The following is a 142,294-nucleotide window of genomic DNA, read 5'->3' on the forward strand; positions in this document are numbered from 1 at the left end:
ATCATTTTCTTAAAAAACAATGGAAAGTATAACGAAAAAAATACATAGTGGTGACGGCAGAGTTTACTGTGATGGAAAGAAGAAAATGCATTTAAAAAAACGGATGTTATGCAATTTATACATTTAACGTGTCTCTGTGGCGATTTAAACATTCATTTAGTAGATATATTTTGTCAAATCGTGTATTGTTTTGTGTATCCTTGTAGTGTGTCTGTGTCCCAAGTAGGCCTAACCGATTCCCCTGGCCACAATCGTGTGGGCTGCACAGGTAAACAAATTTAATTCTACACGAATTTAAAGACCTCCTGCCAATCTTTCACGGACTCGTCCTTTTTTCCGAGACATGATCCCTTTAATAAGATTCTTACCCCGTGTCTCTTCGTTTGTGAGTTTTTAAGCTGGAAACGGGCTGCAGTTGTTTTCTTTGTGAAAACACCTGTCTAAACAGCCGCAAAGCCAAGGGCAAGCCTCGCCTGTCAGCGTCTGTGACAGCTCTCGACCAAAAAAAATGCCAGCAGAGACGATCCCAAAGACGTTCACTGAAGCGAAACAATGCATGTGTGTTGGAACGGCTCCAGCTGTGTTGTCTCTCCTCTGCTCGCCGGTAAAGGGAACTCCTGTAACAGAATCCTTGACAGCCAGACGAAGACATTAAACAACAGCTAAACTGTTTAAAGGTACAACTTATATTACATATTAACCACCAAAGGGGTTCGTTTTATTCCGCTATCTCATCGCGTTTATCTTTTGGTGTGCACGTGTTCAAAAGACGCGGTGCTGAATGACGTTGACGCAACAACAAAAAAGGGTTAAACTGGAAACCATAGAACCTCTTAAAAGTTTCGAAAGGGCAACAAAAGCCTGAGCCATTTAAGTGATTCATAAATACAGCTTACAACCATTTATAAAAAATAAATATTGTATCATCTGTCCGGAGTGGGCTTAGGGCTCGTCCCAGTGAAGATTTAGGGAACAAAGGCCAGGTGCCTCATTAGCTTGAGGAGACTTAGCTTAGCTTCTATACAGGTGGGATCTCAGGTGCGCTGGTCAAGTTTCAGTTCTAATGCTTGGATTTCAACACAGGTATCCTTAATCTACTGATGTTCTCATAGGTTATAGCCCCGATTCCATCACTCCCAGCTCATCCGAAAGAGCTCCAGGGCCTACCTTGGCCGGTTTGCATTATAAAGCAGAGTGAAAAATGGCCATGAAATCCAGGCCTGTGCACATTGTACTGAATACTCGGGACAGCGACACACCTAACAAAGGCTGAGTGATGACAGCATCTGCACGCATTCAAATATGTTTTTTTTTTTGTTAAAACAACACTGCTCCAAACTGAATGAGTACACCCTACCGGTCTTAATTCCCCAACAAATTATTTTATAAACTGGTTGGTGAAGTTCATAACTTCCAATGTCAAGTCACTTGAGCACTGTATTAACAAGTCATATACATTGCGTTTTACTCCATAGGTGATTTTATTTACAAAGATCAGCATGTTCAATAAAATGTAATTTAACAACTCAATTTAAAGTGTACATTTGTGATTTTCTTTCTCTTATCGTTTCACCTTTCGTTCACATGATTATGATTTGAAAAGGAGCTGGCCCCTGTGAAGAAGTGATAACGAGAGAGGCAGCTATTCAATGAATGAGAGAGAGAAAGATCTGTCACAGAACAATACTAAGAAAGAAGCTACAGTACAAATATGGTATAACAACATCAAATAAAGGCAGACACCATTAAACCACATATCCAGAAGTAGGCTCTCTTTTATATTGTTTACAGTACAGCATATATCCTCTAGTCTTTCACTAGCATTGCTTAAAAAAGTCATAGCATCGATGCAAACTCCTCTGCTCTCTAACAAATCATTTTATCTTTTAGCTGCTCAACTGAGTCACTTTGACTTTAATCAGCAAAACACAAATATATCTGTTTTGAAATGAAAGGAACACTATGAATATAAATAATCTGAAAGTTATTGATTATTTAAGGATGATCAATGATTACAATTTAAGATGTAAATCTGAAGAACCATAAATGCACAAGAACGTATTGTCTTGTAATTTTTAAAATAAAGGATTTCATTTTTTGTCATCTAAAAGTCACAAAATGAACACTTCTCTTTTAAGTAACACCAACACCACAGCACTGCTAACGCAAGCCGCTATTGGCAAATATAAAAAACTAAACTTAAGTTCACTCTACTTCTGTTCATATCACATATTTATCTTCCTTTGAATATAGCAGCCCCATGGATGTAGAAGCCACTGGTTTAACATACAAACACAAGTGCACACTCGTCCTTGAACACAGCTGGTAAATGCGACCCCAACCCATCCCCTCTATGTATGCATGTACGTGTCTCAGATAGTCCGACCTTTATCTGGGATCCAGCAGTCCTACAACGTTATAGCAGGAGGAGACGGTACAGATACAGAGCGTTGGTCGAAACCAGGACCTGCAAGGGGCTGAGATACGCCTTGTTTGTTGCTTCATTACTGAGATATTAGACCATAGTCAACTCATTTGAAACAGTGGATGAAGTTTTCAGAAGGGGAATTTGTGTATTTCTTCATTGGCCAGATTGCATGTTGTCGATTTGAAACCAAATTTTTGTTTTACAGCTAACTGCTGCTGGCCGAGTTAGTGATCAGCAATGACATGCTTACAGATCCCCGCCTCCAGCAACATGATTGGTCGAAATAGATATGAAGCGAAAGAAAGACATTCATTCAATTCCTGTTCACCAAGGTCTTAGCTCGTCTGCCATCAGACTTAATATCTAAAGTCTAATAGCAGGCAAGCATAAATATGAGTGAAGGCCGTATCACTTAGACAGAACTTTCTTCGACTTAGATTAATATCTAAAGTCTGATTTGTGAGATTAGCCCGATCTGAACACCCCAACTGGGGGCAATAGCAGAAGTTTTAGCCGATAGCATTTGTGACACATTGTAGTTTTAAAACACAATGAAGAGCTGAAAAGCCAACACGTATGAAGAAACAACGTATGTTTATCGAAGATTTTGAAAGCATAGTGGACGCTCCCGTCTTCGTCTGCAGAAAACCAGGTTTCCTCTGCAGTAAGATACAGTCAAACAGTCGCACAACGAAACACTAGTTGGCATGAGTTTGTTCAACAATGGAACCGGTTCGATGGTAAGATATTATTGGCCATGATTAAAGAAAAATAAACACTAAAAACACATTGTGACTTTAAACTGGGGAACACAGAGGACTCAGTTATAATCTACAAAAGAAAATCTAGATTTCATACATACAGAACTGGGAGTCAGTTGCTTCTTCTCACTTACAAATACAAATAACACAGCAAGGCCAACTTAACAGGAATCCAATTGGTCATGTGACCACCAAACCCCCTGCCTGAAACAACGAATACTGACTTCCCCATCGAATCGTGAGCATGAGTGAAATTTAGTGTGTATGTGTGTGTTTGTGTTTGGGTGTGTGCGTGTCCTTAAGGGTAGACATGGGGGTAAGGGGATGGAATGGAGTGTGTGATCCAGAGTGGGCTTGAATCACTGGACCACGCACATTGAGCTTCGCTGGGGGTTGGCGGCCCGGGCAACGGGATCCTGACTGTAGTTCACGATGTCTGCCTTCACCACACGCTGCAAGCATACACATAAACAAAACAAGTTAAGAGGTAGAGCCTGGGTGGATGAGCAGGGGAGGGGGGGGTACTGATCTACAAAGGTCCTCGACAGATATGGACTTTAGGAGCCCGAGCTAACCCTAACCCTAACCCTAAACGATTCCTTTTAAATTCTGGAAGATTATATTGGGATTTCATTGGTAACACATTCAGCTATCCATGGATTTCGTCATAACGTGACCATCTGTGTGGGCGCCAGCAGTCTGGGTCAGCCAGGGGGTAGTTGGAGCTCAAACCTCTACTCCCTCTAGCCTCACCAGGGCCACAAAGGGTTGTGGTTTACAGACAATAGACATGGAACGGAGAGATAATGGTCAAGAAGGTTGAATATTAACCATTCAAATGTTGGGAGTATGATCCTTTTATACCAAAAAATGGAAAGGATTTAATGGCCTGATGATTGACTTCTAACTGAGGCCATGGCTTTCGAACCCCAAGACCCCTAAAAATGATTCATGAACATTGCATCTCATCTCTAATATAAAAGTCCAACTGGGGTGACTAGAGGAACTGCTTACTACTCGGGTCGTCTACCACGACTGCAGCAAGACGACACATACTTTGGCCTACTGAATGGAGCATATTTTGCTCCGCTGAGCGGTGTCTTGGCTAATGGGTCCTTCGTCCTGCGGGTAGTTCACCAGCTCAGCCTTCACGATCATCTGAGCGTGGGGTCACCCAGTCAGAGTGGACCAGGGGGGGTACGAAGAGGAGAGAGTGTTTGTAGAAGGATAACAAGACAGACGGTGGTAGGAAGGTGCAAGGACAGTGCCACGGTGGGAGGAGGCGGAGGAAGAGGAAGAAGAAAAATGAGAAGACCGGGGCAAGGCAGGGTTAGGACAATAAAACAATATTAAAACAGATGACTCAAGAGAACAGAAGCAAATTCAATAAACTAAAATGCAGATGGAAAGATAAAATTAATATTCGAAATGTAAACTTGATGTATCATAAGATGTGAACATAAAACAACAGATACACAGACACATGCAAATGCATTCACACACTCACAAACATAAACACACGAGGTCTCCATACAGGCTTGGAGAGGGGTTAGCACCGGACAACATAGCTGGGGACCAGCGGCTGGTTGGCTGGCTGATTTACGAGCTGTCGAAGTCTGGTGTCTGAGCCACTGAGTGATCCGCGACTTGGCTATCTGATCCTCCAGACAGGGGACCATGATGGAGCGGGCTCCCCGGAAGATAGGATCTTGTCCGGGGTCGTGACCCCCGTGTTTAAGCCCTTTAAACCTGACAATCGGTCGACGCGGCATTCGCTGGTGAACACATCTCGTGCGCAGTCGACGACACCCTCTTTGCCAACATCCATTAAAACTAGGCCACGCTTTCGTTCCCTGACCAGAGGCCGGTGACTGGACGATGCCTACACCACACTTGGAGCTACTTTGGGCTGGTCCACCAAAAGACGACCATTCCGTCCCTGACCAATGTTTTGTACCTTTAGCATATTGATATACATAAGCAATTCTGCATTTGTATCACATTTGCATAACAATGTCGAGACGATCACAGACAACAGCCTATGTTTTTGTGTGTGTGTCTTCGTACTGGCATTGGCACAGACCGTCTAACTGACAGTAAATTTAAGCCAAGTACTTAAACCCAGCAGAGCCCCCCACTATTACCCTAGATTTAAGCACTTGGCTTTATTGAGGCAGCTATTAAGGAGGTGACGGAGAAGAACAGAGTCAAACGCCTTCATTAGCACATGCTGGCTCCGGCTAGGTCGGCAGCACTGGGAGTAGAGGGAGGTTGGGGGCTTGAGAATGTATCCAGCCTTGCCCTCACAGGGTTGTGGGAGGGGTGGGCAGGGGGTCCTGACCCCTCAACCCCCAGCTCAGGCTCATCAGCCGGTGCCCAGCCAGCCTGGCTCCAAGCGGTCGTATCAGGGGAAGGATTAATGCTTCTGGAGTTGGGGGGGGTCCATGGCCTGCCACCAAGGGGCAACACAGCCTGATGCTGCGAGACCACCCCCGCACCACCCGTTCGGACCCGTGCCGGTCGAAGGGAGATAAAGACTATAAATCAGAGGGCAAAACCTAACCTCCTGACCCCAAAAACAGAGCGCCTACCTCTGACCGTCACGGCTCCACGCACTAACGTGGTCAGTGTGGGGCTGTGTACAGATGGGTCCTGTCAGTGGCAGGTAGGCCATCACAGGAGTCCGACATAACAAGGCCGTGTTTACTCTACGGAAGGCTCTCTACAGTGTACGGCGACCCCCGCTGACCCCTGTGGCCGACTCCCCTCCGCGCAGAGCCTGGCTCGATGACGGCTCCCACGTTCAGACGCTATTGATGATCCCCACCGCCGATGCTACTGGGGGACTGGGCCGAGGTTGTAAAGTCACAATTGAGAAAATATAGAAAAATGATACAACTGGATTCACTTTTGTTTTTCCCACCCAGAAAAAGAAGAGGGTGTTTGTCTAATGGCTTAAGAGGCTGCTACATACACAACTTCCTGGAAGTCAAGAAAAGGAGAGAGAGGGGTGGTTTTCCCCCTGGTCTGAAGTATTTTTGGCTTCCTTTGAGGAAATCAAATTCATTTATTTAGTTTTCTGGTCCCCCATGACACCTTATTCGCTGCTTCATACATTCAACGAAGGTTATTTGTCTCTCTTGAACCACAACTATTTTCCATCAGGATTCTTTGGAGCTCCCCGCCGTTTGGAGACCCTCGTTGTTGTCAAACCTCATTCAAACAAAAGCCCTGTGAACCCCCCCAAGACTGTGATTATGACAGCGGTCTATTTAAAGGAAACATGGTCGGGGAGAGAGTCAGTGAGCGGGTGTGAAAAAGATAGAGGGAGAAAGAGTCGAGGGGAAACTAGAGGGTGCGGAACAAAGAGAGAGGGGGAAACGGACACCATGGTGGGCCACCTGGGACTGCTCCGTCTCAGCCTTGTTGAGCTTCACTCCCAGGATCTCAGCGGCCACTCGCTGGAAACAGAGGAACACCTGACGGGGGGGGGAGCGACAGGAGATCAGCAGATACACACATCACTGTGTAGACACACAATCTTTCATCAACGCTCCTGACAGACGAGCGCTTTTTGGGCCGGCTCTTACCGAGTCCCCCGTCTTGGCCGATACGAACTGACTGATGAGGCCGTTCTCTTGGCAGAAGCGCTGGTGTTTGTCCGACTTCACCGTCCTCATGTGCTCCAGGTCGACTGTGGCGGCGCAGAAAAGAACAAGGCTTTGAGCAACACAGCGTTGTGAGGCAAAAAGGACACACACAGGGAGAATCTTCACAGGGCAGTGCTGGGCTGATTGCCCGTTGCGTTCACACATCTTATTCACAATAGGGTACCCAAAATAGGACTTCTATTCTCCTAAATAAACCCGGATTGATTCGATTTCTGCATCCTCTATGGCAGGCCCGGAAAAGAAAAGGTCATATACCAAAGGCCCAGCGTTCTGTGAGTGACAATAAGGCCTTGATGAGACACATTCCACTGCAGCCGGGCTCACACCTTTGGGTTCAGCCCTGGAGCCTGAAGACAGCAGCACGTCCACAACACCAGCTGCTGCAGACCCAGCAGCGGCCCAGCTGTGGTAAGAGGCTCCTACACAATACAAGGAGGAGCCCAGGAGCCCGGCTGAATGACATATTAGAAAATATAAACGGGCCTTCAAGGTGAACACATGGCCGTCTCCCCCGATACATAGGCTCTCCATCACGTCCGGGCTGATTTACTGCCGGGGCACAATGGTCGAGGCGGCTTTGCTTACTCGCCCCATTGTGCCCCCACCACCTCCCACCCCCACCGCTCATTGGATCGCTGTGTGGTGACACCAGGGAGTCTTGCCTTCCCCTCTCTCCCTCCTCTCTCCCCCCCCCCCCCGGCCCCCATAGGGACAGGGGTCAGGCCCAGGTCGATGGGGGGAGGTCACCCAGGGGTCTCGTCACTGAAAGCAATAGCTTCTCTCCTTTGTGTGTGTGTGTGTGTGTGTGTGTGTGTGTGTGTGTGTGTGTGTGTGTGTGTGTGTGTGAGTGAGTGTGACGATGGCCTGCCACACCCGGTATCTGGTGCGAAGGTGTCTGTGTGAGCCGGAGGGGAGGAGATGCAGGCTACTGTACGGTGTTGCGTTTCTCCCACCCCCCTTCACCTTGTCTCCCCTCCCCTCCCCTCTCCTCACTCCCTCCAGAGCTTTTGCTCTTTGTGTGAGGTTTTATTCAAGCTGTCAGAGCCCCTAGCCTGTTCCCATGCTTCTCAGAGTCTGTGTGTGTGTGTGTGTGTGTGTGTGTGTGTGTGTGTGTGTGTGTGTGTGTGTGTGTACACATGAGGGAAAATAAGGGAAGGAGGGGGGAGGGGCAGACACACAGCGAAAGACAGAAATGTAAACATTGCCGTACCCCAGTATTATTACTATCCAAGTAAGTTGTATTACCTATAAAATGTATAAAGACAGAAAAAAGAGGAATCTGGGATCTATATGAAGAAAATAAAAAAAAAACTTGACTCATTTTAGAAAGAGGAATAATGACTAACCCCAACCCCCGCCCCCCCCCCCCCCCCCAAAGTGACTTATAAACACAGACCTTTCTGGTCAAGGACGGGACGCACTCACGCAGAGACGCTGGGCGTTCAGAGCAGACAGTGGCGTCTCTGCCCGTGCATAAACAGAGCTGTCCCGCAGGCGTCAGAGGGTTATTAATTCCAGTCATTAAGTGTGGAGGTACCCGGCATGCTACCAGAGGTAAACACCGCTAATCCTTTGGATCCTGCACACTTGGGAGGGGTTATCCATCAAGGGTGACGCTCAAGATTAGCAAACGCTAACAAGCCACCCCTGGGCCCGCGGGAAGCGTTACTGTAGAGGTGTGGGGGGGCTCTCAGGAGAGTCGGGGGGGCTCACGAGAGAGAGGTTGACACGGCCGACAGCGTTGAGTACCAAGCACAACAAAACAGTATACTCCCAATCTACACCGATCTGTATTCTTGTTACACACAAGTTTCAGGCGTATGTTGTGAATTATTCAGCCATGGTGGATGGAATCGCAAAGAAAGTCCCCATGAAGTCCATCTTGTGACTTGGTTTTGTTGCATACATATAGGAGATCCGTTTGGTTTAGTGGTTCAGATGTTTGACTTCAAGGCCAGGGTTCAAACCCAGATATACTCAGTCCACATATAGTCATGCTTAAGTTAGATGCCCAATACCTACCTGTACCTTAATTTAAAATATCCACTGCAAAATCGCTTTTGTAAAAGCGCAACAAAAAGTGTAAAAAGCGCTAAATTACTAAAAGTAAATGGATGTAAAATAAAAAAAACAAAACAGGGTGCTGCAGGCATAAACAGACTTGAACTGTTAGTGTTTTTCCATGGATTAAGAACAACTACTTAGAGTAAAAGATAGGTAGATAGGCCCTGCTCTCACGCCAGCGGACCCCAGCAGCATGTGGCATCTGTCTGTGTAAACGGCCCGCAAACCGGCTAATCCCACAGTTTTAGCGCATCGCTCCATTTTTCTCCCTAATGTACCCTGTTTCTCACTTATCAGGTCGAAACCATCTCGCCGGGATGATCTGGTTTCCCTCTCTTTCTGTCAAACTGTACGGCTCCTAGGAAGTGACTGCAAAACACGAAATAAACTGTTTAGGCCACCGAGTGCCGGGGAGATAGCCGAGAGGATCATCACTCGTGGTGAGCGATAGCCCTCCCTCATGCCGGTCACCAAAAGTGTTTATTTAAAGGGGTCGGGCCCCACCATCACTGTGGTGCGTTCTGAGACAACTGCCTGGGGGATTAATATCTATTGGAGCCGGGCGATCGGGCCCCAGACGTGAAGCGACTCGCTAATTTGTTTAAAATGTTAAATAACTCCGGGATCTCTCTGTGGTGGTGCAGACGGTGTGGCGGCCAGAGGAACCGCGATCCTAATCAAATGTTTATAAGAGTACACTAACACAAACCCTATACAAAATCCAGCAGTATGAGTGGACAGAGAAGACCTTCTACCAACCCTGTGAATTACACCACTTATTAACAACCAAACATACACATCAATGTATTGTGTTTTAACCCTGCTGTAAAATCCCTTGCACTGCTTTTACACAGTTTATTGAGCGAGAATAGATTTTTAAGCTGGATGCAATAGTGTTAGGCTAGGGGGAGGGGGGGTGGGAGGTCACAGTGGGTAGTGTTGGACGAGGGCCTCCAAGGGGTCAAGTCGTAGCCCAGTGAAAGTTATAGAGTTTAGCCTACTAGGACTCCCTGCTGTGATCCTATTACAGGACACTTTATAGCTTCATGACTTCATGCCTTTAACATGCGAGTTCCTCAATGTCAAACAGTGGTTAATCTGAAGGTGCCTGGAAATTATTAAATTGATGAACTATAATTTACTACGGAGAATTCTCCTTCCCTCATATCAGACCCGGCTAATTCTAGTGTAATAAGTGAATCTTAGGTGTCTATCTCAAATGATTATGAAGAACAGCTTGGGTGCATTGAACTTGATTACATAAAGAAAAAGGAAATTAAGTGAATAAATGAATGCAATGTTAACCTAAACCCCATCTTCTAAACCCTCTTCTAAACTTGCCAATGACTTGTGTCTCCATACAACAGGTTAAGCGCTGCTGAAATTCTAATTCATCCCAGCATAACGCAAATAAAACACATTAAACAGAACCCCAACAAATATCGGTTTGAATTATTATTTTGATCGGTGAACCGTTTAAAGACTTTGCTTGAACCTTTTAAGCATGACAGGTGCCAGTAAAAGTAACACAACCGAGCTACCTAAATTATTTGATTCTCCAGAAGGTAGTGTTTAGCATCCAGCTGCTTTACGTGGTATGGAAATAGCCCATAAAGTGTGAGTGTTCTGGTATAAAAGATGGCTTTACACTTTTAACAACTTAATCGCTATAGAGAACTTCACGTGAGCCTTTCGACATGCAGCGGGCAAAGTCGGACAATGTAAACGTCAACACCAACAACGCAGTCTTAACCCCAGTTTAGGAACCTATGGCTTCATTGGCTTGAGGTACACAGGTCCTGCTGGCTGGACTTTAATGTAGAGAGATGTAGTGGACCCTTGGATTTCTCCAAGCTCTCCCTGAGACACTGTGCAGTCATTCAGAAGCCCTGAAGTAGCCCGGGCTTTCAAAGGCCACTCCGGGGTATTTTATTAGCCCCTCACAGTGGAGGTATTGTTTACAGTCAGCAATGTTTACTTTATGAGAGCCAGGACATCTAATTTGATGTGACAAGTGGCCTCAACCATATCACTATTTCTGGCTACCAAAATAATGTAAATCCCTTTTTCTATATATTCATACACACATTCAGCATAGATAACATTTCTCCAAACAAATCCAAAAGAGTTTTTGGTTTCAAACGTCTAGTTCCAGGAACCCACAATCAAGGAATCAATCCTTTGTGCGTACACTCAGGTCGGTCGCGAGTGAAATCGACAACAAGCCATGCTATCGGCCGTCATCGCGGCGTGACGTTGTGGAGGTGGGTTGGGGGGGCTTGGGTCGGGGCTTGGGGGCGATCCTCCTGACATCCTGAGACAGAGTGCTCTTTGTGCGGGGGGCCGGCCCTGCCTCGGTGGCCTGCAGCCGGGCCCCGCTCCACCAGGGGACCCGCTCTCCGCCGGGTCAGAAGTGTTCTGTCGACAGCTCATTGATCACAGCTCATCCTGTCACCCGAGCGCCGCGCCAAAACACCGCACCGACGAACGTGTTGGCCCCCGTCTCAGCGGCCTATTGACACGCACATGCGGCGGGTGTTTGTACGCGCACACACACACACACACACACACACACACACACACACACACACACACACACACACACACACACACACACACACGTACACGAGTACACACACACACAAATACAAACGCTCGTATACAAGTCCACACACACACACACGCACACGCACACACACACGCACGCACACCATTAGAGATTGGTTAACAGCGGCCCCATTAGACAACATTTAGCGTGCCATTGCTCTCCACTGCAGGAATGTAAAACAGTGCAGGGGGGGGGGGGGACTTGGCTCCTGTAACTGCCATGTTAAAACACGGAGGGCCCCGCTGCCTCAGTTAATGGGCTCCGAGGAGCTGTGAAACGTGAAACAAAAGGCCCAGTTCTGAGCTGACCGCACAGGACGCTGGCCGGGGGTTTCACTGGCCGTGTCCTCGCCGCTCTCGTGTCGCTGTTAAACTAAGTGGAGTTTTATGGGCGAGGGAAACCGTGCTGCTGAACACCCCAGGGTGGAGCAGCACAGCCACCAGGACCTGATGTAGCAGTCACAGGCCGCCATAGGGAGGGCCTTGTTTACCGTAACCACCTCTGGGCACATCTCCGGACAATTTGGGATCATAAAGCATAAAGAAGCAGAAGTATAATAATATATTGATGCATTGGGCAGGCCTGTGATGACGGACCAATAAAGCACAGCATTTATTCTTGATGTGAGGATGACATTTTTGATGTCATGCTCCGGTATGATTACAAAATGAAATCCCCGTACGAATCAGCCAAGAGACCAAACCTCTTTGATGGGGAATAAAAAAAGTAACGCACGCACGCACGCGAGCAAGCGAGAGGAGCGATCGCGCGCCGACCAAGGAGCGAGAGGGCAGCGACACAGTTTCCATGTTTCATGCTTTCTCTAGGAGGAGATTGTGGCCACGACTCCGCATCAACTGCTTATTTGTCTCTGTGTCCACGATGCTGGCCCCGCCCCCCTCCTTCCAGGAATTCCTCTACATAAATGTTGTGGAGCGGCGGTGGTGCTGGCGGTGCCGGCGGCGGCAGCGGCAGGGCTCCGTGATGAGGGTTCCAGGCCGCGCTCGGGTCAGGTGGCTGAGCCGGCGCGCTGTGCAATTCAAATGGCCCGTGACTCGCCACACAAGAAGGCATCCCCGAGACTGATCATCTCCTGCATGTGCAACAATATTTGCTTTATGGATGGCTAAAATGAATGGAGGACTTTTTTTCCACGCCGCAAGGAGAGAGAGGGCCGGGGGTGCACTCACAACCCCCCCTCCACCCCCTCGGGGTCAAGGGGGTGGGCACAGATAAATCTTAGTGCCGGAGGTTGAACCTGTGTGGAGGGTACCAGCGACTGCCGTCGACATCAAGTCGGGTGTCAATCAAAGTAAAAAAAAAAATAAGCTGCACTGCAAACAGTTACAGATACTTATTTTTTTACTATTTCATACATTGCCAAAGAGGCACACTCCATCTACAGTATATTCCATCCAAGTAAACCAAAAGTAAAAGCAGGCGAACCCTTTTCCCCCCCTCTAAGGCGGTGGCGGCTGTTTTATCTGGCCTAATGCGACCACACATTAGCAGCGTACAGCTGGGATTCTCCTCTCACTCAGAGGCCGTATCTCTGCCTGCCATCTCCCCCTCCCCCCACCCCAGACCGTACGGAAAAGCCCGGCCCGCGACAGTCTGTGTGGTTCGCCAGCACAATTTGATTGGCGTGTCCGTTCAGAACCCCTCGTTTCCTTTCAATAAAAAATTTGAAGAACCGTGAAAAGAATCAGAGTTGGAGGGGGACAGGGGGAGGGGGAGGGGGGGTAGACCTGGATTCTCTGTATACCATAAACATTCCCAGTCTTTACCCAGCCATACAGCGTGTCTAACTGGGCCTATATATTGTATATGTGTATATATATATTTATATATTGTATGTAAAATGTTTTACGGTGGCCGGCCTGTGGTTGCCTGCCCGCCCCCGCATCACCTTCGATAAAGGGGGGGGCTAGGCGGGAGGTGAGGGTAGACGGGGGTATGAGTGCTGGGCTTTTGTCCCACCGCACGTCTATTGTGGCTAAACCTTTCCCCCGGGGGCAATTAGGAGCTTTTAGTTTGTTGTAAGAGGACCTAAGTACGAGCGCGCCGGGCCAGGAAAAACATTTCTGAGCTCCACCAAAAACAGAAGCGCATTGAGCCAGGCCCCGGCTCCGCTGGACCTGTGAGCATCTCTCTATTAAGAAATGTGCGGCCTTACACTGAACAGAGACAGAAACTGTGGCAGCTTTACAGGGACGCAGGGGAGGGGGGGGTTACACAGGGTTGAGGGAGCAGGGGAGGGGAGAGGAGAGAGGGGAGAGGGGTGGTTGTTCAACTCCACCCTTGGAGCTCGTTGCCAAAAGGACTAACAACTAAAAAGACGGGCGCTGTCGGTGGCGAGGGTTACGCCTGGAGAGAGGAGTTTAAAAAAAAAGAAGCAAAAAACACAAATAAAGGAGGTTCATGATGCGTTTTAACATTCCGGGAAATGGACACAGGAGCGAGGGAGGGGGAGGAACAGGGAGAGAGAGAGAGAGAGAGAGAGAGAGAGAGAGAGAGAGAGAGAGAGAGAGAGAGAGAGAGAGAGAGAGAGAGAGAGAGAGAGAGAGAGAGAGAGAGAGAGAGAGAGAGAGAGACAGAGACAGAGAGGGTAAAGGAGAGGGAGAGGGAAAGAGAGAGGGATTCAACGGGCGAGATCAGTTGTAGCCTGCAGAACACAAACACACGCCGTGGTGTTTAACACAACAGCGCCGGCGAGCCAATGAAAAGAGCTAAGTGTAAGTAAAGGGGCGGCTGCAGGCGGGCCAAGTGTGAGAGCAAACACACAGGACTTTATCTTATCGCATGGCCTGAGTGTGTGGCTGAGAGAGCCGTGTTTGCACAGGGCCGGAAAAAATAACACAAATAACACTAATGTCCAAGTGTGTGTGAGAGATGGAGAAAGATAGAGCATCTTGGAGAGGAAGGAGAAGAAGAAAAAAAACAAAAATAACTGGGTGGGTGGGGAGGTCGGAAAAATAGCGAGATGGCGAGAGAGAAGAGACGGCAAGGATCGTACGAAGAGTCTGAGACTCTCTTCCCCCCGTGGCGGAGAGGCGGCGGCGGATACGAGCGGAGGTGCAAGGGCATCAGAACCTCCGCAGCGTATAACAAAAAGAAGAGAGGGAGAGAGAGAGAGAGAAGAGGGAAAGGGAGAAGAGGGAGAGGGAGAAGAAGCCGTGAGTGATGAGGAGGGGTTAAGAGAACTGAACCCATTTAAGTCACCCAAATAAGGGCTGGGGGGGAGGCTGATGGATGATCCGGAGTTCCTGAGGGAGACAGCGCAGCCAGGGGGGGGGAGTGAGCAGCGCTCCGGTAATTCCCCCCCCACCCACTGCCATCCCTCCCGCTTTTAAATAAAAACAAGATTGGTTTTGATAAACCGCAGCATGAGGACACGTCTGCGCCCGTGTCTATGCGGCAATAAGTGCCCCTCGTTCCTGATGTTTTCACTGATAATTGTAAGAATAACATTCAAGGTTGACAACCAGAGGAAAAATAAACTGAATATGAAGATGTTGTCATATCACCGCGGTTGAAAATAGAATAAAAGTCTTCTTCTTTTCTTTAACAATTACTTCTCAGCGTAATTCTCCAATACAAAGATAGGGAAAAAGTTTGAACATTTACACAGCAGATTATAACATTAATAACGCATGACATTCTATTCTCCCTCGGACGGACAGTCGATGCTTTATCACCCTTAAACGTTACGACAAGGCTGCATCTCACGGTGCTCAGATGTAATAAAAACGGTTATAGCGTGTTTAGATAGACCGAGAGCCGAACATTCTTCCATTACCAACCGACCCGTTCCGAGAAATCCACTGACCTCCGCGAGGCCATCCTCCCAACACACACACACACATACACGGCCCGTCAATAAAAAAATAATATTTCACTGGCTTCCCCTCTGAATTGTTACAAGTAGTGCTGTTGTTTAACAGGCACCTTATTTCAGGTCAAACTTGTGGAGGCCATGGGAGCCACAGAATACCCTGGCTTAACAAGCACACTTAACCCCCAGGCCAGGCCAGGCTAGGCCGGGTCCAGCCGGGCCAGACCAAAGAAAGGAGAGGTTTGTTCCACTGCTACAGCAACATGGCAGGGGAGGGGCGGTCAGACCAGAGGAGGAACGGAGGAATAGGACGGTATCATTATTGAAACGGCTGGCCACTGTATCGACAGGATTACCATACTACACGTATTTTATTTTATTGTTGGGAAATTAAAGACATTTAAGGCCTGGTTTACTCATGTCATAGTTAATGGTTGTTTTTATTTTTTCTAAATGTATTTATTTATCTTAATCAATTTTTTTAGAACCTTAACTTAATGACGAAAGTTGACCTTGAGCGTCCCACTAAATAAAACGCAGTATTGACTATTAATACTAATAATAGATAGGCTTCTGAAGACTACAATAACTCCGGGTTGAAAATGTACCACCGCAGAGCAATGAAATAATGAATAAGATTGTTCTGGAAGTTAATGTCAGGAGGCGAGCGTTTGACGGTGGCCTGCAGACAGCGCCCACGGAGAGCCCACGCGGCGCCTGTACCGCCAGCGCAGAGACGGGAACACTTAAACCTTCCACGGGGTCAGAGGCAGAAAGCGAAGAATCTCCCCAAAGACGGGCCCTCAGACTGGCGTGAGGCAGCAGGGGCCCGAGTGTTTTCACAAGCTCTCCGTCTGTAGTCCACGGCCCTGCTGCTTCTATGCGCTCCATGGGAACCGGGCTCGCGAATTAGGCAGGGTCAAGCAGAGCCTCGAGAAGTTACAAAAATACCCTGGAATATTTTTAAATACAAGGACAAAATTTTTTTTTTTTAAATAAAGCCTTTAGACAAGTACAATTTTCTGTAAATATTTTTTGTTTCAGTCTTGGATAGAATATAAAATGCAGTTACACACAATTCTACACAATCGACGAAAAGCTGTACAAACAATTGTACAAAGTAAATTCAATATTTAAAAACAGGCAAGACAGCAGTGGACAGTAACTATGCGTGTATCTTGTAGTATTTGTTTTAAATATTGGTTAAAATAATGCCATCGAAAAAAAGAGTTAAAAGTGTTTTTGGGGGACTTGTGACATTGATGGGGAATTCTGACACAGGACAAAAAACACCTATTCGGGTGAGATGATGAACCACCGAAAAACCAAAATGGCTCCACCGCGGGACGTTAAGAGAGAGCCAGAAAGCGCGAGAGAGCGAGAGAGACAAGGATGGGAATAGTGGGGTAAAATAAAGAGTAAATATCTAAGAGGGCATTTCCCACCATATTCTCTCTCTCTCTCTCCCTCTCCCTCTCCCTCTCCCTCTCTCTCCCTCTCTCTCTCCCTCTCTCTCTCCCTCTCTCTCTCTCTCTCTCTCTCTCTCTCCCTCCCTCTCTCTCGTTCTCCTGAGAGAGGAAAAAAAAGGCGGGCCGTGTCAGCCTCATGGAGGGGTTGAAGGATTCATAAAGTCATACGAGGTAATTGATAGCTCCTGGTGGGGCAATCTGCGTGGGACTGTGTTTTTCTTTTCCTAAGGCCCTGTAGGAGCGTAGAAACACACACACACACACACACACACACACACACACACACACACACACACACACACACACACACCGGGCTGCTCTCTCAGCCACCGGGGGGGGGGGGATCTTATAGTGGCGCAAGTTGGGGGGGTGGAGGAGTGAGGGTGGGGGGCTCCATCAGTATATGCGCTGTGTACCACTTAACCAATACAGTATACACACACACACACACACAGTCACAGACACACACACGGCCCGAATGCTCCAGCCTAAATACGGGGGCGCCGGCCGCTGAAGCCCAGGCATTATGGGATGCGGCGGAGACGTGAAGACAGGAGAATGCCCCCCCCCCCCCCTGATCTCGACAGGGGAATTAAGCCCTGACCCCCCCCCCCCCCATCCCTCGTCTCCCCCGTGGGGTAACATTAGCGGGAGCTTCCTGTGTGCAGGGGAACCACTCTGTTGACCGTCCATCACTGACGCAACGCCAGTACGGCCGTTATTACACACACACACACACACACACACACACACACACACAGGCGTAAACACTCTCTCTCTTACACACACACACACACACACACACACACATATATATGTATGCATACCCTGATGCTTTAAAATAACAGTGTGGCGTCGGGTGACTCCTCATCTGTCAAGAAGCTGTTTAAAAAGGACTCATCATTATTAGTCTTTATTCTGGAGGTGGGGTGTAGAGGTGGTGCTGAAGCTGGGGTGGGGGGGGTAAGTAAGGTTGGAAAAGAGCTGTCTGGTTATCATCTAGTTCCTCTTCTGCCTCTGCCCAGCCTGGTGTGTGTGTGTGTGTGTGTGTGTGTGTGTGTGTGTGTGTGTGTGTGTGTGTGTGTGTGTGTGTGTGTGTGTGTGTGTGTGTGGCTGTGTGTGTGTGCGCGTGTGTGTGTATGGGTGGGGGAGGGGTTTATAGCTGGCGGTCAGTCCGGGCCCCCAGCCAGGCTGTAACGCAGGCAGACAGAAAGGTTGGAGGTGGCAGGGCAAGCAGATAAAGAGTGCCCCGAGTCAGGCTAAGACCGCCTTAAATCACGGCCCCTCACTCCCCCGGTGCCCCCAGTCATCAGGGTTCCCACCGCCCGGACCCCCTTATCAGCTTATCTCTCAGATCAATTACCTCCTACTCCGACCTGCCTGTCGGCAGCCATCACGCAAGCACGCACACAAACACACACACACACTCCTCAGTCAAATACATTCTCAACATTTGTCAAATATAACCCATAAAACTATTCAATAAATACTATTACAAATATTCTGTGTGTGCGTGTGCGTGTGCGTGTGCGTGTGTGTGTGTGTGTGTGTGTGTGTGTGTGTGTGTGTGTGTGTGTGTGTGTGTGTGCCTACTCTTGTTGCCGACCAGACAGACGAGTGGCTGGACCTGCGACTCCTCGTTGGCCTTCTTCAGCATGCTGAACCAGTCCTCCAGGTTCTCAAAGCTCTGGTAGTTGGTGATGTCGTAGACCAGCAGAACACCCTGGGGGGGGTGGGGGACAGAGAGGGGGTATTTACTCAACCAGGAGAAAAGTACTAACCACAAATAAAACCATAAAACCATACATTCACCCAGGTACATAGGAGAGTCCCTTTCAGATTCTATGATGACACACACGTGGATCAGAAGTCATACCCTATGTGTATTAAACACGCAAGCCATCAGTAGGTGGCGCTGACCCTCTTCTGGGGAGCAGGGACTTTGCATGGAGGAACACAGTGAATCTCACACACACACAGCATCAATTATGATGAGAAATGTGGGTGAAATGCACGGTGTGGCATATATTCACATTCACAAGCAAGCGTGATCAAGCTTGGGGTTCGCAGTGTGCATGGGGTTCGGTTGGTGAAGGGTCTCAGGGCTGTGTGCTCTGGACTGTGTGTGTGTGTGTGTGTGTGTGTGTGTGTGTGTGTGTGTGTGTGTGTGTGTGTGTGTGTGTGTGTGTGTGTGTGTGTGTGTGTGTGTGTGTGTGTGTGTGTGTGTGTGTGTGTGAAACAAGAGGTCCAAAAGCCTTGAGGTACGGGGAGACGAGGTAGACTTCTTAATGGAAAGTTTGCACAGCTCCCTGCTGTGAAGTTTATGTGAACAAACACGCACACACACAGCTGAAATCCATCGGACAATTCCACTAGTACAGTCTGGAAAGGCCATTGTGCAGCTAGTTTGAATTTCCAACTGTGCCTAACCAAACATTAAATTGCAGTGTTGTTTTGGTCTGTGTATTTGTTGTAGATACAAGGCGGTAGTCTCTTATTGGACAGTCTTTTCTGATCCACACTTATGGCAGTCATACGCAAGCTCCTGGAGGTAACCACTTATGGTAGTTCAGCAACAGAGTCTTCCTACAGCGAGTCCTCTTCGTCTCTCTTTCTCTCTCACACACACACACACACACAAAATAACAGACATGATCCATCATTGTTTATCGTACAATGGGGATGTATTATATACACACGCATACACACACATGCATACACTGTCCTTAAGCTGAATCGTGTATGAAAACCAAGGTATTGTGTTTTCACAGAGCTCACGATTCATGGTAAGCGCGTGCCGTGCAGCCGCCACAAAACGGCAAACAGATCTACACAAAGATCATCATAAAGCCGTGTTCAACCCGGCGAGCAACCCTCCCCACGCATGCCGGTAAACCCAGGCGCCGGTGGCTGTGACTGAGGCCCCGGGGCCGCGATGCGTTAGGATCTCCATCAGACTGTATGTGATAACAGAGTTAATTATATTTACCAACACTGGGCCAATTCAAACAATAGGCTATGCCCGTACTAGCTATGTAGGCATACACCGGCAGCAGATGGTGTAATGACTGGCAAACAGTGTCTTATTCCAGAGTCAAACATAAAACACAGATGTGTGCGTTGCATCCAAACATCATTAGCATGCACAGTGGGGCGATTTGAGCCTTGTGGCGAAACCACAAAGCATACAAACCTTGAGGGTATCCATAATAATTAATATTTTCTTTGTTGTGTGTGTGTGTGTTGTGTGTATATTTATGTGTGTATATTCATGCGCATGTGTGTCTGTGTATATTCAGGTACGCGTGTGTATATTCATGTACGTGTGTATATTCATGTACGTGTGGGTGTGCGTGTGTGTGTGTGTAAATTGATTGTATTAATCTTTGGCAGTTTGGGGCATGTCCACAAACTCACAGGAGGTAAAGAAGGGGTAAAAAAATTTGAAAATTCGGTTCTATTTCAGCTACAATAGGAAGCCTTGCTGTGTGGCGCAGGCGATACTTCTTATATCCTTGAGTATTAAAGCTTGTTATCTCTGAAATATTTGAATCCTTTCTGTACTATGTAATTTGTTGGATTCAAATAAATAATTCAAATGTGTGTGTGTCCATACATGAGCACCGTATACGTATTTATCCAGCATCTTCCCTCCCAGCGACTGTCCCCCGATGTCCCACACCTGCAGGGTCACGTTCAAGTTGCCTGTAAAGAGAGAGTAAAAAAACAGAAAAAAACTCATCAAAATGAATTAAGTAGACCTTACAGAATTACACATCACATTTCTTCCCCTTGAGTGGTTCTTTTCCTAATGATGTTTGTGTGTGGTTGTGTGTGTTACAAGCCCGGCGTTTCCTAATCAACTAATGCTTGATTGTGGTGCCATTCGTCACGATGTCTCCTGCGGGTTTCGGACACGCGGCTCATTACTTCTGCAGGAGGAACTCAAGCGTCCGGGGGAAAGTGCAGTCTATGATTTGGGCAAAGGGACCTCCGTGAGGGACCGTGCGCATTTGTCCGCGTGCGTATTGGAAACAATAAATCACAGATTAATCTTTCATGCCGACCGCTCCCGTCTGGCAGAACACCCGTGCCTCGCATCCAAGAATATCCCGCCGGGGGCGACTTGAGAGAGGAGGGGGGGGGGTGAGTGGATAGGTACGCTCACCCTCTAATTTAAACGTTTGCAATAGTACCACAAAGAAGAAAAGAAGAAAAAACACACTTATTAGCCTGGGAAAAGCCGTAAGAACAGGTTTCCTGCCAAGCTGAGGAAAGTGAGGTGAATTATGTGCTGTTAAGGAAAATAGCAATAATTAAAACAGAAAAATATCGGGAAAAGAGGTTGCCTGTCCCGATTCTGTGGAAAGACCGGGTTAAAAGTTAGAGTTTAAGTAAGAGTGCAAGAGAGAAAGGGGAGAAAGAGAGAAAGACAGAGAGAAAGGCACCAAGAAAATGCCCTAATAAATATCTCCTTCCTCTGGAAAAAATAAAGGGTGGAAAAAAACTAAAAGAAAAGAGGAAAGAGAAAGAATGAGGGTTTAGAGAGGAGAGATGGGCGAAAAGATGGAGAGAGATGCAGAGGAGGTTAGAAGGACAGAGCAAAAAAGCAGGGGGAGAGAGAAGGATGGAGATAGAGAGAGGAGAGGAGCGGGAGAGAGAACGAGTGGAGAGGTAGAGAGGCGAAGAGGGGCGCAAAGGGTGGGTGAGAAAGAAGGTGGAGAGAGGAGGGAGACAGCGAAGGACGGAGACAAGGGTGGAGAGAGAGAGGGAGAGAGAGAGCCGGGGGAGAGAGAGTAAAGAGGGAGAGAGAAAGAGGAGGGGGAGAATGAGTGAGGAGGGAGCGAGAAAGAGGAGGGAGGAGAGAGAAAGAGAGATGAGGAGAGAGAGTGAGGAGCCGGAGAGAGAAAGAGAGCAGAGGAGAGAGAGAGTGAGGGTAAGCGGCCAGTGCAGGGTTCTGCCGCCCAGTGCGGTGAGGCCCCTGCTGGAGGCTGGGAGGGCCAGGGGCAGCAGTGCGTGGACTATGGACACGGATGGTCTGCGTGGGCCCTCGAGTGAGCCCGCTCCTCTTCAGGGGCCCAGAGGGGAGGTGCCGCAGGGGCGCTTCACAGTGGCTACCTCCAGACTATACAGTGTCAGGATGAAGCCACACGGAGGGTTGCGCAGAAAATAGCCTCTGCCTCTTGCTCGCTCTCCCTCCTGAAATTATAAACGTACACCCGGTGCCCCGGTGGGTCACGGGATCAATCTCAAAGGCTGGTTCTTTCTCTTTCCCTCTTTGTCACGCAGACACACAGACACACACAGGCCGAGTTAAGGCACCTTGGTCAAGGACACTTGAGTAGTGAACCAGCACGTTGCCAGGCGACTTTCTCGGCCTCTCGGCGCACCATCAGAGGGATATACCAAAATGTTATCGTGATGGACAAAAGGGAAAACCATTGAACCCGTTAGAGGCAGTTCCAACACCGACGCTCGCATGAGGTCAACGTGCACTTCTAGCGGCGGTCAGCCTACCCGTACCGTGACCTCTAGCGGACACATCTGGGTGGGGTATTGTTCTGAAAAGCGCAGGCACACACACACACACACACACACACACAGACACACACACACACACACACACACACACACAGACACAGACACAGACACACACACACACACACACACACACACACACACACACACACACACACACACACACACACACACACAGAAGGCTGTTGTTTGCTGGTATGCCTTGCTTCTCCCCTTGCTGGAAAGAAATACATGTACATTAAGTTTGACAAGCCAGGCCTTCATGGTGCGAGGCGGAGGGGTGGGGGAGTGGGGGGTTAAGGCTGGCTATAGGCTACAGTGGACCCAGTCGCGGTGAGACTCGTATTGCCCCACAGAGACCCACACAACCTCTCTAATATGAGGCAGAGGCAGAGGGAGCCGGGGTCCCGCTAGATGAGCCGCTGGACCACCCGGCTAGCAGAGTCCCTCTTCTTCATCAGCTCATCAACACCCCATTCCCTACAAAATGGACCATTTAACAACCCCTCCCCTCGAACCTCCACCACTAACCCCAACCCCCCGGCTGCTGCTGTAGCAACAACGATTCAGAGGTGGGCTGATTGTAAAAAAATAAAGAAAATAACAATAACCGACATTACACCTACACGTAGCAAAGATAAGCAAACACATATTAGAAAACCCCAAAAATGCACAAGCTCTGCTATTAAACAATATTCCTTAAGGTTTTTTTCCCCCCTTCATTAAAAGTAAAAGTCCGGTCTGTACAGTCGGCCGTTGTCGTTTCGACTCCACCACCGCAACATTTTTGCAGATCTCAAAAGGCCCGGAGGCTGAAACTGAAACAAAGTCAAAACAGAATACCTTGGCCAACTCGCGAATCAGCATAACCTTTACTTTTTTAGCACTTCATTTGCCCTTCTGCTTAATGGTGTTTTATTAGTAATAGAAGAATGAAGGCACTTTACGAATTTCTGTAGCTTACACTTTTTGGCACCGTTGTAGAAGGGCCCGTTTTTTTAAGCTACATGAAAATCCCCCATTTTCTTACAGTATAGGAAGTCCAAAGGCGAGTGGTTTGCGCTAAATATAGCATTAGTCAATAAACATTTATTTTACAGATCTAAAAGGGGGAGGGATACAGAGCTTCGCTTTATGTCCATGGGCTAAACATAAATAAATACCTGCCTTGTATGTTTTATGTGGTTCAAAGGTCAGTGGATCCATGATATGAATATAAAAACACTGAAATGTAGTTACCCCCGGGCTCCACAAAACTAGGACCGTGACATGTGACATGCTGAAGTTTGGACATAAGCTGTCAATTGGATGGGGGAAAGACCAGAGAGTATTATTTGCTCTGGAGTGAAGAAGGTTTTAGTGTGAGCCTCTGAGATCTGACAGACCTGTCCCATTCACACAGGTGACAACCACTTTTACTACAAATTCAAATGTCTTCAATGTACCTGAGGAACCGCATCTCTCAGTTCAGAAAAATGCATGAAATAGCATCACAAAATATCGCTAGATTATCAGATGTGGCTGGAAGGTTAGAATGCAAGGTTGACTTAAACAACAGGCACTTGAAAAAAACAAAACTTAAAATCAAAAAAATATATATTGTAATAGCTTGAGCGGCACTTTGGCTCCTCCAGTTAGAATAATCATTATTTTTAATCATGCACCGTCTCACCTGGAAGAGTTATTCTCTTGAGGAAGAAGTCCAGGCCGATGGTCTGTTTGTACTGCTTCCCAAACGCCTCCTGAGCAAACCTGGTGGCCAGTGACGTCTGAGAGAGAGACAGAGAAACAGAGACACAGACAAAAAGACAAAGGAGTGGGAGACACAAAGGAGAAAGAGAGAGAGAAAAAAAACTGAAAGTCAAGAGAAGGGATCCACCGTTTTTTGAAATTGACACACACACACACACACACACACACACACACACACACACACACATACACACACACACACAATTTGTATAATTTCCCATTACCCAATTCCTAATCATTTTATTTTAGAGGAATTAGTTCAGTAATAGGTAGGATGACTTGTTAGTCAGATAAATGCAGTAACAACAAATAATAATATTTATTCCGAGAAACTGCTTTAGCTTCTTCATAAAATACTATCATTAAACGATTCCATATTCGGCTCTGAATCTGCCGAATATAAATGTATTACGGATTTAAAAAAGAACCGGATCGGCTGAGAGGTGTCCCGATGTTCTTTTGACCCGTCTAAAGAGCTCTGTCGAAGGAAAACACACTGCAATGCCGAATGAGAATAACACGCGCGAGGATTCGTCATGTCTCCCGACTGCAGACACGGTAATTACGACGGATTACGACGACTCCATCACTGCCATGTTGCTGTTATGTTTTGGGAGCAGGAGGAGGAAGGAGGAGAAGGTCTTTTTTTCCATTTTTTAGGGGCCCCTCGCTGAGAGCCATGGGAATCCACTGTACAGACCTGACAGCCCAGGTATAATTCATCTTGACAGATGAGGATGACAAGGGCTGGGTGTCTTCTCCTGGCTATCTTTAGAGCAGCACGCTTCCATAAACAACCGCAGAGAGCGGCGGCGGCGCGACTAGGACCGGCCCGTCACGAGACGTGGACTTTTACTGCTTTCAACGTGCGACTTGGCGCTCTCTTTTATCCAGAAGAAGATCTAGCAGCAGAACTTCTAGTTTCAGAGTCCACAGAGGGACCAGTCCGGGCTTGTCGGCCAATGATCCGCCTCACAAGTCATGAGAGGGTTCCAGCTATAACCGGAAGGGTCTGATTAAATGCAATAAACATTCAGTGTTTGTATGCCTATAAGTTACATAGTGTATAAGGTCAAACAACAAACACTGAAGCACAATAATACAATCTACTGCAGATGGTTGAATATAGGCTGACGTTTTTTGAAACAAGCGTCAGGATCAGAAACACATTTCTTGTGTCGTTTTGACAACGTCGCTCAATTGTATGCAGACTTTTAACAATAGAAGTAAACAAATGATGGATACAAAAGGACCACACCCCAGACGTATTGCTGTGTCTGGGAATCCGGCCTTAGAAGCGCAGTACTAAAGGCCTCCACCTGATGCACTTTGAAGTATGACAACACCGTGAGGCTTTTAAACAAATCCGCCTGCAGGGTGAGCATCGCAGGCTCAGGCCTGATTGAAAAATCGCTGGAGGTGAGTGACGCAACAAGGGGGTGGGGGGAGGAGGGGTGAAATCTTCCATTTAAGTAGCCCTAACAATCACCGACAACACAGGGGTAACCAGCACGGACAGCAGAAATTCATTCCACATGCTCCCGCTGGCCTCGTCGGCCATTTGTCTTGGCATTCCAGTAGCTTGGCTCTCCTCACCTCTCCCCGGTCCTCGGGTTTTCTCTCCCCAGCCATACAATTGGAACTCAGCATTGAATGTAAAAGCTGGCGTAATCCCCGACACTCCAGCGGAGGACAGCACAGGGTCACAAATGATACCAGTGCCGGGAAATGGGAGTGGGAGTGTGGGGGGAGGAGGTGGGGGATGCGACGCGAGGGAAAAAAGCATACACTGAGGTGGAGCGTTCTCACAGTGTGTGCAAACATTTATAGTTTGATTCTTTGCCATTAGCGACAGGTTAGGACATCACCATTGTTCCCCAACTGAGATAGCAATGAGATGAGGTCCCCTCAAGTTCAAGGGCTGGGGTACGGCGAACAGCTTAGTTCAAAGAACTAGCCGCCATAGTTTTCCCTTGTTGTGAGGGAACAGCGACTTTTCAGAAACAAAACAGTCGCTGGCGTTGAACCCATGTTTGAAAAATAGATCTTTGTGCAGGCTTAGGCACGACGCTTCAAGAGCCTTGCCATACTGTGGACCACCGATTAAAAAAACACCCCGCTAAGGTGGACAAGCCTTCACACATCCGTCTAGATTTCTGAATGGGCAACTACCCACGAGCAAAAATACCAGCAGAGACCGAGTCCAAGAAAAACTGATCCGATTGCAATTTGCTGAGCAAATTGACATTAATAGGGGGGGAATAGCATTCAAGATGTCAGTCACTGGTGGTAGCTCAAAATGGGGGTCAGGGCTCCCGTTTTTCTGCCCAGAACAGACAAGCAGGTAAGTCATTCAGACAGTGACGAGCTGACACCTGGCAGCCAAGCGTTGAGGAGGGTTATTAATGTAGCGGATCAACTGGGAACTGAGTGGTGTGTGTTCTGGACACCCAGCATCCCCCCCCTACCCTAAAGAAAATCTCAACTTTCCAGAATGAGAACATTCATTTTTTACTCATTGCGCCTTGCCATCACTGATGCCTTGCTTTCCTTTCTCCCTGAGGAAGGAGAGATTAGCTTGGAGAAGGGATGTTGAAAAAAAAAAAAGTATATCCAGATACTTACAATAATAAAAGGTAATGGCATCCTTCTTCCCATCATTGTTAGGGTTAGGTTCTTGCTCATTACACTCATTTTCATTAATGAGAACATCAAGTACGTGTGAGGCCAGGGCCTTGCGGAGCTTAAGTTAAATCTAGCATCTGTCCATTTTGCAATGCTTGTCTGTTGTCTGAGACGCCACTCTTGACAAAATAATAATATCGTAGTAAGTTTTCAAAAGGTGTCCAATGTGTTGCAGAACATCTCAAACATGAACTTTTAGAAAGACGAGTGCCTGATGGCATTGGGGATAGGCCTCTGACCCTCTGTGACCAGAGTGCCAAGCAAGGAGCACCGTACACCTGTTGTGTTTGTGTCCACTTCGGCAGAGGGGTTGCCCCCCTAAAGCTATCTCTGCATGTATCGGGGTATGAACACACATCACGAAGAGAGGGAGAGAGCTTATGCATTGACAGAATATTTGGAGTGTAGGCTCCTTTTTCAAATATCCCACTCTACGAGGAGAGGTCACGTAGCCTAACTCTTTTCCCACTTGTGATTCCTACTCTTACTATAGAAGACGCCATGGGTTGTTTTCCGATGGGGTCGGGCAAGTGAATGTTTTCTCACATGTTGCCCTGGTCCCAAAACAGAGGGGTCCGGGGCTAGCTTTAGGAGAAAAGAGGTTCCCCAGTAATAGACACAAGCTACACAAGCCACTCAAAGCTAACTCTGGCTGTGTTTCGTCGCTTTTTTTATCATTCGGATAATAATATGCACAATAGGTTATTTAGAGAATTTGCTCAAACTTTTAAAACCTACAACCAACTGTAAAAAACAGAATTATTTTAATTATTTCGCAAACTGTCTTTTTTTTTTTAGGAAGACCTACTAAATAAAAGTACTCTAATTTGACTATCTACTTCTGTAAAAGTTTGATTCTACATTTTGTAATGTTATGAATGAATGAATGAATACTTTATTCCAAACTCAAAGTTCCATATAAAAGACAATAGAAATACACGGTCAATATAGATTAAAATACATGCAAGCATAGATTCCACAACCCAGAGGAATACCTTGCATCACTCTGTTTAGTGTCAGTGAGTGCAATTATTAAATTAATTTGTTTTGTAACTAGAAGCCAACACATAAATGTGTACACAAAATACCTCACCACAGCATGGAAGGTGGGGACATTACTGGTCACAAACAAAGAGCTTGCACTTGTCCATCTTGGAAGCTTAAGGACGATCCTAAACGCATCATTATACGCTACCTGTAGCTTCTTCAGTTTTGCTGTGCAATATTTACACCAGAGGTGAGCTGTGTAAAATGGAGTACAGTAGACTCTGAAGAGACTTACTTTAACATAATCTGTGCACATATGGAATATGCGGGCCAACAAATTGGCCTGTGCATATAGTTATGTTATTTATGGTGCCCTTATCAATTATGAGGTTGTCAATATGTTAAGGTGCCAGATGGCGACCATTTGGCTAACATTTGTCATCTGGTTGGTGGATAAAGTACAAACAGCAGTGCACTGAAAAGGAAACGCACAAATAATTATGAATGATCAATAAATCTACTGTTCTCTACTCAACATAATACAATTTGTAGGCATTCAAGTTTACATTTTAAAGTATGTTTAAATTTGTGATATAATGCCATAATACAATTATATTAACACTGCTGTAATACCAACACATATTCACCATGATTCAAAAAAGATGTATAGGTATTGTTTTCCAGGCCACAAGGTAGATGTAATACCCTTCACAATAAACCTGGGGCCAAATGTAAAAGATTATCCCGGCTCCGATCTTTGATCGCCAAAATATAGGCATTTTATGTTGCTGCATTCACATTCTGAAGATGTCGAACACACTTGTTGTAAAAACATACAGGCCTTACTGTATGGATGGAACGACATGGGATCCACTAACGCACGAAGATCAACATATCCCATTATGACCACGCATGTAAGCACGTCCGAGTCAATTCCTTACCAAGGACACATCTATGTTGGCATTGCTGGCATCACCGTTATTGCCACCACAATAGCTGTGCATATATGCTCCTGTTGACAAGACTCAGCGTCGAAGGATAGCGTTAGCAGGGTAGCCATGGCGACCGAGACTTCACAACAACAACGCTATGTATGCAGTGTGTATACGATGTGTACAATAACAGTGTCACTCAATCACATGACACTTTTCATCAGCAATACTCGCACCAGGGAGCTTAATATAGTTTATCCCTTCAGTACAATGATACACGGTGCCCTTACCTTGCCTGATGCACCGTCTCCGATCACTACAAACTTCAGTTGTCGATCTTGACTTTCTTCCTCAGAGTCCGACATGTCGAAAACAATAATTTGCAATAGTACACTATTTGTGTTGACAAATAAAACAAATTAATTCAAACCAAGAAGTCACTGGTATTTGATTTTATCTAGTTGACCAAGTGTATTAAACATTCGCTTCGGAGCAGACTGGCCGCCATTTTGAATGTGCTGGCTCCAACCACTATACGTCGTAGGAAAGGATTCCTATATTACTATTTATATTTCCTATGTGTGCTGTTCCCAAGTCTTACTCAGAAAAACAGATATTTAAATTGAGTGGGTCATTTTTTGTTTGCATTTTCATTCGCCCGTTTGTGTTTGAAAAGCGTAATTCAGCAGTCGGCAAATAAGTGCTCTGTGGATGCGTCCTGGGTATGACGCGTTCTCGTCACCATGGTAGCAGGGTCAAAGTTGAAATACAGGAGGGAGGCGAGAGATGCCCGAATGACAGAGCTGCCTTAGCCTTTATATTTCTTGATCCAGTAAAATATTTTATCCATATATTTTTTTTACAAAACACATGTTTAATATATTTATTGTATCGATATGACAATATAGGCATGTGTATAACATGAAATATAGCCTAATCACACATTCCTGAAATACATGACCGTGAACACACAGATACACGCACGTAGGCCTACGCACACACATACACACACACACACACACACACACACACACGCACGCACGCACACACACGCACCCACATTCCACACACACAACGGTAAAAGCAAAAAAAGCATGTTCGAGGGAGTCCATTGTTGACTAATCACTCGGGGTTGGTCAGTTTTACCTAATTATAACCTTTGACCTACAGTCAAATTGAACACATCTCAAAAGTTAATTGTTCTGAAATCAATTAATTTCATATCTGGTTGATACATTTATTTATTCAGAGGCATACATACGGTAAATCATATTTCTGGATGTAGGTCTTTGTGTTTTTATTTTATTATGCATTGAGGCAGCACATGGGCCTACAAACGGAGCGCTCAGTTAAATGACTATTGATAATAGTTTAGGCTTTAGAAGATTGAACTATGGCCTTCCGCATGATGAAAACTATTCCGAAAGTGTTATGAATAAATAAATAAAGCCTTTTTTTCAAAAGCAAAAATTGCAAAAGTCTAAAAATTATTCCATCCAAGAATACTGTATGGCTATCATTTGAATCAAATATATATAGCCTATATTTATATATATATACATGTGTTTTGGTGTTACGGTATTGGTCCTACAATAATAATAATATAAATATTTGGCTTTATATCGTTAATAAAAGGGTAGGCCTACATTTTATTTGAAGCGACTTTCATGGCACATGAAAACACTTTACGCTTAAAAAACTATTCTGGAGGGGGGAACATCCCACTGCTTGCACGTTCTGCATTAATCAGACCACGCTACAAAACTGTGTCATGTCATTTATTTATATAAGCTTACGCTGTCATTTTGAAAACGAAAAACGTTTTTGGGTGACAGAAGAACGCATGACAAACAAAAATTGCAAAAGAAATATGCATCCATCCGCGTTCTTGTCTTTCAAACACCTTTTATTAAAAGGGACACAAACACCCGATGGGGGAGAAGAATTCGCACCTGGGCCACTTTGAGGTGAGAATGAATGTCCGGTTTCGATTTTCCAGAATGCACATGAGGGTGTGATGGACAGCTTCTCAACTCTACACAAAGTTCGAAAGTAATTTGTGTTACTAACTTGCTGTAAACTTTGTATGGACCACATAGGCATTTTGACCATGACAACCTCAAATCTTTGTTATCTTATAGGCTATTCGACTCTTTGATTAGCAGCATCGCCTTTATATGTAGAATGTGATAAATTATTGATTTCATATTTTAAAGGTTTTAACTTCCTATTCAACATATTTAACGAACCATGACAAAAAATATGTGTAGGCCTTGACTTAAAATACGATGTGGGAAATTCGAGAATAACAAATGCAAAAAAAATCTAAGCAAAGGCTGAGCTATCGATTGATTAATCAAAAACGAAATCTCGAGCGAAGCATGACACTATATGGATTTTATTTTCATTTCGTAGGACATACATCGTATATAACTCACAGCCTTCGTACCTTTAAATGAAAACTCATAGAATAACTCAACCTTTACTCTGACGCTGGGAGTCCATCTGCTTGTTGGCTGTCCAGGCGTGTTGATTGATTTAAAATGATTTTGGTTTCAGAAATATTGTTGTAATAAATGTAAAGTATATATATGTATATATTGCATGGGTTATTGTACCATGGCTATGTGGTGTTGGTTTACGAAGAATCAAGCTGTAAAACATTTTTTTAGCTATACACTTATTTTTACGAAAAAGTTGGCATGGTATATGCTAAAAGGCTCTCTAATACAAATTCTTACTGGCCTATTCACAATCATCATGAGCTACTTTCTTCATTTAGCGAAGCGTCCAACGTGTACAAGGAGGAGAAAATGAAATATCTAGTCCAATCGAGTGTGGATTTGGTAAGCTCGGCATGAGCTGTTGTTCCCTGAACCCGAATGCATCAGCAGCTCCTCTAAAGTTGTTATTTTTGGACACATCTCTTTGTTTTTTACACCGTGCATAAGGCGTTGACTGCAGCAACAACTCCTTGTCTTTCGTGCATGTGCGTCAGCAATTTGCGGAGGCTGGAAATTTGTTTTCATTGCTGTACGTCAACTCAAACAGATTATTGAGTCGCACGATCTATAGTAGTCTATAAAGGAAAATAACATGTGGTATTTAATGGCAATTTTGTATCATTAATACTGTAACGTGATCTAGAACAACAGTTGGAACATGTCTTTGCAGAGAAAATAGCACATTTTCATGATTATGTCTCATTAAAATTGTCACTTGCATTCAATTGATCTGTCCTTGACATCCGTGATTAGTTTATTATTGTGCGTGTTTGTGTGTGTGTGTGTGTGTGTGTGTGTGTGTGTGTGTGTGTGTGTGCGTGTGTGTGCGTGTGTGTGCGTGTGATTACGTGTGTGTGTGTGTGTGTGTGTGTGTGTGTGTGTGTGTGTGTGTGTGTGTGTGTGTGTGTGTGTACACATAAAAGAAGCTGAAAATTGAATAATAGGCAAAGCGAATAACATATTGTTGCCTAATTTTACCGTTGCATACAACATCCGTCTTGTGCATATAACATGCAGAGGACTTTATTTTTTGGCTGAATGGTTTTAGTTTGAAAACGAATGTGGTTAGGCAAATATCATTCTGAGCACCAAAAAAAAATGTATGCGTAATAATCGGTTGGTGCGCGATGGTGTGCGTTATTAAGTTATGGAGTCTAGCTTTAAAAACCGGTCAACAAATAGTGTCCCTTTTTTTTCTAGCAAATTATCTAAACGACCATAGCTTACAGTAGGCCAATATATTTGATTAAAATATATATGTATAGGCAGAATGATTATGCTGGCCTATTTGGGATTAATTTTTTGTTGCGCTTTCTACACCATGCATGCATTTCTTTTGTCAAAAATATGATAATCAAATACAACTGGAACAAGGTACAATGCATGTCAATGTGGGTGTTTGCATTTCAAAGAACAGAGATCGGAAGGAAAACAACCGGTATATGTCTCCCCCTCTAGATCTGATATCTTATGCAGGCATGGTAAAGAAATGGACGCCACGTCGACTGCGGATGGGACGGTCTAGTGTTCAATATCCCCATAGGTTCTCTCTGAGCTCCTCTGGGCTGAGAATCAATGACATTGTTCCATAATCGAAGGATGATGCTCGGGTGAGGTGAAGAGCCAGTCAATCCAAAAATTCCATTAATTTTTTTTTTTTTATCGGTGCGTCTAGCACAGGTGTTCGCTGGTTACTTTCCAGGGACGGGGTTTGTACGTTGCAAAAGTAAATATTATGATGAAAATTGTGTCGGGGGCTTTTTTGTCGAAGGTTCCCCAGATGGGGAGGTTTAGTAGTAGTAGTAGTAGTAGTAGTGTTGATCCATCTGTACCTGAGAGCGAGACATCCAAAGTCACATCCATCGTATCTCGACGCTGATCGGTTGTAAGTGTTTAGTCTTGAACTTGGTTGTTGACTCAACCGTTTGTTTTGACCTGCGCACCGTCTCTTGTTCCTGGATCCACGGTGGCTTGAGGCTCAAGCGTGCACAAGGCTCAACTGTGACTAGTTGTTCTTCCCACTTATGGGTTAGCCAAACACCTACACCACTTTGAATACAAAGAGTTTTACTAATTCATATAAATAAAATGGTTCGGTGTTCAATATACACTTAATCGTCAAGCGATCCAAAGGCAGATGCAGTGCATCATGACATGGGTCTCCTTGACCTTCAGGTAGTCCTCTACCTGTGTAGACGTGCACCCTAAGACACCAGTCACTTCACCCTGTCCCAGGATCGTACAGCAATTAATCATCGTGTTTGACAGGAGTGTTTGGAGGAAAGCTCATCCTGGCCATGATGACAACTTGACTCCTAGGGCCATAGTGCATCAGATCTGCTGCTGATTTTAAATTTTATTTAAGGTAGCCTAAATTCTGTCAGAATTTATTTTACCCACACAGGTTATTTCAATATAATTGTTTGCAATAATCGTATAATAATGTGGCCACGATTTCTTAACGTATTCACCACTTTTATTCTCATACTTAATTTATCCCACGCAAGATAAATATATACGATATCCTACTGAAAAAACACAGCAATGTTGCATCTTATTTTGTACACGTGGACACGGACCAAACACAATGTATATTGTCATAGCCTCTTCGGATAGAGTTGATATAGCGCCCAAAACTACCACTATACGACCAGTCGTCAAACATCAAGCAACTTTGCTAAATCGAAAGCAGCCAATATTTAAAACCGTAATTAGTCTCATATTTTCTTGATATTCAGGCCTAAAAAGATGGGGGATTTTTAAATTGTAAATAAAACATACATAATGCCATTCCAATTATAACAATTACGGGTATGGCTATGTAAAAATATTAGTTTTCCTCTAAATAACAAAATAAAACATATAGGCTACTCGACAGCAGATATATCTCTTAATAATGGAACCTTCTCCGGTCGCACACACGAATACAACAAAAATTTCGTCTTTTTTCTTTTAATGTTTGATAGGCCTACTGTACATGCCCACACTATATGCTCAAAAGTGCTGAAATATTTTAGTTATTACAAACACAACAAAGATAAAAACTTAACACAATTAGCCATTTGAAGGGCCAATAGAAACAGTCTATTTCCAATCATTGCAGAGGTAGGAACACGCGCGTACAACAGAGGACAGAATATTCTGCAACAACCATCAAATGTGATATCTTCAGTCGTACACAACAACAACAACAACAACAACAACAACAACAACAACAAAACACGGTGAGGCAGTTCGGTTGGTGACTCTGATCTGATCTGAAGTCCATTCAGACACTCGTTTCTCTCAAGGAGTTTTTCAATGTTTTTTCCTTTGGTTTCCCGGGAGAAAATAAATATACGAGGAGGGGCCCCTCTGGGATAAGGGGGGGCCTTATGGGTTCCCAGCGCACGCGGAGAGCGTCCAGGCGGGAAGGCAGTAAGCGCCGTAGGGGTAATAGTAGGACGGCTGCAGGGCGAGCAGCGGGGGCCGCAGCAGTTCTCCCGGGCTGTACTGTCTCTGGTCGTCCCGGACCAACACCTTAACCGCCACTTTCTTCGCCGTGGGGGCCGACGCCATTAAATCGGCGGCCATCTGACGACGCTTCGTCTTGTAGCGGCGGTTCTGGAACCAGATCTTGACCTGGGTCTCGGTGAGCTTGAGGGAGGCGGCCAGGTCGGCCCTCTCGGGCCCCGAGAGGTAGCGCTGGTGGTTGAAGCGCCGCTCGAGCTCGAAGACCTGCGCGTGGGAGAAGGCGGCTCGCGAGCGCTTCTTCCTTTGCTTGGGCTGGTCGGCGCTTTGATCGCTTCCTGCCTCGTCGAGGTTGTTGGAATCTGGATTGAGAATATGCATTTTTATAGATTTAATTTTCCAATTTAGTAAAAACTAGATTTTAATTCATAAATGTAATCAAAAGGAAAGCAATACACATGCAGGATAGCGGTAGACATGTCTCATCGACATTTCACCACTCAATATTAAATATAAACATAGAGGCCTAATGACAGCACACCAAACAACCATGAATTCCAAATTTCAAATAGGTCGGGCCCTGAAGGACCTATGCCTTAATAATCTGAAACGCAGCCCACATTAAAACGGCCATTAATTATACACCACGCTGACCATGGACAATTTGTTACCATTAAACGTGTAGGCCTACAACGAGATTAATAAATTAAAATGTCCACACACTCAAGCTATGTTTGTCGTTTCCTCCGCTTACCCGAGACATTGGGCTCACAGTCGCTGAGTCCCTTCGCGTTCTCCACTGCGGTGGATTCCTGGTCCGTCTCATCCTGCAGGCTCTCCTCCAGCAGGTCTGAGGCGGGGTCTCCCTCGGTCTCGGTCTTACACACCACCGGCTTACCGTCGTTATCGTCGCTCAGACCCGAGTCGGAGTCGTAACTTTTGTTGTCGCCCGGCTCGCAGGTTCCCCCGTCGCTGCTCGGCCTGCACGCCGAGGGAAAGTCCGCAGATCCGCTGTTCATTTCCCCGAATATTTTCCAACAGGACGTCTTTGAGAAACACATATCCAAATCGGGTAAATGTCCACGACTGTCCTCTTTTTTATTCAAAATGGCTTGGATGGAGAAAGGCATCAATGAATTGCTACGCACGGCCATCTTTCAAACCCCTTTAAGTTCGTCTTCAGGGAATAACTGGTGTCCCGCTAAACGAAGACGACGTCAGTTCATCCACATTGTATTTCCCTCGAAGGACTGATACTGCTGCTCCTGTTCTTCCACTTCAGGATTCTCATTGCTTTCGTCCCGGAGAAGTGACGGAAAGTTTCTGCATATCCAAAAGCACGATGTTCCTCCTCCGCATAACTCTTCCATCAGCGCGGGTTCGATCCCCTTTCCAGCCCTTTTTTACAAACTTCCACCCTCCACCCTCACCTGTGACTGACAGGGAGCCCTCCGTACGTCCTATTGGCTGGGGGCGGAGGAAGGCAGCGCGGTGATTGGCCGCTGTTAACGACGTCCCACTCTTGGCGTGTCAGGACAATAAATGTCTTTTTTTTTTCTTCGAGCTTAACCCTTTGTCGCCCAAATAACTTGGATCGTCTATTCTGTCTATGTGTAAAGTGAACTCTTTTTTTCTACTCTAATATTAAGGTTATATTTATGGACACAATGCATGCATACCAACATTAGAGATCAGTGTGTATCAGAGCTATATTTAAACACCACACGTTGTTGACTCGGGTCGTTATTCCCATCGTGTGACCGCTCGGTGTCGTCAGGTAAGCTGTGCGTAAAAAGCTTTAAAAATAGCAAACGTGTTGCCCTGTAGCGTGTTGACAACCACAGACAAAGCATTGGTGGACGTTGACTTTTCAAACGCAAGAAATATGAATGTCTCCGTGTCCCTTATTGTTAATAATCATCGGCCGCCACTGATTTGAGTTGATGGTTGGTGACCTTTGTCAAATTTCTCTTTATACCTGGATGTCTGTATTTCGGTGTGTGATACGAATAACCTTCCTTATAAATTACGGCATACAAAGAGCATGCGGAATGGGCAAAGGGACACTATTTATTTGAATGGCTAAGCATTTGTTTGATGTGGATGTTTACTCCAAACGCGCACACTATTCCAGTTAGGCCTTTAAACTTCCATATTTTACTAAAAATAAAACTGAACGCATGGTTTGAAAGAGTTAATTACGCCGTTAGTTATAAGGAAGGGCTACAATTAATTATCATTATCAACTGATATAGTCTACAATATAGGCCTACATTTTAATGCAACACTAATCTCCACATCTGAAAAAGACTAAACCACATTTCCGTAAGGGAAATTACCTTTAAGACAGGCGCACAAGACAGTGAGCTATTTAGGTATTTTTAAATATACAATCCTGATTAATTATAATCAATACCTATTATTATAATAATAATTATACTAATAATAATTAGTAGGTCTATTATTATAATGCCTCTCTAGAAACGTAGTCATTCTTTGTTCTGTAGGTTTGGTCCATAATTGAAGATAGAGATAGTCCAAAATAGTCAACGCTCATATAGTCAAAGCATAAGGTGATAGGAAGGCCTACTCAATTCATTACATTTTTACAAATTTGCATTTGCTTGACTCCACTCAATAGAGATAGGTTCAAAGCAGTGATGGTCTATCCACCTAAATCCGTTAAGTAGGTCTTCTTGATGTCATGGTCTATGTTTAAAATACGTGTCTTTACTGTACTCATGAATACTAAGACTGTACACACATGAAATTCATGCTTTTTATGCATGACGTGTTAATATTAATATTGATTTTATTGTCAGACAAAGATAAAAATTTCTCATGTCTCTGTAATAATCCAAAGACAGAAACATGTTCTCAATAAATAAATTCAGTGTCTTCCTTCAACGTGATCTGTTGTTTTCAGGACAACAACATTGAAAACTAACCACATTATATGAGGATGGACACTCTTATTTATCTCTACTGAAAAACACACAAAAAAAACAGATCTTAAAGTACCTGGTCAGAGTTTTGTTGAGGTTTTTGTTTTACATTTTGTGATATTTTCTTATTTATTTTTACATATTATTATCAGCATTAGAATAACCTGATATTTAATGCATATGTAATAGGCCTACCATCTAGTGGCTGTTTAAAGAACCACGTGGTCGTTGACTTTTGACATATTGTGCCCTTAGTTTAAATTAATGTCATAGGACAGTGGTCACTATTAAGTAAATAAACCATACAAAGAAAATAAATGGGGATTTATTTTCTTCCATTGATGGCTCACAGGGGATGACCTTTCCTACATTGTCCTTTTGGTCGTTTTCAAGAAAAAGAAGAAGAAAACGTCCATGGTCAATCACTTCTACAACCAAAACCTACCTCGGTCATCGAGGACCATCCATCCGAAGCTAAATATTGTCATCGTCTTCATTTCTGGGGGCCTTTAGAGGCTAATAACCACTGCATGCAAAACACAAACCAAAGACTTCTGGATATTTTCTCATCCAGGCCCTTTATCGAAAGGTCCTTCAGTTCAATTTAATAGCACATAGGCTATTTCGTTCCTCAAACATTCAGAAACAGACGCATCTGGTCTGTTTTTAACACCTTTATCAATGATGTTTTGAGGTTTCTACTGCGCCCCATAATTTCATGTAATACTAGATAATAATCGGAGTCTAGGATGGGCTACTCTACCATAATAATTCACCAATTCAATTCAGAATGTGTGGCACTACGACGGGTCCTATTAATGTGACGTCAAGCAGAACCCCAAAACAAGGTGTTATGATAAGGGCCCACAGTTATACACAGACAGAGGGAGGCTACCTAGATTTAACCGTTTCACTCACTGCAAGTGGAAACCGTTTGGATAAATAAAACTATCATTGCATGCGTATTAACGACATATATATGCAAGTGAAATTATATATAATATTTATAGGCCTTCCATTTGTTATTGCATTCCATTAATACATTAGTATGGCCATACATCTAACATAACAATAATGTGGATGATCATTTCAATTAAAATCAATATAATATATAACTATCTTTCATTTGATAGCACATTTAGTTGTGTCAACATATCGGTTGATGCGAAACAGTGTGAATTTCATAATAATCTTGCAGGGTGAGTATTTTAGTATTGATAACATCCATTCTAAAATCTGAAACAATGAAAGGAAAAAAGAAAAAAAGCTTTTAAACTAATCTGTGTAGAATCAAGATCAACAAAATTAATTTTATTTGCGGCCGCTTTAGCGGCTAAGGTCACCCTCTGCTGGTGGAGAAAATAACTGATCCGACACGCGCAAGGTGTTTAACACAGATGTCTCTGACACAGTACCGGTAACTATATTAATCGTGTAAAAACGTATTGAAACGGGATTTTACGTGACAACATTAAATAATATTCTCTGTTTCGAGTCTACTTTACGTCGAGCACACCTGCAGTCTGCACGGAGCTTAAACTCACATCGTCTGTGAGTCAATTGCTCACCCCTTTAGATTACCAACAGCAACACGGTTTGGTCTGCCCTTAACCAAACCTGAAACCCCTCTTTCGGCTCTGGCGACCTCATGACTTGACTCTGTGTTGTTGAGAGCAGCCATAGGTCTCACCGGGTGCAGCAACAGAGCCAACGTCGCCATGGTAACATCCCTGTTTCCCCTCTTCTCGCCGCCGTGTTTATGACAGGTCTTGAACCTTGGCGTGCTGGTATGAGCACCAGGAGGCTCGCGGCATGCTCTTCTCCCCACCACCCCCTCTCGTGCTCTAGGACTCGCTGCCAAATTGTGTTCAGATGGAGAAATATAGGAGAGGGCATTGCCAAGAGGACTTTGAAATAAATGTTTCCCCACCAAAAACGTGGTCTGGGTTTCTCACCAGCCTATCAGCTCCAGCGTGATAGCACCTTTAATCAACCGCAACCGTGGAAAGCGGAGCTGAATGGGGCGGGGGGGGGGGGGGGGGGGGGGGGGGGGGGGGGTCCTGATTTAAGTGCTTTTAGCTGCTGAAGTAACCGTTGATCCTCCGAACCCCCCCCCCCCCCCCCCCCCCCCTTTTCTTACCATTGCTTAAGAAGAAGAGTTATCCTTGCATGCGATGAACCACTAAAAATAAGAACCCTTGAGACAACTCAATAAACTCAATGGAGCTAGGAGACGGGAGAAAGACATAGGAGACAGAGCGAGACACAGAGAGAAAGGTCATTGGTAGATCCATCCTCTTCTTGGAAGCTGCTCAAAATGTCTGCATTTTGGCCTTTATGTGTGTGCACATGTGCATGTGTATGCATGTGCATGTATGCGTGTCGGCAAGACTGTGTGCACATGTGTGTTATACATGCGTGTGTGTGTGCAACAATGCGTGAATGCTTGCATATCTGCATTTGTGTTTGTTTGTATGGGCATGCATGTGTGGCTCCTGAAAAATGACCTCTTCTGGAACATTGGCTAATGCATTTGTTGCTCAAGCACAAGCTTTCTCCCATTCTCCACGAACTCCAGCTATCTAAGTGTTCTGTGATTAATGCTCACTTCAGGGCACGCATGAATGAAAATGTCTGTCAGACAACGATCCGGGTTTCGTCAGTATCATGTCAGATGTGAAATGCCGACACGCTTGAAGACACACGAGGTAGTGTGGTTCTGAAAACTATTTAGGAGTACTCTGAGGTTCTGTCTGACGGTGACCTTATGTGATTGAACTCCCCCGACTGGGAATTGGATGCCATACATGGCTGTTTTCTACTCTGCTCATCTATCTATGAGTTTCTATCATTGTAACATTGAATAATTGAATACTCTATGCTCCTTTTTTTTCTCCACCTTTTCTGTTATCAATCCATCTTGTGCACCTGCAAAAACTGGATGTTATAGACGTGACAATACGCTATTTTGATGATGCATTTAAATATTATTTTCAATGTAAGTATAGGAATATGGCATCCTCTCTCTTTGAGTATATGGATAGGTGGATATAGACGGACAATCTTAAAGATATGTATTTTTCTTTGCTCTACAATTTCAAATATAGGCCTACACCATATTATATTAAACTCGTCTCTGCCACAGAATAATTTCAATACTGCGAAAGAAATACCAAAAGAAACCATTAAACCACTATTCCTCCCTGCTGCCTGGCTCTATTTCGGTGCCTCTCGCCTGAAACCCTTCTGACGTTTAACACCTGTTAACTTTTACGTGTTGTGAGAGAAGCAGCTGAATAGGCGGCCATTATGTTCCGTGCCAGTCTCGTTGGCCATATCCCCAGTAGAGGAAAGACCACTCCCAACGTGGAGCCCCTTAACCCAGCCGCGAATGGTAAGCGGCTCCACTGTAGGACAACCTCTGCTCAAACCCAATGGTACTTCCATTCCATTCGTCTGATGAAGGTAACCCCCCACCGTCTTTTCCACAGCCCGCTCAAGTAAGAGCTACACCGGGAGCTCGAGCGCTCGGCTTGGCGGTTAAACTGTATCATTAGGAGAAGGTCCCACAGTGCGCGTGTCCATCACGATTGCGTCGAGCTATAGCCAAGGAGGTTTGTTTTGTCACAAGACGTCAACCCCAATCGTTCTTGAGTTGGCTGGGTGCTCAAACTCTCCCAACCACAAAAGTGATACTTGAGGATATAGGCCCTATAGGCCGATGTTATTTTTTTTAATAAACTGTGGAGAAAAGTATCGTCGGCACGCTAGCCTACAGGAAGGTACGGTAACTAGAAACACGTACGGTAATTGAATGCAAAAAAAAATGGTTGGAATCTTTTTTTGGATTTGGTTCAAAGAATCAGTGTCTAAGCCTGACCCTCATAACATCAGCAATTTTCATATTAATTGCCAATCAGAAACTTGCATGGCAAACTATGTTGCCCCCCTCCTTCTCCAAGTCCCTTGAATCGTATCAAGTAGGCCTATCCTTTTTTTCTTCTTCTTTGAGTGAGATATTATTTAAATAGGCCTACTATTTATAATATTTAGGGCTTGTATTCCAGTTCCAGTAAATACCTGACGTGAACACCTTTGAGACGCCAAAGGACCTTTCCACAGTAATTATAATTCTTCTTGTATCGTTAGTTGGTCGGTTTTAGCCTCAATAAGCACACAGGAATGTCCCATTTCCCGCAGTGATGATTGGTTCGAAGGTTTGATTATGAACACATTGAATGACCGCACATCCAACAGGAAAATGATACTGTGATACACGTTAACATCACGCTATGCCTACTAAATATAACGTTATACTCAATAGGCCTCTCATTATAGTACTGAACTTAATTTAGGAATTGTAATAGGCAAAACTACGTGACACACAATAGACATGACATTGTGACTGTAGTGCTCTAAAGTAAGTACGTTATAGGGTTAAACATTAGCAAAATATATTTATTTATTTTCATATTTCGTTTGCGTAAAAATAAATAAGTTTGCTTCATTCACACAAATGACCCATTTCAGACCTTGGTTACTCGTACAATAGAGTACAGTAAATGCAGTCTGTTAAAAAATAAACTTTAATCACATAAATCCAAAATGTACTGTATGTAGCTCATCGTGTTCACATATTGTTGGCAAATACTGTTTTGCTATTCGAATGAAAATGAGAACATAAACATGAGTCATACTGAGAACGTCATACTGAGAACATAAAAAATAAAACTTGCTTAAAATGGGAGAAAAATGTCTCCGTTACATTCACAGAATGAATAATTATTATTTTATGTCCACAACAATGAAAAAGTATCGTCTCGCATCAAATAAACTAAACATTTGAGCAGGTCTCAAAGCTAACCAAAGTGACACTTTCACACCCATGCCTGAAAATCGGACCCAATTACACGTAAGGCCCTTGATTGGTCAAAAATACTCTCCTTCGCAGGGCATTACTGAATAAATGATGAAATGATGACGCCTGATCGAAGCCATATGGGTTGTTTGGCTGCCGAAGGTATTCAGAGGGATTCCTGCTCAAAGCCTCTGCCCGACCATCACAGGGAAGGTATAATACTAACCAGAGAGCTTCAATACCCTTCGCCACTCCACTCAGCCCGGCTCACTGCCTTGTGTGCAGAATGCCAGTAAGAGACTGGGCTTAAGTTCTGCAAAATATAACAGGTGTCCATTTGGTTCTCGAAGGGTGTAAGTTTGACACGGATGTGAAATAATATTTACAATAATAGCATACCGAATAATAAAAAGGACAAAACGCCCCACAAAGTACAACTAAAAATAAAAAGGTAAAAAAAATGCAGTGCAGTGGTCCTTTCTCAGCGCTTGGATCTCTTGGAGGGGGTCTCCTCTGGCTTGGGTGCTCCCCCCCGGGTGCGCACCGCAGGGGGGCTGGCCTCGCGTTTACGAGCCCCCTTGGCTCCGGCGGCCTGGCCCCGCGTTCCGCTGTGGGGGGGGGGGGGGATGGACGAGAGACGGTGTCAAAGGGGGAATCATTTAGTTTGATTAGTAATTGTTTGGCAACGAATACCACTGTTGCACTCTGTCCATAGCTTTTAAATACATGGTGTTAAAATACCGTTTACTAAGCTCAATAATAACACATTTCAATCATTTGGGATCTCCCTCAAGCTCTATTTTATCATCATACTTATGGGTAATATCACTTGGTAAGCCGTCGTTGTTATTTTCCACTCAAGCGATTGCAAACTGTTCTACTCCCCAGACGTCCCAATACACCATCCCCCTTCGCCCTGATCTGAATGGTAAGGAAAGGTGAAAGGCATGGACTCAGTAGCCAGGCCTGCTGCGTCCAGGGTTAGCCCCCAGCTCAACAGGGGGTCCCGGTGGAACCCGACAGGGGCCAACTCACCGCGGCGTGCCGCTCGAGGCCTCCTCCTTCCCGCCGCTGTGCCTGCTGGCGCGTGTGGACGGTTTACTGGGCTTGTTTCTAGCAGCAACATAAACAGGAGGGAAACGTTACAGGCGGAACTATTGTACCCCCATCCAGGAGTCGCCTCATTGGAGCCAACATGGCGACGGAGGCCAACTCCTCTGTGGCACTCGTTTATCGGACGCCAAATATCCATATCAATATCAACAGCTTGTTTTGCATCCAGATGCAGGGTTAATAAACACAGGAAATTGTGCGGAGTTGATAGCCAGGTTCCAGGAATTGGATCGTTGAGGTCTGCCAAGGGGTGGGTGTGTGTACGTGTGTGTCTAGATGCATGTGTGTACACGTGTGTGTTTGGTGTGCATGTGCGCGTACTTCTCGGCCTCCATGCGAGAAGCTGAGCGCGTAGTTCGGCTCTTGTGATCCCCTTCCTCCTCATCCTCATCTTCCTCCGTGTTCAGCCCGCTCTCGTCTGCTTTCTCTTCCATTTTGTCGGCTACCAAAGATAAACAACAAAGACAAATATATGGCGTTGGTTGATGAATCATCATCCAAACAGCTGATATGGAGGTAAAGCTGGACGCTTTAATAAGGCTAGATGTACTTTGCTAATCCAAGATGGCAAATTAGGAGTCCATATCGTTTAGCACTAGCATGAGTTCAGACATTCTTTTTATGGGTGACAAGAGTATTAATTAATCATAAAGTTATACAATTAAGGGCTTTTACAGAAGGCCAAGCAAAATAAGAAAAGCTTTAAAACAAAACAACTTTCAGATCTGAAGCAAACTTGTACGTAACCACTCTAGTGAGGCAACACAGTCATTGCTTGGGAAATACACTTTCTGTTGATGGACCTTCAAGCAAAGCAGGGGAATGGTGTGCAAATCTAAGCCAACGATAAAGGAGGGCTGTGCTCATCCATCACTCGGCTGGCCGCTGAGGGGGCATTGAGGGCGTTTGGTTTCTGGGGTGGATCAACGCACCAAACAGCTGGCCATTACCCAACATAGTGTCAGCTGATCAGAGACAAGACATGCACTTTATGAATACGTTCAGTAGAAGACCCGAAGCCAGGAATGCGTGTTGGCTGTTTGGGAGTTCATGCAGTGAAGGTGAATTCCCCACTGACCCTATTTTGTTATATTCAGGGGTATGACGTCATCTTAGTTCTAGTGTTTTGAAGGCTGTACCTGAGTCTGCGTTGGCGGCGGCGGCGGCGGCGGCGGCGGCGGCGGCGGCGGCTGCTTTGGGAGGCCGGCCCCGCCGGGCGGGCTTCTTAGGAGTCGTCTCCTGCTCCGCCCGGGGCTGGTCCTCCTCCGCCTTCAGACGGAGACACAGACAACAACTCAGTGAAGATCTCTGCCGTACCAAATGTTTGCATTTCATAAGGAAAAAGTACCAGAAGGTACATTGTGAAGCGGATGATTACACAGATGAGGCTAGTTTAATTCTTATTAATCCTTTACTAGAAAATACAGTAATGGTTAAGAAACCTATATAAATAATAAAATAATATAAATATTATTGAGATTTTTTTTTATTTTTTTTATTTTTTATTATTCTTTGGTATTTTGTGTATTTGCATACATCTGTCTTGTTATCACTGGAGCCTTCCTGTTTTCCTTCCTCCAGGTCTTCTGATTGGTCGCCTGAGAGGAAGAGAGAGACAAAAAAACAAATCAGATTAACATATAACCGATTTTTTTATAGAATGTGTGTTAAAGATCGCAGATGAGTCAGATTCGTGGGGATGATCTTAAACTTAAAGCACATTGGAACAAATTCAATGTGCATTATCATTTATGTTGTATGTTTCTCCCACCGGTGTCTGGGCTGTGTTGTTTCTCCTCTTGCTCCTCGCTGGTCTCCTGTAGGGACAACGACACAAGCTCAAGGAACAGAAGACATCAGGATCCAAACTTTTTTACCTCAGGGTTGACAAACCTCAGTGGGCATGAAAATACAGACATAATGGAACAGTCAACAAAGGTCAAAACATGTACATATGCTGGGAATAAAACTCACTTCTGCAGATTTCTGTGTCTCTTCACAACCTTCTGTCTTTGAGGGTTCACCTAGAGAAGCAGTTGGGGGGGGGTTAGGTGAGAAGAGAAACAAAGGATGAAACAATCAAATTGTGTCACAATCCATTATCTTTATAGCTGGCCAGCTACCCGACAAGGCTAGTTAGCTCCCTAACCACACCGTATTCGGCACTGGTCTCTCTTTAAATACAAAGCGAGAGATGAGGACCAAGTGGGACGGTAACTGAATTAGAAGCCAGCTCACCAGTTTGGGAGGTAAGCCCAGGATCGGACGGCTCCGCCGCATCAAGGTCTCCATGGGCCACGGACTGAGGAGACGACAGGAAAAAGGTATAAATAGTGAGTTGGTCATCATACCAGCTCGCTCCATACCCGATATTACACTATAGTTAACATATTTGAGTCTGCTGAATGGGTTGTCTCTCTACTCGTCATTCAGGTGAATATCCGATAATAATAATCTGATATTGAATATATTTAACAATAATACAAAAGCTGGGAACAAACCAAACCTCTTTTAGGTCTAATGGGGTTTCTTCTTTCTCCTCATCTTTCTTCTCATCTTTCTCCTGAACAACTGAAATTGAGAGAAGGAAGCAAAGTGTTATTGTCTTGATTAAAGGATCCAAACTTTGGGCTCGGTCAATACAGTGAGGTTCTATTATATTTACATGTGCCCGTCTAAACGGATTAAGCTCTGATCATTCATTCCCAGAACAGCCCTGTGAAGGCTCAAGATGAGCCTTACATCCAAAACAATAACTACTGAAAGGTAAGGAAGAGATCTTTGGTTGATGGAAACATCGTTGTCAACCGATCCATGCCAGTGCCGAACTGGATGCCATACAGTTGGGGTAGGAAAGTGTCGTGCTTACGGTGTTTGACTCCCAGCTGAAAGGGTTGTGGTCTTGAACTCAAATGTCCACACTCACAGCCTACTTTGTAGGGTCCTTGGGCAAGTTGCCCGACACCTACCTGCTACTTTACGATATCCATCTAAAAGACTAAACTATTTTGATGCAAGCTGCTAAAAGCCTAAATAATTATTATTAGCCAATACAACCTTACTCAATATCCCCCTTTTGCACAAAAGTAGCGACGCAATTGAAGTCCCAATACTGCTTAATTTCAATAGATCTTTCAACAAAATTATTATTAACCATGATTTCTAGTCCCTAAGATATGGAGACCCTTACTGGTGGTGGTGGTGGTTGAGGTGGAGGTGGTGGTGTCCTGGGCCTGGTTCACTGGACGGCGCCCCCTGCGGGTGGGAGTCTCTACCTTCTTCTCCACCTCCTTGGGGGGCGGCTCCTCCCTGGGCTCCTCCTCCTCCTCCTCCTCTACCTCGGGTCCAGCTCTGGACGACCGGCCTCGGCGGGGCGCTCTGGTCTCCGGGGCTTTGACCTCTTCGGCTTCCTGAAGACAAACAGAATGAAGAGATGAACGGATTCAAACGTCCAAATAGCCTGAAAATTCCTACTTGATTGTGGAAATGTTACAGAACCGATACAATATATTCAGTCTCTATGAAAAATTATAATAAATTAAATTCACACATTCATCAGGCAATAGGAATGAGACAAACGAACACAAACAGATTGTGAACCGTAACAGAGAAACACAGTGAACGTGAGCTAACCCATCGTTCGAACAAAGAGCGCTACGGGCCCTGAAAAGTGCTAAGAGCGAGTAATTGAGCTCGTAAAGCAACCAATTCAAAATGGAGGCCAAACCGCCATGTATTTGTAGTGTTTGGTGGGATTTTATTTTATTTTCCTACCTCGGCAGACGGTTGCTCTTGGCCGTCCTTTTCCTCCTTCTCAGCTGAATCGGTAGAAAGAATGACAATTATTACGTTTGCATGTATTTTCACAGGGAGGTCAGGTATTTTCATCGGCTTCAACTGTATTTTCATCTACTCCAGCCGCGCTAATGACAACGTTTAATAAAAAGGTACCCTTTTTGTTCAAGTCCTCGTACCGGGAGGGAAAACTATGAGCAGGAGAGGTCAACGAGAAGCAATTTTCTCTCTAGTTTACGACTAGCAGTGGGGAGGCCAGGCCTAGACCTGTGAGAGACTGTAGAATACTGTGGTGTCCTTCTATAAAAATAACTCAGCATATTTCTCACTTAGATGAATAACTAAAACGTTAGGTAGTCGTTAATCTGGGATAATCAGGGGTGCAAACTGGTGAAGGCCCAAAAAGGGGACAACCTTTTAATGCCAGAAAACAAACTGAAATGAGCAATGTGTGGTGCCCACTCCCCCTCTTATGATTCATGAGACGTTTTCTACCTACTCTGTTAAATTGGCACATAGAAGCCTGCCAGCGACATTCAGACCTATATGAAGCAGTGCTAACTATAAAAAAAAAGTCAATTGCATCGATTAGAATTAAGATGTATTTATGTGAATCACAAATAACTTAAAAATAATGACATACGATACCCCACCACACACAACTCCAGTCCACCCCACCAAAGCACATTACTTGTGCCATTTTCCCTTGGCCTGTACCAGTGCTTTTTCCGATTTTGGGCAGACACGTGCCTCACTTTGGCTTGCCTGTCCTCCTCCACTGCAGTCTCCCTGCTTTGCTATATATTGCTATATATTTTTTAACCCAAACCCTAGAAATTATACTATATAAACGCCATAATATCTCACTGTTAACAATCCAACTTGTTCACAAGAATTAGCGGTAACACTAGCCAGCCCTACAGGCAACATGGGTCAGATACACACTCTTGAAGTCCTGTGCCGTGCCGTGCAGGTCAAAGCATAACCCTGATCCAAAAGTTTCCTTTGACAGTGTATAAATAGAGTATACATAATAGTAAACACAAAATACCAGAGTCCTTGCTGCAGGAGGATTTCTGCATTGAAAGCCTCCGCTTGCGGGTCACTCTCCCCTCGGTTTTATCTTCCTGAAGAACAAAATAAATAGAATTAAGAATGTAGATCAGGTGAAGCAGATTATTATTTACTGAATCATGTGACAGTCGTAGGGACCTGTCTAGCTCAACATGTCGGGCAGGGAATTAACACAGTGTGGTCACACCTACACACACACACACCCACACCTTTCTATTGATCATAAATGCTATGGCTGATTCAAAGAATAATAGAATCATTTGAAGATATTGACCTTCTGGGACAGGTCTGTGGTTTTCTCCTCCTCCTGCTTATCCAAGTCAGAGACTGGAAGAGAGAAGGCAACCCACAACAGGCCAAGTTGACTCTGAGGAAACTGATTGTTTGTTGATCGATTTCAACTGATGGTTAGTGATCATTATTCAAATGATATGACTGGTCCAGGCGAGGAGATGTAGTGAACACACTCACCAGTATCTTCTGCAGTCTTGGATTCATGTTGACGCTTGGTCCCTTCAACCTCCAGCGTCGGGTCCGGAACATCACACACCGTCTGTGAAGACGAGATACACACAACATAATCAATCAAAAGTCAGATAAACATGTGGTTTAGTTAACAATAGCAATTATAATACATCATAGTCAATATCACATTCACCTCCTTTGAAGAACTTTTCAAATACACGGTTTGAACTAATACTACTGTGTGAATGTTAAGAGATGACTTACATTTTGTGAATCTTTTTTGACCCCCTCTCCCTCCAGAACTGGTTGAACGGCTAATGAAATCATCAAATGTAAATAACAATAAAGATTTGCTGATCTGGATCATCCACTATACACCACAAATAGCATTATTAAAAAACTGTCAAAGTTAGATTTTGAACAGAATAAGGAATGATGACTAGCTACTTGCCAAGGTCCACCGTTGCCTGAATTTCCCCAACCTCCATCTCCTCTTCCTATTGGACAGAAACAGACGGCTCAGAAATATAACCCCCCCCCCCCCCCCCCCAACACTAAAAATAGGACTGCAGTTATCTGAGATTTTCTAACCTATGGTAACTCGAAGCGCTTTTTAATTAGTGCTCACATTTACACATTCATAAAACACATTCATACACCAAAAGGTGTCAGCCATGCATGGAACAGCGGCCCAGCCTGGAGGGAGCAGTGAGGGTTATGTGTCTCACTCAGGGGCCACTTAGCTAGGAGGAGCCAAAGATCAGACCACAAAAATAACAGCTAGCGGAAAGTATATACATCCACGCTCTGCAGCTCACCTTCGCGCTCATCTCGGCAACCACCACCTCTGGCTTGGGTTCCCCTAAAGGGGGAAGAAAGATCAGATCACAGTATTGAAAAGGAAAGACTGGTATTCTCCTTTCCTTACTTAGATATACACATCATGCCTTACCAGGTTGGCTGGAGCTTTCAGACTCTTCCGACACATTGGTTGGGAGAGGTTCAGAACTGACCACCTGGGTGTTGGCGGTCGTTTCTGTCTTTACTTTGGTCTTAAGGTGTTCGGACCCAGCTTCGCCTGCAGCTGAAGCATTGGTACAATGTAAATTAGAAAACCTTAGACATGAGCCACCACAGTTAAGCATACAGAAAAGTTTCCCGAAGTTAATAACTGCGTCTTTATCAGAGAAACCATTTCACCAGGGAACATCTACATTTTATTACAGTTGACGTACTCACTAAGCCACATCAAATCAAAACTTCTTACTGTTAATTCCCATTTCCGGTGACAACAGGTCGACAGATGGTGTTTCTGGTTCTGCTTCCATCTCTGGATCTCTGAGATTTGAAATCTTGTCTGACTTAATTTGATCAACCTATAACAGAAAGAATAGAGGAACGGCAAACATACATTTGTTTGAATATTATACCGTCAACGTTCAGTTCAGTTTAGTTAAATCAAGTTAAAATGGAAGTTCAAAAAATTATTTTACGTTAATCATCATGATCTTCTCTAATGACACTTTAAATTGTATTTAATCATGTATTATGCATTATTATAAAATGTTTTAAGAAGCAATTCAGAATGACCACCAGATATATTCTGGAGGCACAGCGAATCCCGTGGCAAGACTGATCATGTGACTTCTCACCTCTGGAACAGGTGAAGGCGCCGTCTGCTCCCTGGAAACCATTGGTTCTTTCTCTGAACTATCAGACGCATCTGTGGAAGGAATGATGTTCAAGTTAAAAATAAATCATATATATATATATATATATAAAAAAATAGAATATGAATACGTCCTTAAATGACATTTCAAAGAAGAATATTGTGGACGTGCCGGTACTTTGGTCCTTCCTGTCCTCAGGCTCTGGGACCCGGTCCAGGGAGACCGGGGACGGCTCTCCTGCACTTTCAGTCGCGGGTTCGACTCCCGCCACAGGAGGTGCATCAGCGGCAAGACCCTTCCCTGCGTCCCCAGCGTCCCCTGCGTCCCCAGCGTCCCCAGCGTCCCCTGCGTCCCCAGCGTCCCCTGCGTCCCCAGCGTCCCCAGCAGTAGGAGCGTCCCCCTGAGGCAGCAGCCCCTCCGTGCCGTCTGCAGGGGGAGGGGGGGGAGCGGGGGGGGCACAGGCGGACATGATGCTCTCTGGGTCCATGGACAGCAGGGTCAGCGCGGCCTCCGTCATCATCTTGATCTCGGCGTCCTCTGCGTCCGCCACCACCGGCGCCTGGGGGGGGTCCCGTGTCACCAGGGCGTCCGCCGACGTGCAGATGTCCACCAGGGTCAGCAGGGGGTCCGCCGCCACCGGCAGACCCTCCAGGTCTCTGAGCCGCGGCTCTGTCTCTCCCTCGTCGGGCTCGAGCGTAATATCGCTGAGGGCGTCGTCGTACGTGTCATCTGACAGGGAGGCGTTGGTGGTAATGGTGGCGGTGGCGGCGGGGGTGCTGGGGGTCACCGTGGCGACGGCGGGATGGAGGGCGGTGCTGGCGTCCTGGAGGAGCGCCGGTTTCTTGGCTGGCGTTTCGTCCGCCTCGACAACCGGAGAGGGAAGCGAGGACGCCGCCGCCTTCTCAAGCTTGTCGTCGCCCTGGTGACCCTTGTCGTCGCCCTGGTGACCCTTGTCGTCACCCTGGTGACCCTTGTCGTCGCCTTGGTGACCCTTGTCGTCGCCCTGGTGACCCTTTGTCTTCTTCTTCTTCGCCTCGGGCCCATCGTTGTCCTTTTTCTCCGGGATCTTGTCACCCTTCTCGACTTTCCTCTTGGCAGCCCTGCGGGTTTCCTCGGGTTTCTCCTGGAGAGGCTCTTCCGGGGCGTGCCGGTTTTCCTTTGCGCTTCCGTCCTTCCCCTTTTCCTTGGCGGCGGCAGTGGCGTCGTGTTTGCCGACCGGCGGGACCGCTTTACCTTTGACCTCGGCAGCCGGAGCCTTCTTCTCACCCTTGGACGACGACGAAGGACTCTTCACATCCTCCCTGACCTTCGACTTGGAAGTCTTCTCCGGGACTTTTCCCTTCTCCGTGACCTTGGACCTCCGGGGGTCCTTGTCTGCGTCGGAGCTCGACTTGTTGCTCGCCTTCGGACCCTCTGGGTCGGCCTTAGTGGTCTTCTCCCTCTCGCCGTCTCTCCCCTCCGTCTTTCCCTTGGGCTTCTCCCCCGGCCGGTCCCCGGAGCAGCTCTTGGAGCGTCGTAGGAGCTCCTTGGGAGGCTTCTCCTTCCTCTTGGCGCCGTCCACTTCCGAGGCGCTAGACGTGTCGGGGGTCAGCGACACCTTGGGGCTTTCACTTTTAGTGGAATTCTTCTCTCCTTTTGGCTTCTCCTTTTCTCTGACCTTCTCCCTCCCCCTCTCCTTCTCCTTCTCTCCCTCCTTCTCCTTCTCTGGTCTGGGGGAGTCCATGGAGGCCGCCTTCCCCTTCTTGGAGAACGTGGGGTCTTTAGAAGTCCCCTCATCCGTCACACCCTCCAACACGGACCCCCTCCCTTCCCTCGCCGCTCCCGGCGTCTTCTTCTCACCTTTGACCTTTGCCTTTTTCTCCCCTTTTTCCTCAGAAACTGGCGTTTTGGCGGAAGGAGCCTCCTTGTGCGACGCCTCGCCCGTTTGGGCCTCTGCTCGACTTTTCTCAGGCTTTTGTTTGGGTTTCGACCGCTCGTCCGACACGCTCCGATCCTTGTCCTTGCGCTCTTTAGAAACAGAGTCTTTGCGGGAATGCCGGTCGAATTTTCCGGCAGGGCGGTGCTTGAGGGCATCTTGGGAGCCCTGCTCCAGCTCCAGGATGAAGGAGTGTGTGCGACTCTTTTCAGAGCTCTTTTTGGGTTCGCTGGAGTCCTCGGAAACGCTTCCGCTGTGCCTTCTGCTTCTCTCGTCCAACGACTGCGACTCTTTTCTGATGGACTTTGGCTGTAGGGGCTTCAACACTCCCGGTTTCAATTCCTATTTGGGAAAAAAACAAAAAATATAAAATCAGATTGATAAACAATATGAACAAAAAGGCCATGCATTAAATCAGTGTTTCAAAATACATTCATTCTTACTCTCTTTGAGCCTTCGCCAACGGAGTCCGATTTCTTCCTGCTTGAGGTGTCGCCCTCTTTCCTGAAGGAAAAGAATGATCCATTAGTCAATCTAATAGAGTGCATCACACAGCTATGTAAACACAGGCTCAGACAGACACATCCAAGTCCGTACAAACAGTCCTGGACACACACCGTGAGTCGAGTTTCCTCTTCCTATTAAGGGCCATCTTCTTTTCCAGAACTTTCCGCTCTTTGCGCGCCTGCTTGGCCTGGGGTTCCTCCGCGCTGGGAGAGTCGCTCCGCTGTTGCCTCCTCCGGGCTGGGGGGATTAAAAACACACTCTCAGTCGACCAGGACCCCAGCACATTGATTTAGTAAGGCTAAAAGGGGGAACCGTTCTAATATACGAGAGCACTGCTTCCTGCAGCGTGTTGTGACACCATAAGCAGGGTTGAGGTGGCAAATGTGTGGGATCCGTGTGGCGCAAGTGTTTCTAATGGACTCATTGGATCACGAAGATCTCTAGAGGACGACGACATCCCTGGTTCTACAGAAGAACCAGAGGGGAAAGTTCCAGTGGATGGGACCGCACCTTGCAGCTCGGCCTGTGCTGCTTTCTGCTTGCGCCTTTCCTCCATGCGCTCCCGGTTCTGTTGTCTCTTGAGCAGTCTTTCCTCCTTGTCCTTGGCCTAGCAGAACAACCATCAGTTCATAGCTCTGCCTCGCACACATGCTCATGCACAAATCTTCAAGGATATTTCTCTCCATTGCAAACCGAAAGTAAGACAATCTACCCAGGCAAAGTAATCAGACAACACATGGGAACGGGGAACTTACTGCACATCTGCGACGCTCCTCCACGGTGACCTCGTCGTCCGAGTCGCTATAGTAACGGGAGTACAGGAAGGGCTTGTGGACGTAGGCCTTGCGTCTGGGCTTCTGCTCCTTGTCGTCCTCCTCTTTGTCTCCACTCGCTTCCTTATCCTCTCCTCCTTCTCCTTGAGTTTAAGTAGAAAAATAAGGGTTCAGCCATGAGAAGAAAGGTTACCTTAAGTAGTTGAAAATAATGCGTAGTCATTCGTTGCTTATTCATTTTTAATGTTTAGGTATAACGAGGAGTCTCTGTACGTCTCTCCGTCTTTCAATTTTCTTGACAACTGTAGATCCGAACGGCGTCACGCTTGATGCGTGTATTATTCAGTACTCAGGAAGTGCAGTGTTGAGCTTCAAGTTGTTTGGATTTGCGGTTCTCAAGAAAGCTGGAAGCAATGATACCGGAGGCCAAGCAATCGGCCCGTTTCAAACAGGAACGTTAACAGAATCTGAACGGTGGAAGGATTTCTTGTTTTTTGGTCTTTCATTTTTAATGATATGAAATAAAGCTTAATATGAGGAGGAGAATGCAAAGAGACACACCATCAGACGGAAGCTGGCCCTCGGAGGAGGACGAGGACAGCGGCTGCTCTTCGTCGCTGTCTTCCTCGAAGGAGGACAGGTCGCTGGTGTGCACCGAGCTCACGGTGATGTCACTCAGGCCCTCCAGGTCAGAGTCCTCCAGGGAATACTCTGCCGGGAAGAGACACGTTAGATTCAGTCCTTCCTACTGCAGACTTTTAAGTGCTGTGGTATTATAATAATAATAATAATTATAATAATAATAAAAATATGGATACAAATAAACCACCATGGAATCTCTAATATATGTTATTATTAATAATACACATATAATAATATGTGCCATATCCGACTTCTAATTGCTTGTTAAAATTTCACGTAAATTGACCGTGTAATGCAATTTTTACAGCAAAACATAATTAAAAAGGCATTGAATTAAACAAGTCATTGTAAATAAATGGAGTTTGACGTCAGCAACGCCATCATTCTCCCCTCTGCTCACCTTCCTTCAGCCTCTCCCTCGCCTTCTGCCTTATCTGATTGGGGGATTTCAACAAGTCGTCGTCATCCTGCTTCTCCGCGGAGGACTTCCCGGTCCGGCCGCCTGCCTTGTCCTTCTCCTCATCCGCCTGCTCCTGGCCTCCTGCCTTCTCCCCCTCCTCCCCGTCTGTCTCCTCCTCTTTCGTCTTCACCTCCCCCGCCTCTCCCTCCTCCTTGCTGGACTCCACCTGAGACTCCTCCGTCTTGATGTCAACCGCTTGGATCTCTAGCGCCAGTTTAGCTTCCTCTGCCACGTCCGCGGTCTGTCCATCTTGGCTGTGGTCACCCTCTTCTGGTACGACCATGTCATGGTCTCCCTTCTCCCCCGGCATAGGCTCCTCTGAGGTAAGGCCCTTGCGGCTCTTCTCCCCGCTTGGGCCGGCCCAGGAGCTGGCACCCTGGTTCAGAGAGGTGATGGTGTCCAGGATGGACATGGCGTCGCTCGCCGTCGTGGTGGGCGGGGCGGCTGACGGGACTGAAGATAAAAGCCACATAGTGTGATGGTCAGCCTCATGTAACCATCGTACTGCACCAGCTGTGAAATGCCCCTAGTGAAAACATACCTTTCTGATTCCAAAACGAATGGAAAATGCATGTTTCTATCTGGCTTTGAATAAGAATTAAATCATTATGGGCTTACCTTGCTCCAGAGCACTGCTTTCAGGTTTAACATCAGCATAGGAGACTGGGAGGGGAGGCTCATCGCTATAGCTGCCAGGTGACAGGAATTCCCGGACCACTCGCTCCACCTGCGGCCTGAAGGTGTGGTTGATTTTAGGATCGACCACCTGGGCCACAATCCGGTCAACTCCCTGTTCCAGCATACCAGACCTGAAAAGTAAAACTCTAAATGAAGGTCCCACTACGTGTTTATGATTCACGTGTGATTGAGAATGAACACACAAAAGGTGTGACCATTTCTCTTTTATTAGAAGTACATATTTATTGTAAGTCGCTTTGTGTAAAAGCGTCTGCTAAATGCCCTAAATGTAAATGTGTACATTGTAGAATATACATTCACTCAAGGGAAAAAATATAAATGAATACAGATAGCGAGGAAGTTCAGGTATGTGTCACTTACTGTAGCACCAACTGTCTTATGTTGTTCCTGAGCTGGTTCTTGTTCAAATGAGGACTCCATGTGTGGTTTGAGAGGTGATTGGAGACAAAGTTGTCAACTCTTTGTTTCAGATTCAGGTAAGCGGGCTGTAAATGACGGTGGAGGAAAAATCTACATTAATATCCACGTTAAACACACACCACCGTACCGTTACAGAAACAGATTGTCTGATAAATACGATGCAGCCGGGTTGTTGTGCCGGGTGTAACCTTTAAATGACAGACAGCTTTTATACACCAGCACATTTCCTGAGGAGCTCGCGAGTTTTAGAATATACCAAAAAAAAATCGAATACTTTACCAATAATACATCCTGATATAAAGTTTACAATTGATTGAACTGTACCTTTGTATCCACGTCTGCCAGGCAGTCCCTCCTAAACTGGTCAAAAAGACCCTGGGTTTTTAAATGATTGACGATCATAGAGACCAACTGTGGGTCACCGGGTGGTAAACCAGCCATTTGGCACTAATCGTAACCAGCTACAGTTAATAAAAATGTAAATAACAATAATAGCTTTGCTTTTTCATTCGTGAACATTCAAATCGAGCACCCGGATTTCTATTACGGTTGTTCAACTTCGAAACAGTGCTGTAACCCGGAAGAAGAAACATTACTACCAATGTTTGGCGCCACCTAGCGGTATATTCATGACGGTGACTCTTTAGATTTGTAAGACGTAACAAATTAACGGAATCAGTTATTTATGAATTTATTAATATCATTCATCATCATTTGATCTAAATCAACGACTTGCAGATGATAGGCAATTTTCTGCAGAACACACTCGATGTCATGTATTAGTTTGAATAATTTTGTTAACAAAACCTTGTCCTGACAGCGGTGGGACTTGAACCCACGCCTCCGAAGAGACTGGAGCCTTAATCCAGCGCCTTAGACCGCTCGGCCACGCTATCGTGTGTAAATTATCACTTTCCAAAGTAAAAAGTCCAATTAGGAAACATGTATTATCAAGAGCGTACAATAGAGCAGCTAATGATCTCATTACAATATACCCTTTTAGTGGTTATAAGTGTTAGGTACATCACAATATATCGAAAGCACAAAACACACACAAAACCGCAACAGTTAACTGATCATTTTGAGAGATTCACCACTTCAAAAACACAGATGTACTCACATGTCTGTTCACATGTAAAGTGCATAATGGATTTTTCCGGTAATTGTACTGAGAAAAGAATGTACATTGAAACCGTGTCTTACAAGGATAACCTATGAAAGTGTGTAGAAAAAGGCGTAGAATGTACACGCCCAATGTTGACCCGACATTGTGTGTAATTCCAGTAATCCATTTGGCATAGGGTAAAATACTATTGCTGTATTATGGTTTACATTTAAAATGTGCCTAATCTGAGGTCTTATTGAGGTTAAGGGCCCTTTTTAGATACTGAAAAATGTTCTTTGATACATTATGCCACTCAAGAGCATCATCATGTACGCAGGGGCGTAGCCAGGACATTATTGTTGGGGGTGCCAGCTCGGGCCAGTCTTTTATTTGGGGTGGCACTTGATTGTCAAAAACTTCCATTTTACAACTCACGCACCGCGTCACTCAGAGCGGCCGTTTTCCCGCAGCCCGTCAGGCCATAAAAAATGGATTGAATAAACGTTCTTATGGACACTAATAATGTCTTATTGATAATCCTATGTTATTGGAATGGGTGCTTAGATGTTGTCCGATGTGTCATGATTATCTGACGGGGGTTCAGGACCTTAACATAACATGAGGATATTTTTAGTCCTAATGACTGAAAGACATGTAGGCCTAGGCCTAATTGTCATTTTAGGCAATAATTTATTTCGGTAAACCGCAGCATTTTAAGTGCAATATTTATTTATAATACAAAAATATAAGACTTTAAATAAAAATAAGTCAAAATTAGATCATAAATAATAATGCATACATTTCAGCTTTCTTTAGACCGTTTCTGTTCAGGATTTTTATTTTATTTTTTCAGACTCGGGGGGGCCAGCGGGGTGGCCATCCTCTGACCAATGGTGGCCGTGGCCCCCCTGGCCCCCACGTGACTACGCCCCTGCATGTACGCAAATACGCATATATTTGAGACAGCATGGGGGGACATTCACACTAGAGTACTTACAGAGTACTTTTAAGAAGGCAGCTGAAAACCTTTCTCTTTACACAAGCATTTAAATGAGATATCAGAGAGACTAACTCTTCAAATGTTTTTACCAATTTATTTTTACCAGTAAGTCCTTTATCTGCATTCTTTCCTTTCTCAATCCATGTTTTGCTTACTGCTTGTTTTTACTGTTTTATACCGCTCGTTTTTCAATAATCTTTTTTTTCTGTAATTTAGCTTGGTAAATTTTGACGTAATGTCCTTTATTGCCATTATTTCCTTTTTTCTGATGTTATGTAAAGCACTTTGAGCTGCAATTCCTGTCTGAAAGGTGCTATATCAATAAAGTATTACTTACGTACTTAACTGTGCAATCATGATAGTGATAGGCATCGGGACACCTTAATACACTAAATCATATTAGATTAAATATCCCCTGCATATCTGACGGGTAAGCAGCATGGATGAAATGTACAATTTTAAATAGATGCCCTCACTTAATTATCATTACTATTACGGTTAGTAGTGCTGTCTGTGCAAACCTAATTTCCTATCTGGTATTAATGGTTTTACAGGTAAGATTCAGGGGTTTTAAATTGAGAGAGCAGAAAAGAACAGAGTTTGGCCATATTTTAACAGTCACATCGCAATGTCAGCCTCAGTTTTTTAAGCATGTGGCCATTGGAATGTATGTTGGGAGACTGAACTTCATATAAAAAAATCGGAGGCTCACCGTCTCCCCTAGTAGAAGGCATTAAAGGGTTTAATCCACCCCTGCATGAGGATTACCTCAAACAGGGTTGGGTGGGAGTATCGACCTAGATGTAGGATGGATAGATCATTCTACCATCCTAGTCAGTGGACTATAACAAATTTTGCTGATCTAAGCTACATCTAGGTTGATCTGTCTTGTGATGTCACTAAAACACAGGAAAGGGCGGATTTTCGGATTTGGATTTCTTGTAATGGTTAATCCCATTCAAACCTGGCATAAAAATCACTCCTTTAAGCATGATGGTCTACTCAAAAAGCTCATTGATCATGAAAGTAATTGTAGGATTCCTTATGCTTTAAATGTAAGATTTCAAAGTGAGCAGAACACACATCACTGATTACTTAATGTGGTATGAACAGTTCAGTGTCACCCTAAAACCCACAGATTAATGTGTACAATTGTTTGCCCTATTCTTTAGAAGTGTGAGATAAATGGATCAAGAGGACCCACATAGACTGCTTTTGTAAAGGGCCGAATCTTTGTGCTACACCCTTGTGTAGCACATTGCGTTGGAAACTGCCTCAGTGCTTCTCATGCGAAACATGGCAAATCAAAGTTCTCATTAGTAAACATCATATTAAGGATTTGCAGCACTAAAACTCTCAAGTCCTCTCAGAATAAGATAAGCAGGACTTCATGGCTACCGCTTGTTTTTTTATCTCCACCATTGACAAGTGTTGCAGCTATGAACCTGTGATTGACAGGCCTCATGGATTCCCTAAACCTATCAGGGATTAAATCCCTTGCTTGATAAGAAATCAACCAGGATCAGTGTCAAATCTAAATGGGCTCATACCAAAGCCGGCACATTCCACTCTAAACATATTCGCACAGAGCATTTCACTCACTAATAGCCAACGGATGATTTAAAACAAAGTGCACAAAAATAATTGTAACAAATTTCTGTAGTAAAAAGATTTAATAGTTTAAAATCCCTAAAGATAGGTGTAGGTTCACAAAATACACTTGAAAGATATACACACTCAAGAACCTAAGAACCCGTTCCACTCATAACAGTGCAACAAATTTGTTAGCACCAAAGGAAATCACATCCATCAGAAAATACCAAAGGGGAAAAAAGGAAAGAAATCAGGACAAAGAAAAACTGTACAGTATAGCCCACCCAAGTGGTCCACCAACCCCCTTAGGATGAAATATTCGCAGAATCTTTGGCAGTGTGACGTCCGCAGCAGTAAAACAGAGGATAAAACCAATCTTCACTGGCCTTGAGTCGCTCCAGAGATACACCGACGGAGCAGCCAGTTCAGTCACAAGGCCGAGAGGTTGTGAGGGAGTGCGCCGCCTCGCGGCTTCAGTGTTTCACGGCATTGCACACAGGGGGGAGGACCCTGCGAGAGTTGGTCTTCACATACGGGTGTTCTAGGACATCCCGCAGGGGCAGCCGGTTGATTGGGTTGTGGCGGAGCAGCTTGGAGATCAGGTCCTTTGCTCCCTCAGACACCACCTTAGGGAACTTCAGGTCCACCTGAGGAACGCAGAGTGGGACGTTAGCAATGGGTAGCTTCGCTACTTTGAAACGTCTGCATGGAAATACATCTCATATTCATTACACGGCAAAGGTAGCCTGGAAATCCAGACCCACATCTTAGAAGCTGTAGGGTCTGGCAACGAGTTATGAAAACAGCCAAACTTGTGGGGCGGCACCAAGCATGCATTTGAAAATATCAATGCACGCAATTGGATAACACTTCAGACCAATCAGAATACAAGGGTTGACGTATCCAGAGCCCCATACTCTAAGCTACCAGCAGAGCTAACCAATAGATTAGACTCTTGCCGTATCCGGTCGGTAAAACACCAAAGCTTCTGGCCCGCCTATATCAGATACACTTATGCGATTGTTTAATGTTCATATTCGGGGGATCGGGGAATGAGTATATTGCTCATTCCTAGAGTGACTCACTGAGCAATTACAAGTTGTGCTCTCTGGATTTCCAAGGTACCGCAAAGGGGTTAGGGCTCTACATTCTAATGACGCTTTTCACCGACGGGTACGCTTTGGACCCAGCACACCTCAGCCCAGTAGTGAGGGCGCGATATAGCCCAGCTTAGTTACGGCTGGCGTTTCCACCGCAGACAGTAGCCTTATGGTAGGGCGGGGTTTAAGCCGTAAGGCGATAGCTGCGGCAGCTATGTAAGCATCCTGATTTCATAGCAGCCCGACATAGTGCAGCCTGCTAATGAATCCAAGGAAAAAGAAGAACACGCACAATGAACAAAGAGCAACAATGAATGACGTCCAAGCAGGACGGTAAACTTTTATGCAACAATTTCTTCAATTATCAAAGCTTTCGCCGTTGGCCAGAAATACCTCGCAGGTAATGTGTTTGTTATTATCCCTCTGTCGCAAGGAATTGGATTATATCGACCAATCAACCGACGGTGTGTGTAGCTCGAACTTGCCGGCACCCTTTCAGGTGTCTCAGTACCCCAACGGAGGAGTACTGGAGACGAGTACGGCTCACGCCCACTTTTGGCGATGGAACACAACCCAATGCCGCACCATTTCAGGCTGAACCGACCCTCCGGTGGAAACGCGCCATAACCCAGAGGGAGCTGGGGGTGAACCATTACCCAAACATCACACCAAAATAACAGCCAATACAGCAGTAAGCCTTACAAACAGACCTCCCCGGACCCACGCTTACTGATATTTTTATATTTCATACAATTAATCTTTTGTATTTTCGCTTTTCCTTTTTAGTGCATCAAGAAAAGATACTCATTAGACCTTCATAATGTGAAGTACCTGCCCAAAAAACGATTCTCACCATTATTTCAGACATTCATTTCACTTCCAAAATGTTCATTTGAACCGTCAACAGTGGCATGCTCAAACATTCCGGCCGTGTCCCTCTACAACATCTGTATGAGGTCCCACCTTGGTGATTCTGGTGTACGTCTCCGAGTGGCTGCCGGTCTCAAAGGGGGGGTTGCCGACCAAACACTCGTAGCAGAGGACGCCGATGCACCACAGGTCCACCTTCTCGTCGTGAGAGTGGCCCTCCACCATCTCTGGGGGCAGGTAGTCCAGGGTACCGCACATCGTCCGGCGCCTTCGCAACACAAAGAGGACGTGGGTTTGAGAACAAATAACACTCAAGGAGCTTCCGATTGTTAAAGCTGCATCTGTTCAATTCTAATCACTGTATTTCTGCTGTGGCAAACCCCATTTCCCATCTGCGAGCGCATCTTGTCCCTTTACTAAAAGACAAACTAAAAAATATAGCAACTGGGAATTAAATTCACTAGCCCCAGCAGGTCCGTTTGGTAGCAGAACTTCTGGGGGGGTGACGGCACAGAAAACTGACAAGAGACTTTATTATTGTACCCGCCAAACAGTCCCTGCTCAGGCAAGCTCAGTGTTACTAAAGTACTTGCCACAGGAATTATTGGGGTGAGGCTTGCAACACTGACATCTTGGTTGCTTGAAAGGATGGCTGGCCGTGCAAGGACAAGGAGGAAGCGAAATTCCTTTTATGCTCGAAATTAAGTACTTGTAAGGGGAGGGGGGAACACAACATCAATGCTTAGGCATCTGAACGTTCCGGATGGTTAGAAAAACCGCACCTTCAACACACCGAGTCAGAAAACAACTAACTCCGGCAGCCGCTGTGGGACAATCGTCCTCCGCCCATGGAGCGAGCACTACAGCATCACAACGAGTCCCTTTCTTTGCAAATTTACTGCATCAGAGTTCTCCATAAAACCAAGATGCCCGCTAATCAGCCGCCTATGAGAGATATTCCTGCCACCTTGTTTTCTGACTCAACTAAATGCTTTTTCTAGAATACGCTGTTTTCTGCTTCCATTGGTTCTCGTCAAAACAACATCAGAGGGTTTACAAATACTTTCCAATAACAAGACATCTAATCAACCTTATCATTAACCTCATCAATACACCTGTTCAGTGCACTTGTTTTTCACCTTTTTAAACCAACTGTACAATCTGTATGTCATGTTGTGTACATGATGAATTAAATACAATGATTTTAGTCAGACAATTTGTAGTGACCTAATTATAAAGGCTTCATAAGAGATACAGCCATATATTTTCTATAATCCAAACTAATATTTAAGACATGACAGAATTTCCTCTGCACTAAAAGGCATTCGGAATCTCTTACTGCGTGTTCACACTAGGCCTGCACGATTCTAATTCAAAACTTAAATCCACACAGGGGCGAATCGAGATCGCGATTTTATAACGATTCATCATGCAGGCCTAGTTCACACCCGAGTCTGGATGCGCGACAAGTCATAAGCCGTCGTGGTAGTGATTTGTGCAAGTTTTATCAAGCGACTTTAGTCGCGCTTGTATGAGGAAGTTGAGTTGTTGTGGAAGTACCGGAGACATCGGAGAACCCAACGCATTCTATTCATAATGTCATCCGGAGGCGCACACAGCTTTTGTCCGCGATATTATATGATATTTATATACTATTATATATAGAGCTCCGGGAGTCGCAAATGGCAACAACCACTTCTCCGCCATGCTGCGGTTCACTCCGGACTGCACTGCAGAGAACGGTTGGCCGATTATATGGTTTCATGCTATGTCACTCAGGGAGTGACTGCTGATTGGCTGTCATCACACGGCGCGGAAAAAGTTCAAATATTTCAACTCGAGCGACGTGTCGTGTCACGCTACTAAATCCTCGTGAACGCGCTTGCCCCTGTACCAGGGCGTTCATGTCGCGCCACATTTCAAATATTGCTGCAGGTTTTTCTAGCTACAAAGGTCGCCTGATACGCGTCTCTATGTTTACTTTGTATGGAATATCATCGCCCAGTCGCGTTTGGTGTGAACGCACGGTTATGTGGACCCCGAAAACGTATTGCCCACGCCTGATCCAACATCGGACTTGTGAGACTACTAACTAAGATTGTTTTGTGTCATGTAACAGATTTTGAGTTTAACGGTTTGTGTCCTTTAAGGTGTAGATTTCATCCACCTTTTGGTTGATCAGACACAATGCTCATGTGGGAGTGCAGTCAACTCACCTCAGTGATGGCGCGTGAACCGACCAGCCGAAGTCTGCGATCTTCAGCTCTCCACGGAAGCCGAGAAGGAGATTCTCAGGCTTGATGTCCCGATGAATCACCTTTTTCTCATGGCAGTACAACAGCGCATCGGATATCTCCTCCATGTACTAAAACATAAACACACTGGAAAATTATACAAAAATACATTTCGCTAACAACTGGTTTTAACTCCAGTACTGCAGTTCAAAGTAATTTTACAGTAATCATACATTTTATGTTGTCCAACTGCTTTTCAAAGTCTGGATGTGCAGTTCTGTATTTTTTTCCCTTACCATTGCATGCCTAAGAAAGGAGGTTAGAGAACACTAAAACATCAAATTCAATATTTTCAACATAAAATACAAAGTTTGCTTCAACGAAAGCACTTTAAATCAGGCATTGATTACAGAGCTTCACCACTGAATGTTTACAGTGCTCATGGCCGTCAGTAATGTTCAGGGGGGATTCATTTGTGTACCCACACTTGGTTACTTCTTCTACTTCAAACCATTTCAACCCAGTACAACAGAGCCAGTGAAGCCGTTTGTCTCATGATCCCAAAGAAAACAGACTAATGACATTTTCCAACCCTCAACATCATGTTACAATCACAATAAACAGACAATAAATATAAAAATAGATGAATAGTGGACCCCCATACCGTGGCGGTGCGCTGGTCGTCAAATCGTCCACACTTCTGGAGCTCCTTGTACAGCTCGCCACGTGGGGCGTACTCCAGGATCAGGAAGACTCGCTTGCGATCGTGGAAGTAGTTGTAAAAGCGAAGGATGTTGGGATGCCTAAAACAGATAGTAGAATATCAGAATCTTTGGTTATAAATACTTCACAATGTTTGGGCAGTTTTAAGTAAATGGAGAAAATATGTCATAATAGATTTAGGGCATTAAGCAGACGCTTTCATTCAAAGCGACTTACAATAATTAAGCATGTCAGAAGAAAGAAACAAAAATATATTGCCGTTGGTACAGTATAGATGTTCATAAAAAACAAGTTCCAATATACAACTTACATCTTATTATAAGATCATCAAACAGTATTACCATTAAAAACTGGACTTATTTCATAGCCACCTACTTGAGGTGGGCCTGGATCTCGATCTCTCTCCTCAGCTGGTGCTCCACGCCCTCCTTCTCCATCTGGGACTTGAACAGACACTTCAGTGCAATCACTGCTTTCGTCTTCTTCTCTCGTGCCATATAGACGTTTCCAAACTTGCCCTTGCCCAGCGGTCGACCGATGTCAAAGTTCTTAATACTGACATTCAGATGAAACCAAGAAGGGATTTTAATATGCGTTACAAAACATAAACATCTGAGGTTCAGCAAGAGAGCTTAACATGCTATATAGAAATACAAATGAGAAGTAAAGCCCTTCTTCACAAAGTGAACAATAGGGCTTGCACCTCACAACACCACATCTAAATGACTATTTTGGAATCATAAAAGCCATGGAAAGTTTTTTGGTCATTGTTTAGTCATTAATCCTTAAATTATTCTGTCATATGGATAGACATTTGTTTGAAACTGCAAAAGCATTTATCATGCGAGATGGTGCCCAACAGTTTATTATCCTGAGCTATGATTTGTTTACTTGGATTTAGGACTACATTACGCTATAGATTTCTCATTATCGAAGAGTATCAAACAAAAACTTGCATATAACGACCCTATACAATAACAAAGAATTCTTACCTTAGGGGAGGCGTAGTCGATGAGTAGACAGGCTCTCTTACTGGTCCTTGAAAAAAAAAAAAAAAAGGATCTATTTAGAAAAATATGTTGATCAACACATTTTTCAACTATAAATGACATTAGAAGGTGTCAAAGTACCCATGACTGCAGAGGTCTCTGGCCGTGGATTGACTTGAACACGCTGTGGACCAACTGATGAACTCAGGGCTGTGAACTGATATTTGGAAAGACACCATTATCGATTCATTCACTATCACATCAAATGCTTAAATGATTAATAAGAGTGAATGAATATTCGTTCAATAAGCGGTCACTGTGTTGTTGAGTCTGAGAGGAAGTGGATAACCTACTTGTCTTTGGGAGACTTTGGGATCGGCGTTCTCCTTGTTCTGCAAAAAAGCAGAACACAACGACGGATTTTAGTCCCAGTCCATTAATCACTAATCATAAATCATTTTAACACGGAAATAGTTAACCTCTTAGAAATCAATGACCAGTTGTTTTCGCCTAAGGTTGTCCATACTGCTAAAGATAAATTAAGACACATGAATAAGAAGTCTGGCACACAGCCGCTAGCTGTACAGGCAACGTTAGCTACTATTTAATGAATGATAATCCGCCGTGAACTAGAATCTTTTAGCGAAATTAAGTGAGTTACCGACACGTTTAGATTTACAAGCAATGTCAGGCAAGTAGCGTTTTTATTTTATTTTAGATTATAATAAGACGGAAGACCTTATAGCTAAGCTAAGCTATTCACAAGATCAAAGATAAACGTGAAAAATAACACTGCAGTTTAAACGGAAGAGTATCTGAAGATTGATGAAAATGTCCATTCTTAATAAAGTTATATAATGTATCAAGTAAATGCGTTACCTTGGACATTTTGAATAATGTCAATGCCACAGTTGTAGGAGCGCTGCACAACCTAAACTATGTCAGTATTTTGAATGTCCACCGCGGCCAACGTTTAAAAAATACCTTGCTCCTGATTGGCTTGGTGGTCTCGACGCGCTGTACAGAGGATGCTCATTGGTCAAAATAGGACCAATCTTCGGAACTTGTGATGCTGCATAGAGTGGCGAAGTCACCCCCTTTTCCGGTAGAGGCCATGGGACCTATGAGATCGAAAAATATGAATGGGTTTCAATGGAGAGAAAGTAATTATTTTCTGGTCCCAGTCTTTATATGCCCCGGATTACACATATGTTGTTTGTGGATTTAAATGATAATTTTTCATGCAAAGAAAACTAAAAATCTTCTCTCCATTGAAACCCATTCATATTTTTGATCTCATAGGCTCTACCGGAAGAGCCGTGACTTGGCCACTCTATCTTAGATTTTAGGCCGTGAAAAAATTAATTCAAATTCGAATGAATATTTTCCTTTTCTCTAAGGAACTGAAATTAATTATGAATCAAACAGTTATCTATTTGTTTTTTGTTTCAGTTTTAAGTAACTTTGTTCTGTATTATTTATTTCATTTATTATTTTTTAAGTGCAATGTAAAACAATATATGCATGATTCTTTTGTGTTTGGGTTTCATTGAGCAACAATAAATATAACGCTATACAAAATAACTATTTATTTATACTTAAATGTTGAGCGTTGGTTTATTCAAAATAGGAATAAACTTCCACAGAAAATGGTGTTCCAAGGATTTATTTTTTCATATTTAAAATAATAACTATATTGGATACAGTAATGATGATACACTAATGTGCTTAACTTAACGAAACAGATTTTAAATCTTAAATATTCATATTCAGCATGTTACCAATATGCCCAGGCACAGCTATAACAAATACAAAAGGAAAACAATAGGACCTCATTAGGGTTGGTCATATTACCATGTTTATGTGATCACTGGAGCTCAAGCTTTGGTTGTTTACAAATGGAAGAAACAGGAAATAGGTGGAACATTACAAACAGTATACCCTTCATCTCAGTAGCTAACATCTGCTAGTTGTGGCTTTAGCTAGTAGCAGCTTCCAGTCTGCATGTTGTGAATGTTGTGTTAATAAAACATAGAGACTGTGTAGATACAATGGAGTTAAGGCTAAAGAGAAAAGAACATGGTCAATTGGCCGAGTACATAACAAAGTCACATCCTAGTCAGAATTTATTTGAACAGAACAGTTGGTGAACACTAGCGTACAGTGTGGCAACAGGGCAGCTAACGACCGCTGCAATCGGGGAATGGGGTCGTTCCCGTCTTGTCTCTTATGGCCGTCCTCTTCATCGTTCGCACCTGCCGCCTCCCCACTGTCCCTCTCCTCCTCCTCCTGGTCGCTGCCCTCCCCGTCCACCCGCGGCGGGGCCTGCTTTGGTTGGAAGAAAACTTCCAGGAACTCTAACTTGCGCAGCTGACGGATCATCCTGCAACTCCTCAGTACCTGCATCTCGCTGAGAGTGCACGCCCACAAGCACAGGCTGTGGAGGTCTTTGAGACGGCTGGCGCACAGCAGACCCGGCCCCACCTCCTTGCCCCCCAGGCTCAGCTCCTCCAGCCCCAGCCAGCCAGACCCCAGACCCAGTGAGGCCATTTGTAGCTGGTAGCCCTGCCTCCCGGTGATACCTATCTCTAAAAACTTGAGCTTGGACAGCCCCTCCAGGCCCGATCCAGAGTGTTTGGCCGCACAGCTCCGCAGACCGTTGGCCGTCACGCGGAAAGTGTCGCGCAACTCCAGGCGACTCAGCCTTTCCCAGGAGGTCAGGCTCTGGAGGTGCTGGTCGGTGAAGGACGGCACGTTGTTGAGGACCAGTCGCTCGATGCTGACCCCTGACGAGGAGCCCGTTCGTTTTCCTGCTGTGCTCTGTTCTGGTAGCTGGGCGCCGACATTGGAGGGTGCGCCGCCATGACCCGGTGACTCACTACCAGGGGTCTGGTTGAAGAAGCTGGGGGGCAGCTCGCAGCCACGCAGCTCCAGCACCTGCAACGTTGGTGGGAGGAGGCGGCAGCTGGGCAAGCCTCTGAGGTCTGTGTGCAGCAGGTAGAGTTTGCGCAGGCGTGGGCACTTGAGGGTCAAAGCTCTGAGCCAGGACTTGGATAAAAAGACGCCTCCCCTTGCTGAAAGCAGCAAGCCACGCAACCGCAGGCACCGTAGCCCACAGCCGAGGTACTGGCGTAGTAGAACCCAGAGGATGCGGGATGTCACCTGACCAACAATGAGCAGCAAGGATAATAGATGGGGTGAAGAACGACAACATAACAGTAGACAAAAGAAAACGCAATATTTTAACTTTTGACAACTAATACCTTTATGATTCCTGTAAATTAATTGTTAATAAGATCATGGATAATAAGTAAATATTGATTGACATCAGATGCATAACCCGTACACGTTGTTAATTCGTCTCGTGGGCTTTATGTTGTTGGCAGTACAACCAAATAGTCAAACACAGTCAGTGAAAACAAATGCCTTCGTACCCCTTTCCAGGCAGTGAGATCAACAAGTCTCCACAATCTCTGGTCTTTCACAAGACGTTTCCATCTTTCACACACCCTGAAAAAGAGTCACGAAATATATAATCAAATGATATGAGTGACAACATAGAGGGTTACTGTGTTTGAATACGATATGTAACAAGAAGATAGGTACGCTCCGAAACAATGGGTACAGCTCACGTTACCTTCCCGCTCTGACCAGCTCTCGCACACCTAAATACGATAAAATATCAATTAAAATATTCTCGGGGAAGTAATCCAGGTTCCAGACTCGAAAATCTTCCATTTTGTAAACAAACTCTTGTACACGGAAGAAATAACCCGACGCACCGCCGTTGCGTACGATCACAAACCCTGAAGAAAGACTTGTCAGCGCGACAACAGTACCTAGTCTGAAAACCGACTCACAAATGCCATTATTATCCCAAATATATGATGCTAATGAAAACACTATACTTTAAAATCTGCCATGTTCCTCCACAGGAACCTGACATGATCGCGATAATCGTTCCCAATAGTGGTTTGTTGATAACATCAGCAGCAACAGCGCTACCCCCGGATGGTTTTCTACTAGGGGAGGAAGAACCCAGCGCGCATGCGTGGTTCATCGGACAAGATGGCGACGAGCAATGGTGGAGGGATGGAGGTGGACGGCGCCGGTATGTGTCTATTAATACCTCTTCAGGGCCTAACATACAAAAATATGCTAGCAAATATGGTGTTAAATATTCCTTTGGATGTTTCGCATTTGGCGTTCATAGATCCTACACTAGGGATCTGTACAATAAGCGCGCTAACACACACGTACACATACACCACCCTGTGAGCTAGCATAAAATCATAACTGTCAACAAAGTCATCAGTCACTGGCGTGTCTCAGTGGAGTATTCATTAAATGATGTCCCACACAGCAACACTATTGATCATGATCGGAGAAACAACTCGTATACATTGTAACAGCCACTAGCACATTCTCCTTTAACCACTTTGTAAAGTCACGAACTTGTATTGAATTGGAACCAGGGCGGTATTGTCAAGTTTTGGTGCTCATCTTCCTTTTTTGTTCGTGTGAACGCAGCCAGCCCCAGCGTCATGGCCTCTGGGGTCACCGGCAGCGTGTCTGTTGCCTTGCATCCACTCGTCATCCTCAATATATCAGATCACTGGATACGGATTCGCTCACAGGAGGGGCGGCCGATGCAGGGTACTGTATAATTCACTGTTCCCCGCCTCACTGAAATAGTGCCCATGAGCAGTAAGATATGTGATGTTATCTTGACAAACTGCAAACCAAGCAAGTTATGGCTTGAATCCTTTTAATTCAACATAATTCAAAGTCGTGTTTGCTAACCGAGTATATGATTTGTTGCAGTGATTGGAGCCCTGATTGGGAAACAGGAAGGTAGAAACATTGAGGTGATGAACTCCTTCGAGCTGCTCTCCCACACCGTAGACGAGCGAGCACATATCGACAAAGAGTACTACTACACCAAGGAAGAACAATGTGAGAGGAAAACAACCTTACACTGAATTAGTCATCCAGGCCATGTCTGTTTGTTAATTTTTCCGGTTATCTTCTTGTAACCTTTTCCTCTATGCATCAGACGTGCAGCTCTTTTCTCAGTGTGTTGTTTACCTTCCCTCTGCCTCCCCAAATGTAAACTAGCATATTGAGGAGCTCCTAAATACATAGACACTTAGCTGTATGAGCTTTGCTCTGAATAATATCATGTTCCTATTGTAATATTCCCTCATATCCTTCACAGTCAAGCAGGTGTTCAAAGAGATGGAGTTCCTGGGCTGGTACACTACAGGAGGTCCACCAGACCAAGCTGACATCCATATTCATAAGCAGGTATGCTGAGGAGCAAACACATTGGGTCGAACCGTATAACATATTGTTCTTGTTACTGTTTACATTAATCTGGCTGCTACTTTCCCGTGTGGCAGGTCTGTGAGATCATTGAGAGTCCTCTGTTCCTGAAACTCAACCCGTTGACCAAACACACAGATGTGAGTCCAGCCATATGTTTTTCTCCAGAGCCTCTGTGTGAAAGCGTTATGTATTACAGTTCCGCTTTGGGGAAAAGATAACATTGCCTTTTATTTGATTTTGCAGCTTCCTGTTACAGTTTTCGAATCAGTGATCGACATAATCAATGGCGAGGTGAGGACTCAACTCTGTACTGAAATGTAATTCTGCCAGACACATTTATGAAGCTAGACATGTGTAAACAGTTAAGGGTGTTTGTGTGTGAGGGCTGCATTAGTATCAAATGGGTTCACGTATTACAGCAATTGGACTTATAACAGAATATGGATTCCCACAAAAAACCTAAACATGGTCGCTGCTGATTGATTTGCTCCCAGGCCACCATGTTGTTTGCGGAGCTCACCTACACGCTGGCCACTGAGGAGGCGGAGAGGATCGGCGTCGACCATGTGGCTCGCATGACCGCCACGGGCACAGGCGAAAACTCCACCGGTAAGGATGGATCTCGCCCTCTCTCTCGCTGACATTGGACATCCTCAAAGTTCAGTGCAGTAGACGCACAGCCGTGTCATTTTTGCTCTTATTTCGACCCACTCACACACCTCCATAACTTTGGGGTTAAAGGTGACCAATCCTTCGATGGGTATCTTTTTTTATTTGTAGAGACCCGATCCTCGAACAATGGGCTGGCCAACATCCAACCTATTTCGTTGGATCATACTTGACAGCACAGTATTACTACCATGAGCCGGTGAGTCGTGTCAGTGTGGAGTCTACGGTGTGAGCTCTCCTCCTCTGTCTCCACAGTGGCTGAACACCTCATCGCGCAGCACAGTGCCATCAAGATGCTACACAGCCGAGTGAGGATCATCCTGGAGTATGTGAAGGCGGTGGATGCGGGTGAGATCATCTATGAGAGTGTACTCTTTAGTCTTTCAGGAGATCCCAGATGCAGCCATCAAAAGGGATGTACAGGGAATTACGGGTATGAACAGTATGGGTTGGGGATGCTTGCTCCATTTGGGGATCAAATACAGTACCTTTCGTCAAACAACAAAAGGGTTTGGGGAGTCCCCCCCTGACTTCCAAAGCCTTGTACATGTTGGTGGATCTGACAATTATTATTAATATTTATTTGACTTAATTATTATTAATTTAGCTTTTCTTCCCTATCTGTTGGTCCAGGCGAGGTGCCGTTTAACCATGAGATCCTCCGGGAGGCCAACGCTCTGTGCCATCGACTGCCAGTTCTCAGCACCATCGCATTCAAAACAGACTTCTACGATGTAAGCTCCTGTCGGTGGAATATGGCCAAGGCATGCTGTAATGAAGTTAAAACAGGACTGAGCTTTATTTTCCACTAGGTGGAGATTTGCCTTTAGATCCATCCAGTGGTTTCAAGTAGGGCTGAACGATTTGGGGAAATAATTGAATGCGATTATTTCGAACAATTTTGCGATCTATTATGCTTTTTTTAATGTTCTGTATTATTCACTACACCTGCATTAAATCATTCTGTAGTATGACGAACACAACATTGGAAGCAGTCCACATATGAACTGCTCTTTTCTTTAGGCCATGCCTATGTGTTGAGATTAATTGATGCAATAATTGATATTATAACATCATTCTTTAACTATTGAATTGTAGAAGAAATATGAATCTTAATGATCTCTTAAAAAACTCAATGATTCTAGAGGTGAGATTCTAGATGTTCTTTTATTACTGGTCACATGAGAACTGTAGAGTACTTACTTTTGAATGCTTCATTTATTATTATGTTATCACCCCCATGGGATGATATAACACAATGTAATAAGGAACAGCACCCAGATGTTCCCATGCTGTTACGAAGCCAGTGTGATTCGTTGAACCCCTCCCCCTCTACTTTCAGCAATGCAACGACGTGGGCCTCATGGCCTACTTGGGATCCATCACCAAGACGTGCAACAGCATGAACCAGTTCATCAACAAGTTCAACGTGCTATACGACCGGCAGGGGATCGGCCGCAGGATGAGAGGACTCTTCTTCTGAGCGGCGGGAGGAGCCGGAGAACACATGAACTCACAAGCACTGCTGGTTTATCTTTACTTTTTTGCTCGCCTTTCTTTTGGTTTTCTTTTTTCTTCGTTTTTTTTCTTTTGGTCAGGTCAGACAAATGTACTGGATTCCTGACCAAATGCAAGCGCATCGAAAACAAAATACCCCCCCCCCCCCCCCCACACCGTATTACACAACTTGGTATAAAGAGATCTAAGTCACTTCGGATGGTTTATATTGAGTGCACATTCAGATAAAGCCCATGTACATGATCCCCTAAAAGAAATGTTTTAGCCCTCTCCCCCTTTGATTTGCTTTGCTCCGTTGATGTTGAATGTTTTCGTATGTAATAAATAACTTGATTTTTCATGGGACTTATATTCTTTTTTTTGAATAAATCAAACCCACAAATAAATATAAAACTGAAAGCAACTAGTATACACACACCTTTGCTGACGTTTAGTGAGCTTTCACAGAATCTGGTTTACATTTGGAAAAGGATATGTAGCCATTTATTTTTAAGTGGTCTTTGTGGTCGTGTGGTGTGTTTGCCCTGCGTTTGAAGTTGAAGCCCCGCTGGCCCTGAAATTCCGACCCGGGGCGAGGAAAGTTTGAGAGGAGGAAGCTAGGAGAGGAAAGTAGAAAGGAGAATATTTAGGAGAGGACACAGGGTAGTCAGGAGAGGAGAGAGATTCATTAGAACATTTAATTTAAGGAGAGGAGATGATAGTGATAGTTAGGAGTGAGGTGGAGGGTAGTAAGGAGAGGAAAGAGTAGTTAGGAGAGAGGGGAGGAGGTTAATAGAGAAAGGAGGGTAGGGATGAGAGGAGATGGTAGTTAGGTCTCTATTTCTAGTCAGCAGTTTTCTGGCTGTTAAATCCCCTGCAGTAGCCAAAATAATGGCCCTGCGCTTGTAAATCACTGCCTTTCCTCTTAACAGTCTCCCTTTTTACCTGCCGTATGGAACTAATTATTTGAGAACAAATTATTTCTGTTCACACAAGCTCCTTAAATACATAAAGAGTAATGCCATTCACTGAGCACTGTGTTTTAAACTTTTTATTCCCCAAATGAATCAAAAGATTCGTTACGCAGGGCTTGTCTTCCTAAACTGTGTGTAGCGTGGGATTTACAAAATGTAAAATAAAATAAACTACGACGGCCATTAGAGGTGCAGGTTTTATTAACAGGCTACCTGCCTTTTAACACAGATACTAACTGTACACTTGGCAGGAAAGGGGCCAGGCGTGCTTGATGTCTTGAGCCAGCATATTTGAATCATTTGAACATTTGAAGTCTTTGGTTTAGACAGGAAGGTGCAGGTGGTGGGGGTGGGGGCCGGCTGGAGTCCTACTGGCCGTCTTCGACGGGCTCATCCGCGGGGTCGGCGGGCTGCGGGTACTGGAAGCGGGCCTGGTCGTACAGGTCGTCCATGGGGTCGTAGGCGCTGGGGTAGTAGAGGGCGTACGGGTGGGGGACCCTCTTCTTCACCGGGGGGGGTTGAGGTGGGGGGACCGGCGCCGCCTCGCCCTGGACGGGGCGGGGCGGGCGGTCGATCAGGCAGTCGGGGTCCCAGTAGGGGTCGCAGTCGTACTCCATGCCCTTGAAGGAGCGGATGGGGGCGGGGGCGGAGGACTTCTTGATGACCACCGTGGACGGGGGCGGGGGGCCGTACGCCTTGGGGGCCAGCGCGGGAGGCGGCGGGGTCTTCTGGAGCTTGCAGGTGGGGTGGTGGCGGGGGTCGCAGAGCACTGGTATGGCGCCCGTGGGGAGGTACACGATGTGCGGCTTGCAGAGGGGGTCCTTGGGGTTGCACAGGTACAGCACGTCCGCCTGGGACATGGGGGGCGGGGGGGGAGGACCAGGGGGAGGGGTGGCGGGGAGCTCCTCTGGCAGGACCAGGCCCTTCATGGCCGGGGGAGGCGGGAGGTATTTGCACTTCTTGTCGGTGGCCGGGTCGCACTGGGCGACGGGCATGCCCAGCTTGTTCTGGTAGTGGCTGGCGTCCGGCCCGTAGACCTGCTCCAGGCTCCGCATCTGCTGGTAGAGCATCCTCAGCCTGTCGATCTCATAGAGCTGCCCGGGTAGGGGGGGGGGGATGCCACGTGTCAGGCCAGGAGGACAAGAGGAGGAACAAAGCAGATCAGCCTTCACGAATAAGTGGAACCCTGGCTTCACGTTGTGCGATTGGAGCCAGACGGTGCAGCAGGCGCACTACAATCAGGTGGACTGTGGACATTCATGGTAGCAAAATAATAGAATGTATATTCAGTGAGATTCACCAGATTACAAGACAGGAATTGGGACATTAATACGTGTCTCACCCCCTCGGTGTGTCCGATGCTGCTGTAGTAGCGGTAGAAGGACTGGAAGTCAGGGTTGCCTCGGTACCACCTGGGGTCCACGTTGCGCTTGGGTCTGGAGTGGGTGAGGAAGTCATTGGCCCGTGCGGAGTCTATGCTGATTGAAGGACCCACCACATCTGTGAGGGTAAAAGTCCAAGTCGAGTTGTACCGTCCACTCAGGTGAGACAAAATAAGATCATTCAGAACATCAAACATGTCAATTATAGATTAAACCCAGTGACGACGGGACATATATATTATAACGATAAGAGAAATGAGTGGAGGAAAAATGTGAATTACCCTCCTGGTTGATGACATCCAATAAGGATTTGGCATCGAGCAAACCTGGGAAATTTTTTGCCATTAGTATTGGGATTTGTTTTTTTGCGTCAATGACTTCTGAACTTGAGTGGTAAGGGGAGATGAAGGAAAGCAGAACTAACCTGGAAGCCATGTAAGGCAGCATATGGCCACTGCGAGCCACGAGGGAACAATCATCCTGACGCCAGTGGATAACAGACAAGGGATAACATGAAATACTCATTCATTAGAAAATGTATTTATTAACCGACTACATCCCAAAACATGCAACAAGGTAATGAAGATATGTAAAGTAAATTGTCTTGTTTTTGAAATATTGACACTCAAAAAGATCAAGGGAATACATAGATGTTTGCTGTCTTATATTTTACCACAAAGATATTTTTACTTTTTAAATTTTTTTTCTAGAGATATGTATTCTGCATAAATATGACCAACGATCAATCAAAAAATGTAATTGTATAACATAGCATAGCTTACCTTGGTTGAGTAGGACGACTTCATTCTACAGGCATGCAGGTGGGTTATATACATGCTCCATGTGTCACTCAATGTGACTCATCGCTGATATCCAATAGGATTTCACTACCTTTAAAACCCAGACCTGGGCCCTTCCTTCCTTGTAATAATGGGCTTCTGGTGCCCATTAAGAATTAAAGCGCCTTGGAGTGGAAGAGAAAAGCAATAAAGAGCCCAAACTTCAAATGGAAACTCCTCATTAAGTCTACAGGGAGAGCAGCACCTGCTGGGACAAGACCTGCATCTCAGAAATGTTGCAGACTAGTCTCCCAGCCAAAAAAAGAAATAGAAACCCTTCCATACGGCAACATTCATAAAGTGCATGTTCAGTTAAATCGCTTATTTTAGCCTTAAAGCCGCAAAAATTGGAGAGGCCTTATCTAAACGAAATTCCTCACACTAATGTTGCTAAACTTTCCTGCAAATCGCAGTTATTCCCACCAACTTTTCACCAGCGAATGTGTACATGTGTAGCTGTTAACGGGAGTTATTAAAGTGCTCGTCTAAAATATCAGCACACAAATGCCAAAGGCATAATTTCATAGAATTCATAAATTTAATTGAACATAATCTAGATTCATGGTATTTTTAAATAAGGACTTTAACACATTTTAGTATCAGGGATGGATGAAGTGTAATGGCATTTCATGTCCACACAGTCAACAAGGCAGGAATTATTGTCTACACAGCAAAACCAGCCATTAAACAGCTGGTTTTGCCCATATAAAAACTGCCATCTTGAAAAGCCTCTGCTGTAAAAATAGTCATACTGTACCTCATTGTTAAACCAAAGTTTATTAACAAATCAATTAATGCATTGCTAAAATATTCAGCATCCTACAACAAGCGAAGCAAAACCATCCAAAACACAGCCAACACATAACATTGTTTGTCAATGTTCCATACACTGCTTTCAAAATACATATTTACAAGTATCAACTGTTACCTCAAATCTAATGAAAGAAGTGCTAGGATTGTGGAAAGTCCAAATTGCGTTGCTCCAATACGTAATCGGCAAGACGTACATTTTTAATTGTGCATTGGAAACAAAGTTGCACCGCTGCAACGCGTCTCGCTCAACATGAAGCAGTGCAGCCGACTGTAGAGCACTGTGGGAGTCAGTTAAAAGGGTCCGTTGTGGAGGGGCCGTTCACTGGGCTGTAGCGGCGCCACCAGGGAGTACTGCTGCTCCTCCTCCTTACACAAAGGTGATGCGGGTGCGGCCCTGGTTGACCTGCCAAACGTTGAGCTCCTCGTACTCCTCCAGCGCCTCCTGGAACTGGGCGGGGGTGAAGCCCCTCGTCACGCAGCGCTGCTCGGCGTCCGCCATGCGCACCACGCCTCCGGACCCGCCGCGCCCCCCCTTGCCCTCGGTGGCCAGCTCCCTCAGCAGGGAGAAGATGACGTCGGCCGGCCTCTGCGTCCTGGAGGACCGGAGCACAGGGAGAGAGGTCAGTGAGGAGGAGACGCCAGGGGTTCAGCTCACTGATGGGGTCAGCGGTGCCATAGGCAGGCGGCCCTGAATGGAAGCATCACTAGCAGAAGCCTTCACCCCCGAGGGGCCTGCAGTGGGCTTCTTGTAGCTGCACGTCGTTAAATGAGCTGATGCAGAGGTGAACATCTTGCCAAAAACAAGATTGTTTGAAATAACCAACGTGGATATACTTGGTTAGAGTGAATAAAGATGGAACACAGCATAAAATGTAATTGTCGCATGAATGCCCTCCGGCCAAAACCGGTTTTAATAGCAGACAGACAGCTGCTGGCATTGGACTCGAACTTCCTGTCTGCATGCTATTAACACAGCTTCCACTTCTTCATTAGCACCGGGAGATCCCCGAGCAATGTTTACGCGTGACAGTGTTCGTAAGCCGCGAGACGATTGGCTGAAGCATGAGCATCCATTGAGCGCAAACCGTTAAAAAACAAAGAGCGGCTTTTACGACTTCCTCTTAGGAAAATAGCTGCTTGTGTTACAGTGCAGAGGGTGCTCATAAACAGCCGAGTGGGGCAGATGAGCTGATGGCCACGGGCGGGCTAGGAAGTTAAGGTATCCAAGCATGCATTACAAGTCTACACAGTTTATTATGCCATCTCAAATAACCCAACCAGTTGTGTGAGTTTTGTGACGCAGAGAGGCCGTTTTAAGTAACCACTGAAGGGCTTTGGTTTGTTTTGGGTATCCTGTGTGAACAGGAAGCATTGCCTTCGCGGTCTAGTAGAGTCAACGGACTGGAACGCAGGACGCTTAATTCTACACTGTGCACCTTTATGGTCATCAACACAGTGCCTGATCCCAGGTCTCACGTTCCCGACCATGAAACCAGACTCAAAGCTTCCAGCCCAAAGACGTGCCCCAACACTGACCTGGTGGTACCGGACTTGTCCGCCTGCAGCGAGTCCTTGGACATCTCCATCAGCCGCATGGCCTCGTTCACGTCCTCCTTCCCTACCACGTCCTCGTTGCGGAGACGCGCCTGCAAAAGAGTGTCCAGCGGGTCAGATCCCATAACTCGGCGGCCCGTTTAAACCATCAGTGGTGACGGCGCGACACGTCACAACTCTGCTGGGGGGGATGCGCTGTGCCGGCACTGTCAGACCGAGACAAGTGCAATGCCCTCTGGGAAGGCTGGCAATTGCCCGAGTCTCCGCCTCTCAACACCGGCAAGTCTCTCAGAGGGTCAACACGCACACAGAGAGCCCGGCGGACACGTGGACTTCGGGCGCATTGGGTCCCGCCACGGTCAGTTTTGCATGGGTTTGCACAGCGGCTCCGAGGCACCCAGGCTGACTGCCCACCCTGCAAAGCTGACCGGAACCGCCACGTTGTCGTCTGAACCATGGCTTACCCTCATGGTCTCAGGAGTTACAACTCCAGTCAACCTGTCAGTCCCTGATGTCAGCTTGAAGGCCAGGCGAAAAAACAACATTGATAAACACACTTTGATTTTTATGGTTTGTTTTTATAAGTCAGGCAAGTGTTTCTTTGCTTTCGGAGACCAAAAAACAGCAGTGCACCCCTAGTGGACATTCAGACGTAGAACATGGCTAACCCGTGTGCCTTAAGTGCTGGTTTTGCAGTAGGAAGAGTGACTCTTCTACCTGCACAAACAGCACTTTTGACACCCAGGAGCGAATCGGCACACTGATGACGCTTTCAGAAGTCTAGCCGATGAAGGACTTCGATGTAGATGTGAACAAGATGATCCCAGACGTTCCACTGAGGTAGGCTGAGGGGGTCACCCTGGCCAAACAGAGGACTATCGTGCCAGCGCTTGAGATAAGTGCTTACAGGGCGGTAGGCCAGGTATCAATACTACCTGCACTATAAGCACTTTAGCAAACACTTCACCAAACTAGAACAACCAGTCAACAACGTCAAGACTAATGAGAACTCAGCAGGATGTTATGCATGAATTCAATATTCATTCAGATAAGACGAGTTCTAAGTAAATCAGAAACAAGGGTGAACTTGTTTAACTACGCTTCGGCAAAAATAAATCTTTCAATAATGAGAGCATAATAAACAAGAAACGTTCTCCTAATAAACATTTGAGAGCAGTGATCTGTTGAGCCACTGAAGGTTGCGAGGGAAGTTCCCCGGGCCCTCAGCCTTCAGCCCACGGAGCCCACGGGCCCTCAGCCCACGGGGCCCTCAGCCCACGGGGCCCTCAGCCCACCGGGCCCTAGGGCCAGAGCTCACCAGTGCAGTGGACAGGCGGAGGATGGAGAGCAGGGTTCGGGCCGAGGTAAAGGTGGTGTCCTTGCTGACGCGCGCCTCCTTCCTCATCTCCACGTAGGCGGCGGTGATGTACTCGGCCAGGTCCTGAGGCACCATGGGCTGCCTGGTCTGGCAGCGGGCCACGTAGCGCCTGGGGGGGGGGGGGGGGGGGGGGGGGGGGGGGACACCACAAGGCGGTCAATCCGTGGACACCCAATCACGGCTGGGATGGGCGACAGTAGCTCAGGAGGCAGAGCGGGTTGGCTGCTAACCGCAAGGTTGCTGCTTTGATCCCCGGCTCCTCCTAGCCGTGTGTCCCCGAGCAAGGCACCTAACCCCAACTGCTCCCGACGAGCTGGCCCCCTTGCATGGTTGACTCCCCCCTCGGTGTGTGAACGTGTGCATGAATAAGTGAATGTCAGGCACTATTGTAAAGCTCTTTGGATTAAAGCGCTATGCAAATGCAGCCCATTTACCATCAGACAATGTCAATTGGTCTGGGGTCTGGGAACTCTTTCTTCCTCTTTTCAATGAGTCCCACAGACACACCCAGCCACCGAGTGTCCCCCCCTGCCCCCCCTGCTCACCTCATGAGCTTCATGTCGATTGGGGTGAAGTGGGTGGGCGGCTGCCGGCAGTGCTGGTGCACGTAGGTGATGTGCTGGGCGAGCCGCAGGTCCGCCTCGGCGTCCGGCTTGTCCTGGATCAGCCACAGCAGGTCGAACCGGGACAGCAGCGCCGCCGGCAGCTGGATGTTCTGCTCCAGGGTCTTGCGGGGGTTGTAGCGGCCGTACGCCGGGTTGGCCGCCGCCAGGATGGAGCAGCGGGCGTTGAGGGAGGTCATGATGCCCGCCTGGAGGCAGAGACCGATGGGTCAGAGCTGAACTCAAAAATAAGGTTCTCTCATCATTAGGGTGATACTTTGGGAAATATGATGCTTTTATTTTTCCCCACATACTCAAAGGATGTGCAGTGAAATGTTTGTGTGACATGCTCTGTATTTTCGGTGCTTAAAAAAAAATAAAGTAATACAACGATGCCGATTCGAGAATACAATAATAGGCAGCCAAGAAGACAACGCGTGTTTACCTTGGCGATGGAGATGGTCTGCTGCTCCATGACTTCATGGATGGCCGTGCGGTCGGCGTCGGCCATCTTGTCGAACTCGTCGATGCAGCAGACGCCCTGGTCGGCCAGCACCAGGGCCCCTCCCTCGAGGGTCATCTCCCCGGTCAGGGGGTCCTTCATGACGGCCGCCGTCAGGCCCACGCCGGAGGAGCCGCGGCCCGTGGTGTACTGGCCTGGGGAGACACGGGGAGGCTGTGGTCAGCAGGTGGCTCGTGTAGCGCTCCGTGAAGCGCCAGCTGGGGGGGGAGGGGCTGCGCTAAAGAGGCCATCATTTAACACACATTACCTTCGCATTTGGCAAACGCTTTCGTCCAAAGTGACTTACAACCATTGACCCACACATTCACACACTGATGGCGGTGTCGACCGTGCACGGAGACAGCCAGCATGCCGGGAGCGGTTAGGGGAGTAGTCTTGCTCAGGGACACCTCAACACTTACAACCTTTCGAACTAGCAACCTTACGGTTACAGGTGAACCTGCTCTACCTCCCGAACTACTGCTGCCCATGTTCCAACTCATAACAAACCACCATTACCATTGAATTGGCTCTATGCACGCAACACTTCCGCATTGGTCTCAGAATGCCTCTACGGTTCCGGTTCCGAAGCAAAGATTTTAGAAGGGATGTAAACACACTAGCATGGTAGACACACAATGGCTTGCAATCGAACAAAAGTGTCCTTTCAACGACGGAAGGGCAGCACCAGCAGCTACCACCATTGTGTACCGCCCAGACTATCCTTCTCACATCATTGACGGATATTTTCGGCAACTCCAACAAACACCTGGTGAACTAGGTGTGACACGATAACAACCATAGATATAACACTGGTTTGCTCACTGCCGTTCTAGAATCTCAGTAGCCCCGGAGCCAGATTTGCAAAAGCATTCTGAGACCAATGCGGAAGTACTGCGTGCATATAGCCTTTTTAAATTTAAATACTGCATTGTGGGCAGTGGGTTGGACTTTAAAAATCTCAGACCCGCCATTTGTCGATGAACACCAACTTACTGCGAGGAGCCAGGCGGTCGATATAACACAGCAGCTGGGACTTGGCCACACCAGGATCTCCCATTAGACAGATGTTGATGGTTCCTGGAAACAAGTAGAATAAAAACATAAATATGTGCACACAATGCATTCCAAAGACATAACGTAACTTCTAGATTGTCATAGTGCATTGACGTACAGACAGCGGTCAATACATAACCTCGAGTCACTTGCTCCTTTCAAATCATTCACGGGCATATAACGTACCTTTGAGCGTTATAATATCCAATCTAATGTACATTTTGATTATCGACATTCCTTTCCACAGTTGCACAGCATTTGTAACTGAATCTATGTTCCCGACATGGGTAAAGTACTCTGAATATTCTCCATCTAGAGACTATCTTCCCATTGGACGTTACCTCTGATCTTCATGCCTTTGGGGGCCTGCTGCACCCCCCCTACGAGCAGCAGGAGCAGGGCCTTCTTGACGTCCTCGTGGCCGTAGATCTCCGGGGCGATGGAGCCCGACAGCTTCTCGTAGAACCCGTCGGCTGCAAGACGCAGCAGAGCACATCGTACGTTAAAGTGGAGGACCTCTGATTGAGGAACCATCCTATGTGGGACCTCTCGCTTGGGCTCCAGAGACGAAGTGGTGTAAACTAACGCTGCAGCCCTTAGATGGGCGTCCAGACACCAATGCTTAGCTGGGATTAATACAAATACCAATATACCAGTGATTTCACGCATCTCCTCCTCGCTCAGATCACCGGTCCCCAGCTCGTCATCCTCAGTTTTGTTCATGAGCGTGATGCCGTGTGCCTCCAGGTACGTCTCGGACAGAAGACCCTGGGGACAGGATGAGGGGACGAAACCAACAGTCACACAACCAATTACAGTATTAAACAGGGGGCATTTGACCACCAGGTGTGATGAATTAGTCATGACAAAGCACTTCAAAACAATACGAGTCCAAAGACCGGCCAGCATACCAAGTGGACTGATCTACCAAGCCTAAATCTGCAAATCCAGGCCAACCTGTAACATCCCTAAAGGGTCAATTTTGAAATGCAAACCTGGTGGTACAATATGGGCTCTTTGAATACATTTCCCTCCCAGTGTAAAATCTCTGCCTTCAGCGATATAGCATCACCCCACCTCCCCAAGCAACACTGCAGCTACTTCCCACAGAGCACCCAGCGCCAACAACCCAAAATAAGTATGAAACCAGAGGTTCCAGAGCCCGTACCTGGACGGCCTGTTTAAAGCCGGTGCGCAGCAGGGGCAGGAAGACCCCGGTGATGGCTACGTGGTCGCCAGGCTGGGTCACGCGCGTGTTCTCCCCGCGGGCGTACACCGCCATGCTCCTGGGGATGTTCCCCACGGGCACCTGGTCGCTCTGCATCCACACAGAGGAGAGAAGGAGTTACGCCATGCACCTATTGGGGCCTTTTTATTTGTTTTTTTGACATTTTACTTAATCTAGAATTATTCCATTGCTTTGTAATTCTGCTGCCGTGAAATGCAAATATCCCTTCTTGGCAAAATAAAGTTAAACCTTTTCCCTTTGTTCTAGAAAGCACTCAGCTCAAGTAGGTAGTAAACATTTATAGAGCATCATCGTCTTGTTCAGTAGACGCTTGCGTACGAAGCCGTTCAGCCACAGGTCAATAAGGGCGCAGTGGGTTCGGAAACAGTTCTCTTTGGCTGGGAGCAGAAACCCTAGCTACTAGAGCGTCCTGCCACTATACCGATAGGGCTCCATCAAAAAACCCTGAAGGGCCTTACGTGCTCCTGGATGCGAAGCTCCTGGAACTTGACGAACTTTGAGCCTCTGGTCTGCAGGTAGAGGCGGCCCCCTGACTTGTTGGTCACGCACTCCTGCCCGGGGCACATGATGAGGGGCATGAAGGTTGGGGACTGGATCTGGAGGAAGGTGACAGTGTTGTTAGGGATACGGGTTGCGTTATGTGACCAACACAGACACAAAGGGTTGATGTGGCTCTTGAGACAATGATTCTGAGGGTCGACAAGCATGTAACACTAATGCAGATAAGGTGAAATCGAATTTAGCCACAGATATTTTGCTCTTTTTTTTTTTGTGGAAAACAGCGGCACATATTTTTGTGACGGCGGTTGCCATTACGTGTCCTGATGGGGAAACCCTTAAGGACGGGTCTTACTGGCTGGTAGGTCTCCGCGCCACACTGGTCGCAGGTGTAGGTGGCAACGGCCATCATGGGCTTGACTTCGGTGGCACGGGTCACGATGCCGCGCACTGAGACGAGGTGGCCGATACTGTCGGCGCGCACGTCCCGGACCACCTTAGGCTTGGACGTTTCGGGGGTCTTGAAGTACACCTCGCTGTGGATGGAAAAACAAGAAGTGGTCAGTTATGTTTAAAGGGCCCCCCCGTTTCATAGGCATGGGTGATTTTCATTAACAGCCTACCCACCGGTGAAATCACAAGTGGGAGGGTCCAAAACTATGTATGACGGGTAAATTACCCAACTGGAGCCCACTAGCTGGTTAAGTCCACTAATGAGGGGTTCTTTCCATCATACAACTGGGGTGACCATACCACTTGGGAGGTCACTAGAGGGCAGAATTAAGTTATCTGTTGGAAAAGTGACCTTACAAACGTCTCATTAGCTCAGCGGGGTACTGGTTGCGAGCATCCCTGGTGTCTGCAGGGTCACGACCCCTCTGTTCCATCATCAGCCTGTGTTCAATGTACACATCCAGCGAGTCTCTGGCAACAATCTGATGGAAACAAAGTGCTAGCTTAGTGAACACTTGTGTTCCAAGTATTTTTAAATACGGAACTGTAGATTCCTCCTCTTCCCCCCCCCCCAACCCCATCACTTACATCTCTCTCCCTGTACTCTGGGAGCAGCTCATGGATGCTGTCTGCGAACAGGCCCATGTAGCGCTTGGCGTTCTCACAGATGCTCTCCACCAGCTCCGGGTCCTCAACGGCCACATCGTCCAGGTCCACATGCAGCGCCACCTGCTCTCTGTGGGCCAGGGCCACCTGCACACACCCAGAGACACATTATTAATATCATCATAATCATCATTCATAAATCATTAACAGTTGTATTATATTTAACACTTTCATTTGTTGCAATGGCAGTGTTGATATAGCCTTGCATAAATGATCCAACTAGGAATGTTGTATTTGGTTGATTTTGTAGAGGGAAAATTTATAAATTCTACAGCAGAATCAATTTTGGGCCAACTGACAAGATTATTATTAAGCTCATTTAACACTTTACGATCCATGTTGCAGCAAACCAAATATAAAATAAATTAAACTATTACTGAACCTATAAATAGACATATAATGCATTAATGCTATCCCTTGACAAAATAATGAAGGCATCCAATTTTTTGGGGGGATGAAACTAGTGGCAGCCATTATAATGTATTTTCCTACATCTTCCAATCAAACTAAGGCTTATGATTTTATTTCTCATTATGACATCCAACTTGAAAAATTAACCTAATTTTAGGTTTGAATATACTTACAAGCTGGGCTCCATATTTAAACACCTTCTTGCCATTGTCATCCTCAGAGTAAAATTCCTGAAGGAACTTCTTGCATTTCTCTAAAAGAAGAATCCAGACACAAATAATCACAATTAACCCGACTGGAATTCAGTTGGCCATGGCTGTTTTTTTTTTTTTTTAACATTGCCAAACATTAACTATGTAGTTATCGAACATAAAAAGGCCCTGCAAAAAATGCTGGATCAACAATAACACCACCAGCGGGCCTAAAGACTGAAGCGCTAATTTGTTGTCCCACCGTCGACCCCCTTTCTTAGGTGATACGGCACACTGTAATATCGATGAGTCACCGTTGCTTACTGTAAGTACTTGCACATGTAAAGCGTGCTTGGATTGGTTATTAAGAGGAAAAATAATCTCAGTTTAAGGCGTGCGATTGGAATTATTTTCTGAAGAAAACCAAACGGATACGAGTGTAAACATAACAAGCGTTGCACTCAGTTCAGAGTCCATTTTTAGAAAAGCAAAAATATACCTACTTATCGTAAAAAGAACAAGTCCCAACATTCATAATAGATTGAACACACGAAATAGTTAACCTGCATGTAAATAAAATTAGCTTTTACCCGGACAGGAGCCAAATGTCTACATGTTGAATAAATGTTTTTCTATGCTCGGGGATGTTATTGTAAACAAAGCAGCACATGGCTTTGTGCCTTGTCACCCAGAAACCCTTCGCGATCCCTGCGCTGATAAAGTAGTCCCGTTGAAACTTCTCCAAATTTCAGAAACCGCCTTTATACTGATGCAACCATTTATTCCTTACGATGTGGGGTCTTATTTGTATAAATACATCATTTAAAGTGGACGATATATTAGACACGTAACAAAACTAGCACAATACCCATAGATGTGGACTAAAATATCGTAATGGCAGCCAGCCAACCCGAATTTGCTAACGCTAGCTTACAGGAGAGCAATAGGGAAGCTATCGCTAAGTAGCCAAAGCAGCACAACTGTAGAGTAAATACGAAGCCTATGATAGATAGCTACAATTGTCCTCTACTAATGTTGGGCATATTTAGGTGTCGTCCCTAGGAAGCTACGGTTAGGCATATAATGATATAATAATTGCTTTGCTTAAGGGACAATAAACAGGAAGCTCACACTAGGTGGCTATCCAAGAGGAAGCTACCGCTAGGCGGCCAGGACAATAAATAGGAAGTTGGAGCAAAATTAGCAGAACTCAAGAAAACGCATTCGATAATATGTTATGTAGTGCGAGTGCGATGTATAACGTCGGAATACACTCCGCGGCCACATCCGTGTGGACCGCTTTAATGTCGGACACTTTTAAAGGCTGTGGACCACGTGCCACCGACTGGCGCGCTGTCCTTTGTTTCCCAGAGACTCATCCGGGTCTCCTTACTCGGAAAACCCACCGACAACAGATGTAACATATGACGCTTAACTTTATCAAAGTTTAGTCAACTTAACTTTGAAATAATATTCTACAATATAATGATAAACGATACCAGTGCCATTTAATATATATAGTAATGGACAACTCCCAACTGTGAAGATGGGATTTACTCAAGGATATAACTTTGGCGATAAAACAAGATATCGCCTTGAACTCGCTCGTTTCTGCATAAGAGTGAAGCGGAGTGTAGCCTTAACACACTGGTTTTAAACTAGGTTCTGGATCGCTTAGACCCATTGAGAATGAGCAAATTCTTAAGATCCGGCAACTTGTTGCAGCCGTGAAACAAATCAGCCTGTTCAATGAAAACGTAACATTACCCTTTTCCGCGGAATAATCCTTCGGAGCCATGATAACTGATCCTAACAGAAGTCGGACAGCTTAATCGGAATAAGCAACGAAGTCGATTGCTTAATTTAAAAATATAGTTTACAGGCGAAAGATACTATTATTCATTCACTTGATCCTCCTCGGCAGATCTCTGCTCTCGTTGCAAAAACTGGCGCGAGTCTGACGTCTTGGCGGACCAATCAAAACTACTGCTGGGACTTCTGGAGGTGTGTCTTCACTGTGGCGCGAAAGTTGCGGTCATAGCCCTGTCACGTGATTTAAATACGTCCTGTGCTGTGGCGCGAAAGTCAGCAATTGGCTAAAATAGTTCCGAGCACATTCATATCCTGGTCAAAAGGTTATGACACACCATAATCAACGTGGTTTTGCGTAGCCTCAAATATAAACTTACATTAATAAGAGGGCAGAACGGTTGACAGTTATATTTAATCAATGTGAATATGACTTCAAAAGACAGCAAATGAAGATTAACAACAAAATGCCTGCCACTGAGAAGATGTGTAGTTTAGTCAACATAGTGCAAATTAAATCACAAACCAAACCAAACATTTCAACCCCAAAACTTGTAACAAGACATAACACAGGGGGAAAGCCATGTCAAGGGCATGAATTAACAAAGATTTGTTTTTAGCAATAAGAACAAAAACAAGAAGCCAATAGCATTTATGGAAACAACAAAAATATCTACCAACTGCCTTCTCTTAACAAACCCCATTTCTCTTGACAAATGATGCAGATGGACTTTTGACATTTCCATCATGTCCATTGTATGTATGTTAATCGCTTTAAACATATAGGAACTTATAAACTGACAGCAGGAGGTATTGGTTGAACTCAGTCAAACAGATCATCCAGGACATTGGCTGAGGTTTGGCGGTTGGAAGGCTGGAGAGAGATGGGGAAATAGAGAAATGAAATGAGTAATTTCAAGTCATTATACCTCTTGCAAAGAAAATTGCAAAAGCCAGACATATTTAATATACATTTTAACAGCTTTTGTTATTTTGTATTATTGTGGACGTCTTCCATCTCACCAGTGTATAGCTGGAGTCTGGGTCCGAGCTACTATCGAATTCCTCAATTTGAGGCTCCTCCTCTGACTGGTCCTCCTCTATCAGAGACAGCCTGCAGACACGCAGCACAAATCAGTCAGGGTATGCCTGCCTTGGAGATTTTGTAAGAGAATACAATTTCTTTCAACCATGACGGAAAATTCTGGAAAATGTGTCATAAAATATTCTACTATGACTATTTTCATTTTTTTTATTCAGAGTGGTTTACGGTAAATCCAGATAGTCATTCAGTACTCCCTATTGACATAGTGAGTAAAAAATTTTCACCGGCCAAGTAAACAGTTTTCACCGGCCAAAGTGCCGTACTTGGTGTAAAAAAGGCAGATAAAAGAACACATACCGCATACATGGACAGTACATGAAAAACATAAGAGGAGGAAAGGCCAGGGAGAAGAGGTGTGTTTTGAGCCTAGATTTAAATGCATTCTAATTCACTGGCAATCACTTTGGATTTAAGTGTATGCTGATTGACTAAATGGGGAAACAGCAGATAGTCATATTTGTTGTATCCCGTAGAAACTGCCGTGTTCGACAGCAGTTCGTTGGCTTAGCAGGCAAACACGGCAATTTGGATTTGGTCTTAAGCAAGAGGGGGCCTTTACAGGGTGAGGTGTGTTTCCAGGTCCGGTGGTGAACGCTGGGGGGCGGGGCTCGGAAGGCTGGAGGAGGACTTGCGACGCACTTTACTCCTCACTTTACGCATCCGAGGCCTGCTGGGAAACACAGCAGTACACAACTAAAGGTGGGAGTCCTTCTGTGGGAGGGACTACATGTTGACCTGGTTGGTGGGATCTTTCCTTGAGCTGTGTACATCAGTGTCAGACCCATGTGAAACACTTGTTACAGACGCAAGCAAGCGAGAACAAGCGCCCCTATAACAACTATAACAAAGAATTTGACAAAGCAATAACTGAAACACATGATGGAAAGGGATATCCCAGGCCTCTCTCGCAGGGTCCTCCCTCTGTCGTCACCCTCCACACACTCCAAGCATCCGCCTGCAGCCCTTCTCCCTGGGAACCGGGTCACTCATTAGGGGTAACACCAGCAGAGGACTCTGACCTGCTGGAGAACTCGTCCTCAGACGGCGGTGCGGAGCGGACGCCCTCCTCGGAGGAGGAGGTTGGTCGCGTCCCGTCGATCCCCGTCACCACTGTGGAGCTGAAGGGCGGCGTGGGCAGGTTGCTATGGATACTGCTGCTGTCCAGCCCCACGCCTCGCTGGGGGCTGGACAGCAAGTCTAGTAGAGAGGGATGGAGAGAGTGTGTTTCTAGTGTGTGTGTCGTGCGTGCGTGGGTGCGTGCGTGTGCGGGTCACATTATCAGTTGTTTTTCTTATAACACACATTGAAACCAGTTCAGTCAAAAATAACATACATGCAATACAAGTATGTGCTGCGGGTCATCTTATCAACGATTTACAGAACATTTTCAAATTCCCTTTAATACAGAGAAAGGCACAGTGTACATCATCGTGTCTGTGGTCCCTCTCACCCTGCTGGCTGGTTTTCCTGCGTTTAGCCAGGGAGGTGGTGGAGTGTGATCTCAGGCTGTCTCTCCTGTATGCCGTCAACTCCTTGTCCTCCACCTCCTCCTGCGACTCCTCCTCTCTAGGCCTGGCTGAGGCGCGCCCCTCTAAGGAGCGCTGGTACATTCTGACCGGTGGCCAGCAGGGGGCAGCAGCGGGGCCCTCCGCCTTCAGGAAGGAAACCCTGGCAGCGGGACAAAGAAGAGGAGAACCTTTGTTTAATAGCCAGCTCACACTGGGGGTGATGTATCCCTGGTGAACTCATGTGTGTGTTTTTATCTATCGCAAGGTTTTTACAGAGACATGCCTTCAAGGTGTGGTTCATCTGCATGTTTTACACAGACAAAAGTACGGTGTAGTAGAGCACACACATGTCAAACGGTGTGTGTGTGAGAGAGTGTCTGTATGTGCAGCGACCCCTCACAGCTGGCTGCAGTCCTGACTGATGAGTTTGAAGCTGAACTCGCTGAGGACCTCCAGGAAGTTTATGTTGGGTGGCTGGCCCTGCCCCTCATGGTGTCGGAGGGCAAAGCGGATGCCATCCCTAACACCCACCCAGCCACACACAGACAACCACACACAGAGACACAGTCACCAGGGTTAGGAGTTAGAAGTTCAACTTCCCCCTTAGACCACGCTGGCTAAGAATGTAAGCACTCATGGTGGTTTAAGACAATGGCATCCACACAAATATGCACCCAAACACACATTGTGTTACTTTATTATTGTAAGGAGGAACTAACCTAGCTTCAACTCTAGTGTTTATAATGTCTGAGACAGCCAGATAACCCCATTATAAGTATTAGTTGATGCAATTAATTTCACTCATAATTAATCTGTAGCATGATGACCAAATCATTTATGTAAGCAAAAGTGTTGCCTCAAGTTTATTCTTTTATAAATACATCACAGTTTTAAGTAAAACACACCAAATTCATAAGGAAGCACAGACAATCGATGTTATTATGACTATGGCAATATAATTGGCTCATTGATAAAAGGATCAACTGACGATCATATAAAAGCTAATTTAGTTATTTAAACACATCCTTTATAGGGAAGGTGATGGAGGTGGTTATTTGAGCCGACGGAGGAGTGTGTGGGCAGGTGCGGCTCACATGTGCAGGGAGACCAAAGCCTTGCGGATCCTGAGCAGGTCAATGCCAAAGCTCAGAGCTAGCTTCTTGGCCAGGTCTCTGATCCTCCCCAGCTCCTCCTTACTGCTGCCTGTGGACACCACCTCCGAGAACAACTAAACACACATTAACACACACACATACATACAGTCACATTAACATTCAGACACACAAACACAGTCACATTGATGCGCAAACAAACACACATACACACGCACATCAAAAGTTGCATATACACACACACACAAGCATACATAGTCAGATCAACAGTTATATAGACACACAGTCACATTCACACTCCGACACATACCTCATGTAGAGGACAGCATATTGAAGGTGTTATTGGCAAACCCATTGTGTAAATAAGTTCTGCTTGCTCAATGTCTGGGGTATAGCTCGACTAGCCCTTCAGAACTCCTTCTTTATTATGTTATCATAGTATAGTCCTTGTTGCATTCCTCAATGCCCTGTATTGTACAAGTCTGAAAAGGCGTTGGTCATTGCACAGAGACAGAACCTCTACCAGCTCAATGTGATTTTATCCTGATTAACTTCAAAGGGAAGGACCCATGTTGCCTTATGTAAGAGAAAGACATTCTCTTACATAAGGGAACAAAACGATCACCTTGGATATCACTGTTGTTTACTCCAATATATTGAAACGCCTCTTCATAGACCAGGGCTGCTCATCCACATCCACAAATACACACACACACACACACCTGTTGCAGACACATGCAGACGGTCTTGGCACTCTGCACGGTGCTGATCTGACGGCTCTTGCTCAGAGTCTCTTTAATGATGTCTCCAAAGTCCTTGTAATACTGTAGGAAGCAAGCCAACACATGAATAACTATTGAATACTAGCCACTTACAGTGACTCCAGATACATGCCATTAAATGGCAGGTAGGGGTAAGAGCTTTTATGGTAACTATCGGTACAGGAAGATATCAATGATAGGAGAATTGGAATCAATGACATCAGTAATAAAAATGAGTTCAAATAATCTGCAACTTATCTGCTCTATACCCACTTGAGATACGCCCATGCCTCCACAACAACACCCAGCCTTCACCTTGAAGTAGTGTTTGAAGACATCCGTGGCGGCGCTGAGGTCCAGCACGCCATAGATCACCAGTTTGCAGTATCCCGCCAGCAAGTTGCGCTTGTGTTGGAGGGCGGCCATCATCCTTTTCTCCTCTTGCTCCTCATCCGCTACACCAGACATGGAGGAGATGGAGAGCCATTAGCAGAGACTCACTGACGCTTGTGCCTTAAGGCTGCACGCTTCAAACCGCCACATGATGTTATTGCTTAAGAAACTGTAGTCTTGCTGTTCAATACCTAAGACACCACTTTAAGAGAATTGGTTGGGGGCAACAATACTGTTAGTGTGGAAATAAATTGACCCCCATGAGAAAGCTTGAATACCGTATAACAGACATGAGATGATTTTGTTGAAATACTGTGCTGGATTGCTGCTATAAAACTAAAACCTCCCTGAATTCAGTATAGAGCCATCGAGAACTAAAATAAAGAAAGACTTTCATCTTTATTACGGATATAAATAGGACCATTTGGAAATGTTTGAATAAAAGTAGTACTTAAATAGTACATAGTACTTATTTCCCAGACTGAAGCCAAGGCATGGAGCTGTGGGACCTGCGGTGGCTGTGCGGTGGCTCTGTGGGTGGTCTACCGTCAGGGGAGACGTCCTGAGGATCGTCCGTGAAGATGAAGTCGATGAGGTAGGCGGCCATCTCAGAGCGCAGGGGGGCGTCGGGCGGCAGGGCCAGCGCGTGGAGGGCGGGCTGGGAACGCACCGAGCGGGCGCTGTACACCAGCAGCAGGTCACACAGCAGTACGAAGGCCTGAGGGGCAGCGGCAGCGCAGAGGCAGTGTTCACGTCGAGAGCTCAATGACACACACCTTTCAACGTCACAGAGTACTCTCCGACCAAACTGTGGAATGCTATAAATGTGTGGGAAATACATACCAAGCATGAACTTTCTTTTTTTGGTTGGTGTACAAGCCCAAGCATTTATTAAGCACAAGCATTTATTCATTCACCACAGCCTTAGTTCCGTCAAACCACTACTGTATAATCCACCATCCTATAGAGTTAAACGTTTGCCGGGGCAATGACTCCAATAGTATGTAATGAAAAAACCGGCCATTGTTTGCAAAGACAATATTTACTTTTGTAAGCTATATTAGCTTAAGGTATGTGATGTGAATAATAACGTAACCAGTTTGTTTTTATTCTGTTGGTAATTATTCAGAATTGAACAGTAAGCATGTTCAACTGCAAGATTCAGATTCACGTTACACTTTGATGCAGCTCTTCGTTGGTTCAGCCCTACTTTTTCTTAACTCAGTGGATTTGTCGAACATTGTAGTCTTGTGTCGTTATAGTCAGTGTAGACCGTTTGATTTAAAGTTACTTTTTAAGAGGGGGGTGGCGGTTGGGATTTGTAACGTGTGGTATATGGAGGAAGACAATGCAGGTGCCAGACCAGCTCCCTGACTCCTACCTGGTCTCTGATCTCAGCCTGGCCCGACGTCAGACATCTCTGACTCACGCTGCAGAAGGACTGCGCCGCCTGCTTCAGGCGCAACACCTCCGCCTGCCAGGAAAGGGACGGAGGAGGATGCTTAAGGAGGCAGCCATCTTCGTTGGCCTTTTACAATCAATAAATGGGTGGGCCTAGGTCCACCCACTCGAAAACAACTTTTCCTTTCATATTTTACTGCAACACATTTTCTGTTTTCCGCATGGAAAGAAAAAGTTTGGAGACTCCTGGCCAAAAGGTTCAAGCCCTGAATCCCAGTCTACCCGTAGGCATCCCCCTTAGCGTTTATCTGGATAAAATGCAAGTTGCTTTGGAAGCGTACCCCCTTTAGATTAAAGATATGGAAAACATCCCATTAGCTTATGAGCACAACAGCCTGTGTGTAATTACGTTGAAGATAACACTAATTAGAGACGGCAGAGATGATATGGAGGACAGAAGCAGAACTGTGAAAGACAGACTTAGAGGGTAAGAGAACTGGGGGGGATTTGAGGAGATAACTAGGGAGAGGGAGACAGATGAAGACAAGAGGATGTATGACTATAAAGATGGATAGAGAGAGAGAGAGCATGACATAACTAGAAAGAGAGAAAGAGTTAAAGAACCTGGGGAGTGAATGAAAGAATAGCGAGGGTGTGAGCAATGCTGTGGGGGGCTTGGATGCACTACAGCAGATTGTGGTGATAATTGCCAACTGTCCACACAGCTGGTGGGATATTGAGGGAGGGAGGCGGGAGGGGAAACGCGTGAGGCAGCCAGCACCAGAGACTGGCCCCATAGGAGTTAATCACACACACACACACACACACACACACACACACACACACAATGACAAAGCTAAGTCTACCACACCAGCCCCCTGGGATACAAGTTAAGCAGACCAGTCTAGCACTTATCTGAAGCAAGATGCATAATAATGCCGGCTAGCATTTTAAGCGTTGTGTGTATTTAGGCCACTGAACAACAAAATAGCACTTTGAGTCTGACTCGTGTATGAAAAGTGCTATATAAATAAAGTTGCCTTGCCTTATGCATTTGTTTCATTGTGTGACAGGAGTGTCAAAAGAGTGACAATTTACTAAACTAAAACACAGAAGGAAATTGGCCAACCATCTGCTCACAGCCAATGAATCATACATATATTTCACTAAACCAACTTGGAGACAGGTTTGAAGACATCTTTGTGTTTCATAATGAGAGGATGACCTCAGTGGGTGTGGAGCTCAACACCCTGACTTTGTCCCACATCAGCTGGAACGAAACGTACTTCAGAGCAGGAACCATGAGCTGAAAACACAACCAGGAGTGCTGTCAGCTTCACACACGCTAGTTATACACACACTAATAACATTCACTTGTGCAGCAAAACACCAAGTCCTTCAATCAACTGTGTGTGCACGAGTGTGTGCGTGGCATACCTCCTTCTCAAGGATAAGGGATTCCACCCCACTCTTCAGCAGCTGAATGCAGGGCTCAAACAGCTCACAGCTCTTCAAATCCTGGGCACTGGGAAGGCCACAAGTGTACATACATCCAATCGACATGCATGCAAGCACAACAAAAACTTCTGATTGAGAAATACACTGACCGCAGTACGAATTTCCCCAAAACTATAGTCCACACCCCATACAGCCCCTCTCTGCTTCCCTACCTGCTGAAGGCTGCGATTCTCTTCAATGCCATGGATGCGCTGTACACGTCTTCTTCATCAGCTGTCCCCTGGGAACACACTCAACACTCTGTATGTGTTCACTATCAAATCAAGTTCACCCAGGTGATGGCTAGTCAAGAGAATCTTAAATACCAAGCCTCATCTGCAAAAATCAAAAAAAATTGGAAAATTACTTTTTAGTGGTTGCTCAATGCAGGCTATTGGGACAAGAAAAAACTCAGTGCTCACAGCCCTATATTCTACCAAAACAGTTGTCTTTTGGTGCCTAGGCAGGGTGAGAATTGCCGGTGGTCCCAGCTGAGCATGTCAGCGTCAATGAGATCCATGTAGTACAACACACAGTACAGCGCTATCTGTCCTGAGCCCCACCTGCAGAACCTCATCAAAGTAGCTGTTGAAGCACTCGGCCAACAGGTCCAGCAGCTGGCTGAAAGCCCGGTGGGCGCGCACGGAGAAGGTGTATGCGTCCGAGCAGAGGGCGCAGGCCAGACACGCACACGCCTCCAGCACGCTGCTGTCGGTGTGCTTCTCCACGACGGAGCACAGCTGGATCAGCAGGAGGTCCAGGTACTGGTAGACAGACGGAAAGGAGGGCAGGCAGACAAACAGAGGCAGACACAGGGAGACAGACAGGCAGAGGGAGACAGACACACAGACACAGGGAGACAGAGAGGCAGGCGGATCGACAGATACAGGGAGGAAGACAGGCAGGCAGACAGACACAGGGAGACATACAGTCAGGCAGATAGATAGGAAGGCAGACAGGCCGATGGAGGGACGGTCAGACTCAGAGGCAGACAGCCGGATGGACAGGCAGAGGCAGGCGTACAGATTAACAGAGAAACAGGCAGTAAGCAGGCAGATAGGTGGGAGATCACAAAAGACGGGCAGAATGATCATGAAATGGGGCCTGTACATGCATAGGTAGGACTACAATTGAGCATATTAACATTGCGGAACAACAAATTACCATTGGGTCAAATGCAGAAATACCATCACCACTAATTGAACAGAAGAAAATAAACGTGGCATTTAAAAAACCATTGCTACATACACAGTAGACACACACAAATGCTTTAATAAGAGACCTTTTTTTTCCTGTGAAAGTGGTGTGAAGCCTGAATAATTATTCTGGGCACAACCTGAATAACTGAATAACTGTCAACGCCAGTGTTTGCACAGAATGTCCTGCCTCACATGAATCCGCGTGCAGTCCACCAAAGATCACATATTCAGTGACATTTGGTGATCCGTATAAGTACCACCCCAACTAGTCTACCATGAATGATAGGAAGTGTATGTTAGGCACAGCGGCAGAATTTGTGGGATCTGAAGGTGACATAAAGACTATGGCCTGCAAACAGACGATTGGTACTCAAAGTATAATTTAGGCTAAGGATTAAATAATGATAAAAAAAATGAATTCATCAATTCAGAAAATTTGATCGGAACTTGATCATCAAATTGATCATCATAGAAGACATTTATCTACTACAAATACCAAAATATTCTGCTTACTACTACTGAAAATTATATAATGAATACTTCACTCTGCCTACTTCGCTCTGAATACGATAAAGAAAGCATATTCAAGACATTACATAATACTATTATATCTTGTGAGGGGCATTTGCTATTATTCATAGTATTTTATAGACACATTTTTTAATCTGAAAAGACAATTGTCAGATTAACGGCCTAGGTGCTGCCCTAAGCATAAGCCCATCTCTATCCACAAAGGCTGGAAAGTCACCTTCTCCAGCCTCTTTGCACTGCTGTACGTCTCCAGGTCAAAGTAGAGGGGAACCTGCAGAAGGAGGCTCACGTTGTCCACATCCGCAGAGTGCTGAAACCCCCGCAGGAGCAGACAAAAGCGGATTAGAGCCCCCTAACCCACAGCAGCCATGAAGCTCTGAAGAAAGAGACTGATACAGAAGAGAATAAACCTGCCTTCTACTTTGTAGAACTTTCTAGTGGTCAATTGAGCAGCTGCAGAGAACTTCCATGCAAGTCAATGAGGAAAAGTCAACGGGGAAAACTATGATAATACATAGCCATAGTTTTTGTCAACATTCAATCAGGGTGCCGTTTCTTGCTCTCAAAAATACCTCTACGGAATGGTATGAATGTTTTGTTGCATTTAAAGTATATAAGGCATTCAAGAAATGCCTATTTGATTGACAGGTCTCAGATTGGTGACAGCCAACCAGACTAGAGGGTTCAGCAAGGCAGGGGGGATCAGTGTTTATTTTGCTATAACACTCTGCTTCTCTTCCTGGTTTCTCCACATAAACTGTTTCTAGTGGTTCTGAGCAGGTTAAGTATTCATTCAATTGAATTAATCACAGTGTGTACATATACATCAATAGTAAAAACTCTGGCTTGTAGCCTATTATGGTTACATTTATATGGTATAAGATGCATGTAAACGGTTTTCTATATCTGCGAAATACTACTACTTTACTCTGAGTACTACAGTGAGTAAAAGGCAACAATAATGTGCTTTTCATAACCAAACATACAAGGACTGAAATTGTGTTGTCGTTCTCTTCCCAGACGGTTCCAGGATGTCGGCCTTAGCAACACAACGATAGGGTAGTTGGTTGATACCTTGGCCAGCAGCTGAGGCATTAGAGGGATGAAGTGAGAGGAGAGTCGTCTCTTGTCCTGAATCTGGATCTTCTTATCTTTCATACTCAGCATCTGATGCGCGCACACACACACACACACACACACACACACACACACACACACACACACACACACACACACACACACACACACACACAGACACACACACACACACACACACTTTTTTAGTTTGGTGAGTGGATTTCACAAAACAAAACATGCATGTGTCCAGAGCAGTCCAACCCACCATGGATTTGTGAATATGAAGGAGCCAAATTCCATTTGCCAGTATTCAGTCTCAAAATATGTAATATGCTTGCCTAATGATTGCAGAAGTATTCAAAATTATACATACACCGGTATATTTAAAGTCAAATTTATCTGGGAGCTCGAAAACATAAACCAGAAGAAGGATTGTAAGCAATGGTGTATGTGGTCTGTGTATGGACGAGAGTCTGCATGTGATTGAGTGAGTGAGTGAGTAAGTGACTGAAAGAGTGAGTTTGCATGTGTTCTTTGCATCCCGGTCCTCACCCTCTTGCCCTGCACTCTCCCCACAGGAGGGATGGCCTGGGCTGCCCTTCTGACGGTACACAGCACGAGTTCCAAAAGGGCCCCTTCCTCCTGATACGACAGGCCTTCAATTACAGCGAGAGAGCGGGAGAGCAAGGCACAGTGAAGGAGAGGCAGAGAGCGGGAAAAAAAGATAATAATCCAGGGACAGCGTGAACAGCACAATAATAAACACAATGTCAAAATTTAAATAAGAATAAGATGAGATGTGGAATATAGTCTGTTGTTGGATGAAGTGAACCAGAGATCTCCAAGCATGGATACCTCAAATATACGTTATCAATGGTTCCTTGCATGAACATAGGTTGGAGGTTGAACATTTTACATGTGAGCAAACCAAGACCAGTCTCCGCTCACAGGCTGGGTCCACGACAGGTCTACAGAGAAGAGCTGCGTGGTTTACCCTGTCCATGCTCACACTCCTGAAGCAGGAGGGACGTCATAGTCTCCCAGTCCCGGAGCTCCAAGCCGGCCACGGCCCAAAGACTGTCCACCAGGTAGGCACCGTGGTCATGGCACTAGGGAAGGAGTGAAGGACAAAAGGAAATGAATTGAATGTTCCTGTTGAGGTCCAACAGCAATATGTCCCCCATTATAAAATTAACCCAACATATGCATTGAGCATATTAGGCCAAAAAAGTAATAGGGTTGAAAGATGAATTGAACCTAAGCAAATATTAAGATTCGAACGTGACCTCATTTCAGCGTTAATTGGAAAGTCTATGTGTCCAATAAGGTAGAAACAATACAAAAGCAAATACAAAGAAAATAATTAAACTACACAAAAAACCCATGGTACAACAACAGGTTCTCTATAATGTATATTTATCTTTACGATATGGTATTTAGATGAAAAATAATTTGGAAAGATACAGAACCTTTTAGAACCAGTAGGTTAGCCATGCCTATAGAAAGATCATGCGACCAGAGGTACCTCGCCCTGCAGGAAGAAGGTGATGAGAACGTTGAAGAAGGCTTCCCTAGGACTCATCGCTTTGGACTGCTCTTCACGTAACACCAGAGTCTTCAGCCTGACCCACACACACAATACAGACATTTTGGATCATGAACAATACCAGCATGAAAAGCTAAATGCAGATGTAATGTGTTTGGTCGTGGTTACTAAACATATCTAAACAAACCTATAAAAAAAAGTTAAAAAAGAAGACGTCACTTTTTTATTTAGGTTTTCGCCATAGGAAATTAATAGACTCAGATTTGCGACCAGCGCAGCATAGGCACAGCTCAATTTACAAGGCAGGCCATTCATTGGGGATTATGGAATGGTGATGGAGAGGCCCGAGGATGGAGGATTACTTGTGGTAAAGGAAACATCCAGCAGCGGCAGCCAGGCCTCGGTGTGAAGCAAACACCAGAGTGTACACATGCGCACATTCGTCCTCCTGCAAGCCTTCTTCTGAAAGTCTAACACACACACACAAACCCCCCCCCCCCCCCCCCCACACACACACACACACACACACACACATGCATGTACATACACAAGACAAATACATCCACACATACGCAGACACACACGCCCACACACACATTTACTAAGCAAGGACAGACAGGTGAGTAGACAGGTAAAGACAGGTGAGTCACCCATATATGTCAGTGTGAGAGCAACATGGATCTGTTGTGACACACACAAGCCCTGAGTCATGGGCCGACCTTGGGTTTAGTTAATTGTGTTCATCAAAGTCAAAAAAGTGTGGTTGTGAACTAAATAACTTTATCCTCAATATCCTATCTGGCAGCACACTGAAGACTGAGTTTGTTTTAAAAACATTTAGAGTATCGTGAAAGGCTAAAGCTACAATGTATTCTTGATTCATGAAACAGAGACAAGGGGATGGAGAACACACATGCATACAAAAAAGGAACGGGATGTATACAGACACACTCACTGCTGGATCAACAACAGCAAGTTAACCGCTTCTGTGGCTACGTCTGGCTCCTTGTCAAACACCATGGTCAGCATCCTTTCCTACACACGCACACACACACACGCACGCACGCACACACACACACACACACAAACCATAACTAGACATCTAGCAACTGCAGCACAGAGCAGAGAGGAGGTTTGAGTGTGAAGAGTTATTTAGCAGAAGGAGAGACAGGCAGACAGACAATCAATAGAAGAGGGACAGAGAGAGACAGAGAGAGAGAGACAGAGCATTACTAAGCCTTCAAATATAAAATAAAATGTAAGAAAAAAAAAGAGAGGGGGAAGAGGAGACATGGGGAAAGGAGGGCAACAACAATGGCTAAAAAAAAGAAAGTAAAAAGCAGAGAGGGGAGAAGGGAGGGGGGAACGGGGGGATGAGAGGATGAAAGGGGAGGTGTAGAAGTCCAGTCCGGAGGGAGGGCTCACTTTGAATCTGCTTGTGAAGAACTCAAGGCGTCCCAGGAAGTCTCTCTCCTGGTACAGGGCCTGCAGGGCACGCACAGACTGCAGACGCACCACACCATGCTGGAGGGAGGGGAGAACCACACACACACACACACACCATTAAGTGGGCAGAGTGAAATATGCTAATTCTACACACATCCTACGCTGGTGGTTGGATGTGAGAAGCAGGCTTTTCATCCCCCGGGACTGCAGCGCATCTGCAAGCCCTGGTAGACACCCAGGGCCTGAAATTGTAGACCTCGTTCCACCTTGACTGCTTTCTACTGATTATTAGTATTCTACAAGCGTTTAGGCTCTGCTCCTCATCTTTCTTCTAAGGAGATACAGAAGGAAAATTTACAAATATGACAATAGAAAGTATATATGCATAGACATAGGGTTAGACATTTATTCAGACCACCATGCATTGCTTGATTTAGTAATTAAAATGTTTTTTTTTTTATAAATATTTAGAAATAATATAAATTCATACATTTACATGGCACCTTTCAATACAAATAATAAACAAAACATAAAAATGGGCATGACAACAGGGAGAAAATGAAACGCAGTTTGCCTTCTAGTCCCTGTGGTTCTGGTTACCTTATCAAACAGGGTCCAGCCCAGGTACTTGAGGTAGCCGTCATTGAGGAAGGTCTCTGGGTCGGTCCTCAGCCACAAGCCCAGCTCCTGGATGCACACGGCCCGGAGGTCCGGCACGCAGTCCCGGTAGCGGTGCACAAACACTCCCCGCACCGCCGCGTTGATCAGCGACGTCACGTCCTGTCTGTGTTCCAGCAGCTGCCTCCCAGAACATGGTACCACACAAACACGCACGTCCGCACACACCCGCAGACAAACACGCGCACGTGTCCGCACACAGAAAAAGTTGTCACGCTGTTTTTGACACTGTTTGTTTGAGTGGCACATTAGACAGCAGTATAGGGGAACTCACGCACAGTAGGTTAACACACACACATAAACACTCCAACTAAATTGTAATAACTAACAAATGTCAGTGATTGATAATGAAATTAGTAGCAGTGAACTGTTTGTTAGTATATGTGTGAAGTCTATAAAGTAACTACCACCATGTCTACCACCCACTGGAGGCACCCCATGCTACGAATGTATGCACTCTCACAATACTGCAAGAGGCTTTGGATGAAAGTGTCCACCAAACTGGTGTATATTTTTATCTATAACATGCTGAGATGCCCACACAACCGTGCTCCTCAGCGGCCTCACATAACACACAAAGGTCTGCTTTTCTATCTTCTAACACGTCAATAGAAGCCATGCAATAGCCTTCGCCTTGAATTCAATATTTCTAAGCCATATCACAGAAACAGCAGTGAATAGAGACTGAACACCAACAAATATTCCATCCCATGGAGGAAAAATATGAATTCAACTCATCCAATCCAATTTGCACTTTAAGTCAAAGCTCCCAGGGGATTGAGAATTATTTTGTGGCTAAGTATGCACTACAACCCTCACATTTCTCACTTTAATGTGGACAGCGGAAACAGATGGGAGTCTCTCAGCTCTGCCCTCTAATGCCTTCATTTAAAATAAAGTGAAAAAAGGTGTGTGTGTGTGTGTGTGTGTGTGTGTGTGTGTGTGTTTGTGTGTCAGGTCATCCTTGTAAAGTAGGTAAGAGAAGAAGAGTGTGAGCGTGGGTGAGTGAGAAAGAGAAGGTGAGAGAGAGGGGGGAGAGACAAAGTGAGTCATTAAGAGATAGGGAGAAAAAGAGAGAAGGATGAGCAATTTAGAGAGTGAGGTTTTGGGGAGAGAAAGAGAGCGACGGAGGGATATGGTGAGTGAGTTGAAAGAGGAACAGAGGGATAGAGTGAGAGTGAGACCAAATCCCAATACACCCCTTGACCCTACCCCTCTGTTTTGCGCTTCCATGCATAGGTGTAGGGGGCCCAGATTCTTGTTGGATAGAGAGGTAGGGCTACATGGCCATCCAAATGGAGGTTTTTCAATGGCCAACTCAAAACCTCCCACCATGCCTTTGGAATAATCTGATGTAATGAGTAAACTCGTTGCGTTTGCTTGCGTAAACGCCATCAACAAAAACGTATGACGTGTCAGGGTCTTGTAGGGTTATCCCTTTTCAGAGGGGAAGAGCTTAGTCACGACCCCTTGTAACTGTTCCGAGGGGCACTCGAAAATTGGGGTGTGCGGTTGAAAATATGAAATGGGATTGGGCAAGTGAGTAAGGGAAAGAGAGACACTGAATGACAAGAGAGAAAACAGGACGGGAGCGGACAGAGAAAGAGAGGGAGAAAGAGGTCCAAAGTGTGTGGGAGATGAGAAGCAGAGTGTGAGACCTCCTTGAGGAGCTCTTCCAGCCTCTGGGTGGCCTGGTCCTGGGGCGACTTGCTGCTCTCCGCATTGAAGCGCCGCTGGCAGGTCTGCAGCTGAGTGCTGACCGACACCCCCACCTCCACCACCGCGCTGATCATCTTCATGGCTGTTACACAAAACCCATGAGACCACACACCACATAAAACCCAGAAAAAAAACAATCTCATAGTCAGGCAAAAAATATTTTTTCCTTTTTAATCCCGGGACAAATTTGTGTCCATGGGACCAAACCAACCGCACACTCTGAAAAACTGGGCACACCGGAATTGGGATTGCCAATTCATTTAAACAAGAGGAGCTTTCTGAGTGCTCCAGATACAGGTCATCCATGAGAAGGTAGGGATGAGTCATCATGCTCAATGACGACTACAAACAAACCGAAAACTTGTGGGGTGAGAGTCGGAACCAAGCCCACCAGAGACATCCTGGCCGCACGGTGACTCACCCAGAAGGGTGCTGGTGTGCCTGAAGGCCCGGACCCCGGAGTCCGAGAGGCCGGTGAGCAGGTCCAGCAGGGAGGTGAAGAGGTAGTCGTCGTACAGGAGGCTGTTCTGGCAGGAGAACACCAGCACCCGCATCAGCTCACACAGTCCAGTCCGGAAGCGCTTCCACTGGGGCCCCAGGGAGCTCAGAGGGTAGTGGACCGACTCCTGGCCCGGGAGGAAGACACGGGAGAGAGGGGTGAGGACTAGATCTGCTTCTAGGGGTCTGGCCCATAGCGCTTGCTACAGTATCGTACTTTGTTGCTACAAGCTGTAACTCATGTAGCCTTATCAGCTTTATAACGGTAAGAGTAATAATACATTTTATTCTTTGTGCTTTTCATGGTACACAAACCATATTTCATTTAATGAGTGCATTAATTTGTTATTTCATGCATATATGAAGTCGTTTGGAGTTGCTTGAAGATAATGAGATAAAGTATAAAAACACCTTGTATTTAGATGCTACTAATATAACTCCCACCTCACTAAAATCTTTGGTCAGCGTGCTGATGATTTCAGCATTCTGCATCTTGTCAAACATCTCTCTGGTCACCACCCCTACACAAACGACAGATATATTAGTGTATATCTAGCATGGTATGGCTGGCGATATTATAGATATTCCTTGACCAATAGAAGAGCACGTTATACCCTCTTTACCAGGTTCACGCAGTCCTTAGTGAAGGATACAATGTGCTTTTAATAGAAGGATTAAAACAGCCTAGCACTGCATTGTTAGTAGCAGGAAGCTCCATCGTGAAGGACTGATCGATTGCTTCACTGAAGTCAGGGAGATAATCCTTTGAACTCTGACCCCAATGTGCTCCTGTCATCTCTTCAACCCTGACCTTTGCATCCACAGCACTGACTGATGAAGTTGACGAGCACGAGAAGCCCCACCTCGCGGTCCTGCTTGTAGCTGTCAATCCACTCATCCACAATAGTCTGTAGACGGACAGCAGTAAGGCAGCCAATAAGACAACAGTGTTCAGGTCAAGGGGTGATGTGGTTATTGGATATATCAGTTAGCAGCTGTCTCACCCGTTGGTCCCATTAACTCCCTATTTTCCCTTCAAATAATGCAGAAGGCTTTGCAAGACCTGGCCGTCATCCTGACATAAAATCAAAGCTGTCATATCTTCAAACTCTGTTGATTATAATTATTGAAATGTAATACACAAATAATCTGGCACGTTGCATATTTAAGAGCATAACAAAGGTTGGATGGCTGTGCTGTCAATCATTAACAAAATGACCAAATGGAAGAGCTCCTTCCTCTCTGCACATCAAAAGCCACTCCGCAGGGTTACATCACTCAGCTCTCGACGGCGCATGATAATCGCTCTCATTGTGGGGTTTTAGAGCCTTACTTCCCCCTCATTACTCATGTGTCCGTCTGCCTGTCCGCCCCACCTCACCCCATCCCCCCAGAACACACACACACACACATTTATATAAAATAGTATTCTTTTTTAATATGTAATCTATTCCCTCACCACTGTGGCACTCTTTCCAGAGAGGACGGCTGCATAGATGTCCTCCGCACGGATAGCCTGGGCCTTCTTCCAACTCCTCACAGGCCCGGGAAGAGAGGCCAGTTTGGGTGTCCCTTGGGAGGGACTGGGGCTTGATATGGGTCTCACCGAGGCTCTGCGCCTCAATTTCTTGAGGGGCTTCAGGGGAGAAAACATGAGCGTTGCAGAGACAAGTTGTTACCTTGTCTCCGCTTTACATAGCAGAGTCATTTTCTGGTGAATTAGTGGCTGGGCTCATTGAAACTGATTAATGCAGAACAAATATCTTAACTTACCAGGTTGGGCACAGGCACAGGCACAGACCGCTTTCTCTGCCGCCCAGATTCAAACTGGGCCTGAAACTCACTGTCAGGATCACTAATGCTGCTTTCCATCTCGCCCAAACTACTAAGAAGAATAAATTCATTTCATGTCATAAATGATGTGTTGAAATTAATTAATGCGTGGACTTTCTTTTTTTTCTAATGATCAATACAAAACAAGCTTTTTCTAGGCGTATTTGCTGAGCAAATAGCAGGTTATTCATTTAAGACCTAGCCTCTAGCTAAATTAAGGCATACCTGTCACCATCTGATTCCCGAATTGACTCCATGTTCTAAGTGGTTAGCATAAAAGTGTGAAAGCACTTTGGGCTTAATAAAGCTACAACAGCTACAATAGTTGGACCGTCGATAAGAACTTAAAGTACCTACAACTGAGAACCATGTATACCGAATCTAAAATGGGTTGCGACCAATTTTGATGTAGTTGGGTCAGACTATAACGCGATTACGAGTACAAATGAAAACGTCGTATCGTGTAGCTATGCAAAATTGAGCTCAAACTAAAACCGCGAAGTTCCTGGAAGCTCATTGGACGGATTGCGTGTGAGAGATTTTTGTTTTCTTTTGCCTTTCTTGGTTGAGAATGGGGGAGGGGGGGCAATTGTCTAAATATATGATGTGCATTCACGTTATATCATTTACTAATATTCTGGAGACACTTCTGTACTCAATTCTACTAACCTAAGAGCCAAACCTAAGTTTTTTACTTAAAATCACTATCGCATACATGGATCGAAGGAGCATACGTTTTTTATTTGGTTCATTTTTTTGTATTATTATTACTTTGTTACATGTTTAGGCCTATGGCTATGGTAAATCATATATCAGAATGGATCAATTGCTTTTTGGGAAGGATAGTTATAGTCAATTACGATTCTATACTTACCAAGCACATTAATCCAATATAAATAAACGTATTTCGGTGTGCTCTTGGCTATGGTAATCGAGTTTATGTCTGTGCGCGTCTATTAACGAATTTAGGACCCTGAGGTAGTTTCGCCTCCACGATCCCCATGCCGCCGCCCCCTCCACCGCAGGCACCTCACCCTGCTCGGCGGGCTGGTCCAGCCTACTGCACGGTCCATTGTTCAGCGATTGATAGGCTGGCAGCCTGAGAGAGATGAGAGAGACTGGGGGACGGGAATGCCCCATTCATACTCTACCCACATCTATACGCATTGTAACTCCATCAGTAAAGGCAGACATAGATACTGCCGATCTACACATGTAGCCTAAAATCCAGACAAATAGAAAGATAAGCGTCTCGGTTTGGGGCCACATGGGATAGATAACCTAATCGCTTTTTGTGATCATTTAGTTTATTTTTTTATGTAGGCCTATGCACTGAATTGCCCGGAGGCTGTTTTTTTTCTTCTTTGGTCACGTTGACCGTTTATTTATCCAGAACACGCACTTCACTCGTTCTGTTCGGCGTCGAAAATGGATTTCCGGGTCTCTTTTCTCAATGTCCCGCTGTTCGTCCTCTCCACGCTTGCTGCCCTGTCGTGGACTTCGCGGCCCGTGTCAGCGGGGAAGAGTTGCAGCGACACGCGGCAGGTGTATGCAGAGAAAGGCTACAGTACCAATACTGCTCCTCTGACTCAAATCTCCGGTAGGTTAGACTGTACAAGTAACCGTTTTGGATTTCCTTAATTCATACTGTTGTCTGATATCTGTGCAGGTAGATTCCTTGCTGAAAAAGGGCTAATGTGCAGAATGTAACTTCACTCAATTGGCATGTTACATAGGGCGAACAAATTGCGAACACCGGTGCAACAAAGAACCTCGCCCCTAATTAGGGGTGTCTTCGAGGCTGTACTGTGTGAGGTCCTATACCCATTTGTTAGCGGCAGTCGCGGTTTCTTTTTAAACAGTATGGGATGAACCGTTGATATTTGTGGTCTCACGGTGGTTCATACACATTTTAATTTCAACATAGTAGACCTACTTACACAATACACTGTATTTGAATAGAAGAACATGGCAATATGTTTCGTTTCGGATTTGGTGTTTGATGGGGATTTGGAGTCTAATACTGTCTGAAAGGTGTGACTGACACACAAGACTGTGTCTTTAGGTTTTGGGGGTTGCATTAATGAGCATTGTGTTTATGGAAGTCTGTTCCCGGCGGAATCTAGTGATGCTTTACTTTGGAATTAGGGGGTGTACAATATTGATTGATAGCACGTGTGTGTGTGTGCGTGTGTTGTGTGTGTGTGTGTGTGTGTGTGTGTGTGTGTGTGTGTGTGTGTGTGTGTGTGTGTGTGTGTGTGTGTGTGTGTGTGTGTGTGTGTGTGTGTGTGTGTGCGCGCCCGCGCGTGCTTGTTATCTATGCTGAGTCTTGGCTCACTGTCCCGTGGGCCTGGGGAGCAGATGGCCAGGGAAACGAGGATGTGGAGAGGTAGTTCTGAAATGGAAATAGAGGGATAGAAACCGCTAATAGCAAAACACACACACACACACACACACACACACACACACACACACACACACACACACACACACACACACACACAGAACAAAAGCACTATATTGAGAATCGGAGAGAGAGGATTTTTTGGTTCCAGGTTTATTAAATACAAAATGTCAGACAGTGTTAAATCATTGGGTAAACATATATTGCCCCGAAAACCCCCCCACCCCTCATCTTAATTGCTGTCTGCATGTACCCCCCCCCCTTGCTTGACGTTTGCATATCATTTCTTTTGACATATCAAGGCCCAACCTGAGTTGACAAAGAAAGACAGATTGAAAATGCATTATTCATGTCGGCAAATTTTAATTTTCGCCGAAGGTGATTATTTATTTATTTTTCTTCTTTTAACCACAGCAACATAGAAAAGTAACATAGGGTACTGATGATGAACATCTTATTTTAAGCATTTTATCACCATACAGCATCACAAAACAAAATCATTAACCACACAATACCAATCAACAACAACCTCATCATGAGGACATTTCTAAGGTAAGATATAAGATGAACTTCATCAATCCCAGACGGGATTTATGGGAGAACTTTGGTTAATGACTGAGATTGGTTAACAGCAGTGCGCTCCGTTCCATCTGATTGGTTGTGGGCTGATTGTTGCTGATTTCCTATCTGTCCAGGTGAGCACCTGCGGCTCTGTCCCCAGGACTACACCTGCTGTTCGAGTCAGATGGAGGAGACTCTGTCCCTGCAGAGCGAGAGAGACTACCTCAAAGCCATCGAAGACACTAGCCAGTTTCTCTCCACCACCTTTACCCAGAGACACCGCAAGTTTGACGGTGAGACGAGGCTCCAGTGAACAAGCTAATGGAACAATTTGATCATTAATGGAGGTTGATTATTTTCTCATGCTTGTCTGAGTTGTATTTTGTTTGACTCCCAGCTAAAAATTACTGTTTGATCCTAATATTAAGTCTACCTAGTGTCATTGAGCAAGATCCCTAACTTTTTAAAAATATTGATAATTGCTCATGAAGTTGCTTTTAGTTCTTCAGACATTGTGTTTCTTTGCTGATATTCAGCATAATTCTTCCCATAGCTCTGAATTATATTGTCATTTTTGTCGTGGCGTTCCAACTCCTTTCCTTTATGTAACTAAACCAATGAATCATTGAAGTAGACTGAGAAAGTAGGAGACTGCATGTGTCCTAAATAAAGACGGTGACTAATACATTTAAATGCAAGTATATTAAGGTGGGATTTACAGATAGACTGGATCTTATGTAACCATCACACTGGGCTTTTAAACCAGGCTGAACGCAGCGCCTACACAGAACGAAGCTGTCTTGTAAATGAGGTGTAGGGGCGTGGGTGGTTGTATCTGGAGCCAACATCTATAACCCTGCCTGCTTCTATCTGTCTCTCAAGAGTTCTTCAAGGAGATCATAGACCTGTCGGAGAAGTCCATGAACCAGATGTTTACCACGACGTATGGAAGACTGTTCACCCAGAACGTCCGTGTGTTCCAGGAACTGTTTTCAGAACTTCGCAAATACTATTCCGGTGGGTTGAGTTGTTTTGTTCTTTACATTGGAAACAGATCATGGTGTAGATCGGTAGATGCAGTGCTCTACTCGATGTAAAGGTTTGGCATTTTCTGGGGACAGAATTGAAGAAAGAGATGCTGGAGAATCGATAGATGCCATATGTCATACTCTATTTCACATGCCTGTTGCTTTGTTTTGGCTCGACAGCAGTGACTTGGCAAGCCCAGGCCCGATCTGTGTGCGTACAGCTTAGTCTACCATCTCATCGTCCTGGAGAGGCACTTGCGGTTTTGTCTTGGTGCATGGTAGAAACCGTAGCTGCGGATATTATAATAAAAATCCCCTGCAACAGCCTACTGATTAAAACACTTGTCAATTACAGTAATATTATATGTAATGGCTTAAAATCTTAAAACCAATATACAAACCAATCTGAGAACCTACAAATATGGATTGCATATATCATATTAACAAAATATAGCATTTCTGATTCATCTATATAGATTTTTATTCATCTTCCAAATTCCCTGTCTGGGATCTCATCTTGTATTGAATGTATGGTTTTATACACAGGGGGCAGTGTAAGCCTATCGGAGGTCCTGTCTGACTTCTGGTCCAGCCTGGTGGAGCTGGTGTTCTCCCTGGTCAACCCCCAGTACCAGTTCAATGACGACTACCTGGAGTGTGTCACCAAACACGCAGAGCAGCTGCAGCCATTTGGCGACATGCCCCGCAAGCTACGCGTTCAAGTATGTACCCTGAAACCTACAATGAAAAGTGTTTGCCATACAACGACACGGTAAACCTATTTAAAACAAAACCAAGTACAGATGGTACCGAACTCTCAATCAGAACCTAACCGATCTGAATTTATTCTGTGTGGCTGTGTTTTTAAGGCAGCAAACTTTGATTTGAAACACCAATTTCATCCACTCTTGAAATTTAGTGAGTATTGATTTTGGTCTGTGAAGCAAAAGGCTGGAAAACCGAAACATGAACAAAATCTGCCACAACAGGGAATAAACAACAGTGCAGTTCTGAGTTTCGTCGTTCACGGGTGTTATTTGTGGAATTCACAGGTCTCCAGAGCCTTCATCGCGGCCAGGGCCCTATCTCAAGGCCTGGCCACCGGCCGCGACATCGTCAACAAAGCCACCAAGGTGACTGATTGCCCTCCGTCCTCCATGTGAGCTGGTGCTCACATCTTTTGTGTCGTGGAAAAATTTATTGTAACTGTAATATCCAATTATATAAACCTTGTATGTATAATAACTTATGAATTGAAAAGGAATTTGTATTCTCCTTGGACCTAGAGATACCTCCCTTCCTTTCTCTAATTGAAAGGTGTTGAGATAGTTGGCATTTGCATTGCCACCGTAGCCACGAAGTCTGACACTGAGGCCATGCCAATTGACTTCTCTCCGCCATGGCCAGTCCTATACTCTCCCCAATGGTCACTCCCCCTGACCTTTGTTTCCTTTGTATTTATTGGCCACGATTGGGAAAGTTTCCCTAAAAGAATCCTGTGCAACCATTGCCTCATTGAATATTTGCTTGGTAGTTTTGCTACCAGTATCTTTAAAATTAGATCACATACTTTGCTGTCCGAAGTAAAAAAAACAAAAAACGTTATTCTTCATCACTTTGCTATCCACCCTGTTTTGATGTAGGTCATTGTGTGTTTTCTAGTTGAGCGCTGGTTCGGAGTGCGCACGTGCCCTGATGCGCCAGTGGTACTGCCCGCTGTGCCGGGGCGTGCCCACACTGCGGCCCTGCCACTCCCTGTGCCTCAACGTGATGAAGGGCTGCCTCGCCAACCAGGCCGACCTCGACACCGAGTGGAACAACTTTGTCGGTGGGCACATGCGAGGGAGAGAGTGGGGGGACGCGACATGCACGCTAGTTACGATAGAGCGGCGGTCTTTCTTGTCGGATCGGATGGATGTTCTATGGCAATGTCGGTTTTATATTTTTGCATCGCTGTAGCTGACAATCGGTGAGGACACGAAAGGTCACATGACATTCTTGATTTCATGATGATGTGCTTTAGTTATGGTCCAGAAATCATTGCATTTTTCCCTCATATCTTGCAATGAGCGTGATTACTACTTTGTTATAGATCTCTCTCTCTCTCAGACTCTCATCTAGTTCACTCTGTCACCTGTCACCTAAATAATTCCCAATCGATTGGTACTTTTTTAAATATTTTTTTGTAGTTAAAAAAAACTAGTTCTACCATGGTTTTATCTACCTGGGTTTAATATTTTCCTTTTGGCGGCCCGATAAACTAGTGGCTAAGATTGTTTGTTTGGTTCCCAACAGCAAGGTTCTGTGTTCAATCCTCAATGTCTGCCGTCTACCTACCTACCTACCTATCTTACAGCAAGAGGCCTAACCCCCTTCCAGGCTGCTCCTAATTGAGAAGTATTTTCAAATTGAGACTAAACAATGAGAGTAGAGTCGGCTACAAGGCCTACACTGTTCAAGTAATGAGTGACCTTTGGTCGACTTCTTATGTTGATCCCCATCTTCCTCCTGTCAGATGCCTTGTACCAGGTGTCTGAGAAGCTGGAGGGTCCGTTCAACATGGAGCTGGCTGCTGAGTCCATCTCTGTCAAGGTGTCGGAGGCCATCATGCACATGCAGGAGAACAGCGTCAGCATCTCAACCAAGGTGAGCCACAGGCGCTCCTAAAACGAACGTCAGAAACCGGGCGGGACTGTGGTGGGAGTCGTTATACGTGGTCAAGGGGAAAGGCTTTGGATTTCCACTTCTGATGTTCTATCTACTATCTAACCTACAGAAGTTATATTATTTTCGATGTTACCTTGTAATGTATTGCAATCGCTATTGGGCAGAAACCATCTCCTTCTCCTTCCACCATTTTCTTTGCTGATTTACATTGAGGAAAACATTGAAAGCGATTACCAAAGACACATTTCCAAGAAATTGCACATCCAAGAACTGCACACATATATTACCATTCCTTTTTGTTGATGTATTTATTTATTGATGTTATTTATGTTAATTTTTATTTATGTTATTTATGTCAAAATGCAACCACTTGAAATTAACTTTCTTCCATTTAAATGGAAAGGAATTTTTTTTTGACATGCTTCAATGACACTGACAGTATTGGGCACTTCCATGCTAACTGTGCTAACGAGCTAACAATGCTAACCGAGCTAACTAGCTATGCTATCTGTGATCAGGTGTTCCAGGGCTGTGGGAGCCCCAGGCCTGCCCCGGCTCGATCCAAGCGCTCCCCCAAGGAGCCGGGTGGGAACCGCAAGCCCTTCCGCACGTACAGTCCAGAGGAGAAGCCCACCACTGCCGCCGGGACCAACCTGGACCGCCTGGTGAGTGGGGAAGGGGGGCAGAGAACCTGCTCATTAATGACATGCAAAAAATATATATAATACGTAAAGAAAACACATGAGGGTGTACATATCTGTCTATGAAAGCGGTGCTAGTTTTAAAGTTGACGTTAGAACTCAAAACTGTAGGGACAAATCGACTGAATGCCAGCTAGCATTCATCTCGACCTTGTGCTCCAAAGCGTAGAGACTCTGTGCTTTAATGTGACTCACAGCCAGCGTTTCCTCTCGCCCCCATCCAGGTGACTGAGCTGAAGGAGCGACTGCGGCCTATGCGGGGCTTCTGGGTGTCTCTCCCACACACCATCTGCAACGACGAAAAGATGGCGGCCGACGTCAGCAACGATGACCGCTGCTGGAATGGACAGACCCGGGGCAGGTGTGTGTGTGTGTGTGTGTGTGTGTGTGTGTGTGTGTGTGTGTGTGTGTGTGTGTGTGTGTGTGTGTGTGTGTGTGTGTGTGTGTGTGTGTGTGTGTGTGTGTGTGGGGGGGGGTATCGACCAATGTAATAATAATGTCAACCAACAACGTACAAGTAATCATGAAATTACACTTATAATTCAGTTTGATCAATCTCTATGTGTAGCTTGAGTATTGAAGCCCTTGCTGTTTGTTGGCCAGGTACCTGCCAGAGGTGACGGGAGACGGGCTGGTGAGCCAGATCAACAACCCCGAGGTGGAGGTGGACATTGCCAGACCAGACGTCCGGACCAGACAGCTGATCGGTGAGCTGAGGGTGGCCGCCAACAAACTGAGGCACGCGCAGGCTGGACAGGACACTGACTTCATGGACAGTAAGCACTTTCTTATGATTCTGGTTCAAATGGTAAAGATGACCAACTGAAATCAATCATCTTGTTTTATTTTAACAAACAATTTGTTGATAGGATTACAGATAACACAATGAACTGCTGTCTGTTGCTGTCCTCCATATTGCAGGTGAGGAAGGCAGTGGATCTGGGGGCGGAGACAGAGGTGAGAGGTACAATGATGATTGGCCAGGCTATGGGCCCAACTCCCCGCCTTATAACCAACCCCCTCGGAGCCCCTCCTCCATCCCTGCCAAAAAAACCCGTGTGCGAGAACGAAATGGCTCAAAGTGGAATAAGAACAATGGCCATGGAAGAGCGAAGTCAGAATCCTGCAGGCTCACGTTCTCCCCACTCTTTCTGTTGTCTTTGATGGTGGCTGTCTCCCCCTTCTGGAGATAACAAGTTATTGCACCTTTGAGCACATTGGTCAGGAGTCTGAATGGAATGATGATCTTTTGTCTTAAGCACATGTCTCTTGGAAATAATTTTGCCTATTGGTCACACCAGCAAACACATGAAACTAATTGAATGTTGTAGGGGTTAGCAATAATTGTTAGCCAACTAGTTCATAACACTAATACCTAACTTCTATTTACCTGGTTATGCAGTACCAGTATGTTTTTTCGTGATTGTACGATTACTGCCAGCTATCAAATTTAATTTATAAAAGAATACATTTAATATTCTGACATTCATTTGGTAAACTTTGAATTAAGCTGAGGAATTAAATCAGAAATGGAGGATGAAGAAGTGAGGAGCCAGCAAGATCATTTATGTCCACCATTTTAATACTTTACAAATTATTTGCAGATATAAATGTTGAATAAGGACGGACGTAACACCGGTAATTTATACTAGGCTATTCCATACTGGCTCCCTAAGGTAATATCCAAAGCAGCTAAATACTTTGGAAGATACGTCAGCATTTTGAACTACAGTGGGTCAACTACTTAATTATGTTCTGCTACATAAGTGTATGTATTTTTATTTATTTAGATTTTTGTGATATTTGATTGTATTTATTTATTCATGTATTTATTCTGCTCGGTTTCATGATCAGAGTGTTCTTAAAACTTCCTGAAAAAATGGTGTGTGTGTGTGTGTGTGTGTGTGTGTGTGTGCGTGCGTGTGTGTTTCTTCTATTTTGTGCATACCACTGGTGTGTTCTGAAGAGATGAATGTTGTCACAGAGTGTGTTAGAACATTGAATTATTGGTTTTGTATGGACTTTAACACAACTGAAATTGAAAGTTAACATAGATAATGGTCCTTAATTATTCTATGCAGAATGCCACAAAAACACAAGATGATACCTGAAGCTTTTGGATTTAGATGTTTTCGTAATGGGCCAAATAAAGACACAAAACAGCACAAAGAGAATGTATAGATATTGGCAAGGACACTTTCTGTTAAACAGCCACTTAAGAAGATTTGTGAGGGGGAGGAGAACTGTTTATTTTCAGCTCATGTTAATAGTGTTCAGCATTCAATTCCAAAAATGTAAGAGTATTGAGTTGATTTAGTGTGTTTGATTCTACTAAATCAAATGGATTCATTCACCACACAAAGCAGGTGAATGAATTGAAGAAACATCAAGCTTTTTCTGTAATTGTGAACTTTGATATTTTATATGTTAGAAATTTTTATGTATGTTTTTCTAACACCTGACTTTGGAAGCATTTTTTTTATGTAATTCTGAGAGTTCCTGCGAAATGTATGAGGATGTCATTATTACCGTACTGTAAAATGTATTATTTTGCACAATCACATGAGAACCAGTATTCAAACAGCAATGGCACAGTAACCTGAGATGCTTGTGACGATCAGACTTAAACTATGTTTGTGGCCTCTACATTGTATTAGGTCCATAGTACTTTAGATTACAGCCTGTAGCCTGCTGTCGATTCACTCTTGTAACACATTCCATTATGGTGAATGAATAGCACAACTTTTTCGTGTTGTAAATGTTGTTTGGTATTAAAATGAGCTTTGGAGCTTCATTAAAGAAAACATTAGTTGTTGGCCCGTGTCTCTTTTTTGTACCGAGAAGATGGCTCATGTTGTTTTGTATATAAATTAGCTTGGATGCTCTTCAGAGTGTAAACAATCACAAAAGGTAAGGCCATCTAAGCAGCTGTTCTTTAATAGTATGTTTGTCAGGTAAGATGGAGAACAAGGACATGATGAATGTCCACCACCGTCAAACAAGGACATGATGAATGTTATATCTTTAAGTCCTGCATACTGACATTAATCTTCATCAATTTAAAACATATCACATTGTGTTAATGGAGAACCTTTTCAGACATCTCTCAGGTTCTGTGTCGTCGATGCATTCGAACGACTAAAGTAAACTTTAGAGGCACGAAGCTACCGCCACTAGGCGGCGCCAGAGTAGTGTCTTAGTGCTGATTGTACTCATTACTCAATTATTTTAATAAGTTAATGTTATATGTATTCCTTAATAAAACACTATTTCAGCTTAATTTTGGATGAACTCAAGTTAAATGCCATACATAAGATTTGACTATTTGCTAATTTCTTCCAAAGGTCACCTCTTTGTTTTACCTTGAGGATGTATGAAACCTGCTGTCTAGGCACAAGCAGTAGGCTTAACTTACAACTGCACTCCATAAGATTGAAATTTATATGAATGAAATATATACAAATTAGTTTAATATATGCAGACATTTTGAGGACAACAAGAAAGGGCAAAACCATGTTCAGATTTTTTTTCTTTTGAATTTAACAAAATATTCAACGTAAAAAAAATAATTCAGAGAGAGAAGAGAAGGGTTAGATAAATTCCAGATAAATACACTTTGCCAAAAACAGAGAAAACAAGGTTTCCTCCACGAATGGCTTTTGGTCTAAGCTCTGCCCCAAGCTGCTTCCAAAAGATAATGGCCTCCATCTTCGCCGGGATCCCAGGTGCGGCCATCTACCTGGATGATATGGAGGTTCACGGGGCCACCGTCGAGAGCCACGATGAGTGCCTCCACAGCCTGTTCAGTGCACTGGCCAAACACCACCTTACACTGTGTGTGTTTTCTCTGCCGCAACCATTGAGTTTCTGGGGTTCCATCTCTTGGCTGACGGCATATACCCACTCCACTCCAACACAAAGGCCATCCATCGGTCCTGGCACACTTCAACCCAGCCAACCCCACCATCATCACATGTGACGCCTCCGCGTCACATGTGATGATGAAGCCCTAGCATGCCCCTGGGCATTTGAGCGCTGGCACATGTGCCTCTATGGACGCACATTCACACTGAGGACGGACTATCAGGCCCTCACCACCCTCCTAGCCATGTCTGGCAACCGGGCACAAACCCCTCCGTCTGCATCGTTGGGCCGACCGCCTGCACCAGTACAACATCCGCCTGCAGTTCAAGCCGGGCCAGACAACATTGTGGCTGACCTGCTGTCACACGCAATTCCCAACCCACCCAAAGATCCATCTTTGACCCCCAGACAGGACCAGGCCGAGCACGACCTCGTGGTCCGGGCCGGCCCCAGCCCCACCCATGCAGCCGGTGGAATGGCCGTCCCCACCGTGGGAGCACCTACAACTCGACATCTGTGGTGAGCTGCATGGTGTGCCGCATCACCAGCGGTACCTCGTCGGACTCTAAGACCTCCACTCTAAGTGGCCAAAGGTGGCGCCCGTGTGCCCAGTCACATCCAAGGTGTTGATTGACATGTCTGTCTTCCTATCTGGAGGGGAGAGGGATTCGCCACATTCGCACAGCCTTCTACAACCTGATTGCGAAAGGGTGGGGGTGGGGGGAACGGTTGAACCAGTCATTGAAAAATGTCATCAGAGCCCATCCAGCACAAGGATGCGCACTCACCACCAGTCTCCTCTAAACGCTGCTACATTGCCGGGCCACCCGCCACGCCACGCCACGCCAGGATCCTCTCCAGCCTCTCTCATGCTGGGGCGGGAGTTTCAGCTGCCTTTGGATAGGCTCCGCCCTACACCGGCTCGGGACCCAGCCCTTGGTTCGAGCCACCGTTTACACACGCCAGTGTCGAATGAAGGACCGTTTTGACAGGGTCCGACGTGCTCAACCACCTGTCATCGCTCTCTTGGACTGGGTCAGGATTCGTCTACCTCACCGGGACACCAAGCTTCAGTCTTTTTGGGCGGACCCGGTCCAGGTCTCTCGTCGACGGTACACCCTGGCAGGCTGCACAAGGTACACCCCCCCTCCCCAAGGCCCAGACGTGGGTGTGGTTTCTGCTAGAGTTCTGCCAGCTCCATGGTTCCCAGCTCCTCTGGCCCAGCCCGATGGGTAGGTGGTTGTTGCTGTACCTGAGGCCCACCCAGTTTGGTCACGCGGCAGGCCAGAGAACATGCTTGACTATCACTCCTCAGTTCTGTGAAGGGAGGGAAATATTACATCTGACACTGCTGCGTCAGTGTCATGTGATTGACGGCAACTTGCTATTCACATGATCGTACCTGGAAGTTCAGTTAGTTGCATCTTTGTGAATAAATGGAGTACGCTCCGACGTTAGGTCATGTTTCTGTCTCCGTTATTTCAATGTAACAGTGTTGTTGATATTTGTAGGAACTGTGGGTTTTTAAAGATAATGCTGAGATTAGGGTATGGTGTGGTAGGCAGGGAAAGGTAGGCTGATCATAGCATTGGGCTTTTATGATCTCTTCTAATAAATACGATTAATGTAAACTGGAGGGCTTTGTGTGTGTGCCCTTTGTGTGTGTGTGGTAGGTTTTACTACCATACTCTGCTCTCCTACTCTGAGGTTCTCTCTTCAACAGAAATGCAAACATATACTACGGGGATATCAGAAACATGACAAAAACAAGTGCATGCCCTGCACTTAATACCTGACAAGACAGAGACAAGACCTCATTGGTTGTGTATGATAGGTGGGTATGTGTCTTTGGAATGGACTGATTTAGCATCTGCTGCTCTCTGCAGTGCAAAACTGTGCAATAGGACCCCTAATAAATGCTAACATTATACTACTGCTAATATTTTATTGAGTATTAAGTATCTCTAAAATAAAATTAATCAAACATTTTATTAGGACCGTCATCAAAATCCTTGATAGCTATGTTGATTATTTAACTTTTCTCTTTGAAAAAGGACATTAAAGCCAAAATAACACAATTAGAATCATTCTCTATTAACCAAACCAGCAGTCACCATTCAGGTTCAGTCAGTAATAGGAATATACAACCATTTCCTGGCTGGTTTCGAATGAACCTTGGCAACACATCCTGTTGAGACCAGGTCTATGTATGGTTAAGAGTTGGGGTGGCATGTCGAAAACAAAGACATGATCCTTGGCAACACATCCTGTTGAGACCAGGTCTATGTATGGTTAAGAGTTGGGGTGGTATGTCGAAAAACAAAGACATGATCTGCCAACACCCCTGCCTCTCAACTCTGTTAACAGACCAGTGGTAATAAACAAAAAACACGGGAAAAAAGATTGAAGGAAGTGGCCCTCAAAGTGTCCATCGCTGGGCTACAATGACAAAGATGCTGCTGACACATGCGGGTTTGGGAATTCTCATTTAGACGTTTTTTTTGTTTTTGTGTAAATGCAATGAAAACAATCGGCTACAGCAATTTATTGATATTAGAAAATATAATTATTACTTTTGAATACTTCAGTACAAAGGATGCATTGAATATTTAAGGTGATTATTGGCCTACACATACTAATCATAAGTCAGAACGGGCTACATTTGGCTGAATTATAAGGAGTAATATGAAGAGCCGTTTGGGAGCCAAAAGAGCAGGCTCTTGTTGGGAAGCTGATCCAAATGATCCGGCTCATTAAAAAAAAGAGTCAGAAATTCCTTTCTGGTCGTGCATAGTGGCGAAGTCATGCCCCTTCCGGTAGAGCCCATGGGACCTTCTGGTCCCAGTCTTTATTTGCCCCGGATTACACATATGTTGTTTTGTGGATTTAAATGATAATTTTCCATGTCAAGAGATTGACCGTTTATTGTGCAAATGTTCAGTTAAAGGCTGTAGAGAAAACACAATGAGAAAGACTGCATGTCTCGTATGTGCCGTCACGCTCCCTGCGACTGGCGTGGACAAGACCGACAATCTCCCCATCGGCATAACTGAAACTCTCCACATGCCCCATAATGGTTTTCACCTCTTTTGATGCTTTTATCCTCCCCTTGGAAAAAACCTAACATTATCAAACTTCTTCACGAAAATGTTTAGTTTTCTTTGCATGGAAAATTATTTAAATCCACAAACATATATGTAATCCGGGGCATATAAAGACTGGGACCAGAAAATAATTTCTTTCTCTCCATAGAAACCCATTCATATTTTTCAATCTCATAAGTCCCATGGACTTTACCGGAAGGGGCGTGACTTTGCCACAGATAGTAGCGTCGTCTTGTTTCCCTATGGTCTCCTCGGTAAACTTCACAACGCTTTGAACTGTGGGTAATTCCCTTTGGTGAAGTCTGCACTGATGCGGACTCACGGAAAGGCTTCGCTAAGTGTGGACTCAAACCCTCACGCCCTTTGGAATTCGACATTGGGACAGCCCTAAAGCCTTAATAATTTCACGAGAACGCACAATCAAGTCTGTGAGTCCGGACATTGGGATTGGGCCATTGACTTTGCATGGAGTGCTCGCCAAATGCATTGTGGGTGCGTCCGACCATTCGGCTCCGTGGCCTGCGTCAAAAAGTTGAGAAATGTTCAACTTTTCAAGCAGCGGCGGATCCGTTGGCCAATCAGATCGCAGTTATGCAAATACACTCCACGTGTCTCCTGGATCCATTTTGCAATAACAAGCAGGAAGAAGCAGGAAAAACCTGTCCGTTATATATTTTTAAAGAAATGTGGAATGATAGGATTGTTTTTAGTCACCTGTTTGTGTTATCTTTTGTATTTATATCCACACATAGCGGGAAGCGATTTGATTGGCTGCAGTATGCATCTACAAAGAATAGTCCCCTATACGTCAGACACACCCTCGGTCATCCGTCGACAGACGCATGTAGTGTGAAGAGTTTGCTAATCAAAAACTAAGGAGCACTGGATCAAAAATGCCCTACACGTACCCATGTCCCCAGCATAGTGCTCCGGAGCGGGACTATAAGGCTCTCGGCCTGTGGCGGCTGAGCTGGGGGAGTTGGGACGGGTGGGAGTAGCGTTGCCGGCAGGGAAGCCGTGGCGTGTGAGACCAGTAAGTCCAGTTGGGCTCCCATCTGCGTGACCCGGGTAGAGAGGCCCTTAAAAGCCTCCACCGCTTCTCGGAGGGCTTGGCTGTGTTCCCCGACCAGGGCGCCTTGAGTGGAGAGAGCTTGGTGGAAGGAGTCCATGTCCGCTGGGTCCATTGTGGGCCAGATCGCTCTGTTAGGGGGCAATAGCGTCTGGACCCAAGAGCAGAACACAGAGACAGGACAGGAGTTGGAGTGAAGGTGAACAGGTTTATTTGGTGTAACCAGGAGTGAGGCAGGGGGCAGGTTGGAGAGTGGGGCGCATCAGGAGTGAAGCAGGCAGGCTGGAGGTGTAGATCCACAAAACTATAAGCAAAAGAGAACAAAGGTGAGGCACGAGATTTCAGCAGGAGAAACATCTAGAAAGTGTAGTTACCGGAGACAGGTACGAATAACTACCCCGGTATATCGAAGTACGATCTGGCAAAGACTACAGGGAAACCAGGTGTATCTGAAGGAGAGTTGATGAGCTGATGCAGGTTAGGTGTGAGCAGTTGAGAGTGGCAGGTAAAGCACAGAGACAGACAGGGGGAGAACACACAGCACCACAGCTGTGGCTATAACAATGCTTCATTCATTGCCAATAAGTTCCAGCCAATCACAGTGGTCCCAGGATATGTACATGTTAGTCTAAAGTCAGAATGTTGCACTTCAGTGAGACAAGCACTGGTTCAGCATCAAACCATTACAATGCTGTTGGCAACGATTATTCTGAGTACTGCATGTAAGTATACTGTTTTAAATTAATTTACATCATTGAGGCGTTTGGTTTTAAGAATATATCGTAATTCTTGTAGTAGGATGTTATTCGATTTCGTATAATAAATTGGCTCATATGTAACTTTTTTTGAAGTCTTTTACTTATCTTTATGTTTAAGTGCTGATTCAGACCCAAGAGGATCCTCAACCACTCTATTTAAAAAAAAAGCTGCACTTGGAGCTATTGTTACTCTGGATTGTGCAGTTTTGAAAGACCTGAATATCAATGAAGAGTTATACTGGTATAAGCAATCTCTGGGATATAATCCCCAAATGGTAGCTAGCAGATATACATCAAAGGTTAAGCTGTCTTTTATGTCGAGGTTTACAGTGGGAAATGGAAGTAACTTCAATTTGACAATTGGCAACGTTAAAAAAGAGGATGAAGCAAATTATTTCTGTAATCAAGGAGGACAATATCTAAACATTTGGAATAATGGTGTTTTCCTAAGGTCAAAGGTAAATCATATATTTGTTTGGATATTTGTTGTTTTAAATATAAAAAAGAATTCTCCGAAAGAGCTGCAAAGATTTGGGTTTGTTTCTTATGATGATTGTGTTTTATTTAACTGGAATAATGGCGTTTTCCTGACCGTCAAAGGTAATTAATTTTAGTTTAAAATTTCTTTGTAGTCAATTTCATGATCGACAAAAAGATTTCATGATCAAACCAAATACATTTGGTTTGTTTCTTCTGATGATAGTTTTATTTAACTGTTCAGATCCCAATGACCAGAGGTTTGTCTCCCAGACTGTGGTCCAACAGCCTATGTCTGCATCAGCTCAGCTGGGAGACCCTGTGGCTCTCCAGTGCTCTATTACCTCCAAGTGGACAGACCCCAGTAACCAGTGCCAAGGGGAACCCAGTGTGTACTGGTTCAGATCAGGATCAGGACCTTCTCGCCCTGCTGCCGTTTACATGAATGGAAACAGGAGTGGTGAATGTCAGAATAGTTCTGGGCCTCCGTCTGCTCCACAGAGCTGTGTCTACACTCTCCCCAAGAACAATGTAGACTCCTCTGATGCTGGGACTTACTACTGTGCCCTGGCAGCATGTGGGGAAGTTGTGTTTGGAAGTGGAACCCAGCTGGACATAACAGGTAAATATATTTTACCTCCTACTTCCAGTTTATTTATTCATTGAAGTTAATCACATGTGGATATACTGAAAGAATATTTTAGATTTTATTTCATACATTGTATCTTGCATGACTTAATGCGAATGTAATGGAACAGAATATGATGGGTTCTACAGATTCATGATGACCCATTGTTGTCTGTTTCTAGATCACAACTTTCTAGTGATATTGGTGCATCGGATTCTGTTGGCTTGCTTTCTGGTTGTGATTCTAATCCTCATTCTAATCATACATCCCAGGTTAATGAGCATTGAAACACTACAGCATATTCACACATTCAACCCCTCATATCAGGAGCATCCCACCCATGTTTTAGTGTGCGATATCTTCTATTTATACTTAATTATACCTATTAATAAATAAATAAATTAGTATTTATTACATTACAGGACAGAGAGAAATGGAAAGGTTCTGTAAAGGCCCTATGTGCCACGAGGCACTTGGAGGAAAGGTAACAGGTAACATTTATTACATGAGGAACAAAATAACATTTTAACATTGCTTTACATTTCAGTAAGACTTCAAGCCAAAACGGGGGTTAGATGACTACTAATGCGTACCATGTCATTACTCATGTCAACTGTGAGTCCTCTCTGACGTTTGCAAACCCTGTTTTAGGACGAGGAAACTGATTCCCTGAACTACGCAGCATTGGAGTGTGAGGGAAGATGAACAGTGAATGACCCAGAAGAGTCTGTAATCTGCTGTGAGAGAAACCTGCAACTGAAATGCATTGATCTGGTCTAAATATACTTTGAATTCCTCAATAATGTGATGCATCTGAAATATATTTCCAAAGGTGTTAGAAGTACAAGCTTAAAATGTTGAGAGAAGATAAGGTAAATAGTAACATTAGGACAATGCTCGGAAAGCACTCAACAATAGCAAGAGAGATGATAGGAAGCAACACTTAAAGCGCTATTTTTCATTAGCTTGTAGTAGTAACTGCCACTTAACACTGGTCATTATATAATGCTTCAGTTTCTGAAGCTGCACAGAGCACATTCACATCTCTCCACCTGATTGTAGCTGGGACTCATTTTGGTTCTAGCCATAATGTGTGTGCTTGCCAAATGTTTTTGTGTCGCTGTAAAAATATTCATGTGTTACATTCATTTTCAAACGTTTTTTGCTATTCTAATTTTTTTGTTAATAATGGAATTTAATGAATTGATTGATTTTCTATTGTTTATCTGATGTGCTGCAGTGATGAATCTATCCACTGGTGTGTGTGCATTTCTGAGGTGTTGATGCAGACAAGAATTGGAACACCAATTGGAACAAATTCTAGGTACAAAAAAAGTGACTCCCTCATAATTTTTTTTAAATAGACATCACCAGTGTTCATCAAAGAATGGCTGTATAATCACTATTAACTATGATATCCTTACCTGAAAGTTAATAACAATCGATATTTAGATTTAAAAACATTGTAATATTTTTATTATAACAAAACAATTTGTAGTACTGTATAGTATATCATTTCCTATTATGTGTGTATATAAGATGTGAAAACAGTTGTATCATATGCAGTAGGTATCAGCTATGTAGTTACGGAGTTAAGATGAGGATATCACCAGGATGCAACAGATTTGGCTATTTTACTTATAAGGCCAAGTTCATATTTAAAATGAAAGAATAACTATTCTGTGTGTATATATATATATATATATATATATATATATATATATATATATTGACAATTGTATTGTCTTTCATTTGAACCAACTTCACATGGTTGATGCCAGATGCAGCAATGAAAAAAAGGGCTAGTTGATAATTGATAAACCATTAACCTTTTTATTTATATATTTTGTACAATATAGCATTCTTACAGAGGCGGGGCCTGCAATTGCTTGTGTTGATTTGCAAATGTCTATGGCGATTAGACTATGGAATTTAATTACAATTAAAAACTGCTGAAATTGGGCAGTTGGCGATCCATTGACCTCCATTATTATCCAACTGATTGTTTAGCAGCTCCCATACCACATATTACAAAGTTTAGCAAATAAACAGGGTAATGCACCAAAATATACAAAACATGTAAAATAAATAAATAAAAGAGCAAGTTCAGAGCAAAGATTGGGAATGACGGTTGCAGACAAAGTTTTAACTGTGTGAACTAGTTAGTTGCAGAGTTTCTTAAGCCGTTGCATGGCGTCAGAGAATTACCTTGTAACTAGCCCGAGCGACAATACTTTTTCTAAAAGGGCGATTTACAACAATGTCACAAGTGGACACTTCCCTGCGTTTATCAAATGTTTCTCACCATTTGCCAAACAGCAGAGCATTACCGTTAATTTGGATGTGCTTTTGCATCACCAGATTCCAACTCCTATTATTTGATCTGAACTGGGTTAATGCTTTACCTCCTCCGGGGAATCTACATTTATGTGAGGTCTTCTCCAGTCTACCAGTTGCTACGGTCCAAAAAAAGAGACTGGATCCCCTCTGTCTTTAAAGGTCCAGTTTGATTTAAGATGGAATCTGGTAGCCTATTTAAATAATTTTATTTTTCTCCTGTTTATGTAGGAGACAAAGCAGCTTCAGAAATGGACCTATTTAATAAAATGAAATGCAACAAGCATCTATGAACCCAAGTCAAATTCCTTGCATTTTCAAGCGTACCCGGCTAATTAAGCCTGATTCTGAAAGAGCACATAAAAGATACATACATACTTACTTCCTTCTTGTTATTTTTTTTAGAAACTGTGGTGGAAACCGAGAGCATGGCCCCAAGCAGGGGCTGAGCTGAGAGCCAGCTCTCTGAAACATCCATCCACCTGGCTCAAGGTCAACAGGACGTGCTGCTGCGGTTATTCAGTAACCAAGCATGAAAGGCACACGCATGTCCTATCACTGACTGGACCTGAAAGGGGATTTTTGTGTTTGTGAAGAGTGTTTTTTTATGGGTACTGGGTGAACTGAGTGATATGGCCACATGTTATGTAAAATATATAATAACTACACAAATATAAAAAATAATAATATGAAATAAGACACTGTTTGTAAAAAAAACATCACATTGATCCAACATTGTCACCATTGTTGACGCCTTTATTGTGTTTCGTCCTGTTTGGCCAGGTACCTGCCAGAGGTGAGGGGAGGACGAGACAGCTGATCGGTGAGCTGAGGCTGGTCGCCATCGAACTGAGACCAGCGCAGGCTGGACAGGAAACTGACTTCATGGACAGTAAGGACTTTCATCTTGTTATATTCAAACCACCATTTGTTGATAGGATTACACATTACATGACTACTTGCTGTCTGTTGCTGTCCACAATATTGCAGGTGAGGAAGGCAGTGGATCCGTGGGAGGAGACAGAGATAGGAGGTACAATGATGATTGGCCAGGCTATTGGCCTACCTCCCCGCCTTACAACCAACCCTCGCAACTCCCCCTCCAACCATGCCAACATCTCTCGTGTGCGAAACGGCTCAATGTGGATTGGAATGAGAATAGTGGCTCACTTTCTCCACACTCTTTCTATAGTCTTTGATGGTCTCTGTCTCCCCCTTGTGGAGATAACCGGTTATTGCATATTTTAGCACATTGGTCAAGGGTCTTAATGGGATGCCGATCACACCAGCCAATGCATGAAACTAGCTTAATTTTGTAGGGGAAAGCAATAATTGTACCTCACTATAATTACTATTTACCTGGTTATGCAGTACCCATATGGTTGCGTGATTTAAGCCATGAAAGAAAACTGTAATCTATAGAGATAATAATAATAATAATAATAATAATAATAATAATAATAATAATAATAATAATAATAATAATAGTAATAATAACAATAATAATAATCAAATAGAGAGGAATTGTTCACTGCTGTTGTTTGTACTGCTACGTATGCTTAGCAGTCTGTGTAATCTTATTTATTTCGAATTTTGTGATAATTAATCATATTTAATTGTTCATGTCTTTTCTTTCTGATCGCTTTCATGATCAAAGTGTTCTTAGAACATCCAGAAAAAATTGTGTGTGTGTATGGGTTCTGAAGAGAGATCTATGCTCGTACAGTATTGGCTTTGTATAGACTTAACAACAATTAAATAGAAAGTTAACATAGATAATGTTCCTCAATTATTCTACGCAGAATGAAACAACACAAGACAATACCTGAAGCGGTTGGATTTAGATGTTTTCGTAATCGGCCAAATAAAGGCAATAAACAGCACAATGAGATATCGGCAAGGACACTTTCTGTTTAACAGCAACTTAAGAAACCTTTATTTGTGAGGGGGAGGCAAAGGGTTTGTTTTCAGTTTATGTTGAGCATGAGCATTGAGCATTTTCTGTAATGGTGAACAACTTTAATAAAATGTTAGAATTATATCTGTTTTTATAACACCTGACTTAGGAAGGATTCTTTTAATGTAATTCTGAAGGCTCCTGCCAAAAGTTATGAGGATGTCATTATTACCGTATGACATGACTTTATATTACATGAGAACCAGTATTAAAACCAAAATGGCACAGTACCCAAGGTGCTTGTGACAATTAGACTTTAACTGTGTTTGTGGCCTCTACATTGTATAAGGTCTATAAAAGTCCTTCAGATCGGTGTCTTTCAACTGGTGGGTCGCGACCCAAAAGTGGGTCACAGACTTGATCTGAATGGGTCGCGGAATGTATGGGGCAATTTAATGACCATGGTAAAATGTGGGTCCCAAGGCCAGACCAGTTGAAAACCAGTGCTTTAGATTCCACTCTGTAGCCTGACCTCAGTTCTCTCTTGACATTCCATTATGGTGAAGGATTAGCAAAACCTTTTGTATTAAAATGAGCTTTGGAGCTTCATTTGCTTCATTGGCGAGTTGCTATTTGTTTGTAATGTGCGGGGGACTGAAGTGGTGGCGTTTATTCTCAAAATTGAAAGCCACGATAAAAAACGTTATGGCAGTGCCGGGAAATTGAAAGACAAAAAGATACGTGTCTAGCCGATACATTTAAATCTCAGAAATTAACTCACTTGTTCTCTAGTTAGTACATCTGCGCCAGCTAACGTTAGTAGTAGTAATGTCCCTGCAAAAGCATTAGGTGGCGCCAGAGTTGTGTCTTATTACTGAATGAACTCAAAACCAAATTATTTTAGTAGGCCATTTATTAAAAAAAAAAAAAAAATCTCATTTTGACGAACTTAATGGAACTTGAATGGTGATAAATTTGATTTTACCGATTTTTAGGTAAGCTATTCTCCTTCTGTGAGGATGTATGCATTCTGCTGTCCAGGCACAAGCAGCGGGCTTAACTCACCACTGCACTCCATACACCCTCCTTCGAGATATTCAGAGTTTCCTGCTACAAACCTATTTTCATTTATTTCGTTGGTCTCGAGGGAGAGGCACCTCAGACCCTAATTTCCTCTCTCTGTTCTGTGAATGATATCCAATCAATTATAGGAAATAAAATGTGCTCATGGAAAGTCACCAACGTTTAAATTGCATGAACACCTCCTCTTCCCTGCAAAGTGTGCCATTTAATTATGCATGAGTGAAATGTATATGAAGGAAATGTATACAAATAAATGTGATATTTGTAGATATTGTGGAGACACAAAGAAAGTGCAAAACCAGATTAAGAGTGCACATGCGCGCGCACACAGACACACACACAGACACACACACGCACACGCACACACACTAGACACCCATCTTTACTAGACTTGGTACTCATAACCAACCAATCCCCTATTTTGACTTATGGAAAGTTTTGCTTTGTGGCTCGAGTGTGATGTGCTCAGTCTATTTCTAAATCAAACTTTCCACTCAGGTTTCAAGAGCGTGAGAGGTGGTAATGACGTGCAGACAACATACTTCACAGGTACGCAAAAGTTTCTACATGCAGCAAAGCAAGATATATTTACACATTCACAAAGAAATTTGTTTTATCACTGCATATTCTGCCTATTTATATATATAGCAATATATTGATTCTGTTATTCTTAGCCAAATTCTGGAGCTATAAGCTGTTAACCGTAGTTGTATATTTTGAGATGCTTTTCTTGGCCCATGCACATCCACCAAGAAACTGAACATATTTAATACTGGAAAATTGTGTTTTGAGAAGAATTGTCTCTAGAAAAAGCACCAGCTTCATGAAAAAGGCACTAAAGACCATCGGTGTTGATGATGACTATGCTCTAAAGGACCTTGCCATCACCAAGCTGAGCCATCACAGAACAGTTGTTGAAACAACTGCTCTTTTTAAGATGCACCCTCCCTGCGGTCAAGCAGACTTGAAAGCACAGCTACCCTCAGCTCATGTCCCAGGTGGAACCACTCAGAGGTTACCACCAGCCATGCCTTGCCACACCTCAGGGCTGACACGAAAGCCTTGACAGGAGCCTCCTCCAGTGTGCTGTAACAACATGAAACAGCATTCCCCCTGCTGTTGTTGGAGACGTCACATCAAGTAGAGTACATGCCTCAAGAGGGAAGAGACCAAACAAACCCCTCCTCAGCATGGGACGGCAATCTATAGCTCAAGGACAATACAATACACAAAACAGTATTCTATACATCTCTAAGTTGCTACAGAACGGTTTGGCTCCCTGATTTATGTTTGTTCATGAAGCTTGTATCTTCAAAACCACACAAGAACACATGTTTATAAAGGGGTTGGGGCAAGTAGCTTTTGATTCTACAGCCTTGTCATCACCACTTCTTGTTACCAAGTGAGATCACTGAAGTATAAATATAATCCTGGCCAATTCACATCCAGATTCAGAGAACCAATGCATCTTTCATTTAGTGTACCTATTGATTTAATAGTCATTATTCTACAACACTACAATGTACACTGGATGGTAAGATGACCGATTTCAGTGATCTTAGTCTTTAAATCAGAATGTGCAACTTATGCATGCTGAACATTTTGGCCTACTGCACTGTTATTTAAACTTTTCTTCATTCATACTAGTGTAAGTAGTAGTAGAATAATTACTAATATATATCAGCAAATACAAATATGTTTCAACATGTTTCTCTGTTCTGTAAAATATCAGGTTGAGAGGAAATATGTGTCCATTTCATGGCTGGTTTTTGCAGCACCTTAGCAACACATCCTGTTGATACCTACAAGCAGGTTATGCTAGTTTTGGCGGTGTGTCGAAGGAAAAGGCATGGCCAGCCACAGCCCTCGCCTCTCAGCTCAACCGCTGCTAGGGGCTTTGCTCTGTTTTGTTTCCAACACAAAGGAAAGGAAGTCACACTAGATGCTTTGGGCTTGTTGCATTAACTGCAAATCTACACTGGCGGTTATAAAACATGCAGCCTGAAACAAACAAATGCATCATCAACAAGGTGGTCTCAAGAGGGGGTCTGGTGAAACACAAGGATATGGTTTACTACAATTATATAGGTTTACTATGTCTAAGTAAGGATTTATTTAGAAACTTTCTTACTCACATTGTTCTGAAATCTTTAAAACATCAATGAAGATTCTTAACAATCATACAATTAATTCATTCTCTTAATTGGCCAGAATCTGATTAGATTCAACCAGAGGAGATAAAGCTTAGAGGGCCGTTCCCTTGTTTTTATAACACTTCCTGTGACCCACCAGTATTTAAAAGCATCCATGGTGTAATCCAATTAATGATTTAATACTAATTAATTGATGTAATTGGGTCATTTCAGATTTTAATGCATATTTAACCCCTCTTGAAAAGCTTTTTTTTACACCTGTCGACGTGTGCGATTCTTATTATTTATATACATTATTATTACTTATTTGTGTGTATTGTTACTACTACTCTCTTTTTGAAGCCAATGAGATATGGGCGTTAGCTTTTACATGAATGACATACCCAAAAATATGCACTACACCAACTGTAGAGATTACAGATCTTATAGTATATAGATGTTATCATTGTGCAGTACTACATCTACAACCATTGCAGTATGATTTCAAAGACTTCAGACAATACCACTAATACTAATACAACTAGTCCAACTACATCACTACGACTGCACTTACTAATGTGATGTGGTCAGGAACGTCATCTGAACATACATGTGCTCTATAGGGCGGGTCACAAACTGTTTCTTTGTTCATTGAAAACAATCAAGATGTCCAAAGAATGATGTCACAATTTATGAACCAAAGATGGCAGTAGCGTTGGCGATCACGAATTGAGGCTCTCTGATTGTTTGTTTGGACACAGCAACTGGATGATATGCATTCAACACCTTCATTGATCATGGCAGCGTTAGCCTAGCCTCGGGAGACCATCCAGATATAACTGGCCCGCCAATAAATATTGACTGGGCAGTTACCGCAGCCTTACGTTGTTTAAAAAACTCCATCAGAGTGGTCTAACCCTGCCACATACACCGCTGTTAAAACAAACTAAACTATCCTCCAAATTTAAGCACACAAAGTAATGTTCTCCTGGTGGGGTGGGGGTCCAAGTGTGTTAGGCTGCTGTATTACTCAACCCAACTACTATAATTGTTATTTATAACCATTGAGTGTTTCTTAATATAAATTCATGATTGTGTGTGATGTAATATTTGGCGGTATGTGAACATATTTGAGAAGGGAAGATTGGCCTTAAACAGTAGTGTTATTTAGATATTACAAGTAGATAGAAGTAGAACAATAAAATGTATCACAGATATCAGAAAACTAAATTAAATATATTGTTCATATAAGCAAAGTTCTAAAGCTCAGGGAAGTTTGAAGTTTTTCAATATAGATGGAATACATACACAAAATATGAACTACAAATATGAACTACAAAAAACGTATCATTAGCTTGCTTCAGTTTGCGTCTTTAAGTTCCCAGCCAATCACCGTCGATCTATGATTCTGTAAATGTTGGTCGTTCCAGTCAAAATCTTTCACTTCAGAGAGAAGGGGTGCTAGTTTAGTACCATACCATGACAATGTTTGCATTATGTTTTGCTATTACAATTCTGAGAACAGCATGTAAATAATTATTCTATTCACATTAAAATTGCTCTTTTTTCATTAAAAGAAAAATATTTTAGTGTTTGTTAAATAATTATTATTCATCTTTTGTTTGTTTCTCTTTGCTTTTAAGTGCTGATTCAGACCCAAGAGGTTGCTTGATTGGTCTTTTTGAAAACAGCAAACCTCGAAGATACTGTCACTCTGCATTGTGGTGTTTTGGAGGAATCCATATTTATTTTAAACTGGTTTAAGCAATCTCTTTTGTATTCATTCCCCAAGTGGTTACTAACAGAATTGATTAAAAAAAGAATTACCCATCCTTTAATTCAGGAATCACAGTAGGAGTGAGAACTGACTATAATCTGATAATCAGGGATATAAAAAACGAGGATGAAGCAAATTATTTCTGTAACCAAGAAACTCTATATAAGAATATTTGGAAGACCGGCACATTTTTGGCCGTCAAAGGTAACATATTCGTTTCAACATCTTGCTTGTCTTGGTCATAAGCAAAATTATATTTTAAGCAATTTGATTAAGCAGCAGTTGATTAATTTGATGATAAATCTTGTTTTTAATCATGCAGATGTCAATGACCAGATGTTTGTCTCCCAGACTGTGGTCCAACAGCCTGTGTCTGCATCAGCTCAGCTGGGAGACCCAGTGGCTCTCCAGTGCTCTATTACCTCCCAGAGGACGGACAACAGTAACCAGTGCCAAGGGGAACCCAGTGTGTACTGGTTCAGATCAGGATCAGGACCATTGCACCCTGCTTCCATTTTCATGAATGGAAACAGGAGTGGTGAATGTCAGAATAGTTCTGGGCCTCCGTCTGCTCCACAGAGCTGTGTCTACACTCTCCCCAAGAACAATGTAGACTCCTCTGATGCTGGGACTTACTACTGTGCCCTGGCAGCATGTGGGGAGGTGTATTACCTTGAGGACGGACTAAGAGAGAAGAATGAGTATCACACAAAGGAAATAAATAAAACAACATTTATACAAACTGTACTTTATAGACTGTGTGGACAAAGTGAGAGATGTAAAGATCTCTGGCTCAGTAAGCAGCTACTTTTCAACCCACAGTGCTGACACAGCCTGCACAGGATGAGACCTCTGATGCTTTGCCAGTAAAACCACTGGCATTGAGGTCACAGCATTAGATCAAGTGGCTAGGCACTATGAAGCCAGCATCATCCATGTCTCAGAAGCCAATAATTATTTATCGGTTATGTTGAAGAACTCTTCTTTTTACATTGTGTACACCAGTGGTTCCCAAACTGTGGTACGCGTACCCCCAGGGGTACGCCACGTGACACAGGGGGTACGCGAAAAAATGCAAAAGAAAAAAAATAAAAAACATCGTTTGTAAAGAGCGTCATTACATGTTTAAACCGGCGGATTAATAAGCGCCTGTTCACTCACTGTCATGCATAGACATGTATAGGCTACCCTCTGGTGGTCAGTGAATTAATTGCACTGCCGAAACAAACACGTTGCCCGCCGCCCGGCTAACCGCCGTAAATGGATAAATGGCTAAAAAGGATAAATTGCCCTTCCAGAGGGACATCCACTGCTGCCACCAGTCAGCTAACAGTCGAAGGTGCACTTTCCAGCGACAACAACCCACATTATTCGTCACCTTCAACGTCGTCTACCTTTGACCGGGATGCTAGCGATGCACCTGTGGCTGGTCACGCTGAGAGCATAGCCACGGACAGTGGTGAGGAGTCCGATGCAGAGCCTCCTGATGCGGGAAAGCATGCAGCGACGGGCAAAGGAACAACCTCGTCAAAAAGGCGAAAATATGATGAAAACTATATTGCTTTGGGGTTCACTAAGATTAATACTGGTGGATTTACTCGGCCACAGTGTGTTATATGTGCAAAAGTACTGTCTCACAACTCAATGAAACCGTCACTGTTGCGCAGACATTTAGAAACAAAACATGCTAATTTGAGAAATAAGCCATGGGAGTTTTTTGAGCGAGAATTGAGAGGACTTTCTACCAGTAAGACTTGCATACGGGAGACAGATACCGTTAATAGGAGCGGGCTACAAGCATCTTACATTGTGAGTTACAGAGTGGCTAAAACTGGCAAACCACACACTATTGTCGAGGACTTAATTGTCCCTGCTGCCATGGATATGGTCGGGACGATGCTGGGGGAAAAAGCCAAAAAAACTATACAGACCATGCCTTCATCCAATAACACTGTTTCTCGGAGAATCAGTGACATGGCCGAGGACGTGTTAAAACAACTACTACGTCGTGTACGAGCCAGTGAATTTTACGCGCTACAGCTGGATGAGTCGACAGATGTAGCCGGCCTGGCACATGTCCTGGTATATGTGCGATACATTCATGAAGGGACAATTAAGGAGGACATGCTTTTCTGCAAATCTCTGGAAAAAAGGGCAACTGGAGAGGACATTTTCAAAATGCTGGACACCTTTGTGACATCAAACGGACTTATGTGGACACAATGTGTTGGTATCTGTACCGATGGCGCACGGGCCATGTCCGGGAGACACAGCGGAGTAGTAACGCGCGTGCAAGCGGTTGCTCCTGATGCCACTTGGATTCACTGCAGCATCCACCGAGAGGCTCTTGCTGACAAGGGAATGTCTGCCAGTATGAAAAATGTTTTGGACACAACAGTGAAAATGGTGAACTTTGTGAAGGCCAGGCCCCTGAACTCTCGCATTTTTTCTGCATTATGCAGTGAAATGGGCAGCGATCATTAGACGTTGCTACTTCATACAGAGGTGCGCTGGTTATCAAGAGGCAAAGTATTAACACGTTTCTTTGAACTCAAAGATGAACTTAAGATTTTCTTCAGTGATCACAACTTTCATTTGTCTGAGCATCTGCACGATGAAAAGTTTCTTACACGCCTGGGTTATCTGTCCGATATTTTTTCTCGTCTGAACGAACTTAATCTTGGATTACAAGGGGTTTCAGCAACCATATTCAACGTGCGAGATAAAATTGAAGCCATGATAAAAAAGTTTAACCTCTGGTTAAACTGCACGGAGAACAACAACACAGAGGTCTTTCCCACGTTGCATGAATTTTTATGTGCAAATGAACTCTGCCTGACAGACAGCATGAAACACGAGATAACCGCGCACCTCCGTGAGCTGGCTGCACAGCTGCGCAGGTATTTCCCCGAATCTGACAGCTCAGACAGTTGGATACGTCATCCGTTTACAGATGTGCCTGCTTTCTTATCAACATCTGAACAGGAAAGTCTCATTGAGATCACAACAGATGGTTCCCTGAAAATGGAATTTAATCAGAAGCCACTGTCGGATTTCTGGATCGGACTGTGCACAGAATACCCCGTGCTGGCCAAACGCGCTGTTAAGACTTTGATGCCCTTTGCCACCACGTACATGTGTGAGAGTGGATTCTCAGCTCTGACATGTATGAAAACAAAATACAGAGCAAGACTTTGTGTGGAGAACAATTTAAGACTCAGACTTTCTCAAATTCAGCCAGATATTGCAGACCTATGCGCATCCTCTCATGCACACCCTTCTCATTAAAGCTGCGGTGAGTTTGTAATTTAGTTTCAAGCGGTTTATAATTGAATATGTTCTAGAAATGTAGAAATGTTTGGTAGATTACTTTTTTCAAAAGTGAACTGGTGTTGCACACTAAAAATGCTCGTAAGAATTGATCCATTTGGTGAAAAATAAAATAATATAGAAATGTATAGAAATATGTGTGTGTGTGTGTGTGTGTGTGTGTGTGTGTGTGTGTGTGTGTGTGTGTGTGTGTGTGTGTGTATGTGCGTGCGTGCGTGCGTGCGCGTGGTGATGGTGGTGGGGGGACTTACAGACAGGTTTTTTGTGTGTGTGGTAGTAGGGGGTACATGGCTGCAGGTCAGATGTCTAAAGGGGTACGTGGCTGTGAAAAGTTTGGGAACCACTGGTGTACACGCTCAAACACTTACACAAATACCATCACGCACACACACCAAAATATTTTATAGCCGATGAGGGTCGGCTTAGCTCAGGAGGTAGCGCAGTTGTCTGTAACCGAAAGGTTGCTAGTTCAATCCCCAGCTCCTCCTAGCTGAGTGTTGATGTGTCCCTGAGTAAGACACTTAACCCTAAACTGCTCCTGACAAGCTGGCTGTCGCCTTGAATGGTTGACTTTGGTGTGTCAATGTGTGTATTAACCAATGTAAGTCGCTTTGGATAAAAGCGTGCGCTAAATGACCTAATTGATGAGAATTGCTGTTGCTTCGATCACATGGCCAAAATCTGGGGGTTTGAATTATAGCAGAAGATTCAATCTGTATCACAAAATTGGTAAAAATATTTGAAAAAACAACAAAATTGTGGTAGACTGAATTTCTCCTCATCATACATTTAGGGAAACAAATGAAATAAATGCTTGCTTTCGATGTTTGTAATATGTGATGAAAATAATGAGAATGCCATGTTTTTAGTGTTCAGTTTGGATTTATATTAAATGTGAACTCCACTTAGTTTCCTGTGTTGTGCTGTAGCCTTGCTGCTCTCAGTGTCCTTAAGTTCCAGCCAATCACTGATGATCTAGGATATGTAACGCCTGTCTTTTAAGGACAAATCTTTCACTTGAGTCACTATTACAATTCTTATTGGGTCATGTAAGTAAAATTCCTCTAAAAATATTACGTCCAAATTGTCTGTCTTTCATTATTTCTGCAGTATACTGTGTTTTTCGTTAAAAATACAAAATTGAAATCATTTGTAAAGAATAATTTAGACCAGCGATTCACTTTTCTTAAATGGGATGAATTGTTTATGTCTACTTTTTCAGCGATGATTGAGACCAAAGAGGTTCCTCATATTGTCTCTTTGAAAACAGCAATACTTGGAGATAATGTTACTTTACATTGTGGTGCTGAAAAGGAAAGTAGATATATTCACTGGTACAAGCAATCGATTGGATATGTTCCCCAAAAGGTTGCTGATATAGTGGGTGATGATTATAGTAACATTTTGCCCCCTTTCAATTCAAGTTTCACTGCAGCAAAACCAGACATGGATCTGAACATTAGATCTGTGAGTAAGGAAGATGAAGCAAACTATTTCTGCCAAGAGCATGAATCAAAGAATTGGAGTGGACTTTTTTTGTCTGTCAAAGGTAAGATATCCCGTTCTACTTGTTTTCTATATTATCATCTGTAGCTTAAATATATATTTTTTCTCAGTTTTGATGATGATTATATTATTTCACTGTTCAGATCCCAATGACCAGAGGTTTGTCTCCCAGACTGTGGTCCAACAGCCTGTGTCTGCATCAGCTCAGCTGGGAGACCCTGTGGCTCTCCAGTGCTCTATTACCTCCCAGAGGACGGACCCCAGTAACCAGTGCCAAGGGGAACCCAGTGTGTACTGGTTCAGATCTGGACCATCTCACCCTGCTTCCATTTACATGAATGGAAACAGGAGTGGTGAATGTCAGAATAGTTCTGGACCTCCGTCTGCTCCACAGAGCTGTGTCTACACTCTCCCCAAGAACAATGTAGACTCCTCTGATGCTGGGACTTACTACTGTGCCCTGGCAGCATGTGGGGAAGTTGTGTTTGGAAATGGAACCAAGTTGGACATAACAAGTAAATATATTTTACTTCCTACTTAAGAAGATATCAGACACATCATTAATAACCTGTTTGGTTTGAGATATTAATTTTAAAACATAATATGTAAGGGTGGGAATGTAATATTACAGAAAACATGATTTCAACAGATTTATGATGACACCTTGTTGATTCCAGGACCCAAGCTGGTTATACCAACCGTGGTTCTTGGAATACTGTTGGCTTGCTGTGGGGTTGTGATTATGATCCTCCTTCTCACCAGAAATAAAAAGCAAGTTTGTGAGCATTGCAAAGGTCTGTACCTTCTCAAGAATTGATTTTGTGGAACAGTTGATTTCATAGAAAGCTCTTAGTTTAGGAATCGCAGTAGTTATAGTTTGGCGTACATCTTAATTTCTGTTTTTATCATTAACTTTTATAATAGGGTTACATTAATTCTGCATAAACCACTTTATCTTAAAAGTGGATGTTATTCTTCCGTTCTTGTTCTAAGGAACACTGGGTGCTTCCTACTCTGTCCCACACGGCTCAGTGATTCATAAACCACAGGTACAGCTGTTTCAACACGTTGCATTCAGTTGATATTAACTTTTATGGTGTTATATAGTACTATAAATCAATAGATCCAATTTAAATGTATAGTTAATTGCCGTGGAGATAAAATCTAATCAACATTACAACCAGCTAGGACTTACGGTTCATGTTGGATGGTACTTATTCCATAGTAATCCATGTTAAAAGTGACAATATTTGACATTTTGTCCATATTTCTTTCTACTTTTAAGACAAAATGGTTTGAACGAAAAACAACCCAATGAAAAACAATGTGTTTAAGTGTTTGGCTCCAAGTTCATTTTTATTGAGAAACACTAGTTTTTGAGCAGTGCTTCATGAATGTCACCTCATGGGAATCAAGAAATATAAATCTGATCTAATTACATGGATGTGCGACTTCTTATAGGTATGAGGGGGTCAATAATAATCAATCTAATTTTCTCTCTATCTAACCATCTTCCTGGATGAGTTTTTTCTATCGGGTCAAATTAACGTGTTTAGTGTTGGCTTTGGTCACAAATCCTTCTCGGCACACACCCGTTGGCAGGATTAACGAGAGGACAGAAATGACACAGGGGGCACAACTATTATTTACTTGCTGATAACACAGGAGGGATAATAATCTGTAGTTATCTGTAGTAGACACAACGTATTTTCAACCACCAACGGCTGCTACTGCACCGCCGTAAAAACACGGATAATTCCCGACCAAGCTGTCTTTCCACAAGAGTGTCGATTTTTTTGAAACGATTTGATTCAGCCACTTAAAGAACTTTTCTTTTCTTTGAAAGTATGAGTAAACGGTCAAATTGACCCTAACCTTCTTTTTCGAAGTCCAATCACAATTGTTTTCTTTCAGCTGGCGAAATGTCTAACTTTGATGTGCCATGTGTGCAGTAGAGTTGTGTGAATGAAGCGCTCCAACACCACAATTAGGGTGAGAATACAGATGGGGCAGATTGTGTGATAGGAGTAATGGATAAAAAACTAAGGGGGCACAATATTATAACGAAGCACCCTTTTTCTCCTGTGTGGCGCTGGGCCTGTCTAGGCAGCAGTATAGGCTTAGATGCCTTTACACCCGTATGATTGTAGGTTTGACCTTCACTCTAGAAGAAGTGGTCCTTACGGCTGTGAATCCTCTCAGATGTTTGTTAGTAATGCACAGTTCTCTGTTGTAGGACGGGAAAACTGATTCCTTGAACTACGCAGCGCTGGAGTTCTCTGGCAGGAAAACCAGAGGAAGGAAGATGAACAGTGAAAGGACCCAGAAGAGTCTGTATTCTGCTGTGAGAGAAACCTGCCACTGAAATCCATCAACCTGGCCATAATATAGTTTGAATTCCTCAATATTGTAACATGGATGTGCAGTATATTTCCAAAGGTGTTAAAAGTACAAACTTAAAATACAATGGGAGAAGCTAAGGTAAATAGTAAAATTAGGACAATGCTCGAATAGCACTGAACTATAGCAAGAGGGATGAAAAGAAGCAACACTTAAAGCGCTATTTTTCATTAGCTTGTAGTATTTACCAGGGGTGTTTTTAGGTTTCATGAACATCCGGGATGTTCATGAAACCTAAAAACTATGCATGTGCTAAAATGCGCTACTCGCAGCCAATTTTTTTGTATGCTTTATTGTGCATGCACATTTTTTCATAATGCTTAACCTAAATAAACAACATACGCCATTTATTATAGCTTTAAATAGCAACCTGACTTCTGTGCTGCTTATCCCCAAACGCTAAAGTTCCATTCAAGTTATTTCAAAGTAAAATAAATACAAGTTAGACAGACCTTACACACATATCTATCTATCTATTAATATACTTGAGGTGTTTAACAGTCTGGTTATGTTCTAAATAACTAACCACCATTAGTGACTAGAATCATTTCATCACTTCTAGACTGAATTGAATTAATGCATTCCATAGTTACCAGTAAATATACCAATAAATATTTTTTATTTTTCTTTACCCAAAAATAGCTAGGGTAGCTGGGGTTCATTTGGTTCTAGCCATAATGTGTGTGCTTGCCAAAGGTTTTTGTGTCGCTGTAAAAATGTTCATGTGTTTCATTCATTTTCAAAAGTTATTTGCTATTCTAAAAATGTTAATAAAGGAATTGAATGAATAGATGAATACAATTTTGTATTGTATACTTGATGTTCTGCAGCGACTAATCTATCCACTGGTGTGTGTGCATTTCTGAGGAGTTAATGCAGGAATTGGAACACCAATTGGAACAGATTCCAGGTACAAAAAAAGTGACTCCTCATCAGTGTTTATCATAGAATGGCTGTATAATCACTAAAATTAAATTAAATTAGATTTCATGAACCAAAAATGAATTAATTATGATCTATTAATTGATACTTTTGATATGGGTATCAATATTTTTTAAACGTACATCCTCACCTGAAAGTGACTATATGACAATCTATATTTAGATAGAAAAAATATATATAGATATTTATATTATAATAAGAATATGTGGTACATAATTTCATATTTTTTGTTTATATAAGATGTAAAAACAGTTGTATAGTATGTATCAGTTATGTAGTTACGTAGTTATGATGAGGAAATCACCAGGATTCAAGTCAACAGTTTTGAGCTCTTTCATTTTTAAGGCCAAGGTTTAAATTTAAAGGAAAGATTAACTATTCTGTATAAATATGGAGTATTGTCTTTCATTTGAACTAACTTCACATGGTTGATGCCAGAGGCAGCAATGAAAACAAAGGGTTAGTTGACAATTGATAAACCATTAACCTTTTTTATTCATATATTTTGTACAATATAGCATTCTTACATTCTTACTGCAATTGGTAGTGTTGATTTGCAAATGTCTATAGATTAGACTGTGGAATTCTCCAATGTCATTCTTTGGCGCAATTTAGCACTTTCAATGTACGTCCTCTAAAAGTGCTATGTAGGTGTAACAGGTTAAAGAATGCATTTTATATTTTGTGGTTAGGGGAGTTTTATTTCACCAAAATCTTGTATTGTTTGTGGTAATTTATAGGTATTGGGAGATGTGTTTGTTGTGAAGGTGCGCCCTCTGTTGGATAGTGGTGGCTATGTATTAGATTTTCAGTTTCTTTTTCAGTCTGCATTCCACTTGATTGGGAGAGGTGCGTATCCACAGCGGTGCAATGTAAACTTGAAATTGACCTGTTCTAACTTTAGTTTTGGTACACATGATGACTTGTACATGTATTTCATTATGGGTGCACTTACATTTAGTCGTGTTTTATCGAGAATATTGATGTTTTGAGAGCTTTAAAGATTATTAACATAGCTAACCTTGTGGTTTGTTTCGTTGTATGCTAGCGCTCGCCATTCTCTTTGTGTAATATAGCCCAAATGTTTCAGTTGTCCTTTTTTTCTTGTGTTAGGCTGATTCATTCCGTGAAGAGAATTGTTAATCTTTACTCTCATTGGAATTTGAACAGGTATGTAGCATACTCCCAATACCAGGTTTAAAATGTAATATGTTAATTGAAATTTTTTGTTGTATGGTTTATTGTTCCATGGTACTAAACAGCCCGATGTAAAGTACATGCAACATACACGACACAGACATACACATGCTACACATGAGCCTAATGCGATATATTATATATTTTCCATGATAATTCTGTATTTTGTTTTCTGGTTCTGAAATATTATATTGTAGTGAGTCTGCATTCCACTTGATTGGGAGAGGCTAATTCATTCCGTGAAGAGAATTTTTAATCTTTACTCTCATTGGAATTTGAACAGAATAAAGTGCCATAAATGAACGTCAGCGTCCTGTCGTGAGTGCACCGGAACACAACGCAGTAGCTGGCGAAATGCAGGCAGAGCCGGCTACATAGGGATAGGATGTTATATTTCAGCCCTTTTTCCCCAGACTATGGCTCCAGAAATATCGCTTAATACTGGACCAAATTAAACGATTGTTGTCCTCATTTGTCTCTTGGACCCAAAATGATCGGAAAAAAGGGTACTACATGTACCGTTTGTAGAACATAATATGGAATGTTTTAGTCATTTACACTTTGAGCTGAAAATTAGAGGCAAAGTTAAACAAATCACACTTTGAAGTAAATATATTACATGT

General features: G+C 44.4%; 10 protein-coding genes across 16 annotated transcripts; 2 read left to right on the forward strand and 8 right to left on the reverse strand.

The window, feature by feature from the left end:
* Positions 1–1,480: 1,480 nt before the first annotated feature.
* Positions 1,481–29,228, reverse strand: rab28 (RAB28, member RAS oncogene family). 3 transcript variants are annotated; one of them, XM_079744308.1, is made up of 7 exons: positions 29,021–29,228; positions 24,047–24,143; positions 20,453–20,541; positions 18,430–18,559; positions 6,780–6,883; positions 6,591–6,668; positions 1,481–3,641 (listed from the first exon to the last, which is right to left on the reverse strand). In XM_079744308.1, the coding sequence occupies exons 1-7, from the start codon at positions 29,093–29,095 to the stop codon at positions 3,549–3,551; spliced, it is 666 nt and encodes a 221-aa protein (XP_079600434.1). In that variant the 5' UTR covers positions 29,096–29,228; the 3' UTR covers positions 1,481–3,548. The 3 variants fall into 3 exon arrangements, with proteins under 3 accessions (XP_079600434.1, XP_079600435.1, XP_079600433.1); XM_079744309.1 differs by having other exon boundaries at positions 1,481–4,347; XM_079744307.1 differs by lacking the exon at positions 1,481–3,641 and having other exon boundaries at positions 4,242–6,668.
* Positions 29,229–34,388: 5,160 nt separating this feature from the next.
* nkx3-2 (NK3 homeobox 2) lies at positions 34,389–36,042 on the reverse strand. The gene is made up of 2 exons (XM_079745083.1): positions 35,439–36,042; positions 34,389–35,046 (listed from the first exon to the last, which is right to left on the reverse strand). Exons 1-2 carry the CDS (start codon positions 35,836–35,838, stop codon positions 34,607–34,609), a joined length of 840 nt encoding a protein of 279 aa, XP_079601209.1. The 5' UTR covers positions 35,839–36,042; the 3' UTR covers positions 34,389–34,606.
* Positions 36,043–42,173: 6,131 nt separating this feature from the next.
* bod1l1 (biorientation of chromosomes in cell division 1-like 1) lies at positions 42,174–56,563 on the reverse strand. 3 transcript variants are annotated; one of them, XM_079745081.1, is made up of 30 exons: positions 56,345–56,563; positions 55,961–56,085; positions 55,520–55,710; positions 54,842–55,354; positions 54,361–54,510; positions 53,782–53,942; positions 53,537–53,633; positions 53,137–53,263; positions 52,963–53,023; positions 50,782–52,861; positions 50,587–50,657; positions 50,202–50,310; positions 49,887–50,018; positions 49,753–49,796; positions 49,386–49,431; positions 49,199–49,248; positions 48,941–49,022; positions 48,744–48,796; positions 48,447–48,522; positions 47,375–47,418; positions 46,791–47,010; positions 46,107–46,171; positions 45,839–45,902; positions 45,575–45,624; positions 45,372–45,417; positions 45,137–45,198; positions 44,740–44,869; positions 43,922–44,042; positions 43,523–43,600; positions 42,174–43,095 (listed from the first exon to the last, which is right to left on the reverse strand). In XM_079745081.1, the coding sequence occupies exons 1-30, from the start codon at positions 56,459–56,461 to the stop codon at positions 42,969–42,971; spliced, it is 5,292 nt and encodes a 1,763-aa protein (XP_079601207.1). In that variant the 5' UTR covers positions 56,462–56,563; the 3' UTR covers positions 42,174–42,968. The 3 variants fall into 3 exon arrangements, with proteins under 3 accessions (XP_079601207.1, XP_079601206.1, XP_079601205.1); XM_079745080.1 differs by having other exon boundaries at positions 45,372–45,414; positions 50,776–52,861; XM_079745079.1 differs by having other exon boundaries at positions 50,776–52,861.
* A 3,222-nt stretch (positions 56,564–59,785) lies between these two features.
* Positions 59,786–66,594, reverse strand: aurkb (aurora kinase B). Its single transcript, XM_079744554.1, has 9 exons — positions 66,514–66,594; positions 65,988–66,026; positions 65,776–65,851; positions 65,638–65,683; positions 65,021–65,200; positions 64,587–64,725; positions 63,905–64,053; positions 61,782–61,956; positions 59,786–60,365 (listed from the first exon to the last, which is right to left on the reverse strand). Exons 1-9 carry the CDS (start codon positions 66,520–66,522, stop codon positions 60,192–60,194), a joined length of 987 nt encoding a protein of 328 aa, XP_079600680.1. The 5' UTR covers positions 66,523–66,594; the 3' UTR covers positions 59,786–60,191.
* A 704-nt stretch (positions 66,595–67,298) lies between these two features.
* On the reverse strand, positions 67,299–69,637 carry LOC307081850 (F-box/LRR-repeat protein 12). Its single transcript, XM_079745199.1, has 3 exons — positions 69,272–69,637; positions 69,069–69,144; positions 67,299–68,796 (listed from the first exon to the last, which is right to left on the reverse strand). Exons 1-3 carry the CDS (start codon positions 69,370–69,372, stop codon positions 67,750–67,752), a joined length of 1,224 nt encoding a protein of 407 aa, XP_079601325.1. The 5' UTR covers positions 69,373–69,637; the 3' UTR covers positions 67,299–67,749.
* A 44-nt stretch (positions 69,638–69,681) lies between these two features.
* cops6 (COP9 signalosome subunit 6) lies at positions 69,682–73,487 on the forward strand (the record flags this gene model as incomplete). The annotated part of the gene is made up of 10 exons (XM_079745521.1): positions 69,682–69,745; positions 70,165–70,290; positions 70,459–70,590; positions 70,853–70,941; positions 71,037–71,099; positions 71,206–71,253; positions 71,457–71,571; positions 71,887–71,979; positions 72,265–72,365; positions 72,974–73,487. The coding sequence occupies 10 exons, from the start codon at positions 69,682–69,684 to the stop codon at positions 73,112–73,114; spliced, it is 972 nt and encodes a 323-aa protein (XP_079601647.1). The 3' UTR covers positions 73,115–73,487.
* Positions 73,488–74,299: 812 nt separating this feature from the next.
* and4 (actinodin4) lies at positions 74,300–75,963 on the reverse strand (the record flags this gene model as incomplete). The annotated part of the gene is made up of 4 exons (XM_079744300.1): positions 74,300–75,196; positions 75,445–75,602; positions 75,766–75,810; positions 75,909–75,963. The coding sequence occupies 4 exons, from the start codon at positions 75,961–75,963 to the stop codon at positions 74,471–74,473; spliced, it is 984 nt and encodes a 327-aa protein (XP_079600426.1). The 3' UTR covers positions 74,300–74,470.
* A 1,117-nt stretch (positions 75,964–77,080) lies between these two features.
* Positions 77,081–87,633, reverse strand: mcm7 (minichromosome maintenance complex component 7). Of its 3 annotated transcripts, none has more exons than XM_079744273.1 (15): positions 87,464–87,633; positions 85,679–85,758; positions 85,017–85,181; positions 84,786–84,910; positions 84,331–84,511; positions 83,936–84,073; positions 83,397–83,546; positions 82,882–82,996; positions 82,570–82,701; positions 82,169–82,252; positions 81,116–81,327; positions 80,614–80,879; positions 80,009–80,177; positions 78,673–78,782; positions 77,081–77,729 (listed from the first exon to the last, which is right to left on the reverse strand). In XM_079744273.1, exons 1-15 carry the CDS (start codon positions 87,492–87,494, stop codon positions 77,504–77,506), a joined length of 2,184 nt encoding a protein of 727 aa, XP_079600399.1. In that variant the 5' UTR covers positions 87,495–87,633; the 3' UTR covers positions 77,081–77,503. The 3 variants fall into 3 exon arrangements, with proteins under 3 accessions (XP_079600399.1, XP_079600401.1, XP_079600400.1); XM_079744275.1 differs by lacking the exon at positions 87,464–87,633 and adding an exon at positions 86,287–86,466; XM_079744274.1 differs by lacking the exon at positions 87,464–87,633 and adding an exon at positions 86,200–86,296.
* Positions 87,634–88,328: 695 nt separating this feature from the next.
* Positions 88,329–106,066, reverse strand: stag3 (STAG3 cohesin complex component; the record flags this gene model as incomplete). Its single annotated transcript, XM_079744351.1, has 31 exons — positions 88,329–88,379; positions 88,529–88,619; positions 89,170–89,280; positions 89,630–89,873; positions 90,061–90,278; positions 90,519–90,638; positions 91,213–91,346; positions 91,953–92,054; positions 92,307–92,446; positions 92,931–93,102; positions 93,766–93,858; positions 95,011–95,091; positions 95,223–95,310; positions 95,456–95,523; positions 95,846–96,046; positions 97,230–97,322; positions 98,087–98,179; positions 98,642–98,745; positions 99,084–99,198; positions 99,615–99,711; positions 99,998–100,105; positions 100,591–100,670; positions 101,061–101,159; positions 101,682–101,879; positions 103,418–103,560; positions 103,900–104,104; positions 104,421–104,497; positions 104,788–104,884; positions 105,436–105,612; positions 105,750–105,858; positions 106,035–106,066. 31 exons carry the CDS (start codon positions 106,064–106,066, stop codon positions 88,329–88,331), a joined length of 3,741 nt encoding a protein of 1,246 aa, XP_079600477.1.
* A 1,029-nt stretch (positions 106,067–107,095) lies between these two features.
* gpc2 (glypican 2) lies at positions 107,096–115,353 on the forward strand. The gene is made up of 11 exons (XM_079745515.1): positions 107,096–107,409; positions 108,909–109,067; positions 109,657–109,791; positions 110,349–110,524; positions 110,855–110,935; positions 111,465–111,630; positions 112,318–112,448; positions 112,988–113,134; positions 113,395–113,531; positions 113,774–113,946; positions 114,092–115,353. The coding sequence occupies exons 1-11, from the start codon at positions 107,238–107,240 to the stop codon at positions 114,361–114,363; spliced, it is 1,749 nt and encodes a 582-aa protein (XP_079601641.1). The 5' UTR covers positions 107,096–107,237; the 3' UTR covers positions 114,364–115,353.
* The last annotated feature ends 26,941 nt before the right edge of the window (positions 115,354–142,294 follow it).

This window comes from Pollachius pollachius, assembly GCF_949987615.1.
Source record: "Pollachius pollachius genome assembly, chromosome: 10".
NCBI lineage: Eukaryota > Metazoa > Chordata > Actinopteri > Gadiformes > Gadidae > Pollachius > Pollachius pollachius.

Coding starts and splice junctions, on each gene's coding strand:
- rab28 (XM_079744307.1), bottom strand. CDS start 29,095: ATGTCGGACTCTGAGGAAGAAAGTCAAGATCGACAACTGAAGTTTGTA. Junction 24,144..29,020: donor GAGACGGTGCATCAGGCAAG/GTAAGGGCACCG, acceptor TCTCTCTCTCAG/ACGTCACTGGCCACCAGGTT. Junction 18,560..20,452: donor AATACGTATACGGTGCTCAT/GTATGGACACAC, acceptor CACCCCCCCCAG/GGTGTTCTGCTGGTCTACGA.
- nkx3-2 (XM_079745083.1), bottom strand. CDS start 35,838: ATGGCCGTGCGTAGCAATTCATTGATGCCTTTCTCCATCCAAGCCATT. Junction 35,047..35,438: donor CTGTGAGCCCAATGTCTCGG/GTAAGCGGAGGA, acceptor TTCTCAATCCAG/ATTCCAACAACCTCGACGAG.
- bod1l1 (XM_079745079.1), bottom strand. CDS start 56,461: ATGGCTGGTTTACCACCCGGTGACCCACAGTTGGTCTCTATGATCGTC. Junction 48,797..48,940: donor CAAGACTGCAGAAGATACTG/GTGAGTGTGTTC, acceptor TCTCTCTTCCAG/TCTCTGACTTGGATAAGCAG. Junction 47,011..47,374: donor AAGAGCAACCGTCTGCCGAG/GTAGGAAAATAA, acceptor GTTTGTCTTCAG/GAAGCCGAAGAGGTCAAAGC.
- aurkb (XM_079744554.1), bottom strand. Junction 65,201..65,637: donor TCGACTACGCCTCCCCTAAG/GTAAGAATTCTT, acceptor TCTGAATGTCAG/TATTAAGAACTTTGACATCG. Junction 64,054..64,586: donor ACGACCAGCGCACCGCCACG/GTATGGGGGTCC, acceptor TTTATGTTTTAG/TACATGGAGGAGATATCCGA.
- LOC307081850 (XM_079745199.1), bottom strand. CDS start 69,372: ATGGAAGATTTTCGAGTCTGGAACCTGGATTACTTCCCCGAGAATATT. Junction 69,145..69,271: donor GAGCTGGTCAGAGCGGGAAG/GTAACGTGAGCT, acceptor ACTCTTTTTCAG/GGTGTGTGAAAGATGGAAAC. Junction 68,797..69,068: donor ATCTCACTGCCTGGAAAGGG/GTACGAAGGCAT, acceptor ATTGTTGGTCAG/GTGACATCCCGCATCCTCTG.
- mcm7 (XM_079744273.1), bottom strand. CDS start 87,494: ATGGCTCCGAAGGATTATTCCGCGGAAAAGG. Junction 84,911..85,016: donor CAGAGTACAGGGAGAGAGAT/GTAAGTGATGGG, acceptor TGTTTCCATCAG/ATTGTTGCCAGAGACTCGCT. Junction 78,783..80,008: donor TCCGCCTGTCCACTGCACTG/GTGAGCTCTGGC, acceptor ACTCTTTTGCAG/GCGCGTCTCCGCAACGAGGA.
- gpc2 (XM_079745515.1), top strand. CDS start 107,238: ATGGATTTCCGGGTCTCTTTTCTCAATGTCCCGCTGTTCGTCCTCTCC. Junction 110,936..111,464: donor TCGTCAACAAAGCCACCAAG/GTGACTGATTGC, acceptor TGTGTTTTCTAG/TTGAGCGCTGGTTCGGAGTG. Junction 113,532..113,773: donor AATGGACAGACCCGGGGCAG/GTGTGTGTGTGT, acceptor TTTGTTGGCCAG/GTACCTGCCAGAGGTGACGG.